The 144,179-nt window shown below is 38.5% G+C and overlaps 6 protein-coding genes and 1 long non-coding RNA gene across 17 annotated transcripts in view; 3 read left to right on the top strand and 4 right to left on the bottom strand.

Annotated features, from left to right (window-relative positions):
- Positions 1-49,326: 49,326 nt before the first annotated feature.
- On the bottom strand, positions 49,327-99,435 carry LOC128617665 (polycomb group RING finger protein 3). Of its 6 annotated transcripts, XM_053640787.1 has the most exons (10): positions 98,517-99,435; positions 73,121-73,204; positions 68,838-68,955; positions 67,761-67,857; positions 63,009-63,064; positions 62,767-62,877; positions 59,750-59,832; positions 54,511-54,648; positions 52,385-52,465; positions 49,327-50,804 (listed from the first exon to the last, which is right to left on the bottom strand). In XM_053640787.1, the coding sequence occupies exons 2-10, from the start codon at positions 73,133-73,135 to the stop codon at positions 50,757-50,759; spliced, it is 747 nt and encodes a 248-aa protein (XP_053496762.1). In that variant the 5' UTR covers positions 73,136-73,204; positions 98,517-99,435; the 3' UTR covers positions 49,327-50,756. The 6 variants fall into 6 exon arrangements, with proteins under 6 accessions (XP_053496762.1, XP_053496763.1, XP_053496761.1 ...); XM_053640784.1 differs by lacking the exon at positions 49,327-50,804 and having other exon boundaries at positions 51,329-52,465; XM_053640785.1 differs by lacking the exons at positions 49,327-50,804; positions 98,517-99,435 and adding an exon at positions 96,031-96,737 and having other exon boundaries at positions 51,329-52,465.
- Positions 99,436-99,708: 273 nt separating this feature from the next.
- slc49a3 (solute carrier family 49 member 3) lies at positions 99,709-111,945 on the top strand. The gene is made up of 10 exons (XM_053640782.1): positions 99,709-100,101; positions 103,552-103,710; positions 104,289-104,505; positions 104,579-104,655; positions 104,810-104,947; positions 105,513-105,629; positions 107,371-107,523; positions 107,837-107,994; positions 108,084-108,196; positions 110,526-111,945. The coding sequence occupies exons 1-10, from the start codon at positions 99,952-99,954 to the stop codon at positions 110,687-110,689; spliced, it is 1,446 nt and encodes a 481-aa protein (XP_053496757.1). The 5' UTR covers positions 99,709-99,951; the 3' UTR covers positions 110,690-111,945.
- A 116-nt stretch (positions 111,946-112,061) lies between these two features.
- LOC128617663 (nuclear cap-binding protein subunit 1) lies at positions 112,062-130,217 on the bottom strand. Of its 5 annotated transcripts, none has more exons than XR_008387590.1 (24): positions 130,043-130,217; positions 127,865-127,953; positions 126,864-126,964; positions 126,589-126,745; positions 126,397-126,504; positions 126,158-126,279; positions 125,747-125,816; positions 124,326-124,541; positions 123,708-123,805; positions 123,485-123,548; positions 123,154-123,264; positions 121,534-121,598; positions 121,180-121,242; positions 119,412-119,486; positions 119,183-119,286; positions 118,841-118,963; positions 118,562-118,664; positions 117,462-117,555; positions 116,847-116,950; positions 116,646-116,763; positions 114,920-115,063; positions 113,142-113,255; positions 112,613-112,832; positions 112,062-112,198 (listed from the first exon to the last, which is right to left on the bottom strand). XR_008387590.1 is itself a non-coding variant. In XM_053640779.1 (23 exons), exons 1-23 carry the CDS (start codon positions 130,074-130,076, stop codon positions 112,719-112,721), a joined length of 2,391 nt encoding a protein of 796 aa, XP_053496754.1. In that variant the 5' UTR covers positions 130,077-130,217; the 3' UTR covers positions 112,062-112,718. The 5 variants fall into 5 exon arrangements, 2 of the variants coding, with proteins under 2 accessions (XP_053496754.1, XP_053496756.1); XR_008387591.1 differs by having other exon boundaries at positions 112,062-112,154; XR_008387592.1 differs by having other exon boundaries at positions 114,920-115,060.
- Positions 121,643-124,356, top strand: LOC128617667 (uncharacterized). Its single transcript, XR_008387593.1, has 3 exons — positions 121,643-122,374; positions 123,711-123,850; positions 124,237-124,356. It is a non-coding gene; the product is annotated as an uncharacterized LOC128617667 (long non-coding RNA).
- A 107-nt stretch (positions 130,218-130,324) lies between the features above and the next one.
- On the top strand, positions 130,325-134,433 carry LOC128618321 (thiosulfate sulfurtransferase/rhodanese-like domain-containing protein 2). Its single transcript, XM_053641857.1, has 9 exons — positions 130,325-130,829; positions 131,967-132,253; positions 132,336-132,444; positions 132,521-132,643; positions 132,743-132,848; positions 133,187-133,302; positions 133,408-133,566; positions 133,651-133,789; positions 133,989-134,433. Exons 1-9 carry the CDS (start codon positions 130,689-130,691, stop codon positions 134,219-134,221), a joined length of 1,413 nt encoding a protein of 470 aa, XP_053497832.1. The 5' UTR covers positions 130,325-130,688; the 3' UTR covers positions 134,222-134,433.
- A 461-nt stretch (positions 134,434-134,894) lies between these two features.
- Positions 134,895-137,731, bottom strand: atp6v0e1 (ATPase H+ transporting V0 subunit e1). Its single transcript, XM_053641860.1, has 4 exons — positions 137,513-137,731; positions 136,892-136,939; positions 135,296-135,418; positions 134,895-135,190 (listed from the first exon to the last, which is right to left on the bottom strand). Exons 1-3 carry the CDS (start codon positions 137,614-137,616, stop codon positions 135,325-135,327), a joined length of 246 nt encoding a protein of 81 aa, XP_053497835.1. The 5' UTR covers positions 137,617-137,731; the 3' UTR covers positions 134,895-135,190; positions 135,296-135,324.
- Positions 137,732-139,466: 1,735 nt separating this feature from the next.
- rpl26 (ribosomal protein L26) overlaps positions 139,467-144,179 on the bottom strand; it is a 5,529-nt gene continuing 816 nt past the window's right edge. For both annotated transcript variants that reach the window (XM_053641858.1, XM_053641859.1), the window contains exons 2-4: positions 144,052-144,179; positions 142,137-142,277; positions 139,467-139,637 (exon numbers count right to left, since the gene is read on the bottom strand). The exon at positions 144,052-144,179 is cut by the window's right edge and continues 45 nt beyond it. In XM_053641858.1, the coding sequence (XP_053497833.1) occupies positions 139,509-139,637; positions 142,137-142,277; positions 144,052-144,179 (398 nt within the window). In that variant the 3' untranslated portion in view covers positions 139,467-139,508. The remainder of the gene's footprint in view (positions 139,638-142,136; positions 142,278-144,051) is intronic.

Raw genomic sequence — 144,179 nt, 5'->3', positions numbered from 1 at the left:
TGTAGCTTCGAGCTATAGTATGTTTTTTTTTTTTTGCCAAATCAATCAGAGTTATTAAAATGAAGCTCTTACTTGACCTAGATAAAGTCTATGATTTTGAATGGTGTATAATTTAGACATAATTCCTACATAAACCCTTGATGACATAGATGTGACATAGACCTAAATAAATATTTATAAAGGCTTAGTCCATGTAGTGGACTGGTGTTCTATTAAGGGAGTTTTCCTACCTTGCATCCAGTGCTCCTAGGATAGACTCTGGTTCCTCTGGATCACTCCGCTCGTCTGTGTTGAAATGTAAATGTTTCACTTACATTAGGTAGGATAAATGGTTTTCTGTTGTGCCAACCAGGAGGCCAACAATTTTTTACTTAAAAAACTGTTGTATACAAGCAGTATCACACTTGCAATCATGCTGTTTTACAAATAGACGATATTCAGTATAGCCACACTCTTGCCCGTGTGATGTTGGTTAAATATGGCTTGATATGGGGAAAAGCAGTAATTATTATACCCAAAGACTGTTGGAACATGCTTTGTTTTATCAGTTGTCATAAATGGTCTATGTAGGCATCATGTAACACTGTCTTTAAGAAAAGTGTTACCAATATTTCAAATTCTATGCATTTCTTGTATTGTGTGCAGATCCACAAAATAGGGATCTATATGTTGTTCAGGCTTTTCCTTTTTTGGAGTAACAAATACTTCATTCCAAGCAGAGCAACAAAAGGTTTTCAATAGAATCCTCATTTATATTCTTAGAGCACAGAAGTCCTCAGGTTCCCACTGGCACCCAACAGTCAATGCAAACCTTCCCTACAGGCATAGCCATGGACAAGACCGGCCTGTAGCACTGTGTAGTTTTCACACCAGGGAAGCAAACATTTAATTCCACTGCCCAGCATGACAGGCTTGAAGAGAACCTGTGCTGAATCCAAATCAGCAAAGCTCACCTCTATTCCTCATACTGTATGCCCAGCAGTCTTCCATCTTCTACAGTCTTCCCAACACAAGGATGGTTATATATACACAGCAAGAGGACAGGACAGGTTATTGGTTTTCCTGCCTCAATAATCCGCAACCTGATTTCTTCCACTTTCCAATAATCCTCTGATCTATTCATCTCTTTGTGACAAAAATCTAATCTGACATTTTCTCACTGTATTATTTAGGAATATTCTATCCAGGATCACCACCACATAACTAATGCAAACTCAGAGCCCATCATTCTTTTGCTCCACTGTGTCAATTTTTAGCACATTTGCCCAATAGTCTTTAAATACAGCACAGCAGAGTCCAACACACATGGACATTAGCGCTTAGAACAAAAAGGACTAATAACAAATGAATGGAACAACCTCACATCTGGTCATGCAGCTCATATCAAAGGGAACATCTTATTTCAGAGTTTCAGAGGGAGTGGAAAACACCAAGACCAACCAAGACTGTTTAATTTTGACCAAAATGATTGGCCTGAAGGCAACATTATCATTATTTTTTCCTCAGCTGCTAACATGAACAGAAATAGTCCTAATGAGAATCCATTAAAAAGTGTCATGGCCCATTATCATTAGCCTTTTTCGCTTTAATTATGTTTCTGTTTGTCGATACTGCTGGGGAATGTTTCCAGCTAGCCTCACTTCTTCCATTTCTACTGAATCCTGGTCAGACCCGCTCCCATAGTACAACAAGAAAATCAGTTGTAGCCCAAAGGCATTGGGTCCAGGCCACTATAACTACACTTTACTTTGAAATATAAAAATATTTTTTATGTATTATTTGTGCATTAATGTGTGAATCCATTTAGCATATCATGCTTGAAACAACCTTTTCCATGACTCATACATTATAGGTTATGAAAATGTATATTTTAGTCTCATAATATTCATTCAACCCTGTTACCCTGTCACATGTTCCAGTCAAAGTTGCACCACCTGAATTTCATGAAGATCATGGGAAGAAGAAAAGCTCAATAATTTTCACCCTTTATTTCCAATGATATTGTGATATTAACTTATGAGGCCACTTTGAAATTATACCCAAGTCACCCTCATTATCTATTAAAAGTACATTATTAATATGAACACATTATTAATCTTAGAATTTCAACAAAGTCCTACATGTTTTCATGTTATTAGCATGTATGCTACTTAACCACAGTTTGTTTATTTGGCAATTCTATGATAAAAATCTCAAAATGCAGCCAGTGACAGCAAAGAAACCTTGTAAAAATGAAACTGTTGCCTGAGATGGCTTAACACATTTCTTTTATTTTTACTTTAATTTTTTTTTTTTGAAAGAATTAGAAAGTCTATATGGCACCCAATCGCACCAATCTCCCAATAATATTCTAGAAAAGGTGCTTTATTCTTATCACATACTGCATGTGCATGCTCTTGCAAAAGCATATATTTTTAAAGTAATAAACTTTTTTCCAACACAGTAACTGAATATTGACGTTCTGTGATAAAATTAAGATTATTAAAATGATTGTGTTAATGTCATATTACAAAGTTTTGCATAATTAATGAAAAACTATTAAATAATACTAGTCAATAATTGAATCATGCTCAGTTGAAACGATTCAGTTTCTACACCATTTGGGAGCCTTACCTGCTCTAAAAACTACAGTACATCTTAAACACATAACACCTCACATTTATTGAGGACATAGTTTCACAATCTAGGAGTAAAATCCCAGCCAGTGTAATAAATTAAACAGCTTGGGGTGAGGTTCTCCTAACAGTAATTTCCTGTGAATCACACAGCATATGCTTTGCTTTCACAGTACACAAAATAATCTGTTTTAACGCTATGATGCCAAGTCTTCAAGTGAAACTGCATATTGTTACATACAGGCAACTGAACCAGAGAGAGCAGCCATCAGGGACCAGGACTGCCAGAGGGCACAGCATCATAGCATGGACACCCACTATTCAGTGTGCACATTTTAATGTAAGCTAGCTGACAATTAGCTTTTCTACTGACTTTCTTTCTTTCTATCTATCCATCTATCTAGTCATCCATCCCTCCATCCATCCATCTATCTATCTACCCAAAGCGACTTACAAATGAGAAAATACAAGCAAAGCGATATCAAGCAGAGAACAATACAAGTAGTGCTACCATACAAGATCCATTAATTGAGTTCCAGAAGAAGCAAAGTGCACAGAGTAGAGGTGTAAGTGCCAGAGTAAGGGTTGTGTTTTTTGTTTGTTTGTTTGTTTTGTTTGTTTGTTTTTTTAGGGGTTGGTTAAGTGTTCACGGAAGAGGTGGGTCTTTAGCTGTTTCTTGAAGATAGTGACAGATTCTGTGGTCTTGAGTGAGGTTGGAAGTTCATTCCACCAATGAGGAACAGTTAGTTTGAAATGTTCTTGAAAGGGACCTTGAGCCACGCTATGTAGTACTAAGCATCGGTCATTGATTGATCGCAAATTGCGTGAGGGAACATAAGCCTTCAGGAGAGAGTTGAGGTAGGAGGGTGCTGTTCCAGACTTCTATCTATCTATCTATCTATCTATCTATCTATCTGTTTACTATGTATGTATCTAGTGCAGGTGAACAATCACCTGATATTGCCTACAGTCATCCACAGTTGAATAATACCCTGGTCCTGATCACAAACTCAAATATTATTTTGTAGAAAGGACCATGGTTATGAACACTCCAGAAATTGGATAGCACAGTCATATATAAATGCATGCTTAGCATTTTCCTTCTCTAAAGAACAGAATAAATGTGGGTCTAATTTGAGACTCTCATCCTGGAGGTTGAGAGGATGACAGCAGATCCATCAGGAAAAACTGAAAGTAGATTGCTGTAGCTTTCAGGTCTATTTGACACCAGATGTTAAAGTTTTGTATTGCTCTTAAATATAGTTAATCAATGTAGCTTTCTGCTTTTTTAAAAGAGAAAGTAATTAAGATGCATCATATCACATATCACATGATACACATATGAAACTAAAGTTATTCAAAGTCTTATAGAGTCAAAAATTCTGTAAGCCTGAACTACAGTTCAGTAGTTTAATTATATAAATAAAAAATAAATAAATAAAAACAAATATCAGTTTAATTAAATTCAGATTTATTGGTATAAAACATGGATATTGTCCCAAATCAGCTTTACAGAAATATATAAATTCAGGATATAGATTTTAAATGAATGAATTTATCCCTAATGAGCAAGCCAGAGGTGATATCAGGACCTGCTTATTTTCAATTTGACCAGTTATGTGTTATTCACAAGTACACTTCAGATACCAAAGTCCAAACCCTCTATAAACCAAAAAATTGCCATTTATTTGGTTACATCCCTAATTCTGAGAGTCTGGAGCTAACGGATCAAGATAAACTAATACCTAATCAGAACATTTAAACATTAAAATAAAGTCACATTCTAACTTATTTTCTTATATTCACTGTAAACTCATACAGTGGTGGTTGAAAGTTTCTGAACCCTTTAGAATTTTCGATATATTTGCATAAATATAACCTAAAACATCATCAGATTTTCACACTAGTCCTACAAATAGACAAAGCGAAACAAATTAAACAAATGAGGCAAAAATATTACACTTGGTCATTTATTTATTAAGGAAAATGTTCTGATATTACATATCTGTGGGTGGCAAAAGTATGTGAACCTCTAGGATGAACAGTTAATTTGAAGGTGAAATTAGTCAGGTGTTTTCAATCAATGGGATGACAATCAGGTGTGAGTGAGCACCCTGTTTTATTTAAAGAACAGGGATCTATCAAAGTCTGATTTTCACAACACACCTTTGTGGAAGTGTATCATGGCACGAACAAAGGATATTTCTGAGGACCCCAGAAAGAGGTGATGATCCTCATCAGGCTGGAAACGGTTACAAAATCATCTCTAAAGAGTTTGGACTCCACCAATCCACAGTGAGACAGATTGTGTACAAAGGGAAGAAAATTAAGATCATTGTTTCCCTCCCCAGGAATGGGGACGAACAAAGATCACGCCAAGAGCAAGACATGTAACAGTCTGTGAGGTTACAAAGGAACCCAGGGTAACTTCTAAGCAATTAAGGGCCTCTCTCACATTGCCTAATGTTAATGTTCATTAGTCCACCATCAGGAGAACACTGAACGACAATAGTGTGCATGGCAGGGTTGCAAAGAGAAAACCACTGCTCTCCAAAAAGAACATTGCTGCCCCTCTGCAGTTCAAAGATCACATGGACAAGCCAGAAGGCTATTGGAAAAATGTTTTGTGGATGGATGAGATCAAAATATAACTTTTTGGTTTAAATGAAAAGCGTTATGTTTGGAGAAAGGAAAACACTGCATTCCAGCATAAGAACCTTCTCCCATCTTTGAAACATGGTGGTGGTAGTATCGTGGTTTGGGACGACTTGCCATCACTGATGGAACAATGAATTCTGAATCATAACAGCAAATTCTGAAGGAAAATGCCAGGACATCTGTCCATGAACTGAATCTCAAGAGAAATTGGGTCATTCAGCAAGGCAACGACCCTAAGCACACATGTAATTCTAGCAAAGAATGGTTAAAGAAGAATAAAGTTAATGTTTTGGAATGGCCAAGTTAAAGTCCTGACCTTAATCCAATAGAAATGGTGTGGAAGGACCTGAAGCAAGCAGTTCATGTGAGTAAACCCACCAACATCCCAGAATTGAAGCTGTTCTGTACTAAGGAATGGGTTAAAATTCCTCCAAGCCAATGTGCAGGACTGATCAACAGTTATGGAAATGTTTAGTTGCATAAATGGATCAAACCAGATACTACAAGCAAAGGTTCACATACGTTTGCCACTCACAGTTATGTAATATTGGATCATTTTCCTCAGTAAATAAATGACCAAGTATAATATTTTAATCTCATTTGTTTAATTGGGTTCTCTTTATCTACTTTTATGACTTGTTTGTGAAAATCTGATGATGTATTAGGCCATATTTATGCATATATATATAAGAAATTCTAAAGGGTTCACAAACAAGCACCACTGTATGTGTACAACCTAAAATAAATCCTAAAACCTTATTTTATTAAGACATTAAACACTTCAAATTGGGATTAAATGGTAACATACAATACACATTAGTCTGTGGAAATAGCTTGTAGTTCAAGATAAAGAAATAAAGACAGTTACACGTGTTGTAAAGTGAATGCCTGGGGAGGATGAGTTACTTCACTGTGGATTTACGAGGGAGAAAGATTGAGAATGTGATTGCTAGGTGGCCAAATGGCAGCCGTATGCGTATGAAGAGGCCTCTGCTGGTGTTTATGGGGTGATACTGCACATGTGCCTCTGACAAGATTTCGATATTGAAGTCTAAGAGTAGTGACAAAATGATTCACTTGGCCAATTTTACCACCCTGTGAAAAGCTGCTGATGCAGCTGCCATACCAGATGATGATGATGATGATAATTATTATGTGAGAAGGAATAGGGTATTCTGAAGAAACTGTGCTTATAGGTTATTGGCCAGAAATAGTTTTTTTTTAAATCTCCTAAGGAAATTGATCATCTGTTGCATTTTCATAACAGGGTAAGAAATGCTGTGAGCCAGTCCCCAATTTTTTTTTTCCTTACAATGAAAAAGCAATTTCTCTTGAAAAAGGATCACATCGCATATACTGTGTATAATTCAGGACATACAGTATTGGAGGAAAGATTAAACCTGTTCTGAAAGTGAACAGGTGATCAAAATCTCTGTCAAAATTTTATATTACGATATATTTTAGGTGGTCCTGTAGATCATAGACAAACTTTGCTTGTTTTCTAGGGCATCATTTTTCAAAAGCAATATTAAAACAGATTTATCCTCCTCCTGGTCTATTCATATTTATCATATATGAAGAAAAATATGAAGTCAGGGGCAACACTTACAAAAGAAGTGCAGCAAGCTTATAATGTGGGCAGTCTGGTTTCATTTGGAAAGCTATTCATTATATGCAGCACGTGAAGGTAAGACTCCGTGTTTCTTAGACTGGGTTTTCATTGGCCTGTGCTATACATTGGTGCTTGAAAGTTTTTGAACCCTTTAGAAATTTTTATATTTTTGCATAAATATGACCCAAAACATTATAAAATTTTCACACAAGTCCTAAAAGTAGACAAAGAGAACTCACTTAAATAAATGAGACAAAAATATTATACTTCGTCATTTAATTATTGAAGAAAATTATCCAATATTACATATCTGTGAACCTTTGCTTTCAGTATCTGGTGTGACCCCCAACAATGACTGCAACTAAACATTTCCGGTAACTGTTGATCAGTCCTGCACATCGGCTTACAGGAATTTTAGCCCATTACTCAATACAGAGCAGCTTCAAATCTTGGATGTTGGTGGGTTTCCTCACATGAACTGTTTGCTTCAGTTCTTTCCACAGCATTTCTACTGGATTAAGGTCAGGACTTTGTCTAGGGTCGTCTTTCTGCATGAGCCACTTTCTCTTGAGATTCAGTTCATGGACAGATATCCTGACATGTTCCATTAGAATTCATTGGTATAATTCAGAATTAATTGTTCCATCAATTATGGCAAGTCATCCTGGCCCAGATGCAGTAAAACAGGCCCAAACCATAATACAACCACCAGCATATGTCACAGATGGATAATGTTCTCATGCTGGAATGCAGTGTTTTCCTTTCTCCAAACATCATACTTCTCATTTAAACCGAAAAGTTCATTTTTGGTCTCATCAATATCCAAAATATTGTTCTAATAGCCTTCTGGCTTATCCACATGATCTTTAGCAAACTGCAGAGGGGCAGCAATGTTCTTTTTGTAGAGCAGTGGCTTTCTCCTTGCAATCCTGCCATACACACCATTGTTGTTCAGTGTTCTCCTGATGGTGGACTCATGAACATTAACATTAGCCAATGTGAGAGAGGCCTTTAGTTTCTTAGAAGTTACCCTGGCTCCTTTGTGACCTCACGGACTATTACACATCTTGCTCTTGGAGTGATCTTTGTTGGTCAACCACTCCTTGGGTCTGGTCCAGACAATCTGTCTGTCTGTGGACTGGTGGAGTCCAAACTCTTTAGAGATGGTTTTGTAACATTTTCCAATTCAAGCTAAATTCAAACAAACTTTCAAGCACCACTGTAGTACACGTTTATATAAACCTTTTTTATATAATACCTTTTTAGAAGGCAGATTTTGCTTAATGCCGCCTTCACATGGGAAAAACATGAACTTGTGTGGTTTTGTTTCTGCACTAACTCTCTAACAATGTTTTAACTTCATAAAAATTCTTAACAAATTCTTAGTAAAAATTTTTAACTGGATAATTGGTGTAAATTGTTATTATTTTGTCTTCTGGGAAACATGTAAATATCTTATGTATCTTCTGAAGGGCAGTATTAAATGAAAAAACAAGATCTTTAAACAAAATAATAACAGATACACAGATAATCCTATTAATGTATCGTGTTGCCTTCTTGAGCATTGGTGAATGATTGCACCTTTTGTAATAGTTGTGTACGAGTCCCTCAGTTGCCCTCAATGATGGATTTCAAAATCATATTGCCCGTGTTTAGAAAGGGGTCAAATATGCAGAAGATTCTGAAAAGCAAAGAATGTGCAGAACCTGGAGGATAAAACATAAAAACAGTTGTTGATCATCCAGGTAACAACACACAGTATTAAGAATCACGCATATGTAAACAAAATGCAATTTTTATGATTCCTTTTTTTTTAATTATTAACATTTTGCAGATTCTAAAAGGTGTATGTAAACTTCTGACCTCAACTGTTAATGTAAATGCTAAACATAGCTCTGGTTGATCTGAGATTATGTCATTCTGTTGTAGCAGTTAAGACAAGAATGTGAGCAGATCAGTTGGCCCCACATTTTCACTAAGTAATAAACATCCTTGAGCTAACATGCAGCTGAACTTTCTACTCTGTGTAGAAAAATGAGAGCCAGCCATCTGGACCTTTAGACACAATTCCCACTCTATCTGAGGAAAAAAAAAAACAAAAAAAAAAAAACTCTCACTTCAGCTGCAGCTGAATCATAAGGTGCATTATAATTTCACACATCGCCCGCAACTTGGACAAAGAAATTGAGTGCATTTGCATTTCTGCTGGTCTCATATCAGCCAATATTTTCATGCCCATTTTATCTTAATGCAAACTTACAGTTTGTAATGTAAAGTGGAATTCTGGGAGCGAGTCCCACTGCAATGAAGCTCCAAATTGAGAGTTGGATTACGAGGGTTTCACTGCCATCTATAACCCACCCACTCACATACAGCCGTGGGGGTGAAGGTTAATTAATGAAATCCTTGCATGTAAAGTAATGAATGCACACATTAATCATCTCATCTATATTTAATAGCTCCTCTCAACTCTCCCAAACTCTGGAGTGAGGCTCAGCTGAATAGTTCCATACTACTCAGCTGAAGAAAAATTTGATTATATCACTGTAATATCTAAACAGTTAAACATAGTATAAATAGGTAAACAAAGTAAAACTAGGGTACAGATGTGGCCTCCCCAGGGCTAAGATGTCTAGACGACCCTTTCCAGGAAAGCAATCTCCTGTAATAAGCACAAACATCCCTGCCAGCCTCAGCTTTCAGGCTGAGCATGTGGAGTAGAAATAGGGGTCCATGCCTTCCCCAATTAAGAGAGTTGTTTATCTGCATTTATATGTTGATAAAGAATCTGTTTGCTTCTTTGTTAAGTCCATTTTAGTGCTTATAAAAGGACAGAAAGGACAGTTTCGACCATCTGGATCAGACATGCATCAGTAACTTTAATGAAGACTAATGGAATCAGAACCACAACAGTGATCATACATCTTTTGTTCCTCATCTTATTGAATCCTTATGGTTTATACACAGACAATTTCACAGGAATAGAAAAAGCTGGACTTTGTAGCTGCATGTACGGTATAACACCTACAGGTTTGAAACCTACTGCACTTCTGACCCCATATAAACTTTCCCCACCAGACACTTCCTGTCAGGTAATATTTTGATCCATTGTTCTATTGGGATGCAATGAGAACAGCTCATTAAATTCACCCACAGTGGATGGTATGGGCACAAGCTCACCTCCCAACAACACATACACCTGGTTATTTTAAGAGAGGCCTCCATACTTCAGATATAATTACACATGTACCGAACACACCTTTCATACTTGCATTTGCAGATAATAACGATCTCTGAGGGAAAAACACAAGCTTCACAGCAGTAATTATTACCTCGAAATGTTATTACAGCAAAATGTTAAAGAGGACTGCAATGATAAAAAGAACACTCTGTAGACCTTGGCTACTGCGATACTTTATATTAATCCAAATTCCATATAATAAGGGGTCGTATTTTGCTTTTTAAATGTTTTTAAAAGTTCATTGTTTTGTTTTTTGGGTGTAGTAGAATAGGTTAATATACTTTAATGTTCAAAATGTGCATTATTTGTTGCATACTGTACATTATTGCAGTACAACTTGGGCAGCTGACCCATTGCTTGGTGATTGGCCAAAAACCTCAACCGTGTGTCGGAAATGTAAAGCCCCTTGGGTTAGCTTCACCCTCCAAGGCTTCTAAAGCAACTCTAAGCTCCTAAGCAACATCATCGGTTTTACCATATTAATTCGAGACCAAGTCCAATTCAGAAAATGTCAGTGGGCCTTCGCATTGTTAAATGCAAAACTATGCTATGTACACAGCCTCTGTGTGTACATAGGTACTCATGCAATATATCTTTGGAAAGATAAGAGTCTTTGATTTGACCACCAACATACAATTAAAACACTTACAAAAATGAGGCAACTTAGCAAACATTAGCTAGCATGTTAACAGAGGTCTACAACCAAGCCACAACACAAAACTTTGCATTTGAATGGTCAATAGCAGATACTTCATAAAATAATCAAACATACTTACAGGTTCTGATTCAGAAGCACAAGATTGTCCAAGCAAAGTGGGAATCGCCCCACTTTTCAGAAGTAGCCTATGTGTATAGCCTGCGTTGTACTCGCCCAGGTTCAGGTAGCTGTTCTCCGTAAAATGCACTGTGTACAAGCAAATGTTTGGGTTGTACTGCTCAGGAACAGCAGTTTATTTATAAATAAACAGTAACCACTGATTCCTAATATCATCCATTTTGGAATTCCAAACAAAGGGGTTTTGTTTTCACACCGAAACACACAGCGTCTCCATGACATGGCACCAAACAATTCACTGAAGCCTCGCCTTCTTTCTTCATGGCTGCCTGTAGGCGGGATTATGCTAATATTTCACATAGTGACGTAGACATTTGCAGAAGGAATATCTGGACTTCGAGCTAGGCGTTTTGGGCAGGTCTGGAGCAGTGTTCTCTGTTAGACACAATAAATCCCTTTGGGGAGACTGTGAGCTTTTTAACTTTGCAGATCTTATACATGCACAGACAGCTACATTACACACTACAGAAGAAGGAATACATTAAAAAGCATAATATGGCTTCTTTAATGGAAAAAAATTTTTGCAAGCAATATTGAAATGATCATCAAATGATCATCTTTCTACTATATTCTACATTCAATAAATAAAAAAAAAAGAATGTCTGCATCTTAAAGACATTACAAAAGCAAATGTTGTGATTTGGCTATTTTAAGGCTATTTTAGATACCTATAGTATAATTCACCTCGAGGGGATAAGAAAATCGCTTTCTTTTTGGCATAAAGAGTGTGACCTCGAGAATAAAGCTTTCAATCAGGAATGAAACAGCTCCATAATCAGTGATCATTGTGTCTGCCAAATCACTATGGAAAAAAAAAATTATCAAGAGAACAGGCTATTTAGCATCTGGATGTTTCTAAAAGAGATTTATCAGTAAGCAACATTTACGCTTTTACAAAGATGTTTACTACAAAGATAGGGATGAAGTTTTGATTGCTACTTTGATTGGATTCTTGAAAACTGGTAGAATTAATGAACAATTAAATGAACAAATAAATAAATGAGAGTAAAAACTCAAAGAAGAAAGTATAAATGCTTAAAGGAAACATACTCAATAATAGTACTCACACACATTGGAGAACAGGATGTTCTATGTTTTACAAGACTTCAGCTTCCTATTTACTGTGAGTAAATTCTGATTTTTTAAAATAGGTAATAATGTTTTTAACTTTTTTTTTATTTTATTTTTTAATTATATATATATATTTTTTTCTGTACTTTTAGTATGAGCTTCCATAAGCAACAGGGAAATCTTCAGCATACTCACTTGGTGATTCAGACTATGTGATTCGTCCTATGAAGAATATTTGTTTTGCCCAAGAAAAACACTCAATATATCTTTTAGTAATATGTTTTTTTTGCAATTCTGACACAACATGAAGCATCATCTACTGAGTTTTCCAACATTTGCCTGAATCTAGGTACTGAATAATTGATCATTTTTGAATTCTGAGAGTGTTTATATATTAACAACTAAGAATGAACATACTGTTTTGAATTAGTTGATAGGCTGCTTGATGACTGTCACGTCTTCCACATAATGAAGGTTTGGACAGATGCAAGTGCAGGTAAGAGCTTTTAATAAAGTGAGGCAGGCAGACAGATCCAAATCATGAGATAATAGCGTAATCAAGGAACAGGCAATGGGTCAGGCGATCTGTAAACAGGCAAGAACTAGGCAAGGCAAGAATCAAGAATCGAGAACGAGGAACAAGAAGCAAGATCAATGAACATGAAACAAAATGAGGAAACAGGTACAAACGCTTGGTAAGGTGAGAATACTCAATACTTCGCAAAGTCACGGTGTTCAAAAAGTCACTTTTATAGCGTGGAGTGAGTGAGTGTGAGATTGGCAACAGGTGTGTGTGATTAGAATTCCGGAGATGGTGAATGTACGTACATGTGTGTGTGTGTGGGAGGGAAGTGTAGTCCATGGCGGCCATGTTTGTAGGCCGCAGTGCAGGATGGGAAATATAGTCACTGGTTTGCTGTGATATGACAATGACTGTTGATGGTCTCAAAATGGTTGACTGTTTGTTGACTGCAGGTAATTACAATTGAAATAATAAATGTGAAGACTTTAACAAATAAAATTAGTTTATCTATTAGCCAGACTGCTGCAGCATGGCTGATGCTATAAATTATGGGCTGCTAATTAACACTAGTGTAATTTTTTACTTTTGGTTAATGTGAATTAAGCTCTGGTACTATAATTGGATGATAGTGTAAATCATGACATAGTAGAGATAATAATGATGATTTAATGCCGACATAGTTCCAGGTTCTAGCTTTGGATTTCTAGTGAAAATTGTAAAATTATACTTTCATTTTATAAATGAGCCTGTTGTATACCTTTGTGAAGTTTGCAGAATTAACTTTGTAATTAAATAAGACATTAGTCTAGCTGCTATATAATTTTATGCCTGCCCTATGAGAAACCCATTTTAACCATGTCTTATTAACAAAAGCTAATGCAAAACCTAAAAAAAAAAAAAAACAGTAGGCATTTGGGGAGAGAAAGTGTGTGTGTGAGAGTGTGTTTGTGTTTGTGTGTGTGTGTGTGTGTGTGTGTGTGTGTGTGTGCATTGCTTGAGGGGCATTCCTTTCACTCTTCTAGTTTCAATCAGATGCCAGTGCCACACTGAGCTGTGAGGCCAGTCTGTGAGAGAGAGGTACTGGCTTTGGTTTAATTGGGCAGTGTAAGTGTTAGTTGGCCTCTGGTGTGGTGCCAGTAGCAAACCTAATAGAAAAAGGTGTTTTAAGGTTTTCACATCCCCCAAAAAAATTTAACTTGGCCAGAAAAAACAAAACAACTTTCATTGAGGTGAATAATGCAGGCTCATATACACTCATATAGACATGTAAATATATTCTGTATTAATCATTTCATTATACTGTATGTGATGCATATTTATCTGCTTTCAGATTTTTAGCTTTTGGGACATCTATACACCAAATCTTTCTTTCTCAATGAAATGTACTCTGGTAAAGTCATTCAATCTTTGTAAGCCCCTTCAGTCTTTTCTATATAGTCATGAAATGTAATTAATTATTGACATACATTGGCATAATCTATTGGAGAGAGCTAGAAAAAAGTGCATGGCTTCTCAAGCATGTCAAGCAGCCGTCTTGGGTACTACAAAAGTTCATTTAATTGTGAAAAAGGCCACACACAAAAAAAGTCAGAAGCCAAAATGTTACAGCTGTCAGAAAAAGTAAAAACTGTTGGCAAGAACTCAGCATTTATTTCCTTTAGAAATAACTTCAATAAAAGGTCAAGGTCACTTTGTTAAATGGAGAAACCCCACCTTCCTTGATCTTAAGAGCCTAAAGCAGCTGCAGTTCTTTCTACAGTAAATTAGAGACCAAAAGACCAAGTTTCAAAAAGTTATGAATTAATCAATCTCCTATTCTCAAAATTCTATTTCCAAAAATTCAAGAATTAAGTTAGAAACAATACTAGAAACAAACATAGAATCAAATTTTCATCATCCCAGGGTCCCTTTTTAAACCATCCATTTACAGTTCCTTGTCCTGGATCAGTCAGTCAGGAGGATAAATGCATAATAATTTCATAGCAGTTTTAAATATCATTTGAATATCAGAAAGTGCCTCAGTATTTAGTCATTGGGGTCTTGAACCCTGCATAGTTTTTGATTAGAAAAGAACTGTGATAGAATCTCAAAGTCACCTTATGTAACTTAATAAGTCAGACTCCATTTGAAATTCATTTGGTCAAGGCTTTTCTGCACACCAAAATAAACTTCTATTCTTCATATAAGGGAAACCACACATGCAAAAATCAAATGACGTAACACCAGCCCTCAAATCAATAGGGAAATTTAATAATTACAATGTAAATTGTTTCTACACGCTACCAAGAAGGAGGATCTTTCATGGGCTCATTAATGAAAATAAGTAGAAAGGCAGTCATCTGCTTGGTCATTAACTTTGGTGTTGAGATGCTTCTCAGCTCATTTTTCAGAACAGAGTAAACTGAACAAGTTTCTAATCTTGGTAAAGTATCAGTTTCTGCTAATGAGAGATAAGAATTATATTAATATTTTTTTTAATGATTCACAATCATAAATGCAGACCTGGACAAATGACTGTACCACCCAATTTAACTCCAGAAGTTCACAAATGCAATTAAATTAATGAAAAGTGGTAAAACTTTGGGACCAGATGGCTTCAGAGTTGAGTTCTATAAAAGATTCAGCAAAACTGCCTCCCACCATCACCCAAGCAATTATCACACCCCACGCATGGTGGCTCTTACTGGCTAATACATTTATTATGCAATAAAAACTAAATACTCTCTAAAGTTCTTAAAGTAAATCTTCCAAATATTATATCAGATGATCAGAATGACTTTATCATGGGAGTTTACTCATTCTTTAATATCCAATAATCCCAAAATATGTTCTGTACCTCTGATTCCTCTGTCTGTCTGGAAATATACTGAGTAAATATAGTCAGTAATCTCTCTAGATGCAGAGACAGCTTTTGATTCAGATAGAATGGAATCATTTGTTCGTAGTCTTATGTAGATTTGCTATTTCAGTAAAAATGTGCTCTTACATAGTGTAATAGACCAGAGACCCCTTTTAGAAATAATCCACAACAATATTTGGCCATAGGTTTGCAATATTTGTCTTGTACATATCTTGTATATGCAATATTTTTTGTGTTATACTTTGCAGTTTTGTGGTTTTGTATTTTAATGTTGAATCTGTATTTATTGTCTATTTATTGTTATTTGTATTTAAGCATTTTTGTCATTTTGTCATTTTTTTAGCCATCAGCTTGAGATGTAGGTAACATAATCTCATTGTGAGAACCACTCTGGCTGTAAAACCTTTGAATCCTTGAATACATCAGTTGATTTCCTACAGTTGTGCAATTTTACATCTACCTTTACATCTACCTACAGACCAACTGAACCTACTGTATGTGGACACTTCCCCTATACTCAAGTGCCCACCAAACTATTGAATCCTGGTCCACCAAAACTTGGAGATCTCAGTCCTCATCTAAATTTGTTGCTGGTGATACATGGTCCATACCAAAATAATGTGAAAGGGAGTATGCTCTCCTATAGCTACAGTAAAGTTCCATTTTTCACTTTTTTTTTCACTCACAACTTTTTTCTAATCAAATGCACTTGCATGACCTGCAGAGGAATAGCACCAATAATAATAATAATAATAATAATAATAATAATAATAATAATAAAAACCTGACAAATTCCTGACCGGTCAAAGAACACCTAAATGTACCAATATCATGGTGCAGAGTCAGTGTCACAAAAAATCAAACTCTGGTGCAGATTTAAGCAAAAAAAATCTTCCTGTAAAGACTGATGTTTTCCTCATGCCATTCATCCTCACTAGCCACTTTTCCCATCCTCCCATTCCACAAACCCTTCAGCTGTGTATCCACCTTGGGGCCCATTCATAATAATTTTTTTTTTCTAAACCTGGAAAAGGCTACATACTCACTGTGGAGGTCTACTGAAATATTTTCTACCAGGTAATCTTCCCAGAGTTCTCTGGATGCAAAATGTGTTTGCCATGTGTTTTGTCTTATATTGGGAACACGAAGAAAGTCTTTCTGTCTTGTCTGTCGATATATTTTGTCTTTGTCTATTGGACCGCCAGGCTGTGGCTGAGGCAGGGTTGTGTTTTGGGTTTTGTTTGGGGATGGTAGCTGGTGAGAATGTACTCTCCATCTAATACCCTAAAGGGTTCTTTAGTTTGTCCCACTGAGAAACCCTTTCATTTTATGCAACAAATTGTGTCCCCTTGCAAAAAACATTCCAATTAGAATCCTAATAGAAAGCTAAAACTGGTAACCAAGCAAAGAACACTTTAAAAATTTTTTTTTTTTTAATGTAGGTAGGTAGGTAGTTGGTTGTTGCCTCACCATGGTTTTTGAAGGATATTGGGATGAAAAATGGAAAGAAAAAAAAGAAGAAAAATATGGAAAGTCATACTGACCTTCCAAATGGGGATGGTGTGCCCACTGAACATGTAACTGGGGTTAAAAAATAAATAAATAAATAAATAAATAAAAGACCAAAAAATATTAAAGGCAAATGTTCATTTTAAGAAAGACAGTGCTGAAGCACAGGATATAGAGAGTTGGTTGGATTAAATAGGTGTAAAAAAAAATAAATAAATAAATAAAAATAAAAATAAATTTCTTTATACAATGAATTACAGTAATTCACTGAGGAAAAAACTCATACTGCCAACTGTTGCAGGTGCGTGACAGCAGCCTTTACAATATATTCTGTGCGGCTCCTAGGTGGGAACACAACAAATATGAAAACAGCACTATATCATAATGAAAACAGTGTTGCTTAGTATGTGTACAGTGTGAGTTTCTTTTAACAGGTCTTGACCATTTCTAAAAACTACAATGAAGAATGAATTTTATCTTTGCATTTTAACAGTGGGTTAGTTCAACAAAACAGACTTCATATAAAAAACCATAATGCACTTCCCTTTATTTTCACAGTATCCATTGTTACCCAGATGAGGATGGGTTCTCTTCTGAGTCTGGTTCCTCTCAAGGTTTCTTCCTCTTATCATCTTAGGGAGTTTTTCCTCACCACCGTCGCCACTGGCTTGTTCAATAGGGATACATTCACACACTTAAAATCTGTATCCTGTGTTTATATGTTTCTATAAAACTGCTTTGAGACAATCTCCATTGTTAAAAGTGCTATACAAATAAAATTTAATTGAATCTGCATGTATGTATGACACTTTTTCAAAGATCTGAGAAAATTTCATGACATATTTAAGGAGTGCTAAAATTGGTTGTTCACCACTGTGCTGGCTATCATACGTTGTTTCCAGTGCATACCAATCCCTAAATTTCATGTATTATTGCAATTAATTCCACATTTAAAGACAAATAGATGGGTCGGGTTGCAATGTTTCCACAGAAATCCATAAATATTCTGTTCATGAAAAAGTGCCATGGAAATACTGGTAGAGACCTTAATCAGAGATGTATTTTTGTAATCCATTCAATATAACTACTCAGATTTCTGCCACATGCAGTGTAAATGCAGAAGGGTGACAAATTAAAGGAAGAACCAATAGCTATGTTATGCTGTGGGAGGCATTTTGCTGGTATACTTTGGCTCCACTTATCCTCTTAGAGGGAAGTCACTGCAAATCAGTGCAAAGTTATTCTGAGTGATCACCTTTATCCTGTGATGAAACATTTCTATTTTTGTAGGAGTGGTCTATTCCAGGGTGACCCCAACCCTATCCACAGGGCACAAGCGCTCACTGAATGGTTTGAGTAAAATGAAAATGATGTAAAACTTGTGCTATGGCCTTCAAAATCATTAGATGGTGTTCTCCATCACCATCAATGAGGGAATATATTTTGAAAGAATGCTGTTCATCCCTGTAGTATAGTTCCAGAGAGTTGTATATTCTATGTTAAGGCACGTTGAAGCTGGTGGCTTGTGGTGGCCCAACACTTTACTAAGACTTTATGTTGTTGCTTCTTCCTTTCAATTGTCACATGAGTCTATATGCATAACAAATTGTTCATCTCAATATAACCTACAGTGCAGACACTGATGCGCAAACCACTGGGTTGCTTTGCTTCAGTGTTCTGTAACCACAGGGTTCAGAGGTTGCAAGCCTCATTAAATAAAGCAAGCTCAAGTAATAGTGGTTATGCTATGTTCAGCAGAGCATTGCTAAGCAGACTGTCACTTCATGTTTACTGTGTGAAATTGTCAACCAGGGTCAAGTCTATTCGTTGGGAAGGTTATGTAATCCGTGCATGACGGAGGTCTTTATGGCACTAAATGTCCTTCTCACACTAATGACTATAATCCCAACTCCATGAGATTAATTAGCGGTTGTCATAGGGACAAGAGGAATCAGTACGGTGACCTGTAACATTGTCATTGATCACAGTGGTGGAATCTGTTCATTAAGCCATAACACAGATCATTAGGAGTGAGGTGAGGACTTTGATTGTGACTTGCGAATGTGGCCGTCAAAAACAGAAGACACTAGTGTGTGAAAGACTGATTTAAGCATTATGAACATCTCAACTTTAGAAGGTTGTGACATATTCATTGGAATGATTTATCCAACCAGATATCATTAGCAAGCCTAAACAAGAAATAGTGTTATGCTGATGATGTTAATTACACTAAAAATTATTTGGCTGCTTTTGTCCTCATAGTCTAAATTTCATTAAAATACATTTAACTAACATTTTGCACAGGTGTTTTAAAGGTAACTCTATGGGATTTTTTGGTAAACAACCATCATGGCAAATGTAGTCATCCTTCATACAACAGTTGTTAATTCCTGAAACTAGAGATGGCTGTTTTGTGACAATATGGGAGTTGAGTTCATAAAATTGACTTGACAGCTGCGTCAATTTTAGCCCATTTCTGAATACGAGTAACTTTCCCTGTGTAAATACTGATGTATCTTTTGGACTTTAATTGCCAACTCTGAATACAGCCTTGTGTTATTAATAATAGACACAGTACACAAATTTATTTTATCAAATACATGTCTTCTCAATTACAGGATGCAACTAATTACATAAACCAAATAAAGTAAAACCAATAAACCTCAAATGCTTAAATGGCCAACTGCTTTACATGACTTTATTATAAGCTATGTTTTTTTATAAAGCTTGGTGCCTTTAACTACCATGCTCTATTCATACACAAACCATGTAATTTGTATGCCATCTACACACTTCAGAACAAGCCGCTTTCTCAGCCAGGCCTACACAACATTGAGATTTAAAAAACATTTTATGTACATTCTATGTACAGTGTTTCTTCATACTTGTTAAAGCAAGAATAAGTACAACATAAACAGTGGAGTATATCCAGAATGTGTTGTTCAATAAGTGAACTATATTTATTATTTAAAAAGGAAATGATTGTTTTTCAGCCTTTTTATATCTATGTCTTATTTCCCTCCTAATATACCTTAAATGAACTTAAATTACTATAAAACGCTATAGATTTACCAGTTCAATAGACTGTGCAGGCATTAACTTGTAGCTTGTAGAGTTGCTTGAAGAGTTGCATTAACTACGGAAAAAATTCAGCAAATGAATTCAACAAAACTCAATGCCTTTAGATGATATTAACAGAATGGTTGGAGGATAGCCTGATATTTGTATTACTTAGTTATTCGATTACTTATGTTTCCTATTAAAAGAGAACAGCAACAGATAAAATAAAATAGATTAATCTGGCGTACATGTAATCATGTTAATGTAATGTAATTCTCACATTTCATCAACAGCTCCATCTTTGATATAAATGAAGTAAAGCCAGCGCAAACTCTTCTAACAGAATTAGCAATGGTACATTTGCATATCTCTAAACATCTTTTAAATTAAGCTCTGTGGGATAAGCAAATGACACATTTGCATACTCCTAAACATCTTTATCAAAAAAAAAGATCAAATAAAGCACATGCATCTTGCATGCTATTTAAAGAGCTCACAGTGTAGAAACCAGCTGGGTTTTAGGCTGTTATTGTCAGTGAGGTTCCCAAGGTGCTTCACTCTTACTGATTACATGGGCCATGACGTACTTTCTGCAGATGTGAACTCAGCATGAATATCTTTGCATATTTAACTGTGCATATTCCAGTGTGACACATATTCTAATGAGTGAACCCAAAATACACTAACATGCACCTAGAGTATTTTAAAATGTATTAATTCCTGAAATATTAGATAGGAAAAAATAGATAAAGGATAGGCTGTAACAATGAACTGCATATGATAAGAGTTGACCCAGGTTGGTACAGTGGTGCAGTCAGTAGTGTTGCTGTCTCATAGCATAAGGTCTTCAGTTCGATACTGAACTCAGGTTACTGTCTGTGTGGAGTCCATGTTCTTTCAGTGTCCACGTGGATTTCCTCTGGTTCTCCCATTTCCTGCCACCTCCCAAAACATGCATAGGAGTGAATGATTGTGTGTATGGTGTCCTGTGTTGGACTGGTGTTCCATTCAGGGTGTGTCCCCACCTCACATCCAGTGTTCCCGGGATAGGGTCTGGATCCACTCCAACCCTAACCAAGATAAAGGGTTACTGAAGGTGAATGATCAGTATGTCCCAAATGAGCACAGATGTAGTGAAGGGAACTTAAATCCACACCTCGACCACATATTCTTCAACTAATTATGTTTCCACAAAATTTAGGGCTATTTCATAATTGCTGAATAACAATGTGGGCTATGACGTGACTCACATTAGCACAGGAACGTCAGTGACAAGCAAGCAACAGATTCGTCTTGCCTAATGAAAAATGTGGGAAAATAAAAGCCATAACTTATCATCCTAGCACAGTAGCTTCTGTCCTATTCATTAGGATTTTATTTTTAACTCTGCAGGGGACTGGCAGCACAAAGAGAATGTCACTGCAAATGAGCTTTATTTTTTTTTTGTCATAATGTATTCCTCATTAATTCCTTTAATGAAGGGAAATTCCAGCGAATGTTGGTGCTTAAAAGCCTGTTACAGTGGCTCCATAGTTACCATGCCCTAAATGAATTGAGAATAAATGAGATTATAAAGGAACAAGGACAACTACATACCTTGCCTTGACATACTATGTAGTCAGGGGTGACTGGTATAACTGAGTTAGGTGGAGTAATTTGAATTTTTATGAAACAGAGTGTAGCAATACCACCAATGGTGAGATTTTTATTTTTTAAATACACAGAATGTTATGAAGAAGTAAGACCAGGGCTTATTTCTTTCTAGCACAGACTGTAGATTCATTCATTCAGACTGTCAGTGGCAGTCATGTCAGGTGATTACATAGATTTAAACATCAATTTGATCTCTATTTGGATCGCTGACATGTCCATATCACATCATTATCAGTGATTGAGAAAGCATGCATGAAATATTCATGGGGTAATGAATGTGAAGGAGGTGATTTATTTACTTCATCATCCTTTTTTTCATCAAAATGTCTTTGGATGAGAAACTAAAAGATAATTTTTAAAAAAATTAAAAATCACAACTGGCACAGCCTTTAAGCACCTTTAACCATCTTTAAGTTTGTATAATAGTTTGCCCCACATCATTCTTATTATGCCATTGATGAGGCCTCGTGATAAATTCTTTGCTCAGCCCTAATAGTTTCACTGCTGAGCCCTCCAATCTAATGCCATACCCAGCCATCTCTGTGTGGAGGTTTTCTTGAGAGGCCCTAATTGGTCATAATGATACAGAAACACAGAAGATCAAGATAAAGTACATTACACCAACATTCACACAACCTGTTTCATCATTAATTGAGGCTGAAAATGGCCCAAAATAAACTTGGCTTTCTATTTTTTTTTTTTTTTTTTTTTTTTTTTAAACCTGCCTCCATGTACGTCAGCACATCAGCATGCACATATTCTGTTTGATCCAGCAAGTGCCAACTGATGGAAACCTGAGGAGATATTAGTGACGATAAATAAAATTGAACAGAGACAAGCACATTAATATTTAGCTGAGTAGGTAGCACAGATGAGTGTGCCATCTGGCGATATGAGTGCCTGGAGGTCTCAAAAGTGGGTAGTAGAATAAGAGAGCGAGATATACAGAAAGAGTGATACATGCTAGCTCCATATGCCACGATTGCTGGTACTTCCCTGTGCAGGTGGATATTAGTAAAGAAGTGTATGTTAATCTGTTTTCTTTAATGATTCTTAGTGTAATATTTAGTAGTGTATGATAGTATGATAGTTTGACACACTGCACAATTTCATGTATCTGGTAACTAGCAGATATATTTCATTAACATGGCAGCTCTTTTAATCAAAATCAGCAATTGTGAAGGTTGGGTGCAGTTAAAGAAGTTGTAAAAAGTAAAATGTGATACATTTGGACTATTTTACATCGTGTTCTCTACAGGCAAATTTGAATCTGATCAATCTGCCTTGCTGAGAACATCTGTTCCACACTGAAATTGTTATGCATTTTTTAATGTACTATCAGCAGGGAAGGTTTGTATTAATGGGCTACAGGGGCTAAACAATAAACAAATTTTACCAGTAGCTAGAATTGCCTAGCCAATTTAGGCTAATAAAATAAATACTAGTGTAGCCCAGCATTAGCAAAAGAATACAAGTTAACTTAGCTAAATGTAGCCAGTTAATGTTAAAATTAGCTAAACGTACTTCAATATGTATTTTCAAATTAGATGGAGGTAATGCCAAAGGAGGCAAAAGAGATGCCTCATTTTATACGAGTCTTTGCTTAATCCGGTATATGAAACATTTTCTCTTTTTCTCAGGTATTGCCAGGGGTGCTCATCCTCACATTCAACACTGCAATGTTGTGGTTTATCCATCTTCAAACACACAGTAGTGCTAACTACATTGTGTAGCATGAGAAGGTCACCACAAATAATAAACTGGCACAAGTCTTGATTCCTTTTCAACAATGATTAACTTGTTGCTAAACTCAAATGATTAGATACAAAACTGACCCCAATTGATTGATATATGGCATGCAGTCGTCCGTTGAATGAGAGAAGTAGATACCTTCATGGTTTGTAATGAGTACTTTGAATGTCTAAATAAAAATGTAAGAGTTAAGTTGTAAAGTAAATAAAGTAATTTGTTTTTTTGGGGGGAAATGTAATCAAGTTAGAGCAGTGTTTCCCAACCGGGGTGCCATCTGATGAGAGCAGGAGTGCCATGTAAAAATCCTTCAAACATTTCTAAAATGTGTATAAAACATTTACTACATATGATAAATATCTGATGTGTGAAATAATAACACAGACACAGAAAAAATAAGACAGACACACACACGCGCTGACCTGTCAGTAGCACAGCAACATCAGTATGCGTAACGTATGCATGTGTTTTATCTTAATAATTGGCGTGTAGTGCAAAAGAATATGGACAGATTTCTTAAAAGCAAAGCTCCAGATGCTTCTGGGCCAGAAACTTCATCCTCGTGTAGCTAAAGCCTTGTTTATACTGTCTCCGCAGCGCGAGCCTCCACTGACTGCGCGCGCACCTCCCCCAAACGGACGAGGCGTTTATTGGCGCACGAGCGGTTGTAATATTATTTTAAACGAAAGGGGGCGACTCTGAGTAATCGTCCTATAAACCAACAGGAAGTAGCTGAGAGAAGAAATTTGTCGGAACAGCCATAGTAACGCTTACAAACATGTTGTCTCCCGTGGAGGTGCTGAATGCTGAGGAGGAATTGTTGTGTTTGTTGTTGACGATGTTTGTTTTCAGTACACTTCACTAAAACCCAAAGTATGAAAAAAGAGCAAAGAATCAAATAAAACCCAGTAAACCTTGAGATTATCACTTGTCACATTAAATCAAAATAGCCTATACCTATAAATATTAGAACTTGCATAAAACTAAATTGAACAACCTCATTATTCATTTCATTAAGATTTTTATTAAACATGGACCTTTACTTTCATTATATAGACGTATTATTTATTGTAGGCTCCTTTTGTAAATGTTAGTAAATTACTGTAGACATAAGCAAAAAGTAGGTGCTTCCTGCAAATGCCATTTCTCACATTTACAAAATCAGGTGATTATGTTCACCCATCAGTGTAAATGTCGCTTTATGTACAGAGACAAAGAAATATATCACAGAATGATCACTCTGTATGTTCACCCATCAAAATGTAAATGTCTCTGTTTATAAAGACAAAAGAATGAAGTTTAATCACTGTGTCTGACGGTGTAGTGTAATGACTGTGTTTATTTGTGAAGATACTGATGAATGAAAACATGGTTCACCCTAAAAAACCTTCAGCTTTGGCTTTATTTTTTCAACATTATGTACAAAGCAAATCCAAATCATTATTTAAAAAAAAAAAAAAAAAAACCTTTCCATGAATTTTGTGCCATCTGGCGATCTCTATAGTCCCGCATGGACGGATCATAGAGATGTCTGTACAATCGGACCTTTCGGCAAGACTCGCCTCAAAGTCATTCATTTCCGGATCCGGCGCCGCGCGGCAAGTTACAAAAAATACCGTGCAAACCGTCACGCAGAATGAGGCCTCGCGCACTCAACGCGCTTGACCGCCCACGCCGCGATGACGTCATTTTTGCCGCACGCTCCCTCGCGCTATTGCGGAAGCGTCGAGTATAAACCAGGCTTAAAGCTCTCTAGCATTAGTGTTTGCATGCAATGTTTGATGTGATGTGAATAAAGTAATGACATGATGATGGTGATGATTATTATTATTATTATTATTATTATTATTATTATTATTAAATAAGACCAGATCAGTGCGGCTGAGAATCAATCAAATAAAATCTCCAGCAGAAACAAAATAAGACATTTCACAAACAATTTTTTTTTCTTGAGCAAATTTGTCACACTTATAAGGTTTGACACTTTCAGACTCCCTTGTGATCCTTTGCCTGCCTGTACTGGTAACAAATGAGAGGAAAATGTTAGTGTGAAAGCAGTGAAGAAGAAGGGAAAATAAAAATACAACAAAGACAGAGAAATCAGCAGGCAGAGAACTGGGATTTTGTACAGATAGATGTTGGAATTTGAGTAATCCCCAGCCTTATTATAAGGACTCAATTTAGATCAACTGGATGCTGCAGCCAATAATTGGGGGATATGTATTTTTCTGTGAAATTGCACTGGCCAAGCAGGGAACTCCGGTGGTAAGTAGAGATGGGCTGCACTAACAATGTACAGTCACCCAAAATGTATTTGTTACTTATTTTATTTATATATATATATATATATATATATATATATATATATATATATATATATATATATATATATAATTTCACCCACATCACTCCAATACTGCATACATTTTCTTTTGGCTTCCCTAAATCAACATTGGATTTAAACCCTGATGCTTGACTACAAAGCCAAAAATGTACTAGCCCTCACTTACCTAATTGCAATACTCAAATCCTACACCATACTCTTTGAGCCAGTTAAGCCTAGTTAAGCCTAGCATTCTGCACTGTTTTCCAAGAAGACAACAAAGCACATTTGTAAGTTGCTTTGGATAATTATAAACCAATGATCTAGCACCTTTTCTATGATGGCACATCTGGGTTTTTTGTTGTTGTTGTTGTTGTTGTTGTTGTTGTTGTTGTTGTTGTTGTTGTTGTTGTTGTTTTTAGCTTTCAGTAAATCTATTTCTGCATATTATGCCCTCTTCCTGACTCCCTATAGTTTGCTTCATGTCCTGATACTGAGTAATCAGTGGAAATGTACACATTACAGTCTGTTAATGTGCCTGGTGACCCCACCAGTGCATTAAAAAAAAAAAAAACCTTCGTCACATGCACAATGGTTGAATAAATTGCTTTATTCTACAGTTTACCTCAAAACCTTAAATCCAAATGATGCCCCAGCCAGGAGTCCTAGATGGCAAAATTGGCTGGTCTCTCTGGGTGGGAGGGATACTTATAATCTCTCCCCTATACATAATGTATAATGTAATGGTTCCATGAAAGAGGTTCATTTGAGGATTTAGCATCTTACATCAAAAAGGGAATAACGTCAGCAAGTCATTCATACTTAGTGTGCTTTTTTTAAGAAGAGGCAGAATGTCAAAAATGACTGATGACCATTCAACTGATTGCTCTTACACAATGGACATAAGGCTGCCTGAAAGCTGTGGACATGATTTGTGTCTCAACATTTTGTAGATCTTTGTGTTCAAATTCTTTCCCACACAATAACCTAGTTGTACTGTGTGTGCTAAAAAATGAACACCCTTCTAGTTAATTCCTTCTAAACACCCAATGGCACCAAGTGCTGTAGAACTACATTGCACCTCAGTTCCTTATTTTTTACCCCATCACTCCTGAAACCTGCAAAGTTCTTTGCCTGCCTTTTCTTGAAGGCATTTCCTGGTGTGCAACATGAAAAAATCATCAATGTACACAGTGATCTAGCAGAGTGAAAGCCAATTACTAACAGAATGTTTTATTTTAAAGGATATGCCTTTACGTCTGGTGCTAAGCCAAGAGATTAAAGGAGCAAAGCTTCAGCAAAGCACTATAGGATCCATCTCTGTGGGTATAAATAAAAATGCAAATGCGGATGTCTGTAGGTTCCTCAATAAAGGCATCCTCAAAGAAGGGCAGAACAGAGATTGGAAGAGAATGACAGCCTCACTCTTTTTCACAACCATGATCTAAACCACACATACATATATGCCACATTTACCTTGTATGTCACTGCAGTGCAGTCAGTCACCATACTGACACTTTCATGTCAACCTTTGTCACTTTGTCTTCATTTTGTGTATTTTTAATGGGCAGCTGGCACATCTGGAAAGGCACCATCAATGCTGAAAGGTATATACAGGTTTTGAAGCAACATATGCTTCCATCCAGATTCCATCCCATCTTCACTTCTGAGAGACTCTGCCTTTTTATATCATGTTACTGACCTGTGGCCAATTAACCTCCAGCAGTTTAATTTTAATAACACTTACTTTTCCAGCCTTTTGTTTCCTCCGTCCCAACTTTTTTGAGACGTGTTGCGACCATCAAATTCAAAATTACCTTATTTTTTCCTTAAAATGGTACATTTCCTCAGTTTATACATTTGATATGTTTTCTATGCTCTATTGTGAATAACATATGGGTTTATGAGATTTGCAAATCATTGCATTCTATTTTTATTTACATTTACATTTTATATAGCGTCCCAAATTTTTTGGAATTAGGGTTGTATTAAAATAACCCAACAAATGATTCCTCAGCTTCTCACCTGCAGGTTTTAAATTAACCTGTGTTAAACTGAGCTTCATCTGCATCAGTGAACTGTTTTATACAATAAAAGAACTCTTAACATGGACAATATATGTAGGGGCCCTCTTAATTAGCCTGAAACATGCAGCATGGTGGATAATAAGGTTCAAGAGGCCCATTTCAAGCTGTTGAGAAATCAGCAACCTCATTGAGCATTATTATGATGAATTTTTATACAAGACAGCACAGTAGGGACAAAAATACGTCACCCTGAAACAGAAAAGATTATGATATCTGTGCATGGGTTAAAATAAAGACAAAATGGGTTTTAAAACTTTTTTTAAAAAACAATAATGTGCATGGGCAGGAATCATTCAAATGCTGAATCCACCTAATCGTTAGAAACCTGGGGGCGTATTACAGAAAAATCCTAAATTTAGAATCTTATCTTATTTGTTTGGTAACCATGGCAATTTCAGTTAGGACTTCATCTAGGACAAAAGCTATTACAGAATAACATTTCCTAAGTGCATTATTTTATATTAACTACAGATAGGAAAAGGGTATTACAGAAGCATCCTAACATGACAAAAATCCTAAAAAGTGTCTTAATTTTAGGACCACCCCACTGGGTCAAAGACAAAACATGATTTATGTCCAAAGGCTGTTTATTTTACAGATAATTATTACTAGATAAGGAATAAAACTCAACAGGACATGATATTATAGGAAAATAATCAAGAATGGTGCAATAAATAACTGAGTTATAAAATTTTTTCCAATAACAGCACGTCCTGAAGTGTTTTATTCCTCTTTTTTTATTCCTCACAGCAATATACAATTTTTTATTTAACTGTTTATAGTTACATGTAATGTTATGAAAGGCCTTTGAGGCAAGTTCATTTGTGTTATCACTTAAGTTATATCAGATATAAATAGTCATTCCCTTAACAGACCTTCTTTTTGGTAAGACAAAAAAAATGCTTGTGACATTACTGAGAACCCAGAAAGTCCTGAAGGCACAGAAAATTCACTGACCATTAAGAAGCTCTGACACTAGAGACTCCTTCCATCCATCCATCCATCTTCTACCGCTTACTCCTTCTTCAGGGTCGCGGGGGAACCTGGAGCCTATCCCAGGGAGCATTGGGCACAAGGCAGGGTGCACCCTGGACAGGGTGCCAATCCATCGCAGGGCACAATCACATACACATTCACACACCCATTCATACACTACAGACACTTTAGACACGCCAATCAGCCTACCATGCATGTCTTTGGACTGGGGGAGGAAACCCGAGTACCCGGAGGAAACCCCCGCAGCATGGGGAGAACATGCAAACTCTGCACACACAGGGCCACGGTGGGAATCAAACCCCCGACCCTGGAGGTGTGAGGCGAACATCCTTCCATAAATGTTAAATAAACTTCTTTACTGAAAGGTTCACCATGTTAGCAATTATATGTTCTGCTTTTTTATTTGATTACTTTAGATCGTGTTAAGTATGTGCATTACATGAGCATTACAAGTTCATGTGAATGAGTTACTATAGAATGAGTTGCTATAAAAATGATAACATCAGAACAAGCATAAAACTTTGTATTACAGCTGCTGAGAACTGCTCTTATAGAATATGAATCAACACCAATTAGAATTGAGCATCTGACAGCACTGTAGTATAAATATTATACAATATAATTCCGCTGTTACTTCTTCTGTTGACTTTATGAAATAGTAATCGAGAACAGCATTTGGCATTAAAAAACTAACTTGTTTCATGAAAAACTAAATGAAACAACATGTTTCAAAGGTGAAGTAGGTAAGATTAGTCTTTTTGTTTCTCAAGATCAGGGGGCATATTACCGAAACATTCTATCTTAAGTCTTAAGTTAAGATCTGATAAGTTAAATTAGGATTTTTCACAAATTTGTATTATGGAAGCAAATCTTAACTTGATTTAAGATTCTTATCTTATCTTCTTATCTCTAGTTAAGAAATCTTAAATTTGATCTTTAGAACACGGAGATTGATAATCATCTCTCAGGTCTGTTACCAAGCAACCAACTACAACCAACAACTGAGAAGTAAACTTTTGATTAAAATGGAGTATGTTGAATATTAAATCACTTGCACTATGACTGGTAATGCTCTGTGTCGCATTATCTGCATTATCATATTTCATGGAAATCTGTAATTACTCCTGTAATTACTCCTCTACTCCAAAAGTCTTCCCACCATCAAACATCACAGTTCTTCGTCTTGTTTCATTAATAAATTTAACGCCATTTTCATATATGGCTATTGTTATGTGACTGTTATCATTAGCGTTCAAATAAGTATTAAGTTAGGACACCTGTTATAACGTCTGCCTCTATTAGTTATTCGTTTAAAATCTTTCAGATCTTTACAGCAATAATCCCACTAAAATATAATTTCAATATTATCTATTCTATATCTATTCCCAGGGAGGAAATAGCTAATCTTAGTAGAGCTTGGTACAGCAGTTGACTGGACCTTTAAGATGCATTCTAACAAGAATTCATGAAGATGATTTATCATACTATAACATGTCTCTTTCTAATGAACTCCAGAATATGGCCCAGATTTTCAGATTCCCCAAAGGGACAGTGATACCATAATTATAGTTCCATGTACCCCTCCATCAGCAGTGTGAGGTGACATCGAATTAATGCATGCGAGCTCTGAGATCCTGGGGCAACTGGTACCATCGGCATGCTTTGCAAATCAGGGCATCATGCTTATTTTTGGAAAGAGCTGTGATTTAGATGCTGTTCAGAGACCCTAGATCTTCCGGCATGAGGGTGGCTCCCAGTTCTGCAGGATTTCAAAAGCGTGCACATTTTTGCACATCTTCACTGTGTGATAGTGTGTGTCAATAGCAACCCTGAGGTGTGTGTGGGTGCGAGACATCTTCTCTTCTGTTGCTACCAATTAAAATATTTAATATGTTAAATCAGAAGCCCCCCCCCCCATCACCCATCCCTTCCACTCACCTGCTATGTCACTTTTATTCCTCTTGTTTCTTTCTGGACTCAAAAGTAGGTATTTATGAGAAAGCCTGGATTACAATAGCTTCTATGCAGGATGTGTCTATTCTCATTGGTCCAACATCCTGCTTTTTATTCTAGGTGTCTTTGTGTGAATCAGAGATAAGGGCACTCCAGTACATAGCTTAGAGAGTGCATGTGAGAATGAGAATAAAGAGGTACTGCAGAGTCAGCACTTAGTCGGCGTGCCTAAGAGTCGGTTTTCAGTCTGCCATCATAATCCATCGTCTGTCCATCCGAGCAGTACAATGCCGGCAAGAAAGGCTGCATCTAGGTGCTTCCTTCATCAATCAGATCATGGATAGCATGCTACAAATGAAAAGCAGAGAGAGTCGGCTTCCAGCTCGGGCCACAATGCACATAGATTGCCAAGTGGTTCAAATACTCTCTTCATGTTCTGTTGACTCGTACGGTCTTAAGAAGAGCACAGCTGCAGGGCATCAAAGAGAAATTTATACATCCAGATGAGAGGTAGGGTGAAAGAGAATGAAAGAGAGGAAGCAAGAACACAAGCAGTGCAAAAGGCTCATTACCACTTATATTGTGCCTTTAGCTTGAGGGTTTCAGAGACTATAGCAGATGAGCTATTCTTCTATACTAGCTTTGGCAGGCTACACAAACTGAAAATTGGCCATTTATTGCAAAAAGCCTTCACAAAATCACTGCTTTAGAAATCAGGGGAAAATGGAGGACAATATTTAATGGAGACATATTGCCTGTCAGGAATTCTTTCAAAAGCAGGGAGAAATCGTTATTTTGAATCAGTCCTACACTGATTGTGCCATTTTAGAAATACATAAGCTAAGAAACAGTCAGTGAGGGGCATCTGTGTCAGAGTCTATTGAGCTTAAAGATGGAGCTGAGAGTGAAAGTATATATTCACTCATCCACATATGAACAACACTCAACCGTGCAGTTAGCACATCTGTATTCAGTTAGTTGTTACCACAAAAGTAGGATAGTAGCGAGTCTGTGATTACAGTAAGGGAGCCGAAATACTATTGCTTTTTGCTATCAATACTACCTCTAACAATGCTTTTCTTCGTACATATTAGTCTTTTTCAGTTCCTTTCCAAGAAGCTATCTGATCAGAATCTTAAATGGATATGCCACAGGCGAACGAGCTCTGCTGCTATAATGCTATCAAAACAGGACACTGGGGGAAAAAAAACCCTGAGGATGTTTACACTGAATCTTTCCTTTGTATTGTATTTATGCATGCAGCTACTTATTACCTCATTTATAAGCTACTCCGAGGAAGGTCCCTCTAAACTCAGAAGCACTATATTCCACTTGTATATTTGATAAACATGTTTTTAAACTATATAATTGGATTTTGCAATTCAATTTTCAAACTATTGTAGGTGTTGTCTTGATTATGACAGTAGTCCTCTGAAGTGTAATGTTTCTTCTGCCTTCAGTTTGCTCTAAATGTGACATATAAATATGAATAAAAATATTTTTATGTCAGTAATTTGCCTGGTGAGGAGAGATGGCATTGCAATGCAATTTTTCTTAGTTCTGTAAATCAGAACAGCCTTTTTTTCTGGCAAACATTGTCTGATAAAGTTTTTATGGGAGGCTTGAAGTAATCAGGATGTGTTCTGTTTGTTTTTAATATTTTTTGGTCATGTGGATGTGCTTAATATTAGAAAGGAGGTGTTTTGCAGGTGTACATGACTAAGATATAAAGAGTATTTGAAAGCAAAGAAAGCCTGCTAGTTGTACGACTGTGTCTATGTCCAGAGTTTTACTCTGAATGGTGAAACTGTTTGAAGAAACTGCTCTTTTGTATGCATAGATCACTGTGATTGTCATGTCCAAGGTTACAGACAACGATCAGGATCCTGCCAAGAACCTTTCCCTGCTTAAAGTTTTACTACTGATCACTAATGACACTCACCTGTTTGCAGTCACATTACTTCTTTTAATTAACCCAGACTCTCAGTAGCCATGTTTCCATCCATGTATTTTATGTGAATTTTGGGATATTGCATTAAAAAAACGATGGATGGAAATACCAGATGTGAATACAATGTCCAAAATGCGCATAAAAAACGTACACGCTCAATTGAGGCAGATTTTTTTATTTGATAAGAAAACATGCGCATAAACTATGATGGAAACACATTTAATGAATAAATTCCTCGATGCGCATCAAAAAAGTCATGTGACCTTGCCTCGAATCATGTGATTGGATAATTAGCTGATGTGACTGGATAGATACAGCGCAACAGGAATGCATTTTTCTGTCGGTTGCACAGCATCTCAAATGTTGTTTTTGTCATTCTGAAATACCTGAATCTGTCATCGAAATGATTTGGTATAATTACCTCCCAGAACTGTCTCACACGATTCCGTTCCCAAGTATCAGGCATCTGCCTCCGATTGCAAGAAACATGAGTTTTGTGATAGCATTTCGTCTGTGCACCCCGAAGGGCAAGTAATTTTTTATATTGGAAAAAAGAGCCTCAGTGACTTCACCGGTTGCAACAACTTCCATTTATATTGATACTTTGCACCAGTTTCCCCGGAAGTGATGATTTTGTTCTCTTGAACACACGGGATGGAAACAGTGCTTTATTTGCATATGTTTTATGCGATATTCCAATTTTTCACATAAGATAATTTCACAACTTGGGTGGAAACATGACTAGTGTTACTTTGTCTCGCTCCAGCATTGTGTCTGCTTGAGGCTAAGCCACTCATATCTGTCTTGATTAATGTCTGACCATAGCCTGATTCACATTTATTGATTTAGCCTCGTCTGCTTTATTCTGATAGCTGGACCTTTAGCCTACCTCACATTTCTGAGCATTGCCCAGTCCTGTGGTTTGTCTGCCACCTGGTTTTAAGAAAACTAGTGAACCTGCAATTGTACTCTTCTGTCCACTTTGAGTGGTACAGCTAGGGTAAATTCAGTCATTACACAAAGCACCTAAGGGGAGTCAGTGAAAAGGGGGAAAGAATCATTTCAAGTTTTTGGTCACCCCAACCACACCCTTCAAGACACTTCAGTTTTTCAGTCTTGAAGGTACCACACAGACTTCTATCAGCTTTCTGGCTTTCAGCTATTGGTTGCATATTTGAATTTCTGTCCAATAGCAAAACTGCAGAATTTCCCAAGAGAGAAGATGAAAATTATATGTTCTTATTCACACAAACAAAAGGGAAAGTAAAACTTCACATGTTTTCATTCTCCAGGCCACAGGGACAACCAATAGTTGAGGACCGTTATGTCAGATAAACTGCCTCAGAGTGTCTTCATCTTCTTAGATTTCAGGAAGAATGAGAATGGCAGAGTGAGTGAGAGACATTAGAGGTGATAGAGAAAATGAGAAAGAGAGAGAAGTGTTGTGATGCACCACTGGGATAAACTGCTTCAAAACCACAGACAGAATGTACAGGTTACAGGATGGATGGGGGTCATAAACACACCAATCTATAGAGCCGTTAAGATGGAAGAATTAATGGCAGCAAACACTAAAGCTGGGTGTTAATGCAGATGTCTTTTCTTTTTAAGCAGTCTGTGAAAAGAAACTGCTCAGAAGATTAAAAAAGAGAGAATGGCTTGATTGCTTTGGTATGAAATGGAATAAACAGAGATTCAGAACCTATATTCTAACCAACGACATACCATCTGATTCCTTTTCCAATGTATCTAAAGGAAATGTGAAAAAGACACACCTTTATGAGCACCTGTGAGATGCACGCTCCAAAATGACTAGCTTCACACACCATTCGAGGATTGCAAACATATAGATTGCATCGCATATCCATCAGTGGTGTAAGCATGTGTGGTTTTGGGGGGAAGGGAGGGGTGAAGAAGAACCATCTCAAAAAACTCTCCTGATGAATTCTCAACAAGGACAGGAGAAATCTTGGGACAACTTTTCTCCTAAAGTCTTCACAGTATTCTGAGTTAAAGGTTGGACCTATAGCACTGGCCCTATACAACTGCACCACTCACGTGTGATTTTGCTTGGAAGTGGTTTTTGGTGGGATACACATCATGTGGCATGCAAGAGTTTAAACTGCATGGATTGATTTGAAAGAGTGTTGGCACGGATTCTCATACAGTAGGTCTGAATCACTCTGTGTGTCTGTGTGTGTGTGTGTGTGTGCGCGTGTGGGCACAGTATATCTGAATAGTGAAGAGATATAGTTGTTTGTGTTTCTCACCAAAGACTAGCTCCTGCATTCCAACCAGTCTGGCTTCAAACCAGCACTGGACCCTGTTGGTGTGGTAGCTAATGAGAAGCTTCACGCCACTTGATCAGGCAAACTGCCATCAGTCCTTTTCATTTGCAGCCTTCAGCACAGCAAACCGTAATATCCGTATGTCCATTCTTATCAGCTAACTCAAGGTTCAGCACATTTTACACCTTGGTTTAGGCAAGTGAGATCACAGAACTCGCATGCGGACCATCGGAGTGAGTTGGTCTCGGCCCACTTCCAAGCTAAATCCAGGTTATAATTTGTATCCCTCTCATATTGGCTGAACGCCAGCAAGACTAAGCTGCTATATATCCCTCCTTCTAAAAAGGATCAAAACCTTGGTGTTAGATTAGTTGATATCATTCTTGCTACACGATCCACCCATCACTCGGAGTACACTTTGACTTTCACGATGGCTTTGGACAATTATTCTCAAAGAAGGCCACTCGGGTGCTTGTTCAGTCCCTTGTCATTTCAGGAATGCTGCAACTCACTACTGGCTGGTCTTCCTGACAGGGTTCAAATGGCAAATTCTGAAATGTGCCTCATGCTCAATTCTATTCGCTTCCATACCTAAGGAAGGTAATCAAGATTCTACTATGTATTAGTGTCTAGTTGGTACTTCTCCTGGCTGCCCAAACAGTCTCAGGGTATTTTCAAATACAGACTGAAAACCCACTTCACTAAACATTTCTAAAAATAGTTTTACTAACTTCCTTATGTATTGTATGTACCAGCTCCTTTAGCTTGCTATATCTTTGGACTCAAAATTTGGAGCAGCATGAGAATTTGTTTTCATATAGATGTAATAGATATTAAGTAGACAAATCAAGCACATTGATATCAAGAAGACAAATCTACTGCAAATGAAACTGCAGGAAGGTAGATCTTAAGGAAGAGGGTTGGTGACCACTGCACTACTGTTAAGCTTGCTGATTTTCTCTCAGCTCTGCCACTATTGTTGCTTCTCAAAAGTTGAGATTGACAGAGAATGATGAATGCTTGGATGCTTTAATATGAAATTTAATTAGCTTGAGTGCTAAATGAAAGTCTGCCAATTCCAGGTTAGGTGTTGTCTTTATTAAAGATTTTATCAATAAAATGTATCCAAATCCATACTGTATAGCAGGGGTGTCCAGTCTTATCCCCAAAGGGCTGGTGTGGGTGCAGGTTTTCAGTCTAACAGAGCAGAAGCCACACCTGAGTCTACTGAAAGCCAAAATCAAATGATTAAACAGTTGGAATCAGGTGTGGCTCCTGCTTGATTGGAATGAAAATCTGCACCCACACCAGCCTTTTGCGGATAAGATTGGACACCCCTGACATATAACTTAAAAGACTTTTATTATTTATGTTAACAATGTACACTAACATTCTAAACAATTACTATGTTTACATGCACATAAAATTCTATTTAAGGTCTATATTCATGTTGCAGCCATTTATATGCGTACAGCCATCGGAATATTCCTGTATACATGGTTTTTGTAAGTATGCCCGAGTTGAAATTCCTAAATACCTAGCCTATAGTCAAGCATCTGTTAGTACCCACAATTCCTTGCAGACTGGGCATATATATCTCCTTTCGTTGGATTTTCTGATTAAGGTGTTTACGTGCAACAAATTTCCAATTAAAACAGGCATATTCCAGTGATGGGAATCAGAATTTGGAGAATCAGAATATTGTCTTAATCTGAATCGGGCAATTATGGGCAATAACACTGAATCGGTGTTTATATGATTCAATGCTAATCAGAATATTGCCAAGTTCCCATTAATATCAGAATATTGCTGTGCATATAAACATAGCCACTGACAAATCAGAAACCAATCTTGAACAAAAGAAAAAAAAAAGCATGCATTTTTTTGTCCTTCAGCATTTCTGAAGGGCACATCAGGGATTCATGCTCCAATATGACTAACCTCACATGCCACCAGAGGACTGCAGAGGTGTAGATTACCTCAGAAATCCGTCGGTGCTGTTAGCATGTGTGGTTTGGGGGAACAAAGGAGAGAATCTCAAAGCATCATCCTCATGAATTCTTCACAAGAGAGTAGAGTAGAAATCTCAAGACACATTTATTCATGCGCTATTCATAGGACCTGCCATCCAAACTGCTCCTGACCTGCAAACTACAAAACTGCACCTGGCAGAGATTTTTGCTGGAGAGAACCCTCCCTCACCTCATCATATGTCATTAAATAGTGTGAATCACATACATTTATATAAAGGAGTGTTGGCACAGATTCACATACATGTGTAATTGTATGTGTGTAGCAGTGTTAGGGAATCTACTTTGCAATTGTAACTTGTCAAGCTACAAGCTACTCATGCTTTAAAGTGCCCCTATTATGCTTTTTCAAATATTACCTTTCAAATAGTGTGTTATAGAGCTGTTTGTGAATGTAAGAAGTCTGAGAAGTTTCCAAAATCAAAGTGAATGACAAATGGGGTTATTTACTCCCAAAAGAAGGAACCAATTCTGAACAGCTGAAACGAGTAGTTAGTAATTCCAGACTTACTTCCTGTACAAACCTACATATGTTTTTAACAACAACAACAAAAAAAAACCCTACCTCTGGTCTTCAATGGCTGCTCGCAAATAACGTGTACTTTGACCCGCCCTCAAACACAGTACAATGAAAGAGTTAGGTTCATGTCTAGAAGACGTTTTCTGCTCTGCAAAAGCAAAACCACTTTGCATGGACTCCCAAAGAATGAGGATGTAAAGCATCATTGGCTAGAATTCATTTTACAACAATATCACAGCAGTTCAACTCCGACCTTCATCTGTTATCCCGTCATTTCACTGACGAATGCTTCTCAAATCCAGCTGAAGTCAACGTGGGAATTATGAAACGATTATTCATTAAAGATGGGGCCAAAAGATGGGGCCATTCTCATTTTATTTGGACCATCTTGTGCTTATCCAAATGCGTAGGGTTTTTTTAAGTCATGCTTGTGATGGTGGTTCGGGTTGATCTTCCGATACATCACTATCGGACTCGGGCTCAAATTGATAGGGTAAAACCAATGACATTATTACTGAGCTGAAATTAAACTTGGTAATGGGCATTTCCTGTAAGCGGTAGACCAATCAGAGCGGAGTAGGTTCTCTGAAAGGAGAAGATTAGGGTGAACGGATCCTTGAGCGAGTTGTTTGTGACACTGAGGAAAATGAGGTGATGCTGCAATGTAAATTATGAGAAAATTAAAGTGTTTTTTGAACTTGGATGCATGTAAACCTATTGTACGCGACCTCTAAAACAAAATTACACACTTTTAATACAGCATAATAGGGGCAATTTAAAATATCTTAGCTACAGCCAAAGTAGCATTTTGATAAAATAGCTCGCTACATTACAAGAAAAAATAGATAATTACCTAGAAGCTGTTTTTGTCAAAGCAAGGACAATTGACTATAAATAAAAATGTTGATGTTTTGTACAGGGTATGTCATAACAGTGATTTTGCTTTTCTGTTTATAAATACCACTTAGCAAGAAGCCATTAACATTACTTACCTGTAAAATGACAATCAGCAATACATCCTACAGAGATCACCCTCCTACTCGCCTCACCTCACTACTCTTGGTTCAGATTGTGTGTGGAAATATATCGCCCTAGTTAATGGACAGTAATCCATAAAACATTAAATAATTAAAAATTAATTCAAATAGCTACATTTGGACAATCGCTGCAACATTTGCTTCATATTTCATATTGGCTGATTGTAGCTATCTACTTCCCAAAACTGGTGTGTGGGCATAGATATCTACGGATTGGTGTTATAGAGAGATAAAGAAATTTTAGCAGCACTGCCACTAAGATCAAGCATCCCAAATTAGCATCTGCCGCTAACTAAATGACTGTTGCAACTCAGTGATTTCAACTCAGCTAGCATTAGCTGTGGAGCAAGCATTAGCATGGCAATTGCTGCCTGCTTAGCTCATAGTCAATCATCATCTGAAGAAGAAGCCATGTCTGTTGTGCTAGGTTTGACAGCAGGGCACAAGACATTTATTACTAAGCAGCTTCATGACAGCCAGAAAAGGTTTATTGTCATTGAGCAGATGGCTTATAGCAAACAAGTGAAGCATAGGCTGTGGTTAATGGCTAGCCTGAAGTTCATAATCTTAAAATGCTCCAGAAAATGCACTTAGAAAGCTCCTCTTCAGCTGTATGCGTGTGATAGCCTGTGGCTCATATCTTATAATTACTCATGCAATCGCCCACCATTTTATCATTACACTTTGGGGCAGATGTAATTATAACAATAATAAACACAGAGCAATTCAGTTGAGTTGTTGTCATATATTAATTCGAACAGCATTTACAAAATTACAGCAGTTAGTCTTAAACAGTGTTGGGTAAATTACTCAGAAAAAAGTAATCCACTACAGATTACTAATTACTACTTTAAAATTGTAATTTGATTACATTACTGATTACTGCATGTAAAAAGTAGTCAGATTACTAATTACTTTACTTTCACGTTACTTTCAAAAACCTATCAAACCTAAAACTCAGTTCTTTCAGTAATTTCAGCGCGCGTCAGTGTATGACATGATCAGAAAAAGTTGGATTTATCATAAAACTTGCCTCGGGTTTCTCACTGTTTGTAGGACTAGCATACCGATAAAATATAAAACTTTTCTAACTAGGCTAGTTTGGTGTCGCTAGCCAAGGAGAGACAGAGCTAAGCTATCATTGTATGGGTTTAGCTGCTACAGTGCCATGCAAAGTACATTATCTTTCCTTATGCTCTGCTCATAACATGTTAAACTGGAACTTATATAGACATTTACACACCTTGTTTTCCTGCTCAGCATCAGAGGTTGGTTTAAAAAAAAAATTGCATATATATGCATTTTTCCTCACACTGACTGTGAGCTAGTGTTTGGAAGTGTTTGACATTTGGAGCTGTCAGCCAATAAGACACGAATTTTCCACATATTTTCCTGTAAACCCTGTCTGATTGGCCTCGCCTCCATTCACTGAAGATATTAAACTACAGGCGGTCTTCTTTTATTGACATTCAGTTACGTAGTGAAAAACCACTCCAAGTGGAGAATTACTTGGGGTTAAAGCAAAAATCGTTGGGGCAAAATGTGATTTCTTTTTAAATTGCAATTTTACTTAATATTGTTTTCTTAACAATAAATTTGTAAAGCAAGTAACAATTTTATTGACATCAGTATCAAATTACATAAATTTAAAATGTAACGTGTTACATTACTGCGTTATCAGAAAAAGTCATTAGAATACAGTAACGCATTACACCCAACTCTGGTCCTAAGTGCTTGGGATTTCCCCCGTTACAAACAAAACAGTTGAAAAGTAATGAAGCCTTTTTGGGTGGTGTTCAGAGTTGTTATACATGTGCAGTGAGTATATATCAGACCTCAGGTGTCATTAGACTAAACTCTGACATCAGCTAGTAACTCAGATGTAACTGGTAATAGTAATTGACAAGTTACGTCAGATGTAACTAGCAACTGGTAAAATGAAACTTGTACATAGATGTAATTAGTAATGTAATTTAAGCACTGTTCAGAAGTTATGCACATGGGGTGGAGTTTGCCTAAAACAGAGGCACATCTCAGTTATGTGTGATTCTGACCTTGGATTACTTACATCTTCTTGCACAATATTGACTGGATTAAGTGCTATTTTAGAAGCTGTCAAATAATGATGGATTGAATCCATATTGTTCAATTAAACCAAGTGCGCAGTGATTCATGTGATAATTACAATTAGGACTATTTATCCAGCAATATATTGCCAATATACCAGACTCTTAGTTATTCCTAACTTTATAGTTTAACTTCAAAACTTGTGTGGAAGGCAGACAATGAACAAATGATGCAACATTACTCAGGATATTTCTTGTACTATTATACACCAAAAACCTTCAAAAATACACCCCTCCAGGACTTACACACAGCATACTGTATGCTATGAGACATCAGCTACCGTTCTGGTGGACACTGCAGTCATGCTTTGCTGCTCTTGCAGCGATAAAACTTTTGATCTCTAGAACTGACTTTCTCAGCCCAAGTGAAAGCTACAGATCTTCCCCGAAGGAAATGCCTTAGCCTGGCCTAGAAGACATCAAACTAGGCATGATCTGTATGCATGTGAAGGTTCACCTGTCAAATGGTGCCCACTATTTTACACTTACATTTCTTTATTTGGCAGAGAAGTTTATCCAGTGACTTACAAGTCAGGGATAATGCAATCCAAGCACATATAATAGGTTTTAAAGGAGTTGACAGCTGGAAGCAAGAAGAACTAAGAGGGCTGTGACTTGAGATGGGTTTTGGAGTATCTGTTAGGACTAAGAAGTGTAACAAACACCAGCTGCACTCAAATCATGCGATAAATGGAAAAATACCATGAGTGGGAGAAGGTGAACTTGCAACACTAATATTATTATTATTATAACATATTGCTATAGGTGCTACTGCATCAATGTTGCTCTTGCCAATATTATCTAATCTTCTAGCATGTGTTAATATTATTGCACAAGTTGTAGTTTGTTGGTTGTCGTAAGCACTCCTGTGAGCAATGTATTCAGTTAACAGACTGAATACAATGCACCAGAAACACATGGATGAAAATTTGTGCCCATATTCTGACAGTCTGATGTCTCGGATAATATATACATTAAATCAGAATCACCACAATATAGGATTCCTGTCGTATGTCAATTCACCAAACCCTGATGGTCAAGTGACCATGATGTCACGTAAAAGCCTGATCCAGGGTCAGCTCTCTCAAATAACTTTTTGATTGTTTGATTTCTAGTCATCATGATCTATTCAGGACAATTAGAAGTGAGAGTATTTTCAGGTGAAAAGGTTTGGCACTAAGAAAGCCATCCAAAGCAATGAAACCAATAAACCTTTAGGGGTTCTTATTGAAATTAAGGTTGTTTTAGGAACCAGCCATAGCAAACGTTTCCAGCAACGTTCCTGGAGGCAGCTTTAGGAATTCTACTGGTTTAGAAGCTTTAAATGACTTTTTTTTGAATGCAAAGAAAAAAACCCACAATAATACACATCAGCCAAATATCTAAGATGCATACACTAACCCTTTTGAGACAAATATTAAAACTTACAACATTTACATCTTGAACTCTTAAGAATTCTTCAGATGTGCTTCTAGGAGAACCTTCAAAGGTTCAAAGAACCCTTACCTACCTAAAGAACCTTCAAAGAACTCTTACCTATACAAAGAACCTTCAGAAAGCCCTTCAGAAACCTCTTAAATATTCTAGGAACACTTCATAAAATGTTTTTCTAAATGCTGAGTGTGCAGCTATAAGCTATGATATACTGTGAATATGATAACGTGTCCCTTACCCATAACACAACACATGGCCGATGTTAAGTATAATTACACTGTACATTTATATACAGTGTATTTTCTTAATAATTTATCAACACTCCTTAGAGAAATATTGATATTCTGTAAGGGTTTGTCTTACTTCCACTGACACCATTGTCTTTGTATGATCTGAATAACACTTATTAGTCAGCTTCAGCTAACTTATGCTTAGTGTTCATATTTCCCAGTGGCCTAGTAACACTATATTTGAGATTCTAACTTGAATGACAGTTTGTTTTTTCCATATTGAGAACACCAATTCACAAATTCAATTCAAGTTCAGTTAAAATGCACCAAAACATCACAACAACAAAGAAAAATAAAGACCACTTGATGTGTAGGAGGTAGGCTATGGAGGTGAAATAAAAATGAAACCAATCCCAAGCAACAAACTGAGCAGCAATCTGGTCCTCTGAAATGTTCCTCAACGTCAGAGTCTGAGGTCACCAAACGGCCCTGGACTCCATCCACCCATAATTAATGCATGTTTATAGTGGCATTCATATCTTGGCTTATGTGTTTATCATATCAAAGCAACACTGTTGCAACATTTACTCCTTCTAACAATGTCACAACGTTTGTTTAGTAGGAGAAGTAGCACAACCATTTGGCCCAGCAACCAAATAAACACAGCAGGAATGAAGTGCACTATTTGTTCTCCCTGCTTCATTAAACCCATGTTATTGTGGCATGGTCAAAAAAGAAATGAGTGGAAGAAAAAGAGCATGCTAGTCTCATTACCTCCCTCTAGATCAGACAAATTCATTTCCACTTTTGTAACCCCCTCAACAGCCCTTTCATACTGTGTGTGTAGGCCTGCAGCTGTAGACTGTAACTGCTTTCACACATGCAGTTGTACGTGTAAATGTTCCAGCAATTTCCCAGGAAAGGAATATGTTTGAACATATGCAGGTGTTAGGAATGTTAGGAAAACTGATCTAGCTGCAACTGTATCTGTTAAATTCCAAGGAACAAAAGCTCACACATTGGTAAATATAACCATAACATTTTGACATATTTGTCTTACAACTTGTTCATGTGAAGTTATAAGGTGGGAGATTTTAATCTTTACTTAAACACACACCAGCATGGCATTTCTGAAATTTGACATTGAAAACTAGACTTTCCATTATAGTATATCAATTATATTTATTACATTGCTACTTGTTGTAAAATAATTCCACTATATCATTTTTAAAATGTGAGAACAGCTAAATAAATCTTGAGAGGCAAAAGACACTGAAATGCTTTTCAGACTCAACGATGAATCCCAGCCATCATCTTTAGCTTACTGTCTCTTTCAGTTTCATACAAGAATGACACAAAAAACATAAAAACAACAACAGAAAAAGTGAATTTGTGATTGTCAGACTGTAACATACACCATAAAACTAGCAGTGGTAACATGGGAGCTAACAGAGTGTTACTTATCTACTGAATACATTACAATAGTGCAAAATTTTAAAATTTGTACAATTTTAATTGCAATTAAAATTCTAATAAACACCCATCTGCCACATTTATTTTAATAAATCAAACACTATATAATAATTCTAATAATTCAAATTCGAACAAGAACTTGTGCAATCTATTCATCCATTTTCTGTACCGCTTATTCTACACAGGGTCACGGTGGAGCCTGGAGCCTATCCCAGGGAACTCGGGGCACAAGGCGGGGGACACCTGGGACAAGGTGCCAACCCATCACAGGGCACAATCACACACACACAGTCACACACTACAAACAGTGTAGAGATGCCAATCAACGTATAACGCACGTCTTTGGACTGGGGGAAGAAACCAGAGTACCTGGAGGAAACAGGGAGAAAGCGCAAGCTCTGTGTACACAAGGCAGAGGCAAGATTCAATCCTCCAACCGCTAAGCCACTGTGCCCCCAACTTGTGTTTTATTCATTCTAATACACTGCACAATATGGCCAAATGTATGCAGAAACCTGACAATCACATATGCGGTTCTTCCCCAAACTGTTGTCACAAAGTTGGAAGCACAATTGTCTAGAATGTCTTTGTATGCTGTAGCATTAAGATTTCCCTTCACTGGATCTCAGAAGTCCAAACCTCTTCCAGCATGACAATGCCACTGTGCACAAAGTTAGCTCCATGAAAGCATGTCAACCCCACTGAACACTGACTGCAACCCAAGCCTTCTCCCCCAACATCAGTGACTGATCGCACTAATGCTCTTCTGGCTGAATGCTCCAAAATCAAGTGGAAAAAGAGTGGAGGCTATTAAACCAGCTAAATCTGGAATGGGATGTTCAGCTAGCACATATGGGTGTGATTGGTCATGTGTCCACAAACTTTTCTAACAGTAATTTAAATTCTAATAAAACTTTGTCCTACATTTAGTCTCATTTTAATCACCTGATATTAAATCTAGTAATAATTCCAACAAGGTCTCGTGTGCTGCGTTGACTATAATTCTAATGCTAATTCAAATTCTAATAAAGATCTTCTGCTTCATTCCAAAAGGGTCATGTGTTCAATGTGTTTATAAAACATATTCCTTATCAATAATCCATTCTTCTGCTATTCACGATTTACAAAGAAAAATTTTCTGTTAGCACCAAGTTGGAAATCAACATGTGGCCAATGCTTAGTGCAACTACAGTGTAGTTAAGTCATGCAGTCTTTTCTAAATAATATACCAACACAATGGAGAGGAAATATTGATAACAGCCCAAGGTTTTGTCTCGCTTACAATGTGTTTGTCTGTATAAAAGACTTATAAGTCAGCTTCTAGCTAGCTTAATCAGTAGCCTCAGCCATTAGGTTGCTCATGTGCAGTTATCATTTTCCCGAATTGCCAAGCAAAACAACCCTACAGGTCAAAGCAGTGTTGTGTGTACAGTGAACAGAAAAGTGATCAAAATCTCAAGCTATTATGTACAGTACAAGATATGCCATAGTGTTATGGTAGATTTTTGTCCTCCCACCACACAGTTGTAGGAACTTGATGAATCATTGAACCCCAGACTACAATATGGTTCTTTTAAGGCATTTATTCATGAAATACACACTTTTAAATTTTTCAACAAAAGCGTCCATAAAATTGTAAGAAACTCCAGCCTAGTTTTAAACTCAGACTCCTTTAAGTGTAGCCATGGAAACCATTCTTATTACATGTGCAATAAATAATCATAATACAGTTAATGAAGACACACACACACACACACAAAAAAAAAATATGGCACCACATTAAGTGCCAAAGTTTTATCCCCCAAAAGAATAAGCAAAGTTGATGAGAATGAAACATTAGTGTGATCTAAGCCTCACAGGCACCCGTAGAATGTGTGTGAGATGAGGACTGAAAGGAATAGTTCAGTGACCTGAGCACCTGATGCAAACAGAAAAGAAGAAATGGAGTTTCTAGAGCTGAAACCAGGAACCATCTGAGAGATGTATATTGCACATTTTTTTCTCCTCATAAACACAATGAAGCATCCAAGCAAAGATGAGACACTCGCAGTTGTACCTGATCAGATTACAACAGGAGTGTTGTAGCCAAAGAGCAATAACACACACATCATTTCAATGGAATTATAGTCATAAAACTACATGCAGAAAGACAGAAAGGACAGTTTTTATGCAACAAGATCATTTTTTAAGCCATCTTTTGTGATCAAATGAAAAAAACAAACAAACAAACAAACAAAAAAAAAAACCAAACACACACAAATAACTGAATGCACAAAAGGACACCAGATCTCATGACGTATCAAAAAACAGGCTACTGCAAAGAGTCAATTGTTTACAGTATAAATAAATAAGATTTGAAAAATAAACAAAGTTTGGACAGTATTTATGGCTCGTAGGAAGGTGCCACTATCAAAGTTGGTCCTGAAAATTTTGTCATTAATGCAATTAGAAAGAAGTTTTCAAAAGAACGCCAGGTTTCGAAGGTTTAGAGGTCGGTGCCTTGTTAAGACGATGGGTATAGCCATGCGTGCAACTGAAACACCTGGCAACCCACAATCACTGACCAATCGTTAGCACCTTCAATCAGCGTAACCATGGCAATATGTTCAGGATGCAGTCCTAGCAGAGAGGCTTGCTGGTGATGGGCTTTACAATGCCTCTATATGCAGAATTATCCATCCTTCAGCTATCAGGTTCTCTGTTCAATTGTTTTAAAATGCTGAGGGATTAATGATCAGCTTAATGTAAGGTGAGAACATTCAGAGGTATAAGAGGAAAAAAAAACACCTGAAACTGCTGAGCTTTTTTTTTTTTTTATCGAAAACAAAACATTTAATGGAATATCGGACAAAATCCTGACCTAACAGATCCAGTATAACCACCAATGAGGAAAGTGTCTAAGCAAAAGACCACACACACCAGTACCAAGAGAGATAAAGAGATGTCTTGGCACTGTCCAGGTCTCTAAACAGAGCCCTTAGAGTGCCGGGCATTCGAGGAGCACTCGCATAATCTTCTTACAGCCTGTCTGTCAAGTGTAGCAGTGATGTCTCAATGCAGGCCTGAATAGCTAACACTCTCTCAGATGCACTGCGGGTGTGAGATTTCCACTTTCAGATGCAATTTAAAAACAAAACAAAACCAAAAAAAAAAAAGCCATCTTGTGCCTGTACGGTCTTAACAGTTACACGTTTCTGCACTTCGGACCAACGGGCTCTGAAAGAGGCAGGTGGAGCTGTGTTGAGGAAAAGCTTAGAAGTAATGAAGCTTTGCCAGAAACTGTTTTTCTTAGGAGCGTGCAAGGGGATGGCGCAGTCGTGATATTTCTGCTTTTACTAATAAAAGAAAAAGAACATATTGTGTTTTTTTTTCCTCAGACAGCCTGAAGAAATGAGCTTGTACAAAATCCAAGAGCACCAGACACAAAATAAAGCGAGACTCTTTTTTTTTTTTTAACCATCCACTGCTCGTCCACACCGAAAGTAAGCATACGTCTTTTAACAAAGTGTATAAAACATTAGCACCATTTATCAGCTCAAAAGAACGACAGCACCACCAGCCTTCTCCACGAAGAAACTGAGACGTAAGAGGAAACGCACCCAGACCGCTTTCCGTTAATCCTGAACAGTACTCATGTAATATAAAATGAGTACATGGAATAATAATAATAATAATAATAATAATAATAATAATGCATGTGCTTGTTCCACTTTGGACTGTTCACCGTAAATTGCTGGCCTGGTTTCACGATTTCATCCAGTAAGTAATACAATTCATTAACACAGAAATGAGACAGCGTGTGGATTGCTCATGAACCAAATCAACAGGACTAGGTCAAAAAGACCTAAAAAAATAATAATAATAAGGACATGATACAACTAAGCAGAACCTGTGCTTTAGAAACAGTAAAGCATAACATTTCTTCATTACATACTGAAATCTTTCACATTATAAGACATCGATAAAAGTAAGCACATCCAAAGTGAAAGGATAAAACACATTACAGGCAAGAGATCTGACGCGAGACTGTAGTCTTTAACACAACTAGATGTGTAGTAACTTTGAGAACGAAATAAAATGAGATTTGGTCAAGCTGGTTTTGGCATTTTTACCCGTGTGAAAGTAGACACACAGAACGAGCAGCTAGAAGACCTCATATTTACCACTTCATTCCTTGTCTACCAAGTTGTTTTTTGTTTTTATTCCAAAAAAGGAGACATTTTTAATACAAATGAGATATCAAATCTCAATATCAAAACTTGATTGTTATTATTTCTTCACTGAGTAGCTTAAGAGAGAGGAAACGGTACCGATAGTACTGATAGAGCCCTTTAGACCTCGCTTATAAGCACTTCTGTTGCAAAGTCTGAAATATTATGGATTGACGTGTCTTAAAAGAGGGCTCCAGCTTTAAAAAAAAAAAAAAATTAAATAAATAGAAAATAAAAAAATGGTAAATTGATAAAACACGAATGGTGACAAACGACAATTTCCGATTATTAAATAATTTTTTTTTTTCCTTTTACGATCTCTCTGCATTTTGCCTTCCACACAGCTTGCCATACAGAATAAACATGAAGCCTGAAGGGTGTTTTTGAGCCTTTGGCACTAAACGTGAAACACAAGAGGTGAACTGTACAGATGGATATGGATTACATTCTTTCTGTAGAGGAGTGGGCTACTAAAGCTTCTGTGGAAACCTAAATGCTTATCGCTTCTGCTAAACATATAATAAAGCCTATGTATTGCATATATGGTTCTAAGACTGGATGTGGTGTGGGGGAACCTCAGGGACGGATGCTAGGTTACAGATTACGTTTCTGTGCCGCATCATGTCCATGTCCAGACACAAACCCTATAGAAATGTATCGCATAGTGTATTTAACACACTTAAAACAGTAAAAGCTTGCTTCCAAATACAAGCTACTGTTTCTTTCTTTTTAGATGCAGGCAGTTTGTTCGTTTGAAGTGTGTGTGTGATATTTTGCATGACTAATATGCCTTAAGTTAACTATCCATCATTAGACGACATTAATAACTCTGCGATGGCTAATGAATCACTTGGGAGAATGGTTTAAAAGCACTTTGTCATTTCAAAACTGCTTTCCAATTTACATCACTGCCATTATCACACATAGACACTAAACACCCCCTTTAACTACACAAGGGGAAGACCGGTTTGTGTGTTTAGTGAGATAAGGTGATGTCCCTCTGATAAAGGACACATTCTGATAAGGAATCTCACTATGCAAATATTCTTTAAGTCCCTATATATTCACACATCTGACTGTTTAAAAGAATGTTAGAGGGGGAAGAAAAACAATTAACACCAATTTTGCACCTCAAAAATAATCCAAAAACTAGAATGTGTTTGGCATTGAAGCAAAAAAAATCTGAACATGCATTGCCTTGCAGAAGTATTCACTCCCCTGGACCATCTCCACATTTTGTAGCATTATAACCTGGAACTCAAATGGACTTGATTGGGAGTATACGCCATAAATCTACACAAAATAGTCCATAATATTTGACCATAAGGGAAAAATCTATATAGTTTGCCAAATTATTTGAATATTTACAATAATGGAGCTCTGTGAGATATTCAAAGTTTGGGATTAAATTTTATTTATTTTTTTTTTTTAAACAACCAAACCCTGATTTTCCCAGAACATTGTTTTGATAGCTTCTTGGAGTTCATGATGCTGAGTGATTGATATATTCTTTAACATTCTGTATTTATAGTCAGATTTCACACATCTAATGATGTGACTAATTTAAAGGTTTCACAGAAACAGGGTTTGAATACTTATGCAAATTTTTATGTTCTTTATTTGTAAATAATTTTGGAAACTATATACATTTTTCCTACTTTAATCTGCACAAAATAACTCATAAGACTGAAGATATATAAGCCAAATTATTAACTAAAATTAATTAAATTAACTAACTGGAAGTTTCATTCCCATGTTGTTGCACTACAAAATGTGGAAACGTTTGGGTGGGGGGGTCAAGGTGTGCAGAATACTTATGCAAATCACTGTCTCTCATCTGTGTTTAGGTGGAAAACTGGTGTAAATATGGTTTCCTCGAATCATTCCTTTAAAATCCACATTTCAGAACAGTCGATCAGTCAATCTCTGTCTCGCACTCACACACTCGCTCACTCTTACATTTCACCCATCAGCTTTTTATCTCTCTTGCATTGTAACAATGTCTATGTACAATACTTGTAAATTGAACATAAATTACTACACATAATTTTGTCTATTCACAATTCCACGTTCGGTAACGCAATAAAGGGGAAAAAAACAAACAAACAAACAAACAAAATAAACAAATGCTCCGAGACGATTCACAACTAAAACGTATTAGGAACGATGTCTTTTGTCATATAGTTGTATTTTCTGTGCTCCCGAGACTGTTGAGACCTGAACGAGTGAGTGGGCAGTGAAGAAGTTTCTCCGCAGTGAGCAGTGTGACGGGACCCCCACTCAGGAGTGCACACACTGAGCAGCGGCTCTTCACCGGTCTGAGGTGCGAGCCATGGTCGTCGATATAAAAACTTCACCCCTTTGTTTGTTGTTGGTGTGTAAACAGAGCACCGGTAGCGTCTTGGGTCCGTGTCTCTCTTCTGTACAAAAGTATAAATATATGCTTTCTCTCTCTCTTTTTTTCCCGTTGTTTTTTTTTTTTCTTTCACATATCGAGGACATAGCGGATGATGAGTAGAAGGAACGCCTGCAGCTGTTTGGCTTGGCTGAATCACCAGCGTAGCATTAATTGAGTTGGTATTGGTTGTTTGCTGGCTCGTGTCGGGATTGACTCGTGGGACTGGTGTGTGTTTGGTGTGTGTGTGACGTTGATAGTCTCTGCATAAATAGTGCGCTGCGCAGTCCTGGGCCAAAACAACCGTCCTGTCCAACTACAGCAAATCCATCTTGGGTCTGTAATGCAGGAGGAGGGGTGATTTCTGGAAAGCACACACACACACAGAAGTATGATTGAAGAGAGTGGAAGGTCAATAGGGGCAGCGTCTGATGGCATTCTTCAGCTTCTTTTCTGACATTGCTCTTTAGAGGTTATACCTCCAATTACAGCTACAGTGTAGAGAAAGGGCACATGGGAAAAGGTGAATGTTTGCTCAGTGTGGGTGTTTATAATGTGCTTAGCGCTTAAGGCAGTGGATTGCAGGAGGAACGTATATATTACTCTGAAGAAGAAGATAATTCTGAATAGGAAACGTCGGGTACTCTTAAAGACAACTATCAAACGGATAATTAACCCAAAAAGCTCATTCCATCATCACATCATATGTCCTTATATGGGAAATTAACCACCAATCTTAAAGTTGCTTCACTTCCAGTAACGTCACATCCTAAAGTGTTTTATTCCTCTTACACCACAGCAGTTTGCCAATGCTGCCATTTTTTATTTACTTATTAAAGAACAGGTCATACAATTTATACATTTATAGTGACTAGAGATACCTCTTTTTCTTCTCCGATACCGATACTTTGAGTATCAGCGGCTATCGATACCCATCTGTTATTTTTTCTTTAAGAACTACTAAGCTTTAAAATTTGCTTTTAATTGAAGCATTTTTTAAAAATGCAGGAAACAAATGCAGCTAAAAACCTGACTTGTACAAAACTTCAGCTTTCACGCAAAATTCAATCATAGTGCAAATATAACAAAGTATAAATATAATAAAAATCCATTCTAAAATACAAGTTTCTCTATATGTAAACACTGACAGTAAAAAAAAATAAATAAATGTGTTGTTACAGGATTGGATCTACTTCATTGTTTTATTTTTTTCTCCGATATCCAATCCACCATTTTTTTGCTAGTACTGATACTGATCCTGGACATCAGATTGGTGCCATCTCTAGTAGTTACATTTAATGAAGTGGAAAGTCCAAAAAACAAGTTTGTTCCATTTATCAGTTGCACTGTAGTTGCTATAAAAAAGTCGTTCTCTCCTGGGCCTCTCTTTCTCTCTCTTTTGAAGTTATTATGAAAAAACGCAGCTTGTCATGGTACTGAGAAACCAGAAAGCGCAATGTATTTCCTAAAGACTCTCCCGTGGTGGAAAACATACCAACCCTTATTCCTCTCAAAAATGTTTAATAAAATGTCTTAATTATTCATAAAAGTCCTTAATAGTCCGTATAGAACGTGTCACCATGTCAAAGATAATACATTAGTCTTTCTTAAATAACAACATGGTTTTTAAATTGGGTATTATTAGATTGCGATCATTTAGAGTGTCCAGCTGTTACTATAGAAACAATAAGCTACCAGTACGAGTGAATTAAACCTGCAAATTGAATTAGAGCCAGAATAACTGTCAGAGATGCTGTTATAGAAAATAAATCCTCTAAACAACCTGGCCAATCAGATTAGAGAATTCAACAGCGATGTGTAATTAAAAAAAAAAAAGTAGAAATGATGATAATCCACTAACACTCCTGCACTCATGAACATGCTCTTTTTCATCTCAATAACGAGACAATACCTCAAGCTTAAAGTGGGACTGAAAATATTTACCTTGAATCTCCACCTCGTCACCACCACAAATTTGAGCGTATGGTCCTTGCCTAGGATTTCTTCGTTGCATAAAATGTCCAGCTGCAAACAGAACACACACGAAAGCTGGCTAGTAAGCAAAGCAGAGCGCAACAAGCACCCAGGAGCTCTGAGTGTAGCTGACTACAAATAAGCCTCGTGCCGGATCATATTATACAAGCTACACATATAACCTGAGAAGCTAGAGACTCGAGGAATGGTTGCATTACTACTGCATTAATACTGGATTCCAAAAGGAGGACACATGAGTTTCAGAATGAAAAAGAAAATCCCAGACTGATCATCATCATCAGTCAGCACACACTACTAGAAAAAAAAAAAAAGTGAAAACACATGTGAAATCAGAAATCCACAAGTAGTCTTAAAGGATTTGGGCAAACGGATTGAGTACAAAAAAAAAAAGTTCCACAGGGAATCCTCTGTAGTATTTGAATCTGGTGTTAAAACAAAAGCTTGTACAAGGCTTTTGGGTATTTATGCTCCAATATGGGAATACAGCGGAGATGAAACACATCCATTGTGTGTATGTGTGCAATACAGTTATGAGCGTGTATGACCCAGGCCGGGGAAACATCGAGGTGAGGTATAACCACAGCACCCCCTGGAGCCAGTAACCAGAAGGATGCCCTGATTTTCACCATTACAGCGGTAGACACAACTATCAATGTATCGTTTCGCTCAATGGAACGGCTGAAAACATAACAGCGATCATGAAAGCTTAGTGGCCTTTATTCACTATTGTTTCATTAACTTTCTTTGGTCCTTTGTGCGGTTGGAAAATTGTAGCACCAGCTTGTGCTATTTTGAGCGTTCATTATGATTGCCAGAGCCAGTGACTACATGCTCAGTAGAGAACAAAAGACATCTGACAGCTATATTGTGGCAAGCGAGGCTCAGACGGAGCCGGGTGGCAGAAGCCCACCCACAGACTTTTTTTTCCCCCCGACGAGGAAAACGGGTGAAGAGAGATAATGATTAGCCGTGTTCCAAAGTTGGCCGTTAAAATCATGCTGCAAAGCTCCTGACAGGCGGAGCAATGCTTGATGGAAAGCAAATGATATTACAAGAGATTCTGCCACACTGAAAATACAGCAGGAAATACTTGAAGTGGAAGCATGGCAGGGTGAACGAGCTCCGATATGCTGCACTGTGACTCAATAAGAGGGAGTGACACAGAGAGGAGACAGATCCCAAGAGATATATATACAATTTCACTGCTACAATACGGATTCAACTTAAAATCACAGAACCCCTGCTTTAAAAACATGCAGCTATGTAGAGAAGGTTGATGCTGATCAGTCTGTACAGGATTTCAGGGAGCTTTATTTGTGATGGTTGCGGCTAAAAGCGTGATTTTGCTCCATCTTTTTTTTTAAATTGCGACGCAACTTGTTGAGTTTTTTTTTGTGCTTTTTTTGGGGGAAACTACTTAAATTGGTGATATTTGCAGTGATGTGTTGGTGAATGAGACCTTTTAGCTGTAATCATGTTAGACGCTCGTGAATCAAAGAAGGCTTTGACAGCACTGTGATGATGTCACACGAAGCGTTTTGGCCCATTTCTGCAGAAAATCTGTGCTAATTTTTAAAAATTGCAAGCTCCACCGAATATCACGGCGTTTGCTTGGTTTTGGGGTGGAAATAAACTTGTGAAATAAAGTCCGCTATAAAGTGCTTCATCTGAGGGATACACCTTTCTTCTCCTGTTGGATCTGCAGTGGTAGCTTGGTGGTTAATGCTCTGGGTTACTGATCGGAAGGTCGGGGGTTCAAGTCCCAGCACTGCCAAGCTGCCACTGTTGGGCCCATGAGTTAGGCCCTTAACCCTCTCTGCTCTAGGGGTGCTGTATCATGGCTGACTCTGTGCTCTGACCCCAGCTTCCTGACATACTGGGGTATGTGAAGAAAACAATTTCACTGTGCATATGTATATGTGATCAATAAAGACTCATTAGCATTATCTTAGAAGTGTCGAGTGTTCAATAGAAGTGTTCAATATAAACAAAAGATTTTCTAATATCAGTTGATTCAAGGAAGGCAGCTGATTGGTGACAAATCCATGGCATGTAACGGTTCTGTCTGGACTGACCTCGTTGAAAGATGTCAAGTTGAGCTTCTTGGCGATGAATTTTTTAAGATGAAGAACGGTAGCCTGGGCCGAGCAGCGGATCCACTTCCGCTTGAGTCCACGGAGCTTACTGCTGTTACATTCCAGACAGATGCTCACCTGAGAGAGAGAGAGAGAGAGAGAGAGAGAGAGAGAGGGGGGTATCTTATTAAGAGAGAACAGTGACAGAAGAAAACGCAGGCTTTCAGTCATTCATCACTTTATCCAGTTTGAGGCTGCAGTGGATATGGAGCCTATACTGGGAACACTGGGAGTGAGGCAGGAATACACCCTGGATGAGATGCCTGTTCATCACATGGCACCATCTCAAAGTATGCAAAACCCCACACAGACAGTAACCTGAGCTCAAGATCGAACCAGGTTCACTGCACCAACATGACTCATGGTACGTGATTAAAAAGGAGGAAAACTGAGGGGAGAAAAGTCATGTAAGCATTCCTAGCAGCCGGTGTGTTCCTATGACCAATGAGATGTCAGGTAGCACACTCAAGCAGTGAGACTGTTCGATACTATTTTATAATACGCAACTTCCCAAACAACGCCACAAAAAAAGACCAGATGCCGTGGGAGCTCAGTCATTGTTCTGAGCCTGGCTGCAGTTTCAGCGAGTGTGTGTGTGTGTGTGTGTGTGTGTGTGTGTGTGTGTGTGTGGGTGAGTGATGGCCCAGATTTAGGCCCAGTTCAAATTGGGCTCAGTTTCTCCAACAGCCAATGCTAATGAAGAAGGATGGAGCTCCTGTGTCTAAGAAGCCCCATGGACACACAGAGCAAAGACACACAAACACACAGCTTGCCCTTCAGATGGAGGTGTGTTTAGAATCCATAAATGCAGTCAGATGTGTGTGTGTGTGTGTGTGAGACAGAGAGAGTAGTGCTGTAATCCCTGATGAAAACTGTGTGGATGAACGTAGCAGCCAGCCAAAAGAGCGAGCGCTAAAACCAACAGGCCAGAGTCAAACAGCAGGGACCCGTGTCAGTAGTGCGACACAAACTGAAATATGACTCCGTGTATATGAGCGCATGTGTGTATCATTACTGGGTCATTACCGCATAGGCGGGCGGTGGGCCAGTTATAATCGACCCAAATAGTGACACAAATGACTAATGTAGTTCGAGCTCAAGCCAATTACACCTCCAGATGAAAGCGAGAGAGACTCTGTGCACACGTCTAACTGCAGCAAGAAAAACAAAAAAGCTTCCATGGTGTCTTCTAATTACCATAGCCCAGAGTATCAAAGGCATCCGACATGTGCACTGTTGTAGCGAACCGTACTGTTGTTTACAGAGGGGGGGGGGAAAACCCAATAACAAACAGTATACAGCTCAGAGATGAGATGTAGGTTTCTTTTTCAAGAGGCTGTTCGTTTTACAGACATTTATTAACTGCATAAGTACATGACACAGTTCAACTGCTGCCTCACTGTTATCTCGTAAAGTGTTTAAAAAGAAAATGCAAATTAAAGGAGAAATGAGGTTAGAAAGTGCTGCCTTACATTTTCTGCCTTATAATTACACCATCAAATGTTTAAAAAAATACTAAAGTCAGAATAAAACTAATCTCTGTAGCATCTTCTTAAGAATATCATTCATTCATTCATTCATCTTCAGTAACTGCTTTATTCTGGTCTGGTGGATTCAGAGCCTATCCTGGTAGTACTGTGTGTGAGGCAGAAATACACCCTGAATGGGATGCTAGTTCATCACACACACACATTCACACCTAAGGGTAATTTTAGCATAACCTATTCACCTACATGCATGGTTTTGGGAGGTGGGAGGAAACCAGAGAACCTGGAGGAAACCCATGCAGACATGGGGAGAACATCCATCCATCCATCCATCCATCTTCTATGTCACTTATCTTACACAGGATCGCAGGGAGCCTGGAGCCTAGCACATGGCAGGGGACACACTGGACAGAGTGCCAACCCATCGCAGGGCACAATCACACACCCTCACGCGCCCATTCATACACTACGGACAATTTAGAAATGTCAATCATCCTACAACGCATGTCTTTGGACAGGGGGAAGAAACCGGAGTACCCAAAGGAAACCCCCAGAAGCACTTGTAAAGCTGAAAGCCACCGTGTCTGGGGAGATCATTGCATTTGTAATTTTCGGGGGGGCGGGGGCGGCTCCTTTGCTGTTTTGACCCACATACTGACCATGTGTGTGTGTGTGTGTGTATATATATATATATATATATATATATATATATATATATATATATATATATATATATATATATATATATATATAAATAACTCACATACAAGCCTGAGGTTTACCCCTAGGTTTCACTTTACAACACAAAACTGGAATCACCTCAAATACTTCATCTATAGTAATAAGACAAATATTAATATGTGTAACATGTTTTGTGGAAAACTAATCAACTTTAATCTTTTAATAAAAACAAGATTAGATCGCCATCGGCTCTTTAGCATTTGCCACACAAGTGTCGACGGCATTTCATTAGAAGCCCTTGAGATGTGCAAGAGATTTTGGCAATGCCCTGTGTTTTAGCTACATACAAATCATTCGCTGATGCTAGCCAATGTTATCCACGTTGAAATGTGACTAACATTAGATAGATGGATAGCTATATAAATAGATAGATAGATAGATAGATAAACACAGAACACACATTCACGTAAGTAAATGACATAACGAGATAAATACGGCCTTTGTATAGCTACATGCATTAATGCCACAGTACACTCTCGTACTCCTTAATTTAACACAAGTTATCAGCTTCAATAATATTTGAAGGAAGGACACAAACGAATTGGAGTTGGGCAAGTTTACAACTCTCTCCAACTATCCCAAGATCAAACAACGCAGCAGATGCATGTATGAAACAGAATGGCCCTGGTATCACTTACTGCTTGCGAGCTAAAGGGTAGCTAAATTTCAGCTAGCTAAACTGCTTATGTATGCAAGTTTCGACAACGGGACTCAGTCACTCAATGAGGACAAATGTCACGGGGAAAAAAAAAGAAAAAAAAGAAAAAAAAGAAAAGTGTTCTTGTTGCTGTACTAACTCCTACTAAATCCTCTCAACCAGGTTTTTAGTGATAGTATTCAATCCTGACCTTTTTGTACTAGAATTAGGATAAAGTAGTGGTAGCTCAGTGGTTAAGACTTTGCAAGGCCGTGAGTTTTATTCCCAGCATTGCCAAGCTGCCGCTGCTGGGCCCTTGAGCAAGGCCCTTAACTCTCGACTACTCAGTTGTATGAATGAGATAAATGTGTAAGTTGCTCTGGATAAGGGCGTTTGCCAAAATGCTGTAAATGTAAATATATGTTTTCCATGGAGACCATAGAGCGCTTGTGTAAATCAAAAGCTGTAAATGTAAATATAAATGCAAAGAGAGGAAACGTCCAACAGCGATTCAAACACAAAGTACTCCTTGTTAAGTACTTTTCTATACCATTTTGTCTGTGTGTTACACCACCCCCCTGCTCTGCGACCTTGAGCTGGCAACTCGAGCCAAATGTCACCAATGCACGCACACACACACACACACACACACACACACACACACACACACACACACACACACACACAACTAATCCTCAATCCACAGAGATAGGTGCACTTTTTCACTGCTCTCTATCCTCCAAATGCTCTCTCTCTCCCTTTGGCCGAGTCACACACTACACTAGCCAACTGTGAATTCAGCAAAACTCCAAACAAAAAAAAACACTCACTTGGCAGGCACACACACACGCACGCACATGCACATGCACATGCACACACACACACACACACAGAGAGAGAGAGAGAGTGCCAGGGTTATCACATATCTGCATATCTTTCGAATTTATGAATTTATGCAATGCAGAATGTTTAGGAGCCTGCACTCATCTATACACACACACACACACACACACACACAAAAGCCATGATAAACAGCATCTCACACTGCTGAATCCAACTATTTTTGTTAATAACAGCACTTTATTTTGCACTGCAAACTAGAAATGGCATTCAGTATCCATGGGCATCCATCCAAAGAAAAGGTGGAAAGTGCAAAAGTAAGCACACAGCCTAACAGAAATCCTGCTCTGTATTCTATACACAAGCAGTGTGAGGCCATCTCAGATGCTGCCCTTCGAGGGACAGTAAAGAGTCTGAAAATGAGACTTGCAGTCCCAATCTCCACTTCCTGCATTATTAAGCAGTGTGATAGGCTGAAGAGGGGATGGGGTGGAATACCAAATAGCCTCCTGGCAGCGTCAGTGAAGTACACAAGCTCCACAAGACCAGTTCAACAAAGCTGCAAAACGGTAAAGGAAATCCTTTTTTTTTTGTCTTTTATAGTGTTGCACACAGATACAAGTGGAACAGAAATGATAACAACAGTAATGCCTCAATGACCTGCGGGGGGAAAAATGAGTTTTGGAAAGGCCTGCTGTCACATGAAACTCCTCACCTTTGCTAGAGAATAACTCGGTCTATCTCATAGGCATGCTTCGTGAACAGAGCCTACTGCTGAACCCCAACAAAAGTAGCAACAATGGTGAAGCTTCAAGCTCTGATTTACACTGCGTACGCGTTTATGTGAAAAGACATAAAGCAGCCGAGCAGATGGGACTCCCGTTTGACGAGACTGAATGCTTTCGGACACTGTTGAACGCTCCTGTGCTGTATAATCTGTCAGAAAAATAAATCTAGGTCACATGACTACATTCCAATCCACGTTTCTATTGCTCTAAAGAGTATTCCTCCACTGTATTCCTTCATTCATCTTCAGTAACCGCCTCATCCTGCTCAGGAGCATATCCCGGATATCCCGGAGCATATCCACCTTGGATGGGAAATACACCTTGGATGGGACACCAGTCCATTACAGGGCACCATCATAGAACACACACACACATAAGGGAAATGTACTGTAGCCAATCCAGCTAGTGACAAGTTTTTGTGTTTCAGAGAACCCGGAAGAAACCCATGAAGCCACGAAATGATGTAACAAACATCAAAACTGCAGAACAGCACGGAACCTATAGTGGTTTTCAAAATGCCTCATTACTATAAGGTGACGATTGTACTATATCTAGCTCCATGTGTTATTCTTGGTAACCTTGCAATAAGCATAACCAAATGCAGCACTGGTACTTAGTTACAGTATAGCTCACCTGTACATGGAATTAACAACAACAACAACAACAACAACAATGCATGTCCTTACCTGCTCATCACTACGATGATAATCATTGTCCTCTTCTGGTTTCTCATCGCCCTCCTTTGCTGCGTCCTCGGATTTTACTTCGCCTGGTTTTAGGAACAAAAATACATCGAATTGATTATTACGTTAAACCCGATGGAAATGTATATTCATCTGCCAAAGCAAAGTATTTTATTTTACAGTAAATGAAATTGTGCACTGGCTTTTCTTTCGAGTCAGTGTAGCTTATTTCTGTTCAGTCAGCCATTAATGGATCTGCACAAGCCGTAAGTACAGCAGAGGAATAAAAGGGCCATTTTGAAGAGCTTTCGCAGCGTCTTGACAATCTGATTTTCTATGAAGAGAGTGCATGAGCTGAAACCTGTGGTGTGGGGTTCATCACTTATACACGACAAACAGGAGCATGGAAAGCTCTTACAGGCTTTTAACACCGTCTTTTTCCCATTCTCTTGATAAACATGGCTGAATTTGGAAGGATGCGACTTTTTAAAAAACATTTTTTTTTTTTTATTGTTCATGAGGATAGTTTGTTCCAGTCTAAAGCAAACCCAAGTTATTTACGGATATCTACATTGAGGTGTTTGGGGTCCTTGTGCGTGTGCATTTCCACAGCCTACAAAAGCTTTTGATAAATGTTTTAAAATCATCTATAATTCATTCCAACATATTTATGCATTCATTATTCATTGCTTGCTGCCCTGTCTTACACTAAGCCGGTGCGGTAGATGGTGGGCAAAAACAACAACTCTGACTGCAATCTCATAGTTTCTTCATTTATCACACTGGAATAGTAAGCAGCACCAGCACCGCCAGCACCAGCAGCTCCGCCACCAGCCCAAAATGCAATTATGTCAAACTTATGCACAAAACACAGGCACACCTATTTAATAAAAACATTTGCAGCTCATTCAACAAGCAAGGACAAAGTGGACGTAACCCGTCTGGAAAGAAATGTCCCTCACCTCCAACGGACTGAAATCACCAGGCCGACCAAATGAACGATTTTAACACACACGTTCACACTGAAGGAGTAAATCAATTTAGCATTTATAACAATGTTATAGAGCAGTGTAAACACCTTCGAATATAACTTTTAAACAACTTCAGAATAGAAAATTCACTGTGACAAATTTTCTCCATGGCTCTCAAGAGGAAAAGTATTTGTGCTATCGTAGGGAGATCGTGAGTTCAAATCCCGAGGATGCCACAGCCATCTGTCAGGAGACCAAGAGAGCAAAATTGGCCGTGCTCTTTGGGTGGGAGGGATAGCATGCTCTCTCTCCCCTGTTAATCAGAGCGATGCTAACCAATCATGGGCAACTGTGTATGAGCTCAAGTAAGTGGAGGATCACAGTTGCCAAGTGATGTAGCATGAGCAGTAGCAGATAGGAAAGACGTAGTGAGGAAGCACACTCCCTGGTTACTAGCTGCAGTAAGCTAGGGGAGAGTTAGCTAGAGGATGGCAATTGGCAGATGAACAAATTGAAGAAAATGGGGTAAAATATATATTTTGTTTTCTTTTTTCAGTCCACCCATAATGAAAACTGAGGGCTGTTTTCTCTTCTCATCTAAAATGCCTAAAAGATTTACGTAATGTTTATGTTTTAAAGGTGCTGTGTTGGTACCATTCACATAAAGTTTTACTGAATTTGAGATGCACCAAAACCAGAGGAAATTACTTCCTGAAGAAACTCTGAATATCCTCTCGGTCATTTCTTCTCCTGTGAGCAGAGCAAGCCAAGTGAAAGGGAGCTAAACTGAAGCTGTCAAAAGGGGGACTTACTGTAAAATTAAGACTAGTTGCTGGTGAAAGACATGGATGGAGGTTCATTCTGTGCCCGTTTCTGTCCTGGACAGAGGGTCTGTCTAAAGGACTGAATAATCTTGCATTCAGAACTTCTCTTACAGCTTCTTTCATAAGTATGGTGAAGGGATTAGGGGGAACACAAAGTCCCCTTCTAAGGACAAATTTGGAGATCGAACTAGGACAGGAGCATTTCTGGGTAAGAAAAGATGAAAGCGACTGGGCAGTATGTCTTTCACACAATCGTGGAATAAAGTGGTGCTTTTCTAATCTTGTCTCTTACTGTGATTTGCGTGCACGTAGTGGTATGTGCATGAAGTTTGTTGTGTTTTTAACTCGATTTCTTTTTTGATATACATTATAGATTTAATTTAATTCTTACATATGTTACAATGGCACTGTTTGGAGCAGTATTGCAATTTGCGGTCCAAGACGATGACGATAAACTCTTAACTCTTGAATGTTAATCACTTCAGACACCAGAGTTCTCTTAAAAGATCAACTGTCACTACAAGTTAGACACAGAACACTCGTGTGTGTATATAGAAGATACGTTAATCTACTATGAATCTATACAGTATTTGCACATATACTAGGCACATATTCAAGCCACCTGTCAAGCAGTACAGACACCATTAGAGCATCCAATCACTCGCGCTGCCATTTCACTTCCTTCAGAAACAGAGCAAAGAGCCACTCCGTGCCCCCCTCCTATCTCACACCTCCTCTCAATCAGTCAGTCTTTTCCTTCTCCGTCTCAGAGCGAGCAGGAGCACAAGCCGATGACGCAGTGCAGAGTTTAAACGAAATCTTTCTTGCGAGGCGTAGGCCTGCCAAACGTGCTGTGACAGTCAGGAATGAGAGACCAATTCCACTTCCATTTGAGCCTTAATTACCAAAGTCGGGCTTGCGCATTAGGCCAATGATTAAGGCTGCAGGCTTGGCAAGCCCCTGGGTATCCATCCGGAAAGCCATTAGCACCTACTATGGCGCAGTTGGTGCGCATTAAAAGAGCCGCACTGTAATTGGGCCAAGTGACATAACAAAACAGGGTGTGGGTGGAAGGTGATGAAATAGCAAGATGCCATGGATGCCCTTGTGTGAAGGTGGACAATAATAATACTAATGATCAGTACTGAAGCTCTCTTGTGACTTGTTTCATACCAGCTAGCAGTGTGTGTGTGTGTGTGTGTGTGTGTGTATGGGTGAAACGTACCATTGCGCTGCGAGTCCAGGTGGGCCTTCATGTTGCACAGCTCTCCTTTGATGTCCCCGGGTACCTCCATGCCCAGTTTCTGATAGAAATCTCTCTGCTTTTTCAACTCCGCTGCAGAGAAACATGTCGAGATCGACTTGAGAATGAGCCTCTCGTTGTTCCAATAGCAACATTGTGTGTGTCCTTTATCTATGGATGATGCTGTGTGGGGGATGACAAATAAATAAATAAAAACCACCAACCTTCTTGGAGTCCCGGCACCAGCTTATAGACAATGTCTTGCATTGTTCGGTCATGGCTGAGGAGGAGAAGGACAAACGCAAATGTGATGCACATGGCAACAAGCATAAGTAGAGCAATGGAGTGCACATGCATCTGTAGCATGAAAATAAACAGATCAGTAATCTATGCGTGTAATTTCAATTCAAGTATTGCAGCAGCACCATTAATCATAATTTAAACATGATCAGCAATTGGTTTCCTTAATCTATTACAAACAAAACAAATTTTAATAAATAAAGTGAGATAGATAAAGTGGAATAATTGGCTGATTTGGGATATCGGTGTTTATTGACTGGTGTATTAAACCTACAAGCTCTCGGTTCGTATGTATAAATCTGACTCTTAAATCGGATTTTTTAAAAACTATTTTCTTAAACACGTTTAGACTGAGAGTGCAGACAAATGCACTTTATTATGCACACAGAGTTTGCAGCAATTTTATATTGTGCTTATATTTATGGTTTACAAGATAATTCATTAAAGTGACAAGAGACAGGTTTTACTGAAACAAAAAAATAAACAGCATAATAATAGTTGAATGACACTGGAAGAGTAAAACAAAGAATAAAAATAAAAGTTTGACAAATAATAACAAATTCATAAACATAAACACAAGTGATTAAAATATAGAGGAAACTGACAATAGAGAAACACAGTAGTGCCTGTGCGAGTTGTTACTACAGAAACAGTAACATACAGAAAGAGTACATTAATATAACCATGTGATTTGCCTTGATGCTGGGACCAGAGTCAAAACAGCTGTTATGTAAGGAATAATTAACGACAGGCCGTTGAATTACTAGAAAATAACGCACATCCGAGGTGTAACCAATTCAACGTCCCGGAGACAATTATTCCGCTTAAACCACAGTTAGCACACCTCAAGACATTGTTCAGATGTTTTATTTCAAGACATTTGTCAGGTTTTTGTCCTTAAAATGGTCTTGTGTGTGGAACTAATTTATTATGCATCCCATCTCAAGCCTCCATTGATGATTCCGAAATGTCAATTTAGGGCTAGCAGCGGAGGCTTGAGAGAGTGAGAGAGAGAGAGAGAGAGACACACACACACACACACACACACACACACACACACACACACACACACACAGAGAGAGAGAGAGAGAGAGAGAGAGAGAGAGAGAGAGAGAGAGAGAGAGAGCGAGCGAGAGAGACACACAGAGAGAGAGAGAGAGAGAGAGAGAGAGAGAGAGAGAGAGAGCACGAGAGAGAGACACACAGAGAGAGAGAGAGAGAGCACGAGAGAGAGTGAGAGAGAGCAAGAGACACACACAGAGAAAGCAAGAGAGAGAGAGCGAGAGAGACACACAGAGATAGAGTTCACAGCTGTTTTTTTCGTTTCATGCTGATAATATAAAAATAGAACAAATAAATAAATAAATAAATAAATAAATAAATATCGATACGCCTACTTTTTCACAGGTTTTTTTTTTTTTTAATTACTGCAGAAATTACAACAAAAAAGTAAATAAATATTGATACTTGTTCAACGGCTTTTCTGTCTCATTACTCCAATCACATGTGTTCTCTTGCGCTCTCTCTTTTTCTCCTCGCTCGCCCCCTCACTCCCCACTAACTACATATCAATTGCTCAAGTCTCCGCTTCGCCTGGTGGCCGCATTACCGCCTCGGGTGCGCATTATTTTTCAATAATTCAGCAGTCCGTCATCAATTATTCCTTACATATTTCTGGAAAATCAAAATGTTCGGTCATTTAGTTGTTAAATGTGTGTGCTGTGGTGGACAGTAGGCTAACCTTTCCATTAGTTCAGTTGACTTGGCGAAGTGATATGGAACTGTAATGCATGCAATACTTTAGCTGTGCTTTTACCGAAAAATAATCGCACGCCTCAGAAGGTCTGTCAGCCAATCAGAATCGAGAATTCAACAGTGCTGATGTATACAGGTTTCCAACGCACAACGTGAATGTATTTTATCCCTAATTATTTGCTAAATAACGGTTTTAAACAGTCATGGTTTTAAAGCTGATCAGCATAATGATGGTGATTATTTTAGTCATTATTGTGTAGCTGTAGAAAACTTTTATATCAGTCTGGTTACTAAAAACTTTAATCTGCAAGACCCAGTGAAATATTCGCATTATGTGTTATGACAGCAGCTTTTTAGCCTCTGCCTGTCCCTGCATTTGTTGGTTCTCTGGAGACACAATTGCTGAGCCTGTGATGATAAAACCTAATACTGGAGCGTTCCTCTGAGACCCAGTTACCATGCCATAAGGCCTTAGGGCTCAGTGTCCCTCAGGCCTGCCGTAAGAACAGCCAGAACAATCTGGTTGCCTTTTTGACTGTATGAGCCTCTGCTGTTTGCAGATAGGAACATATCTGATCTTACATCAGCGCTGTGAGTCAGTGTACACAAGCTCTATAGCTAGGATTTTGTTACGCACGTACATGATAAACCACACACTGGTGTATAGATCGTCCCAGATCAGACATGACAGAGGAGTTTGCAGCATTATGACTGCAGCGTGAATGAATCATGTTTCTTTTACAGCCAGCTTTTCTAACTGCTTCATGTGGGCAGTAGTGAGTAATGAGCCCTTTATTTTGAGCGAGAATTCTTTCTCGAAGGCTTGTCTTGTGCAATAATGTGTACTGCTGTTTTTCATGCTTTTTTCATCTTGTTATACATTTAGGAGTCCTCATGGTCTTTTATAGAGATTTAATGGCATTTATGCACAGCATCTTAATACATGTTGAGGCATCCAGTCAAGTCAGACTCGGTGTTGTGCCGTAGTGTTGTACACTTCAAGTACACAAAATGCAGACTCATACCAAGGGCAGATCACAGCTAAGAGCTCAATGTGTCTTGGTGGCCCCCTACTGGGCAGTAACAGGCTCTGCATGAGGTATTGTGCATGTCTGGATGTGTGCACTGTGTGCACTGCGTGCACTGCAGCACACTGGGGAAACGCAAGCCCAATTAGCAAGCACTGTCATGCCCCTCAGCAGGCACAGAGCGCCCTAGGGATGAAAAGGGGTCTGGCTTTTAAAGAGACAATCAACAGACTGTGGATATATAAATATGTTTGTCTGTTCAGCTTCAGTGAGATACGGCTGATATAAAACACAAAGAGATTTGTTCGTCAGTGGCCAACAACACAGGTGGATAATACGCACAGTAAATTCTAATTAATTATGTATAGGCAGGAAGGACACTTCACTCGCAGCACTGTTACAGGCCTCAAAATATCACCACCTTTCATTTTTACACACGGTCGAGATCCCACTGGAGTACAGGTCTGGACCTGCAGTGTGTTTGGACACCATGGTGAATATTTAATGTCTTTAATATTTAAAACGCTGCGAAATAGGCTGGAATGCTGGAAATCAGCCATGTACTTTATTACAGACATAAATAGCTGTATTAGTGCTCTTAATGCTGCCATTATAATACTCTATTCCCCTCGGGGGGAAAACCTTTTAATCTTTAATGATAATCATGAAATGGACATTTGGTAGCTTTGATGCCAACCAAACCTTATTGCCCTGCAAAAATGGGGAGGAAAAAAATCAATTACACCTAATAATATTCCTACTCGAGCATGCCTATTATCAGAACGGCAATGCGTGACCACTTTCAAATCGGAATAATGGGAAGTCCTCGACAACTGTTTCACATTACATGAATTTAGCGTATTATTCATCAAGCATAAAAGAAAACATTGTGAATAGCAATAGAGAATGTCGTAGTACATAATTCAAGTCGAGTCTAGTCAGACTTCTAGCTGTCGGTAGAAATTCTGGCACTTGTGTTTACGTAATTAGTCATGATCTTTTATGAGAATTGGCTACTTGACTGACGTTGTCAGGAACGTCTCTGGGAGAGGCTTGTGATTGGTTATTTGTTTTAAAAAAAAATACGTTTCAATCAAAACCTTTTTACACAGTTACACAATCTGAACCTTTATCTTTTCTTCTGCCAAAAACCTCATTGTGTCACAAAGTTTTTTTCAGAAGCCACTGTATGGATACTGTGTGTATACAACAAACGTCAGGTTGTAGCCGTCAAGATGCTGAAGCTTGTGGCCAGAAAAGTGTACAAAAGACACCAGACACTCCCTGAGCCATCCATTTAAGCTTTTTCTATTTCTCGGCTTTCGACCCGAATAACACAACAGCGGTGCAACTGGCTTTAACCTTCACCTGTACGACCATCATGCTCTAGAGAAAAACAAGTAGCAATAAACTGCATATGCAATAAAAATATCAAACTGTACCACAAAATGAGCATCATTGCCTGGTCAGAACTCTCACTAAAGGGCCTGTGAATCATGACTTTCGCTGCCCACGCAAACATTTAGCAACGCTGGCTCTAAAAGCAGCACGATTTACAGTCATAATCCTGCAGGAGTTTTCATCATCATGTCTGAAACGTACAAACAGCGAGACAGACACAGAGTCAGACAGAGAGAAAGGGCAAACATGAGGCCAGGCGGACTACACCCACTCTTAGCTTTTTATACACATTTTATAGAGCGTCACTTTCCCTAAAGTGAGGGCAGCGAAGAGCACTGAGAATGTAGCAGAAACACAGCTGAGAACATGATGCCCTACTGTGCTGCGATGGACTGTACTCCATCAGAGTCATCTGCATGCCGCGTGTGTGTGCGTGTGTATGTGTGTGTGTGTGTGTGTGTGTGGCATCTGGTTGCTGCAGTACACACTCACCCGATATACTGCAGTGGGTGGCTCTGGTGAATGACAATCCTACACGTGGGGCACGTGTTGTTCTCTTCCAGATATTTCACTAAACAGCTCCTGCAGACTGTACACACACACACACACACACACACACTATTGTTAGATCACTGGAAAGACATAATATCCTGCATGCGAGTAAAGGAATGCAAGGTGCAAGGATGACAGAACAGCGTGCAGCTTCATATGATGTATCGACTGATTCTGTTGTTAAAAAATTTTTTTATGAAAAATGAGACATGACACATAATGATTCGTTCTTTTTCCTCCCACAGTGAAAGCCCGTCCAACACAGCCTCTGTGTGTTATATTCATGAGTGGCACAAGGGCCCCCTCTACTGTTTATTACTGCTATAAAACAAAGTTTAAAAAGCTCTCTAGACTTGGACAAATGCTCCAAAAGGACTCTCTGTGGACTTCGTAAGTCTCTCTTAACATCTGAACAGACTCCGCTGCAGTTTAATATTTAACTATACTTATTAGCCATTTTATACCGACTCCAATGTACGAAAACGTCATTCTCAGCACTGACTCTGACATGTTCGTCACGTGGTGGCGTGTGTGTGTGGTGCTGTACGGGTATATCGGCAAACGCCGTCCTTGTTAGTATTTGTAAGTGTTCAGTTGGAGACTAGTTGAGCTTTTTCATGTGCAGTGTGTGTTATTGACCAGCTGACTGCTACTAGCTGCATGTTCTTGGTTTACGTACTATTCTCAATCCGAAAGGGGTGCATCAAAAGTTGTATCAGTAGCACACACACCATCAAACCATCACCATGTTGGTAACACAGTTGTGGCAAGAATGATCCACCTCCCAAAATAAATAACACTCCAATGGTTCCACTCCACTAATGCATGGGGTAAAAAGGGGCTGGAAAATTGTGCATAGTAGCAAATGGACTACTGAGGGTCAATCCAAGTAGGTGTACCTAATAAACCGGCAGGATATGTAACAACAGAGTAAGTGAAAGAAAACCAGATACATGAAATGTAATGTTCTCGAGTATGTGTGTGTGTGTGGGTGTGTGTGTTTGTGTATACACTCACAGGTGTGCAAGCACTCGGTGACAGTGGTGGCGTCGATCAGGTACCCCTCACACAGGCGACATGTAATGTGGGCATTTATGTCCCACAGTTTGATCTTCCTTGTGAGCATCTCGGGGTTCTGAAGAACAAATGAGGTGGGGAAAAAAAGCCCCATAACAAAACAAATGATACAAATCCATTACAAAGACAAAGCTGTCCAATCGATTCGTTCCTCGTTATTTAGCAGTGGAAGAAATGTGCTTAGTAATTCTCTCAGTTTGGTCTTATTTAGAACAAAGCAACGTGTGACAGAAAGACAGATCCTGAGTCTCAGAAGTTCACCATACACCATCCTGATCATACATGCAGGTCTGAATGTAGCATAGAAGTGATTTATACTGCATTTAGATCAACACCTGAGGAGGACATCTGGTTTGTTTTTGTTAGCTTCAAATACGTCGAGTTCAACACGCACGTTACGCCTTTTAAAGCTAATATGGTTACACTAAGTCACAACTTCTCAACCTTTTGTAACTAAAGCCCCCCCAAGTCTCCCCGATCAGGTGGCATGCCCACCCCCCCCCCATATTGGATTATCTATTCTATATAAAATCTATCTATATATAACATAATCTATAATCTGTTTTGATTGATAGATAGATTTCTTTAGCTTTTGTGTTTTTGTACTTTTTGAAATTACTTTTCATAACTTGTGATTTTTCATAACTTTTATAAAACTATACAACGGACAGGTATGGAACATGAATAATATAACATGTTTCTGAACACTATAACTACTTTGAACAAGAGAACTAGGCTGTAATAATGTGGATTATTTTACATGTAAAACATGTTGCATTACATTCGTCTTGCGTTCTAAAAACATTCGCATATGAATGAAGTAAATTGGGACGAAGGGCACGTCTCGTTATCCATGACATTGTTAAATCTCCGTCTCTCGGTCACTCACTGAACAGAGCAGACACAGAGAGAGGTGTGAGTGCAGCGGGAAAGCAAGACCTCGCGCTTGCAGAACAGTACTGATGACATTTGGAAAGTTGCTAAGGATTGTTCAAAAAGTCGTTAGATTTGTCACTAGGCGTTTTTGTTTGTTTGTTTGTTTTTGCAAAAAAGAGAGTCACTAAAGGGGTCTAAAAAGTCACTAACACAGGTCTGCACTGACAGCTAGATAAAAGACAGGCTAAGCTCCGCCTCTCCCCAGCAAAAAGAAAATGCAGAGGGAGAGAGAACGCAGGGTTTTCCATTTACGCACATTCTATTTGAAAAGCAATAAAATACACCTGGTACCCAAACGATGCCCTGTCTGTGTTCATTTCTTGAAAACAACTTGCACCCTCTTTTGATCTCTGCCCCCCCCCGTTGAGAACCACTGCACTAAGTAATAAGTAATAACTAAGTAAACTTAAATGTTTAAAAGTTTCATCTCATATTCTCTTTTTGATCCTCATAATGACCAAACGACAGACATAGGGTGTGTCTCAATCATGTCCCTAGCTCCCTAGGTCGTATACACGAGTTTGTGCACTGGTAAGGACCCTGGCTCACTACACATTGGGAAAATGATGACTCAATTTCCAGTGACATGACAATATACTCGTGTTGTAAAATGTCACCACTGGCATTTATCAACAACAATGTCATATTAATTTGTTAGCTTAATCACAAGTGTTGAAGCAGGATCCTACACTAGCTAGTGGATTTTTTATAAATCGTTAAACACTTAAAAGTAGTTAGACAAAAAAAAAAACCCCGTATATTTAACGTCAAATAAAGTTAAAAACCAATAACGTTAAGTAATCATTTGAGCGTTACAACAACGATAACAAGCTCCTTACGTTTGTAGACGAATTTGGCCGAGAGTTCATCTGCCATTTTTTCAAGCTGAGAGGCTTCAGAAAACACGACGTCATTTCCAGTAAGGGAACATAGTGAGCATCGATGCTCCCTGGTTTTTGCAGTGCATTGTGGGATTTTTTTTAAGAGGCGACTGGTCCGGTGCATTGGAAGGATTTTGCGATTGAGACAGCCCTTAAAATGTCCGACTCCCTGATCACTGCCCTGCCTACTGAACTAAGGAGATGATTGAGATGCACACACAGTCAGACGAACACCCCTGACCAGAAAAGCCAACTGAAAGGCAAATCGTCACAAGGCTTCCTCTTAGTATTAGCACCAATCCATTTATTTTACATTCAATAAATAAGCTGATACAAGGTATTGAGCCAATTCTGACATCCGTACAATACCCGAGTCCATGCAAGCTTCTGATGCTAAGCTATGCCAACCATCACAGACATGACGGTGACATGGTTTACACTGAATTACATCCTCTGTTCAGTAATAAAGTGTTTAAAATTTGTTTAAAGAGTAAAAAAAAAAAAAAAAAAATACAATTTCATTTTAAAAAAAAGAAAGTCAAAGCAATTATGAACTAAACAATCACGAAAAAAATACTTACTTTTCGGGTTAATTAATTTCTTCTCCCTTTATTTCTATTCTAATATATGTTTTGCTTTCTGTTCTTCTTACTTTATGTTTTACATTTCCTTCTGCAGTTCCCATTAACTGATTATCATCTTGCTTATTTAACAGACCTACTGAATAGTGCCATTAAGGTCAGATAGTGCTAAACAAGTCTAGCTCATTGTACTATAGTGCATTAGCGTAACTGCCAGAGCGCAGCTGACATCAGTTAACCGAATGATTAAAAATTAAAAGGTAAATAAACATATGGCACCAACAACTATGCCAAGGTCAAAGTCACTGAGATGACATTTCTCCCTATTCTGATTTTACATGTGAGCATTAACTGAAGCTCTTCTATCAGTATCAGTATGTGTTTGTGCACTGCACTGCTGCCATCTGATTGGCTGATTGGATAACCGCATGAATGAGCAGGTGTACAGGTGTTCTTATTAAAATGCCATTTGAATGTATTTTTTTGGTAATCATTATTTCCCCTTTTCTAAAAACACACTTACTCTCAATTTCTCCCACACTTTATAACACATGCTTGTTCTCGACGCACATGAAGAGAGACTCCACATCTTTCTGAGCTGCTGCTCATGCTACAGCCAGAGTCACTGAACACACAGGTCGAGTACGTGATGGAAAACCGACACGTCCTAGAAATATCCTCTATAGCCTTACTTGTGACATCGATAGCACTTTCATAAACCCATCTAGTACTGTAAAAAAAAAAAAAAAAAGTTAGGCATCATCTTTGACCCCTTCCTCGCCTGTGAAGCTCATATCAACTCCGTTTCTGAAATTGCTTTCTTTCACCTGCGTCGCATCGCTCGCCTTAGTCCCTTCGTTAGCCTCAACGACGCTGAAACACTGCTTCGTGCATTTATTTCCTCACGGCTTGACTATTGCGATGCTGTCCTCATTGGTCTATCTGCTAATTCTATTGCTACTTTGCAATATATTCAAAACTCTGCGGCTAGACTTCACACACACACACACACACACACACACACACACAGCGCTCGGCTCACGTTACTCCAATCCTGTCTGAACTGCACAGGCTACCGGTTTTGTTTCGCATTAAATATAAAATAATTCTGCTCACATTTAAATTACTTCACAGTTTGGCACCTCGCTATCTTAGTGAACTGCTTCTCCCTGTCCCTCTCTCTCAGGTCCTCTGGGCTCGGACTTCTCCCTGTCCCTTGATCTCGTCTCTCAGCTGTGGGTGGCAGGTCTCCCAGTGTTGTAGCGCACTCACTCTTCACAGCATCGCATCCATCTCCGAGTTCAAATCATAATAAAAATATATCTGTTTTCTCAGTGTTATCTGTCCTAATGCGTTTTCTCAATGACTTTACTGTGTATTTCTTTCCTGTGTTTGGATGCTCATTGTTTTTACACGTTGTGTGCTTGTCCAGGGTTCTTCATTGTTTACATATCATTGTATTGCAAAGCGTCCTTGAGCTCTGGAAAGGCGCTATATAAAATGAGACATATTATAATTTACTTCCATTCACTCTGCCAGGTTATGAATAGTCCTGGATGTGGGTTTGCTAATGAGCCTTTTCGGACATTTTCGTTTCTAGCTCGATGGCACGTCCTGCATGTTGCGCTTAAACAGAGTACTGTGTTATTCAGAACATCTTGGAAAGCGTTCTGACCCAGTGGACCAGGGTGAGAGTAAATTTCCCTCTCGCTCATGCATTTAGTCTTAACAGGCGCTGCGAGGTCAGTCTGAGGTGATCCTTCCTCACTGGTGGATTTAAAAACAAAACAAAAAAACATGGTTGTGTGTGTTGGTGTAAGCTTACCCCTAATGCTGCCATGAATCTACTGCAGACAGAGAGGCAGCCAGGCCAGCATTAGCTGTGCATCATGGACCACTGCTCACACACCTACAGAACAAACACACAGAAGAACATTGAGGGAAAAACCACCTGGATGAAGGAACGTTTAGAAAGAGATGCAAAGGAGAAGAATAAGTACATTTGGTGTAACAAATATGTTCAAGAATAATTCACAGAATACGTTCAAGCGGCGTTCAAAGTCTGAGGAGGACAAGATGATAATTAAAAGCTCCAAGTACAGCTAGAGAGTCTTGAACTCTGAACAGCATCTGAATCTTCATTTCCATATCAGTGAAACATTTAAGAAGCCTTCTCAAACAATACTATCTGCACAGGACAAAGTTCATAGGGCAATTTACTCTTCAGATTTCATGTTTCTACTGAATTTTTTAGCATGTCATCACAATACTACATACTACACCAGTGCTCAACAACCCTGTTCCTGGAGATCTACAGCGCTGTGAAAAAAGTATTTGATTTCTTGTTTTTGTGTATATCTCATATACTAAATAGTTTTAGATGTTCAAACGAAATACAACATAAAAACAAGGGCAACCTGAGTAAACGGACAATGCCATTTTTATTTATTTCACCTTTCACCAATTTGAAAATTGCCCCCTTAAAATTAAAATCTGGTTGGGCCACCCTTAGCAGCGATAACTCCAACCAAACACTTACAATAACTGGAGAGCAGTCTTTCACTTACTTCTAAGACTAGGATTTACTCCTATGCTTTGGATCATTGTCTTGCTGCATAATCCAGTTGCGCTTGAGTTTCAACTTATGGACTGAAGGCCGTAAAATTCTCCTTTAGGATTTTCTGGTAGAGAGAAGAATTCATGTTTCCCCTCAATTAAAAGCCCTGAAGCAGCAACACATCCCCACACCATCACACTTCCACCACCATGCTTGACCGTAGGTATGATGTTCTTTTTGTGGAATTCATTGTTTAGTTTACGCCAGATGTAACGGGACCCCTGTCTTCCAAACAGTTCCACTTTCGACTCATCAATCCACAGAACATTCTCCCAAAAGGTTTGAGGATCTTCGAGGTGTGTTTTAGAAAAATTCAGACGATCGTTAATGTTCTTCTGGGTGAGCAGTGGTTTTCACCTCACCACTCTTCCATGCATGCCATTTTTGCCCAGTGTCTTTCTGATAGTGGAGTCATAAACAGTAGTTAAATAAAATGGATAGAAAGTCATTCCTTAATTAACGAAAATGGTTAGTGTTTGCAAATTGCTGTGTATCATGTAGAATATAACACTTTGGTATGAGCGGTTCTTGGAAAATAATCAACCTCACACTGCCCATACAATTAAATTCCTTACACAGTGGTTGGAAATAATACTAGGAGAAAATGTTGCTCACGTTATGATCATTTCTGCCCAAAAAAAGACCAAAAAAAAAAACAGCACATTTGTTATCCCATAACAAATATTTGTACTACAAATAAGGCCATGTTTCATGGATACAGATTTTGGAGGTCATACACACAATGAAGGTCAACAGAAACCTACATGTACATACAGGCAGGCATGTACTGGAACCTAAAGAGAAAAATTACATGATGTTTGTGTGTGTTTCACATCACTCACTCCTGCAGAGGAGTAGGCAGCACTGGGCTATGTGACAAAACACAGTGGCATTGCTGAAAATACTCTAGATACACACACACACACACGAATACAGCATGCTCTCTGTTTGGCTTTCAGCAGCTCATCCTAGAGTCCAGGCAAAGAGAATAAACCAGTCACCATTAGTGTTTCCATCTGCTCACCGGCCCATGAAATGACTTCCCTTAGGTTACACAGACGAGCACAATGTGACTAGGGACATGTTACTAAACTGATGGGGTACAGCCAGAGGACTTTCTCCTCCAACAACTGTTATAAAAAAAAATGTAAGTGATAAACCAGAGGACTCCCTGATGTTATTAGACTACTGCAGTACAATTAACTCAGGAAGTAAAGCTGAAAGTATGCTTCACTTTTTACACGTACGCTAGGAACAGGATACAGTACGCGTGACGCAAATTTCATCATCAGCAGAGTACGCGTGTACTGTACACACACGCCGCCACATTATTCTAACCGCGTCTACTTTATACGCACAGGTTGCACATGCGCATTTAATTCTTTTGCACTATTTAGTTCTTCCACAAGGTGGCAGTACTGACCCAGGGCTGCTGATTCTCAAGGTAGTCGAAGAAAAAACTGAATAAACGGACGAGAAGGAAACGAGTGTAGGTTAGAAAGTCCCAGCATCTGTATAATTCTAGCCTTAAAGAGTATACGGATTTGTATATGGGTGCTAATCATGGCGAGAGATTGCCCGAGCATTGTTCTTAGTGTTGTTGTGATTCTTCTTCGTTGTTGTCCTTCACACCAGAACACCTGCTTTACTGCTCTGTACTGACTCCTGTAGGCCAGGAAGGGTAGTGCAAGTTGTCATAATTTGCATGCATCGACTGCCTGTGTACGCGTACATGTCAAACGCAGTGTACTTTGAAAGGCTATGCGTACGACTGTGCGCATACACTAGAGTACACATAAAAAAACAACCTATGAGAGCTATGGAATCAGACGAGACCGAATGTGTGTGACTGGAAATCCTTTAATAACTGGAGTAAAAGAGTATGACTGTACAACTGCTTTGAGAAACCTACAAATACCTACAGAATGAACACATTAAAAATTGCTTATAGAGCTGTCACTTTAAAAACAAAGTGGGAAAGATTTTTTTTTTTTTATGCATTTAACTACCGAAAATGAATCTTTCATACTGTTTAATATTCATACAAAATACATTCCAGGTGTGTCCACAAGGGACCTGGTGCAACTGAAGGAGCATTTCTAAACTCTCAAATCAAGACATGTTGGACAGGTTTTTTTTTTTTTTTCTAGCCAGACGACCAAAAGCACTCATTTCACACGAAACTTCCTGGCCGATACTGAAACCTGACTGTTTCAGTATCGGCCTAAAACCCCACATACAGTTGCTGAAACCTCTGCGGTTCAGATTCCATAATTTTTTACTACACTTATACGAGTTTACATCACACTTCTACACATGTTTAAAGACATTTCCTCACATTCCAAGCATGGATGCACTCCGCTATATGCGAAACAACACACTATTTACACATTAAAAGCAAATCATTGATGATATTCATTCCTGAATTATGCAGTCGCATGTAGCAATGAGATCAACCTCTTAATTTAGGAATTCTGCAGTACAAGTTCCTCTCAGCTGTTTTGTGATTCGGTTTTAAGGAGAAACTCCTTCACTTAGAAGAACTCTCAATGGTGAGATATGATTTTCTTATCAATGATATTTAGCTCTATATTTCATTTTTTTTAGGCTATACCGTCTTCATCTCGCCTATTTTCTTTTTCATGCCCTTTTAACAAAGTGGACTTGTTCACCACTTAAATATTTGAATGTGGACTTTTTTGCTTTGCATACATACATACTGCGCAAATTCAAGCGGCCCTGTATACAATAAGGTACACCGTTATCTTCATCACTGATCAGTCTGTGCTAAAACAGGTCCATAGGCTTTGGCCCTGTTTGCACTAGTGTGTTTTTGTTTTAAAACGTATAACTGTTGCTACGTTTACGCCTGTCGTCTACACTACTCCGGCGTTTTCCACCCTCGAAAACGGAGCCTTTTGGAAATGCCGAAGATCCCGTTTTAGTTTGAAAACTTCGGACTCGCGTTTCGGTGTAAACAGACCAAAACGAAGACTTTTGAAAACGAAGGCGTGGCTTCGCCCACATTCACCCCCTGATTGGCTCTTCTGGATCATTGCGTGTCCTTCCCTGATTCGTCAAGCCCCTACCACATGACCGTTACGCTACCTTGATCGTATACACAACACCACGGAGACTGAACTGCAAGCTTTTCTGGCTTTGTTGTCATTCTTAGCAGAAATTGTGCAGTTAAATTCTGTATTTAATACTGCAGCTGCCTACATGTGCGAGAGGCGAGCTATGATTAGAGAAATTGGCAACAAATCTCATTTCAAGCGGCGTAAGCCCTACATGGACCGCCGGTTTGTTGTGCCTGCCGGTGACTAGCAACCAACTTCTTATTTACACTTGTATGCGCATGCCCAGTGTGCATGAATGGTCATGTGACATGCGTATTCGGTCGTGTAGTGTGGCGGAAACGCCAGTGTGGACGAGGATCTAGCACTAGTGTAAACAGGGCCTCACACTACGCACATGAATCAATCAGCACTACCTAATCATGCAGAGGAATACTCAATATCAGCTGGGGAAAAATAAATAATGCCGTTGCAAAGCGGCTTGCTAATATTCTCTGAGGCTTTATTGATGCCTCAGGTAAGATATTTTAGCCGAATACCACAATGTAGCGCATTGAAATCCTGACCAGCTAGCGTTCTGTCTGTCCAGATGATCTAGTCGCAGGGAAATTGAGGCTCGTCTCATTCACAAGTTGAGAACAACTAGTATGTGACCCAGGTTCCTTAAAACATTGGCAGTCATGTACAAGGCAACAAACATGGACGTACTTCTGTCAACACCAGAAGACTCTCATTAGCAACGTGTGAAATTAGGCAGTGTGCTTAGAAAGCACTGTACGCAGTGGAAACCCTGCCGAGTTTGACAGCGTGCTCATCTGCTGAGTGCACTATAAAGCGGCCTTTTGTAAGATCATATTACAGTATGGATTCGGATCCTCTCAGCTATAATATTCATTCCTCATCCGTCCTGACAGATCAATTCCAGCTCCATCAGATTACTAGTTTTCAGGGCTGCTGGGAAAAAGACGTTTGTTTGTTTTTTAATTCACTAAATATGACAACAATAGCAGAACATAACTTTATTCAACTCCTGAACTTCTGCAGTTCCTCAACCTCAGCTACATCCCGAGAGTTCATAATCAGTCTCAAGCAGACACCCAGTGGAGTTTTCTGGCCAGTAATGAGACTGAGTAAGCTAGAGAACTATTAACATCTTTCCCAAATCAGGAAATAGATTAGCTGATTACAATCGACAGCAATATCCACGTAATAACGTGTTAACAGATTTACTCCAGTTCTTGGGTTTGTTACACTCCAGAAATTTCAGAGAAATTTGCATGATATCAGAATTTACTACGAAGTGAGTCAAAATGGGGTTCTATAAGCCACATTTGATTATACAGTTGTGGTCATAAGCTTAAATACGGCTTGCAGAATGTGTAAAATGTTCATTTTTTTGACAAAATAACAGATCATAAAAATTGCATTGTTTTTTATTTAGTTCTTCCCTGAATAAGCTATTTCACATAACAGATGTTTACATATAGTTCACAAGACACAATAATAACTGAATTCACACAAACGAACCAGTTCAAATGTTTACATATACTTGATTATTAATACTGTGTGCTGTTATCTGGATGATCAATGATGTTTTTATGTTTTGTGATAGTTCTTCATGAGTCCCTTGTTTGTCCTGAGCAGTTAAACTGTCCACATTATTTGCTTTTCCAGCATCTTCTGCATATTTGAACCCTTTCCAACACTCACTATATGATGCTGAGATCCATCTTTTCACACTGAGGACGACCGAGGGACTCGTACATGACTATTACAAAAGGTGCAAACATTCACTGATGCTCAACAAGGTAACACGTTACATTAAGAGCCAGGGGGGTGTAAACTTTTGAACAGGATTGATTTGTTGTCATTATTTTGTTTAAAGATCTTATTTTTAAAAAAGATCTTATTTAGTACTGCCTTTCAGAAGCTACATAAGAAGCTACATGTGTTTTCCCAGAAGACAAAATAATCACAACTGAAACTTGTGTGTTAACTGTAAGTCTGTATGAGTTTTCAGGAAGATTTTCATTTGATAAACAATGGAAAACAATAAAAAATAAATAAATCAGAGATGTGCTGTGCACAGCACACAGATCAGCATTTTTATAAATGAAAGCATATTTCTTGTGTGTGTGTGTTTTTTTCTGAATGTTTAGGACAGACAACTGGAGCAAACCACTAACAATAGACACACACACACACACACAGACAAAATACTCCGCTTCCTATCAGCATCTGTATTTCTACCTGCTTACAAAACATTATCTGTTCATTCCAAATATTTGTCACATCTCTAAATTTGACATCAGTTATAACTTTGCCACTTCCTTCTTCAGATGAAATAACTCTCTTTCTTTAGACTCTCTTCAAAGAATATATCGTTCTTGTTGATTTTGCCTTGTGTCATTTGTAATGTTGTCCTACTGCAGTATAAACCCACATTTCACTTCAGAACTTTTGTTTGTTAGTTGTTTTTTTTTTTGTTTCTGGATACATTTTAAAAATAGCGCTATTTTCCTTTTCCCATTTAAAAACCATGAGCTATGCAACCTTTTCCCATTTACCCATATTTACTTCATAGAAACATTCATTCAGCCTTGCACACTGTTTTGATTTCCAGAAGTATGGCTCAGACCGGTTCAGAAATATCACATCACAAAGCCAAACAAATGATGAATCAATCACAACTATTTCTATTATGCTCCACATTATAAAGTAGCCAAACAAACTTCAGTGAACTTCTAAGTCTGATTGGATCTCTTTAAATGGACTAGATACTTCCCTTGCACAAACAGGCTGTCATAGACACTAAAACTGTAAACACACTGACAAGGAAACACACACACACACACCATGTTGACAGAAATAGCAGGCATGCATTTGCATGTTTTAAAGAAACGCACGGAGGTCGACCTCACATGAACCCTGGCTCGTGTTCCAGAGGTGAGGATGATCTGTGCAGGGGGCATGCATGGCCACGCTCTCTTAACCAGCGCTTACCGCCTTGCACGCAGATTCTCACACACTGGCTCTCACAAAGGACCCAGTGTTGTCCAGCAGTGCTGTTGGACAAGTAGACACTGGCACTGGTACACACACACACACACACACACACACACACACACACACACACACACACACACACACACACACACACACACACACACACACACACACACACACACACACACACACACTTCTAACCATGAATGAGGGCTCTGGGTTCAGCTGGCCTAACAGAAACAAACTGCTCTGCTTTTGACGTGCTGAGTTCAATATGTAAAGGACCCCAAATGAGCAGTTAATGTTTCCTAGAAAAGCACTGGGTCAAAATCAAAATCTAAAGGATGGTTTACAGCTTTTAAAGCAAGCAGTCTCGGTGTGTGACCGCATACAGAGCGTTAACTGCAGACATGCGACGCATTAACTGCAGTGAATAAAATGTTATGTACCAAAAGTAAATTCTTTTTATTACGCTGTTTAACACTTTACAGTGAGGTTCCTTTAACCAACATTGTTTACTGCATTAGTTAACATGAACAAATCATGAACCTTACGTAACGTTAAAGTAACGCATTAAGTGACATTTGTTTAAATGTGACATTTGTTTAAAAATGAGCTGTATTTAAATGACAACATTCATTTTACTCACTGATGGGATGACCACTGGTTAAGGAAGGCATTCGTTATTTGGTTGATTATATTTATTAAATGACTTTGTTGGTGTATTTAATGCCATGTTAAAGTGTACCTATTATGGTTTTGAAACATGCCTAATTGTGTTTTAAAGGTCTCATACAATAGATTTACATGCATCAAAGGTCAAAAAACACTTTAATGTGCTCATAATTTAAACATTGAAGCATTCAAATATAAGCATTTTCCCCCCTAGAGTCACAAACGACTCGTTAAATGATCCGTTCTAAAGGATTCATTCTAAGTTCTAAGTCCTCCTTTCAGAGAGCATACGCTGCTCTGATTGGTCAGATGTTCCAGTCCGTTATGATTGGTCTACCGCTGTCAGTGTGTTTCAAAAAGGAAACGCCCACTACTCTAACAAGTTTCAGCTCCATCTGTTCGCAAGCAGCCGATGAAGACCAGAGGCGGGGCTTTATGCTACAAACCTACGCAAGTTAGTACAGGAAGTAAAATCTGGCATTACTAACAACTCGTTTCAGCTGTTCAGAAATGGTTGCTTCTTTTAGGAGTCAATAACGTTTTGATAACTTTGGTGACTTTTTACATTCACAAACAGCTCTATAACACATTACATGAAAGGTAATATTAGAAAAACTATAATAGGTGCACTTTAAATAATGCAGTAAAAAAGGTCAGTTAAAGGAACCATGATGTAAATTGTTGGCTTTATGTTTTTATCACATCACAAAACAGAGTTTTCACTGCTGATTATTTTCAAAGCAAGTAGCATAAAATGTTAATGAAACACAGTCCAACATCATGTTCAAATATGCATGGACCAGTTTAGGCGGTGCATCACAGTGAAAATGAGGCAGGTGACACAGATTAGGCAATGCGGCAGAGCCACAAAGGAAATGGTGTTCTTTTTAACCACCGTTTCTAAATCACAACTCAACTGAAATTACTACAATTACAATGACAAAGTATTATTGTGTAATATATTATTCTCATTAAATATTCAGAAATTAGTCTTTGGTCAAAAACATAGGGTATCTTTTAGTGATGAAACGGTTACGATGATCCCTATAAATCTATTAAAAACTCAGTAAAGTCATTTTGGATTTGAACAATAACTGACGTCTCTTTTTTTCGCCCGCCCTCTTCACTATCTTGAACCTTCTTGTAATTATAATGCTTTGCAATCGGTTTTGAGTCCACTAGGCCAAACAGTCATTGAGGTTAAGAGATTTATAGGGATACAAATATCTGTATAAAAAGTACTGAACATTTACTCTCAAAAACAAGCCTCGTGTTATATAAATAACAATATTCGGAGTGTTTTGCAGTTGGTTTCATGTCTCTAGGTCAAACGGTCATTGAGTTTAATGGCATTAAAAAAAAAATTACAAAACATTTACTCTAATATATTTATTTGAAAACATATCGAATGTGAATTCCACAAACAGAACCTCGTGTCATGAAAGGGATATTTTTAACAACCTTTCATATACGTTGTGACGTCATAATATCAAATGGTTAAATTGTCTGAATTGATTTATAGGGCTAATAAAATTGACATGAAATTATATTATATTATATAATTCAGCTTTGTGCTAGACAAAGAAAACCTATTCATGCATTTCCATGTTGGTTTGGCTTGAAAATGTTATAGGCACAGAGAGTTTAATGGGTATTGTCGAACGAATGTCAAATATTAAACTAACATTACCCCTAATTCTTCTAACTTCTACCCCTACTTTTACTCCTCCCCTTGGATAGCGACACCAAACTAGCCTAGTTAGAAAAGTTTCATATATTATCGGTCTGGTAATTCTACAAACAGTGAAGCAAGTTTTATGATCGATCCAACTTTTTCCTGATCAAACATACTGTACAACTAAGTTACCTCAGCTTCCATAAAACAAAACCTGCATGACGAAAAAATGTATAAAAGAAGAAAAAGGAAAAAAAAACACACGAAGAAGAATCTGGGCTCAGCCCCGGATGATTCAGCGAACACCCATGACCAGAAACATGGACGGCTGCAAACTGTAGAGGAATAAATCTGTCAATAAGCTGGTCAATGTCTCAGCTTTAAAACACTACAATTTATCATGAAATTAATTAAGAACGTTTGGAATGCTGAAAATACACAAAGCTGCACGTTAACAAGCCGCAGGTTTTATTGTGGGAGTATTTCAGACCTCTCACAGGTTCCAGCTAATCTCGCTCTTAGTGTGTGGACAAAACTGGGGTATTGGCATGATGATAAACAATTACGTATTTCAAGTAAATAAATGAACGGCAGATTTAATTTTGCAATATGTAGAAATATACAGTAGTATTCCTGTATCTGCGGGGGAAAGGTTCCAAGCCCCCCCTCCCCCCAGTGGATGCCTGAAACTGTGGATAATAGCAAACACTATATACACTACATAACTATAACAAAACGTTATTTATAAATAAGGCGTAAGAAGACATTAAAGGGATAGTTCACCAAAAAATTTAAAGTCCGTCATCACTTCCTCACCCTCGTGTCTTCCAAACTCATAATACTTTTGTTCATCTTCGGATCACAAATGAAGACATTTTTAATGAATCCTGGGAGATTTCTGGCCCTCCATTTACAGTCCAAGTAACCAAAACTAGCACCAAAAAGATCATGTTACTCAGAGCAGCACGCAATTTAACTGATTAGGTTTACATGGACAGCAATAATATAATTATTGACCTGATTCTGAATAAGACAATATTGTGAATAAGGTGTTTATATGAGTTACTTTTAGGATATTCCTTTCATGTTCTTGTTTTACATGTTATAGAACATAGATCAATTAATGTCACACGTCATTACGTCCCCACGCCACGCCGTCCGACGTTCCCTCCAGAATTTCACGCATCAACATACATTTCGTCTTCGTTATGGTACTGTATACAGTTCTGGGTGTTTAATTTTTAATTTTACGAAAGCTTCAAGTGCAGTTAATTATTAATCATGCTATACGTGCAAATAGACAACTGCTTGAAGCCATGGGCTGTGTCTCCCAAACCACAGACTTACCTACTATATAGTAGCTGAAAAACATATATAGGTTTCGGACGCAGCCGTGCTCTCTTGTTTACGGTTAAATGGTTGAGCACTGCCGTGTGTGTACGTGTCCTGTCGCAAAATGTGGTGAAAACTCCCACATGACGTTAAGTGTGATTAAGGTGTTTACATGTCTATAACGCACTTCGCTAATACGACTAAAACAGGAATACTCCACGTCTTAATTTGATTTGTGTTTACTTCGAGTATGACTTTACTCGGATTAAGGTCATCAATAATCACTTTTTTCCATGGTAGTTTAATAATCAGAGTATCGTCTTAATCGGGTTAATATCGGATTATTTAAGTTTAAATGCGAGTTTAAAATGATGGAAGCGGTTGCATTATGAATGTAGTAGCATAGTTTAAGTCCAGTGTATCACTGCAAGAAAACATTCTCGTTTTTGCTTACTTAATGGTTAGCATACATTAAGATTACATTAAGAATACATTCTGGAGTCCTTATTAAACATTTAATGCTTTAACTTTTATTGGGGTAAAATAAATGGAAAGACATGATGGGGTTTACTAATTTTATACATCAGAGGCTTTTTGATGACCTTTATATATATATATATATATATATATATATATATATATATATATATATATATATATATATATATATATATATATATATATATGAATGAAATTTATGTGTTAGAAAATAATAGCTATGTGACCAGCACTGTTTATGTCTTTAATATTAGTCATATAAACTACGTTGTTTTTTATTTTTTGTATGCATTAAAAGAATGTGTCATGATGGATTTAAATCCCTAAATCTTTTCAGCACAGCAATAAAATACAAAATCAGGGACACCAGTAAAGAAAAGAAAACATGTCAAAACAGAGAGCAATAGACAGAGGAAGTAAAGTTTCATCATCACTTAGATTTCCTCACAGCACTCGTGGCTATTTCCCAAACTGCACTCCAGAGCTTCACAGCTGAGAGACTCTGACAAATTGCTAGCGGTCTTCAGACATCCTACTGCTGAGCTGAGAGCATGAAGGGCGCAATAGCAAAGAAATGTGAGTGGACCTACAAGTGATTATTCATCATGGCAGTGATTATATCAGCTAAAGATGCTAATGCTCTCACTGACAACAATGGTAGTTGTTTGTTTACTAAGCAGTGTGAATGTGCAATCAGCATGTGATGGGGACCTGGTTCACACTGTACTCTGCTACAGTAATTTATCCATCAAACAGACCTAGACAACAGAACGTTGACAGTTAAGTGTCATAATTACAGCGCTTTTCCTCCAGACAGCGTGGCTCGGCTTAGCAAATGAACCATGAGCCCACATGTCACAGCTATTTCTACTAAAAATCAGGAAGTACCACATACAAGTTCCCCTGGTTGCCGTTTTTACCCGAGGAGCATGTAGGAAAAAAACAGAACATACAGGTGGATCTAGAAATAGTCCATCCATTCACGCTCATTCATCACAGAATCTTCTTCAGTAATGTCTCTGGAAGAAAATACATTAGCAATGAGGTGACTAGGGATGCCTCGATACTGATACTGGTATCAGGTATCAGTCTGATACCATGCTCATTTACTAAAAATGGAAAAAGGGTACTCGTGAATGTGACACAGTGAAGTAAAAGCATCATGAGTGAAAGCACTTCAGTTCTGCGAGCACTGAGCACTGCGAGTGCTCTCTTCTCTTCTAAGTCTGCAGTTTAGGGGGCTTTCACACTGGCAGTTTAGTTCGAAACAGAGCACGGTTTGCATTAAAAATTGGTACCGTTCATGCGGGCTGGGAAGCGCAACAAGAGGTTCACCGCTACGCATAATATCTGCTGTGTGTGATGGCAGCAAAATAATTCAAAATGAAGAAATAAAAATATGGTGAGTCGCGTTGTGTTCTCCATGCACGTTTGGAATGACGTAAGAGGAATACAAATGCACTGGGGTTCGAAACCACACCAACGCTGCAGGGGATCACTATCGGATTCGGACCACAGCAAACGTGCACATTGTGAAAACCACCTTAAAGTGCACTTCGTAGTATTTTCTCACTGACGCACACTCTGCTCGCTCCTATCAGCCAGCCACTAGTAAAGATACTGTTTAAACACCGTAACATCACTATCACCATAACACACAGCTGCAACCAAATAAACAAAGCTAAATAAAACGCTCATTGACGCCTCTGACTTATTAATTCAGTATCTGTACTGGTGTCAGAATTGACAAGTACCAAACAAACATTTCATCATCCTGGAAGAAAAAAAAACGGGGACTGATTTTCCTCCGGAGGATTCACGAGACAACGTATTGTTTGGGATTCGGTTTTATTTATTTCCTCACAGCAATGCGTTCTTCTTGCACTATATAAACCAATTTTACGTTTCATACTAAGTACAATTTGCCTTTTTCTATTTCAGCTGAATTCCAAACGGCTTCCGATTCACTTGGCTTATACACACTATCTACCATTCTGTTTGAGATACAGCCATAGGAAATGCTGGGTATGTGTGCTTTAATGTTGTCTCATAGCTTGCACTCAGAACTCTATGTTCGTACAAAAGAATAAAGTATTGGCTCACTTGGGTTTGGTGCGCCCGCGATCATTAAAACAAAACTGGCTGTGACTCGTGCTCAATGGCTTATGCTGCAGCAATACACACGGTTTAACATCAAACAAGACCTGCCTGGTTTTAGTTCAGTATTACTTCCTGAGTGGTGCTTTACCTCCATTCCTCACTAGTTACCACCTGATAACCTCCAGAGAAAACCTCCTACTTTCACGGGTAGGGTTACTCGCACTCGCACACAGGTTCAGGTTGCTGCCGAGTCGAGCTGACACACTTTTTTGGTGGAAAAGCAAGAAATGGTTAAATGTATGTTTTTTTAGACTCGAAGTTGAAAAATGATCGATGAAATTTAATTTGTAAGAGTTAGGGATAAACTTCACCGCAGTTCTGTTCTGGACCTCCACAAAGATCAACTCTGAACCCCCTGTTGATTCAATTACTCTTAAAAGACGCTATGAAATCCTTTAAGAAAACACACACAGTTGTATTAAAACGCTTCCAGCCTTCTATCTGCAGAGTCCAGATATTAAAATCCTGAGAAAACACAAGTCGGGTGCACACAGTCACAAATTATTATTGCAAATCTCTAAAGAAAGCACACAGAGAGAAACGAGGACAAACATTTTCACACACACTCACACAGCTTTGAAGTTAACCGAGATATCCTACAACAGTAACAGTATTCTCCAGATTGCATTCAAAAATTTTTAAGCAGCTTCCAAAGAAATCAGCCATTCCTGACACTTACAGTCAGGTCCATAAATATTTGGACAGTGACAGTTTTGGTAACTTTGCCTCTCTATACCACCAGAATGGATTTAAAATGAAACAATCAAGATGTGATTGAAGTGTAGACTTTCAACTTTAATTCAAGGAGTTTAGCAAAAATATTGCATTAACCGTTTAGGAATGATTTAGGTTTTTATTTTTTTTTTTTTACAGAGTCCCTGTATTTTCACACACTCAAAAGTAATTGAACAATTGATTGATGAGCAGTTTCATGGCCCGGTGGACAAGTGTTGAATTTGCATTCGGTAGCTGTTCGTGGGAACTCTCAATATGCGGTCCAAAGTGGTGTCGATGCAAGCGAAGACGCTCGCTTTAGATATCACGCTTAAAGGAAATCTTAGACGAGCAGACAAGGGTGGTGATGGCTCATTGGACTCCTGATGAGAAGGTTGGGAGTTCAAATCCCAGCACTGCCAAACTTCCACTGCTGGGTCCTTGAGCAGGGCCTTAACCCCCAACTACTCAAATGTGTAAATGAGATGAATGTATAGTCGTGTGAAAAAATAAGTGGATGATGTTAATGGTACTCAAATCCGGCTTTGAATAGACCATTCCATAACCCTCCATTTCTTCTTTCTGAGCCATTCCTTGGTGGATTTGCTAATGTGCTTAGGATCATTATCCTGTTGAAAGATCCACTTTCAGTTCAACTTCAATATTAGGACATATGGCCTCACATTATCTTTAAGCACTCTTTGATATGATGCAGAATTCATAGTTGAATCATTGAATGTAAGCTGTCCAGTCCCTGAGGCAGAGAAGCAACCCCAAACCATAACATTTCCACCACCGTGCTTCACAGTTGGTATGAGGTGCTTCTCCTGAAAAGCTGTCTTTGGTCTGCGCCAAACATATCTGCTGTTACTGTGACCAATCAACTCTATCTTTGATTCATCTGTCAAGAGCACATTATTCCAAAAGGCCTGGTCTTTGCCTATATACTCACTGACAAATTGTAGTCTTGCAAAGGCTTTTTCCTGGCACACCTCACATTCAGGTCAAATCTGTGCAATCTCTTTCTGACTGTAGAAGCACGCACTTTGACCCCAACAGTTGCAAGTAGTTGACTTACTAGCAGATCCTGTGATGAAATTTTGGGGTTCATGGAGACTTGTTTTTGCATCAGTCGTCCGCCAGTCCTGGACAAATTAGCAGTCGTTTGAAATCTGCGCCACTAGTAGATGATTCCTCTTATAGTGGAATGATGTATTTCAAATAATTTGGAGATCTTTTTAAATCCCTTGCCAGACTCATAGGCATCCAGAACCTTTGGATCTTTAGCTCTTGGCATGATGACGCCACACACCTCGATAAAAACGGGAAAACCAGACACTAGATGAGAGAGGGGTATAAATAACAGGTTCCACCTGCATTCCCTAAACAGGTTCTAATCACTGGCACCCAATCTTCAACATCTGATACAAATTTTATACATTTGAAGGTGTGATAAATATAGGGGTGCACTTACTTTTTCCATGTGACTGATCTGATTTTTTTGTTAATTTAAAATGTGAAAATTACTACAAAATGTCAATTTTATCTCATTTGATACACTCCATCACCTTCATTAATAGGCACCGTTTCAAAGATGCTCAAATGTTTGCATGTCCAAATATGTCAAAAAAGCCAACGATTTCCATGGGGTGTACTTATTTTTTCACATGATTAAATCGCTCTGGATAAGGGCATCCACCGAATGCCATACACGTAAATGTAAACAATCCACCATCCACAAGCTGTTCCGGGAAAATAATCAATGTTGAGGTGGCAACAGTAATTCCTTTTCACATTGGTCCACATCACACTACCCCGGTGTCTATTCTTTTCCTAGAACAGCATTCCTAGTCATGTTTTATCCCAAACTTATTGTATTTATAAAAAAAAGTGTTTACTTGATTACCTCATGGATTTATTGGCTTCAGTAAAATCCCATTTAGAGCAACTGCTCCATGCACCATTTTTTTTTTTTTTTTTTTAAATGTTAATGGAGGATTAGAGAAAGACGCTGGCTTCCGAATTGGACAGACTTTTTTTTTTTTTCAGGCGTGCAAACGCTTCCCAAAAATGCTGCCTACTCAGTAGTGTGTGTATAAATTGAAAAAAACATTGCAACACATATTGTGCATAATATAACTTATTTTGTAATACTGCCCAAACTTAGCACACAAATTAAATCTATACGCTTAAAGCTGAAAACACATACACACCCCTTAAAGTATAGCGCATGTATAACACACGAGCTCGGTCTCTGCAGCTCAGCGTAACACTGAAGTGTAAATTGCAGCATGCAGGCTCCTGTGACTCAGGATATTGGAAATATCCCCACCTACATTTAGGTAGTGGGGGGAAAAATAAAAATAATAAAACAAGCAGCGTGTTTCCAGAGGAAGATAACGAGCGAGCCTGTGGATTGTGGGTAGGTCCCGTTCAGACACGTTGAAAGAGATCAATAGAAGAAGCGTGACTTTGTTAGCAATGATAGCTTATCACATCATTTAGCAGCTGTACACAGTGGCACACAGTGTGCATTCATGAGATAAACAAACTGACACAGAGCTCTGTAAGCGACCCTGCTTCTGACACGCCGAAAAACAAATAAACGGCTTGATCAACGCTTTCATTCAAAACATTCATGCGTACAAAACACAAGGCTTCCCAACACCCACACAAGCCACAGAGGGAGAGGAAGAGGCCCTCAGCGGGAGCGCAACACTGAGCTCCATCAACTCACTGCTAGACGGCTCTCGATGACACTTTAGGGCTTCATAACGTAATGAAATATTACATTATTGAGCATAACGTTGCCCTTTGACACGGCATTGTCTCCTATGATCTCAGTCTGATTCACCACGTAATATAACGAACACTGTTCTACATACATCCACTTAACCCTCTCACAAAATCCGACATGGAACAAGTAAGAAATAAACCAACAGGAAGCGCCGTCATAGGAAAATAATCAACGACGAAGTGACGTGTTGAGTAAGCGCTCAGAAGTTCTGATTTTCCGATGACACCACTTTCTGATGCATTTTATTTCTCTTCGAGCGCAGCCAACAATGACAAGTTTTTACTTATTAAAGAATGACACTTCTTAATCCATTGGTAGTGGATGCATTTAATGTTGTGGATCATCTGCAAAACAAGTTAGTCACTTACGTTAAAGCAGCTATAAACAGCTGTTCCCACCCAGAAAAAATTTAATTTAAAAAATGCAGCCACGTCCACATTAATCCGGATAGATCTGAAAACCGCGTTGTCGTTTTTTAACACGCTCTCCGTCTACACCGGCGTTTTCAGCCGTTTTCCCAAACATACATCCCTATACTGCGCATGCGTAAAAATGTAAGAAGCTCTGGCCTGAGTCATTTCCGTCAAGCGTTTATTTACTTCCCGTCTCTCTGAGATTGTCGAGTTGTTTTTATATGGACAGATTAAGAGTTGGAGTTGTTGCTGCGGATAACCCGAGACTATAAAGTGGAGTTAAATGGGTCACATGACTGCATCAAATACATAAAAATATGGTCACTGTTTTTGACTCTCTCCATTTTCACAGTCCACACTACATCGCGAAAACAGCGTTTTCAAATTTATCCACTTGGAAGAGCACTTTCAAAAAGCTCGGTTTTGGTGGACACAAACGTCTCGTTGTGGATGGAAGGCCAAAACCCAGAGAAACGAATGCGTTTTTAAATTTATCTGGATTAAGAATCAATGATGGGAAAACCTAAAGGAAAAGCTTCTCTGTTATAAAGCACTGACACTGGAGACTCCTTCCATAAATGTTAATGAATGAGGTGTTACTATAGAAATTATAAAGTATTGTGCTGCTTTCCAGGCGAAGTTGCAACTTGTTTACAACCAATAAAATAAAGTTACAACCAACAAAAGCCACCGAAATTTTCAACTCATCAAGCAGTTCCTTTGTATACAGAGTGACGTGAAATCGACATGGCCGCTCAAACTGTGAATAGTGTAAAGTAGAGTTGCAACAACTAATCGATAAAAATAATAATCGACAATGAATTTCATTATCAATTAGTTGGGTCTGTGGCATCACTGTGAATAACCCCCCCATGTCCAGATGAGTGAATGTGTGTTACTGCAGAACATACAACCTCGTACCATTTAACACTCAGTGTGTGCTTTTCTTTTTCAGCATTTTTAATTGATTAATGATTTAACTTCTGCTTTAAAGCTTGTGGACAGTCAGTTGTTGTTTTTTTTGTTTTCAAAATATAATGGTGATGTTCTTCTGCAGTGTGTCAAAACTCTGACTAAACACCAAGTTAAACCATAGCCAATGAAGACAGAGTCCAAATATTTAAAGAAAAGATTTGAGAAAGTTAAACAAATTCCTTAAACACAATAATGTTAAATTTTTCGAAAAATCCTTTGCAGTGTATAGCATAGCCCACATAGATACATTTAATACTTTTTTCACAGCCTTCAATTTGCACAACGTTTGAAGGACAACACTGGGCAGACTGTGAAATAACGTTTTTTGTTTTTTTTTCCGAAAAACAATACAGAAAATAAAAATTGGCCTTTTAATCCAAATAATAGAAGAAATAATTGACAGATTCATCGAGTATCAAAATAATCGTTAGCTGCAGTCCTAATGTTCTCTATTTTTAAATGAGTTTATAGCAATATTCACTTTAGATCAATTAATATAGACATAGTACTTTGTCACAGCTAGAACACTGACCTTACTAATCACTCCAAAGTGTTGCATGTATATTTGAAGTTCACTATAGTAGAACAGTACCAACAGTACTCAGACCTGTAATTGTAAAGGTGTAGTTGAAGCAGCTTTTTATGAGCTTTACGTGCTCTGGACACACTTTCGCAGAGGCTTCCAAGATCCTCCCCCACATTTCTCACATCGAACATCCCAAGATAGGAAATGACCTTATTACAACTTTCAAATGATTAGAACAAAGCGCATTAATATACAACGCTGTGAAAAAGTATTGGTCCTGATTCCTTCTGTGTCTGTGTATATCGGATACTAAATAGTTTTAGATTTTCAAACGAAATAACATAAAACTTCATGCTGTTGAAAAAGTTCTATTTAAGTGTCGATTTGATTGAACAGGGTTTGCAGTAATCAGGCCTGGTTGTGTCTAGTCCAGCTGAACCACATTATGAGTGCAGTTTCATAGATTTGGGGAAGTAATAACTATGAAGGCAAATACATTTTCACACAGGCCCAGTTGGTATTGGATAACTTTTGCTTCAATAAATAAGATTAACACTTAAAAACTGCGTTGTATGTTTACTCGGGTTGCCTTTGTTTTATCTTTGATTAATTTCTAAAACTATTTAGAATGTACATAAAAACAGAAGAAATCAGAAAAAAAAAAAAACAGTTTCACAGCACTGTACACCCATTTGAATTTGAATTACAGCTGCACTACTGTCACAGCTGTCCTGTTATAGAAACTTAAATCAAAACCTTCTGTCCAATCAGATTCCAGAATTCAATCATATAATTAAGCAAGATCACACTCACAATCTTGCTGTTTTATTGAATATCAGAACAGCTGGGACGAGGCTGCAGGTAATCAACGTCGTGCTGATATTCAATAAAACAACATGATTGCGAGTGTGATATTGTTTTCATACAATACCAGTTCTATAAACAAGAAATTTATTTTGAGTAACTGACCGTTCAGACACTATAACATTTGGTTTATTTTTGCTCAGTCGATGAAAATAGTTCTTAAAGCAGCCACAGCTGGATAAAGTGCGGTGTGTTGCCATGCAGCTGTAACTAGCTAGAACGTCACTGTTAACTGGTTTGAATTAGGCTTTATTCCTAGGAACAAATAAAAACAGCTGTCTCAACAAACATCTGTGTGACCTTTCGAAGAAGAACTTCACCCAACATGAACCATATCAACAGGAATCCGTATCAGCTGCCTGTATTGCCTAACGCCTGACCACAGGCTTTACCCGTTTTAGAACTGGCTTTTCCTGACAAACAGCGAAAGAGCAGACTGCACAGACAGTTGTGTTTTAACCGAAAACCTTTCAGCTGCTGCCAGCGAGTCAGAAGTGGCAACAAAACACGAGCCCCGCCGAAGCTGCCTCCTCACAACCTCTTCTGAACTTTTCTTCCTCGAATAACGAGGCGCACGTCGACCTTCACAAACCATCGTGCAACACAACACACAAAGGGCATCATCAGATGAGGAAAATCAAACCTGAATTCAAGAACTCTGTCAGTCTGCTGTCAGTATGCTCATTCTGATAATGCTCACTTTTCATCCATGGATTCTGATTCATACCTCATACACTCCTACATGAGCAAGCCACAGCAGCGTTATTGAGTAATAACCTGAAGGATTGCAGCAGACTACTTCTCGAGCTTCGGTATTAGAAGGATATAAATGTGGATTTGCAAGAAAAGCTGCCTCTAGATACAGTTCAGCATTTTTGGATTTTCATAACAGTCATTTCTGGAGGATTTAAAGCAAAGGGTCCTGTGGGTCCAGGAAAGCGTAGCCTTCAGACACAAATTTTGCTTCTCCTGCCTGGTTGGTCTTCCAGCACGTGGCATTATATCCTTGCAACTGACTGAGAAAACAGCAGCCTGAGTTGCCCTCAATTAAATCAAGTCCATGACTCAGGTGCACATGTACTGATGTTAAATCTTGTGTGTAAACCATGTATTTATTAGTGCTGGGCATTGCGACCAATTTGGCGATTTGATTTTTATTTATATGCTTCCGATTCGATTCAATTCTTATTTATATGGTTTCAAATCGATTCTTATTTATATGGTTTCAATTCGATTCGATTCTTATTTATATGGTTTGATTCGATTCTTATTTATAAGCTTTCAATTCGATTCTTATTTATATGCTTTCAGTTCAATTCTTGGTTATATGGTTTGATTCGATTCTTATTTATATGGTTTGATTCGATTCTTATTTATATGCTTTCAATTCGATTCCATTCTTATTTATATGGTTTGATTCGATACTTATTCATATGGTTTCGATTCGATTCAGTATCGTTTAGTAATCAATATTTCATTTAAAATGTTCATTTTGCAGACGTGGAATCCAGGTTTTAATATAAATGCTGATAAGTGAAACCCTCCAACTTAGCTATATTACTGAAATACACATTTATGTTAACGATAGGACTCACACAATTATGTTCAATTACTTTTAACTTTTACTTTGAGAAACGCACATGTTTATGATTTCTTGTTACAATGTTTATCAGTGCACAAGAGGTAAGCACAAACTGCACATTCCTGTAAATAAATAAAAACATTGTAAATGTGCAACAGTGAAATTCATTAACAGCTTGAAACATTTTAAAGAAATAAAACCATTTTCAAAATATAAAACGTGAACGATGGCGCCGTGTTCAGGACGAGAGGCGAACTACAGATAATGTTCACATCCGCTCAAGCATACATCACATCAAACGTACATCACTCGTCGCAGATAGCTCACTAGCTCATTGCTAACAGAAGACAAACAAGGAGACATCCAGGGTTTTTCATGAGTTTCGACTTCACACTTCTGAGGTAATTCAAATACAACATTAACCCTCACGAGAGCGATGCGGCAGCACTTTAGTCTGCCCAGCTCCCTCATATCTTCATCTGTACACTCTGCTCATACAGATCATGTTCCAAAGCTTCAGCTTTCACACCAACACCACCATCAATGCCATCACACTCGTCCTAGGTAGCTAATCGGACGAGCCGAGTCTCTGCTGTTACTGAGCATAGCTGTGTTTCATATAGCCGCACTGCATTCTTGAGCTCCGAGTCAAACTTCTCCGGGCTCCACTACTCCTACATTGGATTTGTCATTAATCTGCCAGTGAACATCACTAAAATGAATGGTGAGTGAGAAAAGAAGCTCTTGCACTTTTGTTGTTTGTTTGTTTGTTTTTTTAACAGCAAAAGCTGACTGCTATCACCCACATTTGAACATTTTCTCCTATTAAACATCAAATCTACCTGCACTAGAAATGTGACATCAGAACAGCAGACACAGGAATAACGTAAATACAGCACCAACCAACCAATCACCAAAGAACCACTAAACACATCACAGATATTTCGATGCATACTTATTTCGTGTATTTTAAAATGGCGCTTTACATTCAGGAAATGCTTTCTTCTGGGAGAACAACGAACCTTACTAGCCAGCTGTCCTTATACTGCTTTCCAAAAGATTCAAGCCAGCAACACACCATGGTCATGTTCCCTCCACTGGTTTCCTGCAGCTGTAGCACATATTAGCTTGAAAACCTGGATGTTTGCAGTATTTAAATCCTGAACTGTACCTCTCCAGCATTCAAGCCCTTCAGCCAAAAGGACAGCTTCTTCTCAGTACCTAGGGTTAGTCTGGCGTAATAAACTCCTCCTGACTGTCTGAACAGCTGATATCCTGGCTGTCTAAAACACAGACTGAAAATTCCTCTGTTTAATAAGCAATTAAACAAAACATAAATAAAGCATGTCTATACATGTTTACATCTCAGCACTGATGCTTGGATCTGGCAGTGTAGGAGCTTGTTGGTCTGTTTGGACTCAAAATCAAGAAAAGGTTCATTCATGAAATCCTGAACAGTTTATCTTAAGGCTTTCCCTTTTTCCTAATGAACAGGCTTCCAAGGGATCTTAACGGTTTTCAAAAAGGGTTCCAAGCAGGAATCCAAGAACCCTTAACTTTCCAAAGAACCTTTAAGGAACCTTCAAAGAGTGTAGTACAGGGATATACATATATATATACATATATATAAAACACACACACACACACACACACACACACACACACACACACCATTTTTTTAACCTTCGAAGAGGGAATGATTTTGTTCTCGAAACTGTGAAACATAACATTGTGTAACCATGTGAAAAAGAGTGAAATGAAACGTGTGAGAACCAAAAAATAATCAAAACTTTTTTTTTTCTGTAAAGAAAGCAGACAACTCACCTCGTCAACAAATCGCTCTGGATAAGAACATTTGCTAACTGCAATAAAGGTGAATACACTTTTCTCAAAAGTCTGCAGATATATAGGAAATTAACATGTTTTAGCAAAATGTCTTCCAAATATTTTCATACTTATATATATTATATATTGTTCAGCCTTTAAGAATGCCTTTGACAAACGAACATATTGAAAAGATTCTCATGGCTGGATAGAGAAGCTGTCGCAAGGTTGCGGTGGACTCACCCACGATACTGTTGCCACACTTATTAACAAATTCAAAAAGACTGGAAGTGCTGTGGACCAACCGACACGAAGGCACAACTGCCTGGTGCTGGCAAACAAACTGCAGTTTTTTGTTGTTTTTTTTTTTACAGGAAACTACTTGAATTGTTGAAATTGCAATTGCACAGAATTGTTTTGCACGGTCTTTCGCGGCGATGTTTGTTGGTAAATGTGACCTTTTAGCTGCACTCATGTTCAACACACGTGAATCGAAGAGGGCTTTGGCTAAAACTTCCAACTCTTTGCCCAAATAACTGCCTCGAATTTTCTGTGACCGCTGTAGTCTGTAGTCCCCTATGTACAGACTATTGGGATGCCCTGTAAAACAGTTGGGGTTTTTTGGTGATTTTTATTCGGTCTTCAGACCTCATGTATCCCACGACCCAAACCAATATAAGTAGTCAACGTTGTACTCGATGAATTCAACAGCCACAGAAATCAACAGTATCACTAAAGGAGTTGTTGAGTTCATGGAACTGTATCTTTAATATTAGGTGGTAGACCAAAGACAAAATTACACACTGCCAGTTTCACTCCGTCAGGCCCAAACAAGCAAAAAATTGAGGGTATGCCAAAATTGAGATGGCACTGAGATCAGGAAGTCAAGAATGAAGTTTCACACACACATTTATAGACATATCTATACACACACACACAATTTATTATAATACACATACATACACACATATACATACATACATACATACATACATGATATATACACAGTGGGGGAAGTAAGTATTGAACACGTCAACATTTTCAAATTTCTCACCAGACTTTGGTATTAACTCAAGAGATCTGGAAATATAAATACTTCACAACATTAAAGTCCATAAATTAAGTTATGTGTAATAAAGAGGAATGACACAGGGAAAAAAGTATTGAACACGCTAATTGAAATGTATTCAATACTTAGTGGAGAAGCCTTTGTTTGTAATGACAGCTTCAAAACGCTTCCTGTAAGAAGAAATTAATGGGCCGCAGTATTCAGGTGTGATTTTGACTCATTCTTCTAAACATATTCAGAAGTTTTGAAATACGTCTGTATCCAATTCCATCAATATGTTTCGCAACAACATGGTTTTGATAGTCTTGGAAGAGCTCTTTGCTTTTACCCATCATGAGAGGTTTCTTGTGTAACACCTTGGTAATGAAAAGCATTTTTATAGACCATCAATTTACTAGCAATTTACTAACCCAGCTGATATTAATTTGCACAGATAGGGAGCATAATTACTTACAGATTTCAGCTGGTTCCTTGCCTTGGAGAACTGCTTTTTCTTAGTGTGTTCAATCATTTTTTCCTGTGTCATTCCACTTTCTTACACAACTTTATTTATGGACTTTAAATGTTGTGAATTCATTATATTTGTGGAGTTCTTGAGGTAATACTGATGTGTGGTGAAAATTTCATGTGAATAACCTCATTGGAAATATATATATATATATATTACACACATATACATACACACACTAGAAGACAGCAGCATAGAGACTTTCAGGATGCTTCCAGTCAAACTTTAGGGCTGATAATTTAACATGGCCATCGTTACTCGTTATGTTTTCGGTTCGATATATCGCCACACCGGCGCCTGGATGAGGGAGGAAGCCCGACTTGTTGGCTCCAGTGGCTTTGGAGCCTCATACATATTAGCACAAGCTGCTGAAACACAACCGACTGGTTTAGGCTCCAACTTTGTTTTTGTCCCAACTTTATTTCTGGTCTAAGCACCCCTCATGCTAGTCACATCCCAACTTTTAAAAGCATGAAAGTGGTGGATGGTGCTTCACCCATTGCTTTTTTTTCCCCTTCAAGAACATTCCAGGCTAATGGGAAAAGAGGACTGGTTTCCCCCAGCAAGCCACACACCTCACGCAGAAAAAAAGACAAGCCATGCACAGTAAAGGACACACTGAACACCTTGCTGACAAAAGCCCTGACACCACAAATGAACACTTTAACGTCCTTGTAAAGAAAAAGCCGAGCCCGGTGGGAAAGTGCTGGGCCCGGAGTCGCCATCCACAGCACGACCACATAGGCACACACGTAGCCTATAACAACACGTATAGCATGCATAGCTGCCATCAAGCGGGCAAGAAACGGAGAATAAATTTCAAAAACTCCTCGATCGGAACCTAAAACCTGACAAAAGACAAGTTCATGCACTGACCTGTGTAGATTAATCCAAGTTGAACAAACTAACCTGTTTATGAAGAGAGCGCTCCGTTGGATGTTGGGTTGAATCCGAGTTAAATCCACTATCAGTAAAACAAAGAGGCGAAAATGCCCGAACGGTTCCGAAACAGGCCGAAACCACGGGGGGCCGATGCGCATGCGCGGAGTTGCAGCGTGAATGGGGGAGGTCGGGAGTCCTATGTTAGCGTGTATAATTCATCTCATTCATTTTAGAAAGTTGCACTGAGCCCTTTTTTTAGGGAAAGATGCTGCACAAGAACTGGAAACAGAATGGTACATTATTGTTTTACAAATGACACGCAAACACACAAATACATGGCTGCAAGCACACTTTTTATTTTATTTCATTTTTTAAAAATCCCCTGTCATAAATACATTTGGTTTATTTTCTAAATAAATACATGCATACTTAACCCTTGAATAAATTGTAAACAGCTGATTAAAGCATAAGCCTCTCACTACAGTGTAAAGGTTTGCATGCCATAAGGACAAAATAACTAATGAACAACTTTTAATACTTTTAGAGGCATGTTGGATTTCACAGATGCTCTAATATTATCACATGCAAGAAAATGGGCAAATGTTGAATGTGAATGAAAGGTAAAAGTAATAGCGATGAAAACTAAAACTTTTCATTGCAAATGAAATTTTTAAATGTGCTATTAATATTTTCTAGGCAAATACTTCCAACTCTTTGCACAAAATAACTGCCTCGACCCTCTTGTACTATTTATCCTTCCCTTCTCTCTTCCTTACATCTCTCTTCTTACCTTTAAAATAGTTTTGTTGTTCGTCCCTGTGGGGGAACCTCTTAAAGGTTCAATCTAGAATCTATGATGAACCATTTCCCCCCTCTTTCAGATTGCTTTGATAATTTTCCCTAATCCTCGTGATGTACCGTATATATTGTAACTCTCTTCTTGGACATTCATACGGTCATGTCCAACTTTTTTTGTTTGTTTGTTTGATTGATTTTGTTTTTTGGTTCTTTTAAAATGACGTCCTCCATTTCATTTGCCTTATTTAGATAGCCGCTTTGTTGCAGTATACGCATTTCGTTTTCAGCATCATGCAAACTTCTACCCTCAGCTGTAACTTGAATAACTTAAACGCAGACAAAATAAAGCAACACGTGCCAGCATCAACTTAAAACCGTGCGTGCATCCTGGAGCTATGACTCATCAGTCACGAGGGAGAGGGCGTGGCTACAATTGTGTGCCTTATTACAGTATTGGCTGTTTCCTTTCCTTTTCCTACCTGGCTCTTTGACCGGCAGTGTCACTGAGCAACATACAGAACTGGGGATATGTTTACTGTTCGCCACGTATGGATTATATGGCTGGAGATTTAGTTAACGACTTTTAACAACTCTTCTGCTTGAAATGTTCATCCCACTGCCTGGCTGTGATTCAGTCTCAGCACGTCCCACTTAAAGCTGCTCTATGGAGGATGGAGGACTTGGCACTGAATCCTCGGAAGTACGGGTTGAGTATAACTCCTCACAGAGCAGGACAGCGCCCGAGTTCAGAGTGTACAAGAGAAGATGGTTCATATTACTGGTACTTTGCTTGTTAAACTGCTCTAATTCAGTGGTAAGTGACTGGGAATTACTGCTGCCGGCCTAAAAGAAAAAAAAAAAAGAGGGACAAATGCTCTAATATTTAAACGAGTTAGCGGGAAAGCTTGTAAAACAAGTGCTTTAAAAGTGAAGAGTGATTGTTTGTTTGTTGACTTGAGTCCAAACTGCTACTTTCAATCAGGAGTCCTTTGGTCAGCATGGGAATAATCAATGAGTGCATCTCCATATCACATCAGGACAATGAAAACCATGCTGGAAAAAAAAACCCAAACAAAAACAATAGAAACGATCATAGACATTCTAATGGTTTCCATGACACATACCATTACAAACCATCAGCTAACTATTAAATCCATTACAATCCTTAATGGTGTCCACTAGATATAACATGCCAACAATAGAAGGCAACAAATTACCAGTAGAGACCCACAGGGACTATTGCTGTTTCCGTTAAAAACAAAACAATTCCTGTTATAAGCATTAAAACCAATACGAATTCTATGAGGGTTTCTATTGGGGTTTTTTTCAGCAGGGATGGGGTCAAACTAAATTTTTAAAAGGAAAATGATCACCTGTTTTAGTGCTTTAACAATGTAAGTATTCGGGTTTGCATGAGTCAGGTTGGTCCTGGAGTACTGTGATGTATCCACAGGTCATGTCATTCAACCTTATAGGTCTGCCATTAAATACATATGTACTGCTGTTCTAATATTAATATTATTAATTATCATCATCATTAAGGTGGGTACGGCAGCTTAGTGTTTAGCACGTTTGTCTCACACCCCCAGGGTTGGGGGTTCGAATCCTGCCTCTACCCTGCATGCGAGGAGCTTGTATGCTCTCCCCGTGCTTTGGGGGTTTCCTCAGGGTACAAAGTTTTCTCCCCCAGTCCAAAGGCATGCACCGTATGCTGATTGGCATTTTTAAAATGTCCGTAGTGTGTGAATGAGTGTGCGACTGTGCCCTGTGATGGGTTGGCACCCCGTCCAGAGTGTCCCCGCCTTGTGCCCTGAGTTCCCTGGGATAGGCTCCAGGCTCCTCGCAACTCTGTGTAGGATAAGCGGTATGGAAAATGAACGAATGCATGGATAGACAGATCATAATTTATTCATTTGTTCATTTGTTCATCTTCAGTAACCACTTTATCCTGTTCATTGATTGGGTACAAGGCAGTAATACACAGCAAGGCATTTAATCATTTATTTACACTCCAAAATCTCAACTTGCTTGACCATAAAATATCAAACAAAGTATGTATAAGGAAGCACTTTATTATCACAATCTACAATCATTAAAGAATGAACCATAATAGATGAGAATTACATTCCAAATCAATTACAAATTCAATCAGAATCTATAGAACATTCCTAATATTAGGAATTAACTTAAACACTCTTTCAGAGTTTAGGGGTGATAAAAACACTTTCACAGGCTCACAGAGTTGAGTGATTCTCAACATTAATAGCAGACTATAGACTAGTATAGACTATACTGACTATACTGCTTGAGATTTATAGAAACAGCAGGACAGCCATCAAGCAATTGTTCAGTCTAGAGGTTATGAAAGCATGCCCTATTTCTCACTAAATAATATACCAAATTAGCATGCCTATTTAAACCAAGTCAAAAATAGATTAAATGAAAAACTAACGTAAAGTGTCTTAGTAAGGTGTGTGGCCAGCTGAAGTAGCCAGAACAGCTAAACTGTACTGGAGGGATAAAGGTTGACCTTTCAAAAGACATTCCTTCATTTGGTGTTTTGATGATAGTGGTGGAGAGTGCTGTCTAACAAAGCAGTCCAAAATCTCCCATAGGTGATATCTGATGGTTGTGAATGCTCTAACGTATGATTTATCTTATTTTCCTACTCCTCAAACTATTCACTCAGCCCTCGTGCTCTGTTAATGGAGTCGAGTCATCCTGGAAGCAAGCACACCCATCACGATAGACATGCTTCATCATAGGACAAAGGGGATGAGTCAGAAAACTTTATATTGATTTGCAGTAACTCTTCCCTCGAAGAGGATCCAAAATAAATGCCTCCTACAACATAACAGAACCACTGTTTTGTTTTTTTTAATTTGTCGCACTCACAGCTTACTCCAACTTCATCTGTATTTACAAAGTGAATAATACCGATTAGTAGTTTACCCTCACAGCTCACTCCAACCCCATTACTTCAAAAGCAAGGCAGAGTTCATGTTTATCTTGTGTAACCTGATTCAACCTTCATAAGAAGTGCGCATGCTTGAATAATTTAGACCAACACCTACAGGAAGCCCGGATTAACAAATTTATGAGCTCTGTTGAACTGTGTAAACACTTGTAACTACATGCTCAAAAAAATGTACATTATTATGGAATAAGAGTGCGCACAAGATAAGTGTAATAATTTATGCCTGCACAAAGCAGGCAGGGTGAAACCCCATTGGATTTTCAGTTGAATGCATTAAATTAACTGCTGAAATGGCTGTGAATTCAGGATGATTTTTATGTTTGCTAGCTGTTCAGACAGTGCTACTATTGTCAAGCCGAATGGAGTCCTGCACTGGACTGGATTTGTGCCGCATCACTGGTCAGCTATTTAATTTGACCTCAATTCATTTCTCCTTGTGCTAAGACATAAACTTTCATTTCTTCAACACTATATATTGTCACAAAGCAAGTTTACAGAAATCTAGATTTATATTTAGACCTGTTATGGGCTAGCTAGAGGTGACTTTGGCAAGGAAAATCTCCCTGAGACGACATGAGGAAGAACCCTTCAGAGGAATCGGACTGGGATGAGCAAAGGATAGTCTTTTCTGATTACAGCAGCAGTTCTTAGGTAAAAATCTACAGTATCCAGGTGAAATTATCCACTGAAGTAAGGTTGAGTTGTGGGTAGAAATGGTTTGGTAAGTGCATATTTTTTAGGATCTATTCATACAACAGCTTTTGTGAGTCGTATCCATATATATACACCTTGTAATCATATGATTTATGAGGCCTCTGGGTTTCTGAAAGATGTTTGAGAAATAGTTTGAACAAGAGCACAAGCCCTGACATCAGCATGTTTAGTAAATGGAGAACTACAGAGTGTAATGGTGACCATTAATGCCCTTATGCACAATGCAGACCAGTCATCATGATCCGATCATGTGAGTGTGTTTTTAGTTTCACATTGTGTTTATTGGTTTCTGGTTGAAACATTTGTCCCACACTACTGAAGTGCCTATGAGCATGAATAATGGGAAGTCTAATTTAACAAACTGAGTGCATGAAGGGATTATTCTGCTCAAGTAAATATACTCTTTAGATGATGTGATGCACAAATTGTATCCTACGTTTGTTTGTTTTGGGTTTTTTTTTAAACCCAGACACAATAGCGCATACTGCTCAGGACGTAATTAAACATAGCTGTTTGCCTACACATGCATTTAATCTTGAACTAAAACAGTGAATGATTGTGCATTTTTTGCAGCTATGGCTGACCTTTGCCCCTGTGGCGGACCAGACAGCAGAGCATCTGCATGTGACTCTGGACCAGGTCAACTGGCTCTCTGTGGTCTACATGGTGGTGGCCATCCCTCTGAGCTTCATCACCACGTGGATGCTGGATACACTGGGACTACGGCCCACTGTAAGCACAAATACAACCCAGCCTCCCTTTTTTTTTGGTTTGGTTTGGTTTGGGTTCCCCCGCCATCCCCCCACCGTCCCCACCCCAAAGAGCATTTGATTTAATGGCAGGCACAAGTTCCCAAGATACTGTAATAATTAAAGGTCACTCAGTCAGTACGAGAAAAAAACAAAACGTTGAAAGTCCTAGGTTATTATTCAGTTATTCAGCTCAAAGCATATTATTCAGTATTTACTATGAATTATTCATTAACTACAGAGAAACCTTTAGGAAAGTTGTATGGCTTATAGTCTAAGGAAATGAACTCTGTGTAGAACCCAACAAAAGAGGGTTTCAGTTTCAGATATTTTCCCAAGTAGGGGCGCTTTAAAAAAGCTAAAGCCATTAACCAGTCAAGGAACCCTTCAGGAACCCATTTTGTATAATGAGATGAAATATTGTGCTGTGTCACGGTTGTACATTGGACCAAATTTACTTCTCACAACTAAATAAATGACTTAATTATGATGACGTACTATTGATTAAATCTGGGTCAAGTAATGCTTATGAAGCTTCTGTGTGTCTGCTTGTTACTACAGATGATTCTGGGCTCGTGGCTCAACATGGCTGGCAGTGTAGTGAGGGTGGTGGGTGTGCTCAGCTATCTGCCAGAGAATACAATGTTCCCCGTGGTGATGGCTGGGCAGACTCTGTGCTCTCTGGCCCAGCCTCTGGTAATCTTCTCCCCTACCAAACTAGCAGCTCTGTGGTTCCCCGAGCACCAACGTGCTACGGCTAACATGATCGCCTCAATGTGTGAGTCACCACTCAACAGTTTTGGTGTTCTAATGGAGATAGCCATACACTAATACTGATATTTCTTTTCCAGCAAATCCTCTTGGGCTGCTTTTTGTTAATATCTTCTCCCCAATGATCCTTAGTAGAACCAATAATCTTTTCATGCTGGTAAGATATAAATCAATAGTTTTGATTTAATAATATAACAGATACATGTGCAAAGATACAGTATGTCCATTTATATGAAAAGATGTTCAATATACTAAGTACTTTTACCAAATTACACCAATATTTTTACCCTAACACTCAGTCACTGTTACAGCTCCTTATATATGCTATACCTGCCATCGTCATCTGTTTCCTAGCAACAGTGGGCATCCAAAAGAGCGTTCCCCCAACGCCACCTTCTGCCAGCGCAGACACCTCCAGCTCTGAGCCTTTCCTACAAGGGATTAAACTGGTACCCCACACACTTTCAGAGCTTTGCATTCTTATAGGGCATGTTCACAACACATTTTTAAACTTGGGGGGAAAAAACGTTTCGACTACTCGAGAACATTCCTCAAGCTCCATGTCAAATAAGAGAAACAGAGAAGTGTTATTCCTACACACATCCTATATTTCATGCACAGTTGGTATAAAAAAACAAAAACCAAATAAAAAACACTTGGACACAGACTCATACATATAAACGTCCAGAAAATTGTTTTGTTGTTCCACTATTCATTATTAATTTTTTTTTACCGAAAAGCTGCTTAATCAGAGGTCACAGATGGTGTAACCAGTCATATAACATTCCATCAATTCCAGAATTATGGCACCCTTGGTAAAAAAGGTTGAAAAAATGTCTTTTGTGGTTAATTGGTGTAATCTTACATGAAACATATGAAAGAATTAATCACAAACACTTTTTTCAAATGAGCGTTTTACCCATCTTGACAGAGTGCCAATACTTTTGGAGCTGACTGTAGGCCACTGTAATTTTGGTAAAAGTGCATCTCATTTCCTTTTTTTTCCCCCTGCAGCTGCTGACAAATAAAGCCTATATGATCCTGTTGGTGTGTTTCGGCTCAGGCATCGGCATCTTCACCTGTTTCGCCACACTGCTCGAGCAGATTCTCTGTGTCAAAGGCTATTCGAATGTAAGTCAAAACCCATACTGATTTTTAATTTGTAGGTTTGTCAAGAAACCTCTTTATTTATCTTTGGTGCTTGGAGTTAGGATTTTGGACTGGTTACGCTTCTTATTGTTCAAAATAATTCACACTATATTATATATGCAGTCATTTCAAATGTTCTACCCAAACCACTAGAGGATTTCCTCTAACAAAGACACAACATCTGGATAAAAGTAGCATTTTTCAGGTCACTGTAAATGGTTAAAAGCATGGTGTTTTTCATTAATACATTTAAAATAAAATGTATTAACAAAAAAAATATGCAAACAAAAGGTCCTTGAAATTTAGTTTACATTACATTTACATTTATTCATTTAGCAGACGCTTTTATCCAAAACGACTTACAAATGAGAAAATGCTAGCAAAGTTCATTGCTCACAGTTGCAAGACAGTATATTATTGCCTTTGATCACATTCAAGGTCGCATCACTTTATACACGGTCTATGGGTTGTACTGAAAATCCACTTTTCATCCATTACAGTGGAACAGATCAGTTTTCTATACAAAACAGCCGGTGACTCCAAGCCAAATGTGGTTGAATTTAGGTACGTAAGGACCAGTTTGGTAATGGCAAGTGAATTGTGGTCCAAAAGCGGCCCAGCAGTAAGCAGCCACATTTAAAGCTTTTAACAGCATTTGGATTGCAGGCCAAAAATGGTACAAACACAACAAATGTGCTGCATTTCAGTTTTGGGCCAAAAGTGGCCCAGCTGTAAACAGCTAACTTGTGAATGTCCAATGCCAGATTCAGAGAAATTTCATCGCTATTATTCCGTGGTGAAATGTGGGCCAGATGTGTAACGATAAGTATGGGTTGAACCATCACTCGTTTTCTATCAAGGACGAAATTGAGATATAAATACGTAAGCAGTTAAAATAGAATGAGGCACAATCAGGGCCAATAAATAAATAAAAAACAATTTTGCACAGTGAGGAGGAAGAAGGGTGCCAATAATTCTGGATTTGACCACATATTGTCCATTATGTAAGGAATAAAACACTTGGAGTGCTGTTATTGGAAAATAGTCGACAATGGGGGTGGTGTAATGTGAAGTGGAGTTACAGTTACTATCCTGAAGTTCATTATTTACAATTTAATTTATTATTACACATTTATTTATTTTATGTGACAGGAAACATATTGACCGCTACAAAGCCCCAGACTCTGTAGAAATCTGAAATAAACATATCCTGACAGAAAGCGTCACCGTATCAACGTTATTTTTCTTTGTTAAATAACAACACGTTTTCTATCGGTTTCTCATTAGGCTTAGATCAGTGGCCCCCCCAAATGACATTAACATTTGACTGAGGCCCCCCTTTTGCAAGATGTCTTTAAAACACATTAAAAATACAGACTTCTGAATATATCCCCCTTTTTTTATGAATAATTACATCTTGCATCTTTACATTACATTATATTAGGAATTGATTGTGTGTCTGTGGTTGTCTGAGAGTGAGAAAGAGAAAATCATGTATTTATTTATTTTTCACACCAAATTGTTGAGGCCCCCCTGGCGGCCCCCACTTTGAAAACCACTGCCTTAGATTATGCATGCTCCTGTGAATGAGTCGTTACTATAGAAACACTAATGTATTAGAAGAAGCACATTTGAATTAACAGTTAGAATTACTACTATAAAAAATTAACATCCCATGTCTGGTGAGAGCTAAGTAATGAAAGGAGTTGTTTCCCTGTGGCAGGACTTTGCAGGATTGTGTGGCGCTCTCTTCATCGTGTCCGGAGTGATCGGAGCTGCTTTCCTTGGCCTTTTTGTGGACAAAACAAAGCTGTTCACAGAATCTATCAAAATCAGCATGTGCCTTACATCTCTGTCCTGCACCGCGTTTGCAGTGGTGAGAACAACAATCAGATCATTGATATTGTTTGTAGGACATGCGTGTCGTATTGTTTTAGCATGATTGGAATCCTGAAGAAAATTCATGCAAATTGTCTAATAGCAGTGGTGCTCAAACTAGTCCCCAGGGCCCTCCAGATGGTCTACATCTCACACAATTTGGGATTAAAGCAACAAATGTGGAGTTGGAGAGGGCCTGGAAGCCCTGAGGACTGCTCTGAGAACCACTTGTCTATACCATGTATATAAATAGGATTTTATCCATCACGCTACAGTCTGAACTCATACAGGGTTTCTCCAAATTCTCCCAGGTTTCTCAGTTGGAGGAGCAGAAAGTCATAATTGGTGCAGTTTGTGCTCTTTTCGGCTTATTCGGATTCGCCAGCTATCCAGTTGCCATGGAGCTGTCAGTCGAGTGCTCTTACCCAGTTGGAGAGGCAACATCAGCAGGGCTCGTGTTTATTTCAGGGTAAAAATCATCCTATACCATTTCTTAGATTAAATATTTAAAGGTCCTGATATATAATTTTTTTTATGAATGATTTTTTTTTTTATTAGGCAGATCCAGTCCATTGTGTACACCATGCTCTTACCAGCTCTGACCACAAAAGTGGCCCACTCTCCTCTGTCTGTGTGCGCTGCAGGTGATGATGCCAACCTGAGCTGGATGGGTGAGTGGTGCACAATCATACTGCAGCAGAGAATTTCTTAACTCAGGGGTTTGCAACTTCAGTCCTGGGTGGTTGGAGTCCAGCACAGTTTGGTGGTGAATTTTTTTTAACCACAAATCTCTTAATTCAACTCAGCAGTTAATGACCAGGTTTAGGATGTGTGTTAGAGCCAATAATCAACACACTGTGCTGGACTCCAGCCCTCTATGACTGGATTGTGCACCCTTGGGTTAAAGGAATATTCCAGCATTTATCAAGATAAGCTCTCTGAACTGGAAGTATAGTGGAAGGGTATTGGAAAGTACAAGAATGACTAATGGAAGTTGTTTATTTGAAATATTTATTAATAGGTTGGGGGTTCAAACCCTCTGGTATTCTACATGCAAGGGACATCATAATGTCTAACCATATTGTCCAAGCCTAGTTACCTAACAAACTGGGATTATGCAAAGAAAATTGTAGTGTACTGGTCACACCCATGCTATATGGCCAAAAGTTTGTGGACATCACACCCATATGTGCTTTTTGAACATCCTAATTCAGATTTAGTCCCATTGCTGTTTATAATAACTTCCACTCTTCTGGAAAAGGCTTTCCCTTGGATTTTGGAGCGTGGCTGTTGGGATGCGTGTTCATTCAGCCACAAGAGCATTAGTGAGGTCAGGCACTGATGTCAGGTGAGAAGGTCTGGTGCACAGTTGCACCCCAGTTCACCCTAAAGGTGTTCAGCGGGGTTGAGGTCAGGGCTCTGTGCAGGACACTCAAGTTCTTCCACTTCAGCCTTGACAAACCATGTCTTCATGGAGCTCGCTTTGGGCGCAGGAACAGGTTTGGGCCTCTTAGTTCCAGTGAACAGAAACTGTAATGCTACAGCATACAAAGACATTGTGTGTTTCCAACTTTGTGCCAACAGTTTGGGGAAGAACCACATATGGGTGTAACGGTCATGTCCACATACTTTTGGCCATAAAGCGTGAAAGATTGTGATAGATTTTATTCATCTTCATCCTTTGCGAAAGCAAAAATGACATTCACTGTATCATTCCAGTGGTAGAAACTTGGATAAAACTCTAAGAACAGCTCTTGGTCAGGGATTTGCTCCTATCTGTGTAGGTAATCAGAATTTTTGCAAGAATTTTCCCCTAAGCCAATACAAATGATGAAAAAAGAGATGCGTTGAAATGCAGCATCAATCAGCATTAATGTATTTGGAGTTGTGAAAGTGTGAAATAATGATCATTGGTTGTTTCACTACTATTACAACAAACCAAAGATGAGTGAAATATACAGGTCAGAGTGTTGAAGGTTGTGTAGATGGTCATCTCAGCACTGTAAATAGTTCAGCAAGTAGACCGAAACCAAAACCTTTAACCACAGTAGGACCAAAATTACATTCTAAGCATGTTGGAATATAACCGAGCTGGTGTAGGGTCAAACACACCATCAGCACTCGGCACAAACTCATTTGCTTTCATTAACATATGAAAAGGTCAAAAGAGGCCTCAATCAGCCTCGTATTATAAGGAGACATTTCCACACAGTGCTACTTGTCAAGTAGCTGCTCCGGACCTGTCTGATGCATCCTGATGCTGTACTTCTGGTTGGAGTTCATCACCTGGAAACCACTCGCTGCTGCTGAGGATGGACCCACATGGACAGCCTAAAGATCAGTGAGATTACCGTGGATGGTACCACTTAGAAACCATAAAGAAGGCTGCGGATGTTGTTCCTTGAGTAGCCGTAAGATGCAATTACTATGAACAGTTTTGCAGTCAAGTCTCCATCATTGAACAGTTGTTAACTTTTGACAACTCTGATGCTAATGTTCTTGCGTTGCTCATACGTTCCTGGTTACACAATTGCACCTTTTCCTCCCTACAGTATACAGTTATAGAAGGGAAATTATTTCTATTCTCGCTCATCACTGTCACCCAAATGAGGATGGGTTCCATTTTGAGTCTGGTTCCTCTCAAGGTTTCTTCCTCATTTCGTCTCGTTCTCTTTGCCACCGTCATCTCTGGCTTGCTCCTTAGGGATAAATTTATAAGTGTAAAATTGATATTTCTGTAAAGCTGATTTATGATGTGGTCCACTGTCTGAATTGAATTGAAGTAGTCTAGTGTTGATTAAGCACAGAACAGCCTGTTCTAAGTTATCTGAGACTCAGGCAGTTTCTACATCATTGTCACTTCCTCTTCACTGTAGGAAGAGTTGTAGTGGGTGAGAGGGAACGTTCCACGTTGAAAACTTCTGTTACATGCCCAGATATGCCTTGATGGTGCTAAACTCATTTGATTCTCTCCCTTTGTCTCTGCCCACACACACACAGTGCCTGTGCTGGTGATGGCTGGATTGTGTTGTTTAGCTTCCTGCACTTTTGTCGTCATCTTCCACACACAGTACCGGCGACTCAACGCAGAGGCTGACGCAGTCAAAACCCACTCCGCACAAACAGAGACGGAAGGAATGACGAACAGCAGCACGGATGCATGATGGGACACCGCCTCTAAGCAAAGCATCCGGCAGCATATATATGAAAAGCCAGCAGCAGAAACCACTGACAAGTTCCTGTGTACTGTAACAGTAACTTTTACCTCACGATGGCATTTTAAAAATGTTTCTAAACTCAGGCGTTTTTAAATGTAGGATTGTTACTTTCTAAATATTTTAAAACAATGCACATTTTTAACATGGTCATTCAGTTACGGTTACTAATTTTACATACTCTTGTACAAACTAAAGCCTAAATATTTTGACACATCAACCTTACGATTTTTTTTTTTATCATGGTATTTCATTTTCTAAACAGCACAAAACAAAAAGGTCAAAATCTCAAAAGCAGTGATTCTGATTACTTGAAGTGGTGTGAACTATGGGACATGCAGCATAGACCTCAATGGTGGTTTTTTTTTTTTTTTAATACTTATTTTATTTATAATATTATGAATGAAATTAGTGTATACATATGTATGAGACCAAGGGTCTTACAGGAATGAATGCGAAAGAACCACTAATTGGGTCTACTGAGTGGATCATAGCCACATAAATGTGTTAATAATAATAATAATAATAATAATAATAATAATAATTATTATTATTATTATTATTATTATAAAGTCTCTTTAAGTGTATTTAGAACATGCTAATATACTTGTAAAAGGTCATTTGAATATTTTGACATTTGTTTTTCTTTAAAATGGGAAAAAGATGAGGCAAGCCTCTTTTATTAAAAAAAAAAAAAAGTTTTATGCCATTGAGAATTCTAGACATTACATAAACGGTGCATTTGCTCACAACACATGATGAATGTTGTATGTTTTTTATTATTATTATTATTATTATTATTATTATTATTATTATTATTATAGTTTACACCCTCTAGGTTAATGCACTGTTCTAAATACAGGATGGTGGGGTACAAATGCACCGCACCGCTAAATAAAATAATTTTAGTGAAGCATTTTTTAAATTGTAAAATTTTGTGAAAAGTCAACACCACTTAGGGTGCTAGAAATATGTAAGATTGATGATCTAGACCAGGGGTTGTACTTTTTTTTTTGCAGCTTTTAGCTGTAACACGTTCCATGGATTCCCTCAGTAAAGATTTATTTCATGAACATTATTTAAATGTGTATAATACTGCAGTGATGATAACCGTTTATTTATTAGAAATATAGTCATCTATTCTATCTTCTAGACCATCGTAACTTTCCACCAACAGAAAACATTAAATCCGAACTGCAACCATTCATAGGGTACGTCTTTGAGTTATTGAAGTCTGGATTCAACTCGTTCAATTCAAGTGACCAGTCAAACAGGCAAATAACTATAAAACCTAAGTAAATAAAAACTGTTAATGATGGGATGTAACCAATTACAAAAATTTATTATTTTCACAAACCCACATGGCTATGCTTCATGGACCTCCTCACTTTCACCTCATTATCATTCTTGAGAGCTGTAAAATAACAGCCTGAATCAGTAAGAGACGCACACCATTTCCTTAAGAAAAAAAAAAAAAAAGGAAGATGGTTCCATGTATTTTTTTTTACAGTTCAAAAAAACCCAATTACAGTGACAGAAGAGCTCAGACAATGCAGGCACAGACTCGACTCATTTTAATCACATCCAGATCAAAATGACATTAAATATATAAAACTGCAGACAGTTTTTCCCTCAGTCTGGCCAAAATAAAACTAAAATCCCTCTTCTGCCCACTTATCCTCAGGTTTTAAAAAACTTGCTCCTAGCTAGTGCAGAATTATGATCCAGGTGTGAAAACTGAAAAAGATTCGGACTTAAACAAACAAACAAAAAAAACAAAACTCCAAACAAATGCGCTACACAAATAATTAAGAGCGGTTATCACTACTTGAGAATAAACAAAATGATTCCCATCTTAAAAGCTCAACTTACTTGTTTGGATGTAGCTAATAAGCCACACAACATACAAGCCAAGATTGAAAAGTTTGAATTGGGTGGTTGTGGGCTTGGGTTTAGAGCCATGGGTTCTGTGGTATGATCAAAGCTGCAGGGCGCAGAACTGCTGGTACACAGCCAGGATGTGGTGATCCAGCTCGGCCGTGAACAGCAGGTTCTCCAGCGTGCCCATGTACTGCTGGATGGTCACATGATGCTGCAATCACACACACACACACACACACACACAGGAATCATTAGGAAGTCAACACAGAAGGTTTATAGTCATCTGGGTCATTTTGTATGTCTAGTAACCCAAATCTCCTGAGGAACAACTCTGTGCTCGAGGAGAACTACTAATGCTCTTTGGAGGAGTTGCTACAAGTCTTTAATACATCAGCCTTCATGACTTGCTATTACTGGACACAGCTGCAGGTCCTCTAAAATGCTAAATATTTGATTTATGAAGTAGCAACTACACTTTGTGCTTTTGTAAACACAAGCCGTATGTGAAATGAAAAAGTACCATGAGGAAGATTTGTTGCAGCCGCTCGATGCAATTCTTATACCAGCAGGTGTTGATGTCCACACTGGCTGTCTCACAGCGCACCAAGTGCTCCGTCAGCATCATGATGAAACGCTGAGAAAGAGAGAAGAAAGCTAAGAATGAACAACAAAATCTAGCCGGGTTAAAACCATGGATGCTAAAAGATTAATCGGCGGTCAATTCATTCTCGTTAATAATTAAATCTATAAAACTTAAGAGGGTTGATTAAACAAGGTCACCATTAGAGCGTGTAGTTTTGAGGCGTGTGCTGGCTCATGCGCAGAACACGTGCAGCAGACACACGAGGAAAAGAAATTAAGCGATCGCGTCGTTGTTATGTTTGGGATCGTTTTAGTGTAAATGGCGATAAGGTTCATTGCAAACATTATGACTGTTTTAAAATACAATACGACAATGAGCAGCATGATCTATCGTTTGAAAAAGGTGCATCCAGCAGTCTCCGTGACAGGATACGAAACTACCCAACAAGACAATAACCTCCGTTTTAGCCAGGGAGAAGAAACTGGAGCGCGAAAGGCTGAAGAAATAACTGAACGTCTGCAAATGACATGCTGCCTATCCGTGTCGAAGGTAATGTTTTCGAGAGGATCAATTTCATTCAGCCGGACATTTTTCTGTCAAGAATAGCTTCCGAAATGGTTTAGCATATCATCTAACGGGTACCTTTAGCTTTTGAACATGTAATATATAAATAATGAAATGTTATCCATGTGAGGCATGGAAGTCTCAACTTCAAGCAGGACCGCTGAAGTAATAACTAAATGGCGTAGGCCTGTAACACGCTATGGACATTCATGAGTTTAAAATAAATAAATAAATAAATAAAAATTTTAACAAAAAGTACGCCATTTCTTATTCTCCAAATTTTCCGTAATATGCACAACATCCTACGCACATTTAGGAAGAAAACAACCGATTTGCTCATAGGACGCATTAAATATGAATACACTCACATGCACCGAGTGCGCATCTGAGACTACATTAGTGACAAGTTTAAAAAAAATACATTTTATTCACTTACGTGTGGAAGCTGGCGTTTTGAGTGGGGTTTGCACACCCGGTCATGGCTAAATGCCACTGTGGTATTAAGGTTAACGATTAATTGATCATTAATGTAAATGACGATCGATCATGGAAATTTTTGTAAATTGACATCTCTAGTTAAAACCCAAGAGCCAACACATCAGAATTTGCCGTCTGTATAAGGGTATAAATGGAGACACCAGCAGAAATTTGTCAGCTGTTGACCCTGTTGGACAAAACTACAACAGTAACACATGGAATCTGCCTTAGACCATTACTCATCACAAAACTGCCACAGAATCCTGCAAAGCGGACCTTCCTAAGCTAAAAATACATATAATGTATCTGTCTGCACTGACCACGATTGCCACGTGTAGATTCAGGAAATCGTAAGGTATCCCTGTGATTTATTTACTTTTATTGTGTGGAATTGTAGAATAGCAAAGTTTTTAAACAGGAACGTTTTATTTTTAAATGCAGATATCCCCATTTTCACTTTTGGAGGGGGGTTAAACAAATTTTAAATTGATATAACTTTTAACGGAGATGCATGTAAAAGAGAACTACATTTCGCTTCAGGAAAGCCAGTTGTTTGGAGTACAAAATTTCACCTTGAAAAATGGGTTCCTTAGGTTGCCACACCCTGGCTGATGCATATCTACAGCATGTCTCTCACTAGTAATAAAACTGCCTGAGCATGGTCCAGGTCTTACCTGGAAGATGACGAGGAAGAGGTTCTTCTGTTCGCTCTGCGCCGACTCTACTTTCTCCTGCAGCCTTTCGATTTGCTCCTCCAGCTGACCGTCTTCATCCTCGCTGTTCTTCTCCATGTCCTCTTCATCACCACTGTCTTTCTGCTAAAAACACAAAGACTTATTCCACTTGCTTTAAACACTGTCCCCTCACCACATTCATACCCACTACTCGACATAATGCACAAGCCCTTTTAGTGCTAGATACTCAATACAGCTTCAGTGCTTAACTTGACACAAACATGCACTGTTCAGGTGTCAGTCAGAACTGGTATTAACATGCATCTTGGGTTATCTTTTTTATTTTAACACAGAATCAAGCTACTTTTGAACAACCTAGCCATGGTTTCATGTTCATTTCCTTTTTGTATGTGCATGACTTAAGCATTTTGCATACGTTTATATTAATAGAAAATCTGTACAAACCTGTCCCATCCATTTTAACAGGAACATTTATATCCTTGCTCAATCATGCAATTATCATCAAGGTCAAGAGATTCAGTTCATGTTCACATTCACCTCAAGGTTTGACACGTGTGGTTGTTTCAGCTACTGTAGGATTTATATCAGCTCAAATCAGTCTGACCCACGTCCTCTGACTCCTCAACATGGCATTTCCACTCACAGAACTGCTGCTCCAAAGAACCCCCACCCCACCCCGTACAAACTCTAGAGACAGTTCTGGATGAAATTCCCAGGAGATCAGCAGTTTCTGAAATCGTCAAAGCGGCACCAACAGCCTGCCACAGTCATGAAGGAGATGACATTCTGATGTGTGATGTGAACATTAAGTTAAGCTCTTGGCCTGTATCTACATGATCTTATGCATTGCGGCACGGCTGCTACATGATTGGTTAACTGAATAATTGTATAAATGTGCATGGTTACAAAGGGACAATAATAAAGTGGCTGGTGAGTGTATAGCCACAGTACAGGAATAATTATTTGGACCAAATTTGAAAAAATTATACACAGACTAGATAATGATTTTTTCTCTACAGCTTAGTGAGTCATCTCTCTGCAATAAATTTGTACATATGTAATAAAGCATAAATGAGATTCAGTCCTTCAAAGATCTTAAACACTTCTGAATGGTAACATTAGTGTGGCCTTGTGCATTTGCATCTGCAACTCAATTTAATATGGTTTTTACTTCCCTCTTTAATTTAGATTTTTGTGGTTGTTGAAAGCACATGAAGCGTGATTCGATGAGCAAATAATGCACAAAAGCCACAGAGTAACACATCAACACAGCATTTATCAACCAATCCAAGTGCCATGAAACGTAATCCAACACGAATATACATACATATACATATATAGTGTGTGTGTGTATATATATATATATTATATATATATATATATATATATATATATATATATATATATATATAAATTATATATATATACACACACACACACACACACACACACACATATATGTATGTAAGTGATATTGGCTTGCTTGTGGAAGATCTGGCAACGTTTCTAGTCCCAAACCACGATCACAAACGGTCACTAAAGATGCATTCGAGACACGTAAAAAGGCCTGGTATGATCTGCTATCCATATCAGCTGTCCACTTGTGACCCACATAAACCAAGACGAATATTAATAGCACCTCTGAACACAGCCTTGGAGTCGGACACAGTGATCTAAAGGAGGCTCGACATGAAGTTCCCCATACCTTCTTGTGCTGCTGTTTTTCCAGCTTGTCCTTAGCTTCTTCCAGTTCCTTCTGGATTTTCTGGACATGTTTGTTCATTTTCCTGATAGTGGAGTGAAGAATCTCCCACACGTAAAGCCTGACCCAACCGATACAAAAGAACAAAATAAGGACCCACAGAGACAAGAAAAAAAAACACCATAACAGGACATGAAAACATACTTGGTGAAATCATGAGCCATGTCAGGAGAGAAGATCCAGTTGGCCACAGCAGCACAATCCACTATTTGAGTACGTATCATCTTATCCACCAGCACAGAGATCATCTGAAGACAGACAGGCACGTTGGCAATCATTAATATAAATGCACGAACTGCCTGAAGGTACAGTGTAGGACTAATTTAGTGTCATCCCCATTTGTAACATTACATTGTGCAAGAATACGGAATGAATTTAATAAATAAATAAATAAAAATTTTAACGTGTCCGAAGTGTAATCGTGTTAACACTAAATAAGCAATCCCAGTGGCTAAACAGTAGAACTTACCACTTTTCTAGGTCCCCATGAATATTTACAGGTAATTTCTTAAATTCCCATGACTGTAAGATTAGTCATCAAATTCGTCTTCCAGGATGCATAAGAACAGTGCTAACTCTAAATGAGGGAAAGTTCATGCAAATAATGCCAAAGCCAGTGTCCTGATCCAATCTCTGAACTCAATACTGTGCCTTATGCACCAGCCTTGATGTCCACACGAACTGATGATGCACTTATATTCAGTGTATTCAGGTGGCTTAGCGCAGGCTTATATTTGACCAAACAGGCAGGTTTCTGACCTGAGGGTGATTCTTCCACGCCTCGTACACCACCCTAAGAATGTGCAGCTTCCCTTCGTCACTCTCTGTTAAAGTCTTTAGCACTTCATGGAACCTGAGAAAGGCAAAACAAGAAAACATGAGAAAGTAAGACGACTCGTATACAAGCCATATGGCTAAAAACAGAACTGTTCAATACTCTACAGTGTGAAACCAGGGATAGGAAAAGTGCTCTTGATTGGCAATGGGGGGATGGTTAGGAGGAGAAATTTTTTGTTTTGTTTTTTTTATTTAAAAAAACAAAAAAAAAAAACACATTTTTACACTTGCAATTTCAGTAAATACATTTTATATTGAATAAAATCCCACCAGAACTGAAGCCACCATAAGAGCATGAGAAGATCAAACAGAATTGATTTCACAATCAATTTAAAATCATAGACCTTATTCTAGATCCAAGCTTAGACTGGCATTTTAGAACAAAAGGTTTTATGCATGTACCTTTTGAAACTCGTTAAATTAATGGTGCAAGCTCTTAACCTGAATCTATATTATATGTACATATATTTTACCTCCAGTGAATTACAGCAGGGTGAAATTAGTTAAAGCAGCAAAATTAGTTCTGGTGTCAGCAAAATGAGTCACTGTGGAGTGCAGTCTAGCACTCTGCTTTAAAAGTGATGAGATATGGTTTACTTCAGGGAAAGAAAAAGCATAGCATATAAGTAATGGCCTTTATATTAGATTGATTAAACTTCAAATATGTGTGTTGCGTTACACAGTAGTTTCTTCTCAGTGAAGCCTTGAGTGATACGGCAAAAGACTGAAATCTGAAATATTTCAAACCTGAAAGACTACAGTAAAACAATCTCCTAAATCTCTAATACGAAAACAATGTGCAAGCTGTGTTGTGCAAAAATGAAAACGCTAAGCAGATTAAATTAAGTCCTTTACCAGTGTAAGGCTTACATACAACGCAAGAAAGGTTGAAAGAGTTCTTTTGGGGAGTATAAACTTTATAGGTTGTTATGAACTACTCCTTAATTGCGGCCTTTTACAGCAGAAAGAGGGAGAATACCAAAAAGAGCACCGCAGACTAACCGGTCTAAGACAACACTCACTTTGCAAGGGCACTGAATGAGTGACTGCAGGACTTTGCAGCCAGATGGAGCAGTGTCTGCAGGAACACGTCTATTTTCAGTGGGTTGAAACCATCACCTTCATCTGATGAGGAAAACAAAAACTAAAGAGTTTAGGGAACGGATAGATCTACAAGTCTGTTTGCACATTTAGAATTTACAATGACAAATGATATTTATAATAAGTAAAGACGTATACGATGTATTATCTAATTACAGCTATTAGATAACTAAAATGTTAAATGAGGAAAGATACCATACCATCATCTTCGTCCTGGTTAGGATTTGGCACCTCTTTCAGGACAGTGAGGATCTCCTCGTTTGAGGCACGGTTTTTTATGGCATTTCCTACAGACGCTGCCACAACATATCCAGGCAAGGAACCTGCAGCAGAGAACGACGGCACAGGAGGACATGTTACACACTATAGTACACCAAGTTTCACCTGAACGGGCAGTATAGATGTACTACAAGAAAACTGCGCCCTCAAAGGATAAGTTATCAGCCATTAGTGAAAAGCTGTTGTTCCTCCCACTCTCATTTGAAAAGTCCTCTGCATGAACAGCCTTTTTTGGAAGAAGTGTTATAGGCAGCAGTACTTACTGCCGCTCTCATCAGCATATTTGTACTGAAACAGCGGTTCAGGTGGGATTAAAGCGGAGAAACTAGGAGGCACAATGTCCACTATCCGCTGGTGATATGACAGCCTGCAATTCAAGAATAAAAGCCAAAGTTAGGCAACATTTATAAGAATGTAGTTCCAGAGCTAATCCCTAATTACAAAAAACTTTAAATTATAGGGAAGAAAATAAATTGGAAAAAAAAAATCCACCTCATGCATTTTTCCAACACCTCTCTGACAAATTTGGGCTTGGGTTTATCAAGGTCCATTGTTAAACAGTCAGACCTAGGAGAAATGAGGAAAATCAATACAGCATTGATTACACCGAGATTTTACATAAATATAAAAAGGATTTATCTAAAATAAACGAAAATACGCACAAAAAAAAAAGTTGAACACGATATTTTGTAACACCACATTGTGTGTTCATGCTGCTCTATAGAGACACCAGTGAGCATGGTGAGGGCAACAAAGGTAATTAGACAAACGAACATTAGAAATATTAGGATTAGTTTTAATACTTGGATGCAAAATCTCTGCAGTCAATCACTGCCTGAAATCACCAACCGCGGAGTTTCCTCCCTTGAGATGCTTTGCCAACTCTTTACTGCAGCCGCCTTCAGTTGCTGCTCGTTTGGGGGTCTTTCTGCCTTCAGTTTTGTCTTCAGTAAGTGAAAAGCATGCTCGATTGGGTCGTGGTCATCAGTCATTTAAGAACATTCAGAATCTCTTGGGTTCCTTTCACAGTACGTTTTGGGTCATTATCAATCTGTACTGTGAAGTGCCGTCCTATCAGTTTTGTAGAATTTGGCTGAATCTGAGCAGAAAGTATAGCTCTATACACTTCAAAATTCATCCTGCTTCTTCTATCAGCAGTCACAGCATCAATAAACCCCCGTGACCCAGTTCCACTGGCAGCCATACATGCCCTCGCCAGTGTATTCCTTCTTTTGAAGAATGTACCAAATTGTTGATTTGGCCACTCCTAAAGTTTCTGCTCTCTCTTTGATGAGTCCGTTTTATTTTGTTTTTTCAAGCTAATAATGGCTTTCTTCACTTGCACTGACATCTCTTTGAACTGCATATTGAGAGTTCCCATGAACAGCTACCAAATGCATATAGTTGTCATGGAGAAGAAAAAAAAAAAGAAAAAAAAAATTGAGGAAACTGCTCATCAGTCAATTGTCAATTTACTTTTGAGCCTGAGAAAATGGAGGGATGCAATAAAATGGCTGTAATTCCTAAACAGTTAGTGCAATATTTTTGTTAAACCCTTTGAATTAAAGCTGAAGGTCTACACGTCAATCAGCTACAAGTCTATTGCTTCACTTCAAATCCATCGTGACGTACAAAGGTAAAATGTCACATTGTGTCGCTGTCAAAATACTTATGGACCTGGCTATATGTACAAGTTAGTGTGCTTGTAAGTATGTACAGTGCCCCGACTAATATTGGCACCCTTGGTAAATATGAGCAAGCAAACACACACACACAAACTGGATATAGATACAAGTATATTATTTAAGTTACCGGCAAGCAATATGAATGTCTGTACTAGTGATCACTAAAATCATTATTTTCGACTGCTGACCATCACAGATCAGTCTCCTACATGTTAAATGTTCTTATTTCAAAAAAAAGGCTGCGCCTGACCAGGAGTGATCGATATTTGTAGCAACAACACTACAACACATGTGCCATGTACTTAATTACAGATTGAATTAAATCATTCTTGTAGCAAAACAGTTGTAGTGTTGCAGTAGTGTAAGTACTAAAAAAGTCCTTTACTTTTTTAACCACTTCTCTCATGCGGTGCTCAACAGCGAGCTGTTACTGACCGCATCGCATCGGTACCATGAGTTAGAACCATTGAACGCTAATCAATATGGACTAGAAAGCGTCCGTGAAGCCGGTTGTCCGGCTAATACAGTTTGTGAGTGAGTGGATGAATAATGTATGTAGATGTAAAACGTCTCACCAGTCGTCCCAGCTCCATCTGAACTGAAAGTTGCTCAGATGATGAGAGAACCAGTTGATGAATCTAAAACAAAGAAATAAGTTCAAACTAAACATGTAAATCAAACTACACTGAATGTTTTAAAAACGATATTAAGGAGAACTGGTCAATATCATGCTACTCCACAGGCTCAGTGTTTTGTTTTTTCCATAATTTGATAGACCTGGTTTCAATGGAGCAACACAATATACACGAGAGAATAAAAAATAGAAAAAACAACATTTACAAGGTTTTTTTTTTATTAATAGTATTAATCAAAGCATTATTAATTCAAGTGGTGCAAAATCAGCATGTCACACAGGCTCACACACTCACCGGTCTATGCATGTTGTGTTCATTGTGTCCAGTCTCATGTACATCATCTCTGTGGCTTGTGCAAGCTTACAGCAAAGTTAGGTTAAGTTGCAATTCTAAATAGTTTGGGGGGGGGGGGGGGGGGGACCCCGCAATACATATGACAGTATTATGCAACATGAGAAAAGTTCTCCTTCTTCCTCGTGGATCACCTTTACAAGACAATTTGGTAAATTACTGTTCTCACAAGACAGCTAAAGGTCATATTACCATAGCTCTTTTCTTAAAGCACCCCTACTATGCTTTTTCAGATATTAACTTTCATGTAGTGTGTTATGTAGTTGCTTGTGAATGTAAGAAGTCTGAGAAGTTTCAAAAATCAAAGTGAACGACAAATTTGAAAAAAAAAATTTCTTTAATTGACTCCCAAAAGAAGGAACCGATTGTGAACAGCTAAAACGAGTCGTTAGTAATTCCAGACTCTCTCTGGCCCACCTCTGGTCTTCACTGGCTGCTTGCGAACAGCGTGTACTTTGACCCAACCTCAAACACTACAGCTGAGGTTGCGTCCTGAGAGATTTAGGTTCATGTCTAGAAAACGTTTTCTGTGCTGCAAAGCAAAACCACTTTGCATGGACTATCAAACGATGAGGATGTAAAGCATCAGTGGTTAGAATTCATTTTAAACGGATACCACAGCAGTTCAACTCCGACCTTCGTCTGTGTTTCCATCATTTCACTGACGAATGCTTCTCAAATCCAGCTGAAGTAAACGCAGGATTTGAGAGGTGTTTAATCATTAAAGACGAGGCTGTTCCCACTTTATTTGGACCATCTTGTGCCTCAGGATCACAACCTGCAAGTATGATTTATTGTTTTTTATATTATATATATATATATATATATATATATATATATATATATATATATATATATTCTACATATATATATATATATATATATATATATATATATATATATATATATATATATATATATTCTACTGAGTGTTCCAAATGCATAGATTTGTTTTGTTTTTTTTAAGTCATACATGCGATGGTGGTTCGGGTTGATCTTCCGATGAATCGCTATCAGACTTGGGCTCAAATTGATAGGGTAAAACCAACGACATTGTTGCTGAGCTGAAATTAGATATGGTAGTGGGTGTTTCCTTTCCGACACATTCTGTAAGCGGTAGACCAATCACAACAGACTGGGACATCTGACCAATCAGAGCAGAGTAGGCTCTCTGAAAGGAGGAGTTTAGAGTGAACGGATCCTTGAAAGAGTCGTTTGTGACACTGAGGAAAACGAGGTGATGCTGCAATGTAAATTATGAGAAAATGAAAGTGTTTTTGACCTGGGATACATGTAAACCTATTGTACATGACCTCTAAAACAAAATGACACTTTTAATATAGCATAATAATAGGGGCACTTTAATAGTAATTAACTCCTCCTCCAATTATTTAATATTTTTCCAAGTTTCCAGGAGTCAAATAATCCACTACAAGAACACCAAATCCTTCCACACCCCTTCACTTGCCCCGAACACTATCCTGCCAATGTATGTAACTAACTAACTCCAGGAAAGCCTTGAACTGCAAGGCACAACAGCATTGTAGCAGTAGGAAAGGATACAACTTGAGGTAACGACCCAGGCTGCAGCTTGCAGAGCTCAATCAGTAATGCAGTGTACATGACGTCAATGTGGGGAGGACAGGGTAGCTGAAAGAGCTCACCAAAGATCACCTAGAGGAGGACGTTACAACTTTAACAGTGTGATTTAACACAAAATCACAATCAGATAATACTACTGACCATGTCAGGAACATACAGAATTACACAGGATGTGTCCTCCTAAGGAGCTTGGTTAGAGTATACACTATTTAGGCAGGATTAAATATCAATAATAAAATGATCAATATAAATGAGGGTGTTTACATGTTTACGCTGTTATTTTATAATTTACCTCAACAATATGATAGTTTAGAGGAATCTTGCTTTTGCCAGGATAGCTCAGCAACTGTGCAGCACTGAAACAGGCACAAGACATGAGAAACAACAACAACAATATTAATAATAATAACAACAACAATAATAATAATAAACTAGTTCATGGCAATATAGATGTAAAAACAAGAATAATGCTGACATGACTGCTTTAAGGTGCAATCAAGCTATTTTGTGCTCACCAGGTCTTCCTTTCTCTCCAATGAGATTTGATGATGCAGTGCAGGTTCTCTTCAATCACAAACCTCTCTACAGAGTGACTGCCAGGCATGACAGGGCCCTGAGAGCAAAACACCTCAATCACACATGCAACACACTTACAGAGGTAAAGGGCTGATATGGCAATGATTTGGGTTTCATGTGACATTAATGGTTTATCTTGAGCATGTAATAATTTTTTAACTCTGTTATTACGGTGCCAATATTTCTTGTACAATTTGCAGTAATAACAATCCTTATATTAAACAGGTCTAAGTGTGTGCTGTTATTAGAGGGCCAGCCTTACTCTGAGATAATCGTTACATACAAGCTCATCCCACGCACACACACAATGCAGGAAATGGAAAAAAGCCATTAAAGAGTAAAAAATGTGTAAAGAAAATGCAGATGTGTGCAGAACTAAAACAAATAAGACATGAACTGACTTCGACTGTGTCAAACAAAATTTACATGATGTTAAATATTTAAAGCTTTTGTTCTTATTTACATGAGTACGTGGAAAGAGATGAAAAGGCCCTTCCCGACATAAGAAGTGTGCAAGAGCTGCTGACATTTCTAGCGTTAGATGGACGAGACTGTACCTCAGGAGCATCGGTGTAGTCGAACATGCGGAAGACGACACTGGGCATGGGGTAAACCGCATCGTCAGAGTGAGCTGGAGGAGTGAAAGGGGGCAGGTTGTGCTGCAGAGCCTCACACAGCACACTGTCAAAGGCGATGTACGGCCTCAGGATGTGACGCTCCTGCCAGCGATCCTTCTTCAGCTTCTGCACCTGAGCCCACAGACAGTCTAGATACTATGAGGGGACAGGAAAGGACAAGATCAGTTAGGAGTTATTTACGGATAAATCAAATTATATTCAGCAAAAAGATCTGTGAAGGTTTGTTTTTGCACAATGAGATGTGATATACACTACCGATCAAAAGTTTAGACACACATTTTTATATACATTTTCCCCCCTCATTTTATAATAAAAATAAAGTCATCACAAATGTAACTATAGAAATTATGCTGTGATAAAAAATTTAGTATTTTAGCATCTTCAAAGTAGATGCGCTTTTTGCCTAGAATTTCCAGAAATTCTTGAGGAATTTCCCTGAGATGCTTTTTAAACAGTATTAAAGGAGTTCACACCTACGCTGGACTCTTATTGGCTGCTTTTCAGAATAATTCGCTCCGAGTCATCCATTAAAAAAAAAAAGATTGTAAACAAAATGTTAGTTTTCTAATAAAAGAAATGAATATGTTGGCACAATTCTATTTTTGTCTATAACACCGATTTCAAACATTTAATCATACACCTTCAGATCAAAAGGTTTTTAAGATCATGAGAAACCTTTCAGTCGAGTGTCTCTAAACTTTTGACCGGCAGTGTACGTGTGTGTGTGTGTGTGTGTATATATATATATATCTCAATATATAGTAGCACTGTATAAGGTGGGTAATATGATGCTATGATGATGCATGTTAACATACTAGAATATAAACCGAAATATCATGAAATTATCATACATTATATATCGTAAAAGGTATTGAGATATAATGAACGTTTAACCATCCCACCAGCCGCACTGTACAGTACTGGAATCCAATACTGCAATACATCAAACTACGTGAATCTCTTGTTTTTAATCAGAAACAGCCATTTTGTTTGCTTGGTTCGAGTTTGTGTGGAAATACTCATGTGCCAGTAAAATACTCATGGAGTATCAAGAAAGTTACTTAAACCTTTCTCGTTATGACAAAGCCAGTTTATTTATCCATCTATTCGTCAGTCTATCCATGTATCAAAATCATTGTCTCTCAGGTTGGTGAAATAATCACATCACAATCGGTGATATTATCTAACCAAATGGGATTTCCCCACACCCTTAGAACAGATCCCGCATTTTTATTTCATTACTCTTATGACGCAGTGTTTTGTGTTCATAGATTAATATCTGCTCAGGCGGCGCTAATCAAAGGCCAGTCCATGCTAGGATAATGGAGTTTGAGTGTCACCTCTTCCTGTGGATGGGGCTTCTCTGCTGTCCACACTTGCAGCATGACCACATGGGTCTTCTGCCGTCTCCTAAAAAAAACACAGGGTTTGCATTAAAAAATAAATAAATAAAATCACTACACCTGTCACAGAAGTTCACTTCCTTGTTTGATTTGACCAAATCCCATTTTAAAATATAGTGCTTGTTTTGGTTTCAGATCAACCCAATACAAATACCAGTACTGTACAGTACTACTATCATGTTCAAAGCATTCTTAAATAAGACACAGCATGGAATAAAGGTGATCTTTGGTAACGTGCATTGAAGCCTCACCAGTCGACCCAACTTTTGAAATTCGCTTCATTCGACTGAAACGTTTATAAGTTTGCAGCGCACAAAAATAAACCTAATAAAAAGGATCATGACGTACTTCAAATAGCTATCGATCTGATTTAGTAGGTGATCCATCTCCACGTCCTTCTTCTCATAGAGCTCTTTCCCAACCCATGGCATGCAGGACAGAACAGCGTACACATACCAGTCGGAGCGCACCTGCGAAATATTAGCTCAGGGTCATTCCACTGACCATCAATAAGTTTATACTGGAGTTTTTTTGGGGTAAGGTTTGAACAATAGTGAAGACTTCAACAGCTTTCAAAAAACCCATACCTGTGGTATGTCCTCCTCCTGCGTGACACTGACAAAGTTCTCGAACATGGCGAGCATAGATGGAGCTGCAATGACATGGCAGTTCACCAAGTCACTAAGGAAACGCACCTACGGAGTCAGAGATGCAGGTTACAAACCATTCAAACGACAAAATAAAGCGATTTCCATTTCTTACTCATGTGTACTCCTTACCAGGTAAACGGCTTCGGAGTAAAGGTTTGACTTCAGAGTCTCCTTCAGCTGCCTGATCATGGCCTCAACAAACTCCCCACCAAAGTTGTAGTTCCTCGCATTTAACAGACCCACCAGTGTCGTGTAGACGGATAGCTTCTCCGGTAACAGACGTGCGCTGCCAAAACACATTTCATCCTTCATCCGTACGTGGAATGTTTAGAAGCATTTTATGCTTGCCATTGAAACGATATGTTGACAATAATGACACGTCGATTACACCATGAATGACTTACACGGCACATAAGATGCGCAGGATTTTGTTTTTGTAATTAGGGAGATCTGCTTCCAGGACACCTGCAAGGCCTTCTAAATTACTCTCCAATGATGAAGTACTCTGAACAGAGACCAAAAAAAAAACCAGCAGTCAGCAGAGTGTATTAATTACCATTTCAGTCTAAGTTGAATAAACTACAGCAATTGGCAAAAAGGAAAAAAAAAAAACCTTGCACTTTGCTCCAGTGCAAAATTAGAAAAAGCGATGAGGTAAACGGCTAACGTAAAGCCACATAACCTTTTTTCCCCTTTTAAAAAATAAAATGTACTGTGAAATAGCAGGTAGAGTCAGTATTTACAAATTCAGGATAAAAGTGCAGCTATACTTTCAGCTTTCCAGCAAAAATCCGCCTGCAAACTTTAAGCCTCACAGGGCCGTAACCAGCATCAAAATATTAGTGAGAGCCACGACTGCCTTTACCTGCTTATTGTAAATTACAGAACTGTCCTTCTCTTGTATATTATATTAACATAAAACTGATTTGTTCTGTTCAAGAAACTTATGCAAAGCAAACATTATGTTTCCAACAATGTTACATACGGTAATTAATAAGAAAGTGTGCAAACTTTTCTAGTGTTTAAGGTTTAACTAAAACATGCAAGCGGCAGCTTCTTTCCTCAAAAGGCTGGTGTTTACTGTAAAACCCCACATACACGTGCACTCAGGCTGGAGTGATGGAAAATCGTGTGCCAAGGGGAAAAGATATTCCAGGTGTGATTCTGAGAAGACTGTATCCATAAAGCTACAGCTGCCAGTTACACACGCGGAGGTTTGAGTCATTTTTAAAAAATAAATTACGGCTTGTGATAACGCGTCCTAACCCACATCAGCAAAGTTGAATAACGTGGAGATATGGACAAGTTTAAAGAGATGTATATTTATGGAAAGGATTTTAGGAACTACTGCTTTAACTCATGGACTAAATGTGTATTCGAGTGAAATATTTTCCTGGTGTATTACTTTTTCTCCAACTCGGCATATCAGCGATTCCAGTCGATCCTCAATTTCGATCGGCTCAGACGTCCTCCTCCTTTTGTGAGGCTGTCCACCTGGTGTACGAGAGAAAGAAATAAAATAAAATCAGCAGGTGTTACCATTCAAAATGATTATCATTTACTGTTCTTTTAACACCATGCCAGCAAAAGTGGCTATTTTCACAGCAAGATCAAGGTAGGTAAAGCAGGGCATTCCAGTTATGCTTACAAAATTTGAGCAGCGTCAAAAACAACATCTGTATGAGGTCCTTCACTTTATTATTCTATAAAAACACCAGGATCAATTAGATTCTAAATACATATTTTCTGAGTAAAAGTGTTGTCTAGTAACATTAAGAGCAGGACAGTCTATCAACACATGTTTAAGTCCTTCTTGTTTTACAGGAATCACATGTCAGTGGTTCTTCACTGTTCAGTAGGAAAGCATGTGTATGACTTGAGGGTAGTTACAGTTCAAAATAAGAACCCAGGAGAGAAGACCAAACTATAACTATAAATCTACCTGTCCATCAGGACATTCAAACGTTCCATATATACTGTAGGCAAGACTACAGGCTCAGTAAAGCAAGCAGAACTGAGGGTGCTTTCACAACTTTGTCCATTGTTAGAACTCCAAGCTGTTTCAGATCGAAGACTTTTTTGGGCGAGACACAAACGAATGAATTCACATCCGTCCAAAACCCAGAAGAGAACCGTACTCGGACCACCTCTAGAGATGTTCATGTCGTGGTCAAATTGATGTGTCTGCTGTAGGGTCTAAATGGTCCCCAAGCCACTTAACATTCTGCTTTTGGCTAAAGTTCCTGCCGTCCATTTTCAACTGCAGTTTTCCATCACATCGCAGGTAGCAAAATAAATAAATAAATAAATAAATAAATACTCTAATGGCTGCCATTAGGGTCATTTAGTTCAAGAAAAAAGCAAGCAGTGTTAAGCAGCAATGGAAAAGATGAACACAGGCTAATAGAGGCATTGTGGCGCTAACAATTACACAACCGAACAGGCAGCAGTAATAATAAAAATAGCAACAATAATAACGTGAGAACTTTCCTTGTTGCTTTCGTTGTTTCTGATATTTCACTTCACGCCTGTTTTTGCTCTCTCTATTTTGCATCCATGGTCAAACAACTGTTTTGAGTGACACCGTCCATAATTCAGAGAAACACTGGGAGAGGAGCTGTGGTCTGAGAGCTCATCGATAAATCAGTGGATAAACTACACAGAAGGAGAACCGTATCCCCTTTGTGTCCGCTTAAGACACAGTATGAACACCATGTGAACTGAGGTCCATCTCAGAGAGTTCCCTTTAGCAGGACTGAGTATGGATCATTCATAGTATTAAATATAGCTGAGGCTGGGGATAGAGATATCTGGACCAGGCTTCTCAGACTGATACCCATAATGACCCCCATCCAGGAGAAGAGGGGAGACCGACAGAAAGAGAGAGAGAAACAAAGTGTGAGACAAGAGAGAGAGAGAGACACAGAAAGAGAGGGACAGACAGAGAAAGAGAGACAAGAGAAAGGGAGAAACAGAGAGAGGGAGAGAGACAGAGAGAGACAAGAGAAAGGGAGAAATAGAGACAGTGAGAGACAAGAGAAAGAGAGAAATAGAGATTGAGTGAGTGAGAGAGAGACAGACAAAAAAAAGAGAGAGTTTGTGTGTGTACAAACACATTAAGCTTAGTACAGCAGGCATGGCTGGGTTGTTTGTTGCCCAGAAGTAAAGAAAGAATCAGTGTGACTCCATTACTATCAGTTCCCTGTTGGAAAGTTAAAGGGAGCGTTATGGCGCAGTTCTCTCTCTCCATTAACTCGCTAAATCCTTTAAACATTACACACTACTGTCGGTTTCACCAAATTCCCGTCCAGGCGTTATAAGTAAACCGAGCTAGCTCAGCACCAGAACTGTAGTGCCGTTGTTTTTTATACCCACCCGTATTAGGACAAATACCGCGGTCTGTGCTTTGACTGACAGAACGCATCGAGTCTCTCCTTCCAATCACCGGACCGCGCGTGAACTACTTAACCAATGAAATAACAGCAGGCGGGTCGTGTTGGAGTACGGATGGGAACAAACAAAAGCTGGCCGTACACCCAATGGAGCTAGTTAGCTAACATGAGAGGGAACACATGTAACTCACCATCATTTTCGTCGCTATGTCTTCTTCTAGACATCTCCCCCGCGAAGTTTAGCTCTTTTCAACTCAAACACAAACCTCCCGTGTGAGCTTTTGGGCCTTCTTTGAATTAAACCCCTATCTTCTTTAAGTTTACACACCGCGAGCTACCTGAGTGTTAGCTACAACAGCTAGCCACCGCTGTGAAAATAAAAAGGGGCGGGAATAGCTCGCGAGGAACACATCCGGGGTACAAGTGGTTCCTAACAGGAAGTACAAAATAGCCCTTCTTTGGGATAAAGCTCAAATAGTAACCCAAGGAACCTCGAGTGCACTACATTAAGTGTCAAATGTATTTCCTCACACCATAGGTAGTGTACTTATGTATGGTGTTTGGAGATATTAGGGATTAGTCCTCATCTCACTTACATAGAGAGCGTATCGTGCTGCATGGAGAAGTTTTAAATGGACAGCAATGCTGTGTATACATTTTAATAAGTACACACGGGTTCGTCTGAAATTAGAAAAGACGTCATTTTAATCTCTCTAGAGGTCTATGAGGTGTTGCGTTTGATAGTGAGTTAATCAGTCCGCGTAATAAACCCACACATTTCCTCTCATGTGTTTTTAACTCCTGTACACGTCTTGGGTTCAGTCGACTCACATTAGGATGGACGGTGATGATTTGGGAGAAAGTGTTCTTATTCATTTGGACGTCGAGAGTCTTAATCCTGCGATCGTTACACATGAGAAACAACAGAAATCTGAGTTTTCCACCACTCGGAAATGCTACTCTTATATAAAAAAGAAGGTACGTCTTATTGCTTATACATGGAAATAATAATCATAATCGGGGTGCCATTATATAGTGGAAAAGGTGGACGTGATTTCAAGGGTCCTAAGTAAACAGAAAACAAGATGTGTCTAGTGTATTAACCTGTCAATGATACCGAAATGTCTACGTTTCATTCCATATATTCTCTTTGTAATCATATTCGTTTAAATTGGGTTGATAAGTTGTTGCTCTTGTGTGTTTTTGATATATTTTGTGACTTATAATGTTATATATTTACAGTTTACAGTGCCATGGCTTCCCACTTTACTTCCCTGGCCACCCCTTGAGTTTTTCCACATTTTGTAGTATTTATTACTCATAAATAAAAACATAAAAGTTGTGATTGCGTAAGTATTCGACCCCCTACATGCTCCTGGAAATCCCTGGAGTTTGTTATAGACATACCTAAACAATTAGCATCATGAAGACCAAGGAGCTCTCAAAACAAGCCTGGGACAATGTTCTGGAAAAAGTTTCAAGCAGGGTTTAATCATTTTAAAGAAAAAAAAGAGAAGAAGAAAGAGAAAATTTGAACACCCTGTGGAGCACACATTATTAAAAATGGAAAGAAAATGACACAACCAAAACTCCACTCAGAGGAGGCTGTCCACCAAATGTCAGTGACCATGTAAGGAGGACATTAGACAGAGAAGCAAGTAACTCTGGAGAGATCCACAGCACAGATATGAGAAGCTGTTCACAGGATAACAATATCCCAGACACATCACAAACCTGGGCTTTATAGAAGACTGACAAATCATATGAAATCCCGTTTGGAGTTGGCCAAATGTTAGAGAATCAGAAAACCTGTGGAAAAACATGGTTCTCTGGTCAAATGACACCAAAATTAAACTGTTTTAGCCTTTGCACAAAACCCAACACTGTTCATCACCCTGAGAACATCATCCCCACAGTGAAGCCTGCTGGTGGTAGCATCATGTTCAAAGTTACCCTTGGCCTCTTGATCCTGAGCCTCACCACAAGCATTCCAACTATATATGTCTTGAATATATGGTGCAAATGATAAATAAACTTTGGCTTGACTTTACGTACACCTGATGATAATAATGTATGTATAATTGTGTCATTATTTAACTTTTCTTTTATTTGTAGACCTTTGCAACATTTGTGGCGTCTAAGAGGGTCCCAACATCTACACAAGACACCTCATCACTTTGGCACTGCTGTGACCAGGCATTCTCAGAGCCCTCGTCCATCCACAAACATGTCTCCAATGTCCATGCGAATGAGATTGACGAGCTCACCGGTGCAGCTCTGGATCAGATGCTGAAGCAGTTCAATGCCGACGGCTCTATAGATGATCCGTACGACTGTCAGTCAAAAGGCACGTCCTGCTGGATGCCTGATACAAGCCACCTTTCTGAGGACAAGCTTAGCAAGTAGGTTTTATTCTGCAGGCCTTGGACATTACTGTCTGTACACAACTACATGCTTATGATGCGTCTGTGCGATTGCTTGCAGAGGACCAGGTGAAGTCATCTTGTATTACTGCTATTGTCAGATAAAAGAGCCCAGGTTCGTTTGTGACTGGCAGAATGAGCTGTGTTCAAAGCTTCGCCTCACCGGCAAGGTAAACAGGGTGCTTTTCTTATCTTGGGTATTGTTGTGGTATGTCATTGACTGCGCTGCATTTTGTTCTCGTGCAGGTACGTGTGGCCACGGAGGGCATCAACGGAACAGTTGGTGGAACCAAAACAGCCACCAACCTTTACATCAAGGCAATGCTGGCACATCCCATATTCCAAGTAATGCAAGCAGAAGATTTCAAGGTAAATAAACAGAAATTCAGTTTATTCCACATTGCAATGCATTCTTATACAAAATGGCTGGTTGTATTTTGAAACCAAACGTTTTCGATTCATCATCAGACTAGCGAAGGTGGTGCAGAGTGTTTTCCTGAACTTAAGGTTGGAGTGTATAAAGAAATTGTCCCAATGGGTGTGGATCCAGATATAATCTCCTACAGATTAGCAGGTAAAGAAGAATCAAGTTTCAATTTTGACATGACTTGACGCATGGTGACTTGCATAAGTTTTCACCCCCCCTTGGAACTTCTCCACGTTTTTGTAGTGTTACAACTTGGAATTGATTTTAACTTGATTGGGATTTGATTTACAAACAATTGTAGGTGAAATTTTATTTATTTATATATATATATATATATATATATATATATATATATATATATATATAAATTTCACCTAGGATTGTTATTGTTTATATATAATATAAACATAACAAAATGTGGACAGTTTCAAGGGGGTGAATACTTATGCAAGGCACCTTCATGAGTGGTATTCTTTGCCATATAGGAACACATTTGGAGCCTGAGGAATTCCACAAGGAGGTGCAATCTCTGCTCAAAGCTGGTTCCTCGAACAGTGATACAATTCTGCTGGACTGTAGAAACTTCTATGAGAGTAAAATAGTAAGCCTCTTTAATGAAGTCATTTCCATCAATAGAAGAAAAGTTGTTACATGGAATCAAAACAGTCAGAGTCAATCATGAACTACTTTTATTTTATTTTTTTAGGGTCAGTTTAAAAATTGCTTGGCACCAGATATTCGCAAATTCAGCTACTTCCCTGACTACGTGGACAAGAACCTGGACCTTTTTCACAATAAGAAGGTGCTGATGTACTGCACCGGGGGCATACGGTGTGAACGAGGGTCCGCATATCTCCGTTCTAAAGTGAGTTTTAATGAAAATATCCAGTACAAGATGCACGCGCGTGTCTTCTCATTCTCCATTAATAACTGGGGTGTGATTGTGCAGAACGTATGTAAAGAAGTGTACCAGCTGAAGGGTGGCATTCACAAGTATCTGGAGCAGTTTCCTGATGGTTTCTACCGAGGGAAACTTTTTGTCTTTGATGAGCGATATTCAATCTCATTCAACAGTGACATCATCTCAGGTAATGTAGAACAAGTGCATACTGGATCTCTTCCTTATACCGAAGTTTCAAACACATACACTGCAGTGCCACTTTATTAGAAACACTGACCTTGTTATCTCCCCTCACAGCTGTTTAATTACCCATATAGGTGCACTTTTTTAGTTCCACAATTACTGACCGTAGTCCATCTGTTCCTACGTATCTCACTTTTCTACAGATTGTAGGTACTGTGGGACTTCATGGGACCAGTATCAGCTCTGCTCTACTGATTTCTGCTGCCAGCTTGTTTTATCCTGTACCTCTTGCAGGCAGAAAGGCCTTACAGCCTGCTGCCCAGTGTGCCAAGCCAAAGAGCAGACACCCAGCAGCAGCCCTTCGAGTGGACATGTGCACAAAGAAGAGTGCGAATGTACACACTCCCGGCCCAGAATCCCTAAAGACACTTCATGATGAGCAGGTCTCTGGGGCTTCTTCTTGTCCGGCACCCAGTACAGAAAAAAATATTGTGTTTACAGGAAAACGTCTGTGACTGAGGACAAAGTTGTAGACATTGTAAGAGTTTGATGTAGGAACAGGCAAGATTTTATATATATATATATATACACATACATATATATATACACACACACACACACACACACACACACACACACACACACACACATACATATACACACACACACACACACATATATATATATATATATATATATATATATATATATATATATATATATATATATATATATATATTTAGCAGACTTCTAACAGAATTTCTTTAGTTACTTTGGAAGCGAACGATTTGATGATCAATTGTGCAGTGAATCTTTTGAACTGCAAAATTTTACAAAATAAGAATTTAAAGCACCACTGAATTCGATTTTTCAGACATTTTAATGCAGCTCTTGCAAAAAAAAAAAAAAAACCCTACATGTTGTAATACATTACATTGTGTAAACGTGTACATGACGTGATGATATTTTTGTGAACTTCATAGGTCTGGTCATTTTAAAACATCAAGTTGTCCTACACAGTTATTCTAGATATCTGCTTAATGCGTTTAAGAACAATTTCTGTTTGATCTTTTAAATAAACTCGGATGGAAGAAAAAAATTTAAATAAGTGACATCAGCTAGCGAACTTTATTCCATGTTTTTAGTTACATTAATACAAAAGGACAAAAGAAATGCATTAACAGAGGCACAGAGTAAATATACTCCAAATACAAGGGCACGGTTTTGGCAATGGACAGAAATACAAAACAAAAACACACACGTTCAGTTTGTTCATTATTTCCCACAAAAGACGACCAAGCGAATCTATACATCATGTCTTACACCACACACACAGGCACCGTATGATTTCTTCTTCCCTTTGTGAGAAAGTGAAGTGAACTTTTGGCCATATATACACACACATCTGCAAACAACATTTTTAAAGGACATGATTAAGTGTTTATTTAAAAATTCAAACCAGTTATTAGTGTAACCTGAAATAGGTAGTATTACATGATGGCATGCTTACCTGACAGACAAGGAGACTATGATTGAGAATTACTCCCAGTGATAATAGAGGTACCATATGGTGTCGTTGCTGAGTGTCGGCCCAAGCAGCGGGTTCAGCTGGGCCAGAATAGCAATCAGCCAGCTAAACAATGAGCAAGCGTGAAGTCAAAACAAATACATCACCTCCTCAACAACAGGTTATTTAAAATGACAAGCATCCTGTGTGATGTTACATTTGCACAGAATAGACACACCTCATAGAAGTGTGTGTAAAAGAGTCTGCTGATAAATTGTGTTAATCTGGGAAATCCCACTGATGAGGAACCAGGGAAAGTGTATGTGCTGCCCCCATGTGGTTCCTGTAATTATACAACAGTCCTCTTCTTCTAATGGGGTGTAAATATTTCCATCAGGATTATAACACGCTCTAAAAGCTCTAAAGGGTTTGTGTTCACACATTACACTAACCACCTGAAGCATTTCTACTCTTTATCCCAAAGTTCACTCGCAGAGCAACCAGAAGCTGTTTGATTAATCGCCCTTTAACCTTGTAAGAGATTTATAGCGAGGATAAGATAAAGCTTAACTACCCAGTAAAAATGTACTATTTGTAGTTTTCCCATAATTTGTTTGCCTATATCTCATGATGTAATCCTTATATAGTATTGTAGTTACTTTGTTTATGATTTAGATGATTTGATTTCACAGGCACTAACTGACAATTCATATTTATTCATAATTATTTTTAAGTGCCACATTATAAATAATATTTTCTAGGTAAATTATTTTTGAACTGTTTAAAACTGCTATACAAATAATCATTAGTATTGTTATATAATAAATAACAATTGCAGACTGTCCTTCATTTTAAATACCTTAATATTTTTCAGCTTTGGACTCAAAGTGTCATACAATTCAATATGATTATGATCAATAAGAAGAAGAATTACAATGATAATGAGAAGAATTAAAATAATAATAATTGTGTTATTATTATTATCCACTACATGACCTTTTCATACAGAACCATAAACTAATCCCTGACCTGGGATGAACAGTCAGTTTTCTCTGATTGCTGTATCGACATGCCTGTGCTTTTTAGAGTAATCAATACTAATGGAAAGGCCATTACCCAAAGGCTATGTCTGACTTTCAACCGACCACGAACATAAAGAAAGAAAGAGTCTATGAAAACAACGTAGTACCGTGTGTCCGAAAAGTCTCCATACATAGAGAAAATTAACACTTTTTAGCAAAACGTCTTCCAAAATGTTTCATATTTAGTTGAAGAATATCTTTGACAAAAGAAGAATGTATTGAAATTATTCTCATGGCCGGATCAGGAAGCTGTAGCAGGGTTGTGATGGACTTTAACAGGAAACATGACGAGCACATCACACACACGACACTGCTGCCAAAATTATTAACAAATTCAAAAAGACTGGAAGTGGACATCCACGGAAATCCACTGACGTGGAGCTGTGGGTCCCCTGTGTATGGACACTGTTGGGACACCCTGTAGTTTAAAGGGACGGGGCTTTACAACATCCCATTCACATGGACATTACTGAAGGCTGTTATTATTAGTAGCAGTATTACTGAAGATTATACTCACAAGAGGTAGCAGCAAACTGCAGTTAGCACCAGCATCACCACAATAACTCTGTAGTAAAAAGAGTCATTAAACCAAAATGTAAGAAATGAAAAATGATCAGTTTTTAATTGAAATATTTATTAGAAAGCCATGCTGAAGCAGATTTCTCAGGTCATTTGACTGTCACGTGATTCCTGATGCACAGCTGGAGCTTTAAGGAAGGAGACTCGATGATTAATCTCTCCCCTAAAGCCAGTTTACACTTGTTTTGTTAACCTTCGTTCTCAGCATGAATTATTTAAAGGATTAGTTAATAATATCAACAACAACCAGATAATTTCTTAACACAGTTACAGATTTACTGTTATTCCCTTACTTCTGTATTTATGAACTACCAGTGTAAAACTGACACACTGCCTCGTCACGTGACTCTCAGCTCCCTGCTATGTTTGCTATTCGTAATTAAGTTTAAGCAGATAACAATATGTCAAATATTTTATTTAACAAATTGAGACAAGTTATCAAGTGCATAAGTGATTAGTTATACATGGTACATGATCAAATTAAATACAATAACTTAGTTATAACTTGCATTTCTACCTCCCAGCCAGTTTATTAGCTCCGATGCTAAAATCAACTCACCCCCGATTCGGTCCTTTAGGAATAAAACACGGCACGACTCCTCCAATAATACCCCAAAACACGGTCATTACGCTTATTGAGATCACGAAAGACATCTCCGCCATTGTTTTCTTTTCAAACAAAGACACAGGACAGTTTTAAGGGAAGAAGAAGCTGAAGCAGGTCTCACCAACTTCCACAAACTTCACAACAGCGCCAAGTGTCGGTCACGTGACCGTCTACAACGGGGAGGCGGAGCAACTTCTTTATTACACATCTCTTTTTTGTATATTTCACTTTATGGTTTGTTTGATTGTTTTTTCACATCCGTGTTGTGGGACTCTAATTGTATTTGGCCAGAAGCACCAGTAAGGTTTATCTCCCAAATTGTTATTACCGCGGTCCGTTGGAACTGTTGCCATTAGTGACATTGTTGTTCGCTGAGGAGTCGGCTCTTTGAGTGGTGTGTCGTTTGCAGAGGAGTCGGCTCTTTGAGTATTGTGTCGTTTGTGGAAGAGTCGGCTCTTTGAGTGATGTGTCGTTCGCGGGAGAGTCGGCTCTTTGAGGGATGTGTCTTTCACGGAGGAGTCGGTTCTTTGAGTGATGTGTCGTTCGCGGAGAAGTCAGAGGCAAACCTAGAACTTAGATGTGGGGTCCTTCTGACAGATTTAGGTTATGATGTCTTCATGTTACCCAGAGATATTGCTGTGATCCTTTACTTCCACGGAGGAATCCCAGTAGGCTCGAATTTCGAAGACTTCATTTATTTATTGAAAACAATCCTAAGAATGTAGAAAAACGAATTAAGACGGGGGACAGTTGCTGAATATGGCGCTGTTCAACGGCCCCCGGCTCCCCTGTCTGCATGCTGCCTGAATAAAATACCTAGATATAGGTCAAGCCCACGTCCTCACATCATTATGGGAAAATGTTACATTTTAACACATAAACATAAGCATTTTAACAAAAAAAAAACTTCATAGGCTCCTAAAGATATAGTTATACAATGTACATTTAAAAGTAGTCGGCTCTTTGTGTCGGTTCTTTTAGTCATGTATCATTTGTGTAGAAGCCGCATCTATTGGGTGGTATTTGAGCTTACAAGAGCTATTTAGTTTTTTGGGGTTTTTTTTGTAGCAATGCCGTTGCTCTTGCAGTGTAATTTAATCACAATTCTTCCACTGAAACCTCTTTTCAACACCTGAGCTGCCCATTAAAGTGACCAGTGAGGTGTTTGCCTCTCAGCTGTGTGTATTAGGCCAGGGGTTCCCAAACATTTCCAGGGTAAGGCCCCCCCAAATGACATTACCATTTGACCAAGGCCCCCCCAAATGGCATTACCATTTGACCAAGGCCCCCCTTTTGGAAGATGTCTTTAAAACACATTAAAAATACAGACTTATGAATATATCCCCCTTATATAACACTTTTAGTCTCCTGCTTATTTAACTTAAATAGTTTTTGTAATAAAATGTAAAATATTGTTTATTAGGTCTTTTGGGGATCCAGAAGGAGCATAGCCAAATGATCTGACGTAATGAAGAAGCAGGATTCTCAACACTGATCACAGCTGACTGTTCAGCAGAGACTACTTCTTTAACTCACAATGAAAACTTCCCCTTTCCCAATTCACAGATGAAGAGATTGTGTAAAGCTGTATTAAAAGCAGCAAACTCCACCCAATCTGGTTTCTTCCACACCAGTAGATCAGGCAGTGCTAGCCCATTGATTCAGCATCTGAGGTAAGGACTGGTCATGAGTTAAAATCTCAGCACCACTGTTGGCCCTTAAATCTCAACTGCTCCAGGGACAACGTGCCATGGATTATTCTCTGATCCCAGCTACTACCAAGATAGATTTGCAAAGAAAATAATTTGATTGTGCTGTGCACATACAGTATATGTATTTCTGAAGGCTCTATAACTCTAATCATATCCCCCACACAACAGTCACAAAAAGACCCAACACAGTGCAATCTTTTTTTCGTGGACTTTTATTGTTAGCAAAAAGGTAATGTTCACTCTTGCATTTTCTCAATGGTCTCCTCCTTGTATTTGCCCTTGTCCTTGCCCTCTTGCCGTGACTTGGCTTTGCGCTCCAGGATCTTCTTGCGATCCTTGTCCAGCTTTAGCCTGGTGATCACAACCTGTTCAAAAAGGAAAAAAAAGGTGGGACAAATTTACACTTGTAATAAATACAGAAATAAGCAATACGTCTAAGGCAAAAGAAAAAAGGTCATTTAATCAAGTTACGTGTAGGTGCTTTGCATCGATCTGGCTTTCTGACTTCACCCAAACCAGTGAATCTACCAACCAACCAACCAACTCCAAAGGTCTCCAAGTATACAATCTTCATAGTTATTAATATAATAATGCAACATAGTGTATGCCAGTGGAATAGGAGAAGCTCAACATTAAGGATTAACACAAGGTTTCTATAAGAACATTGTAGGACTGACATCGAGTTCATAGAGTTCAACACGAACGCTACTCTGGGCTTCAGAAATGAAATTGAAAGCCTGGCATAACCTTCCTAGCCTAAAGTAACAATGAATAAAAGAAAGTATGTTGCTAAGAAACTGCTGCAGTATATAAAAACAGTGAATAGACATTTGTGGCCATGTAACAGCTTCTGTAGTATGACAAAGTAAAGCAAATAACATCTAGATCTTTACTTCACGGCATTCAAAAAAGCCATTTCCAGTTCACTTGCTACACAATTGCTAGCACGTGATCACCACAATATTGGCCACATTTCAGAAACAGGCACATTCAGAAGCACTGCACGCTATACTTGCATTTTAAATCACATCCATACAATACTTTGTTCATTTTAAATAAAAAGCTTTCAAAAATATAGCAAACTCCATGAGCCACAAGAATGAAGAGTGGAGTGACACACAATGCTGCTCAGAGCATTAAAGACAATTTCTTTTTCATACAATTAGGACTGGTTGTGTCACATCATTATATTATTGTTTCTTGCAGAATGATATTCAAGTTCCAGAAACTGCAGAAACAGTCTGCAGCCTCAGATACAACTATTCAAGATCTTCAAATTGATCTTTCATTCTGAGATTTTTATCAAACTTTTTGTAAAGCATTCCCATAGTGATCTTGAGGCGATTGCTTGAGGCACCCTTTGGTCATAATCAAAAATTACAGGTCAACTTAGAGCAGTGGTGACCAACTCTGCACCTGGAGAGCTAACATTGTGAAGACTTCATCTCCGACCACAATCGTGCCCACCTGACCATCTAATCACTGCCTTGAGAAGTTCTTGATCTGCTAAAACAAGTGTTAGCTTTTGGTTAGAGATGAAACCTGCAGAATGGTAGATCTCAAGGAACAGGGTTAGTGACCAGTGCCTTAAGAGAGTTTAGGATCAGTAGAGCCTCAGAAAACAGGGAGCAAGTACATCACCTGATGCATAAACATCTTTGACAATTCAGGTGTGAATGGACCAACATGAGCTAAAAACCAAACTAGGGATCACACCACAAACAAGACAGGGGAGCAGAGTACAGCTGTGCTGTCAGGGTCACCTACATTTACTGTTACAACTTCACTTAACGTTTGTGTTCTGAATTCACAAATTAGTCTGATGTGGTGTGAAGGGCTTGCCCGGCCTCCTTACCCACAGTGTAAATACCTCCCGGTATTTACATTACCTACTAAATTATCATGCGTATTGTGTTTGGGTTGTATCCTTTAATAACAAGCATTTATGGTCGTAGTTAAATGAATTTCTGGTTAGACAAAATCTGATTGCTCCGACATGTGCAATATGAAAATCGACTCATAACATCAACACTTGTCTTGTTCCTAGTTACCAGGTTCTATGCAAAATAATTACCGCTTTTCCACAGCCTTAAATTTTCCTAATCGCAATCTCATGACAACCTGGAAATATTAGACACAGACAAGCTCTGTTCATGTCTCGTTTTATCTTTTAGCCATCGTCATGAGCTGTGTCCCAAATCACATACTGTAAGCTTACATTTGTAAATAACTAGGAGCGCTTATGCAAATGTGGAACATCCACAAGATTATAACACAAAACCAGACGTCTGGCAAGCTAAACTAAATTAAAGGTTTTGTAATTCAAATAGTAAGACTTTATAGTGACATTGGTTAGCGTTTATGCTCAAAAACAGTCTAGAATCTTATAAACGTATGTCATTTGAGACACAGCGCTAGTTTATTCAGTCTGCTAATGTCGAACCCATCAGAGAGCTTCATATAGACCCGGTTTTGTTTGCACAGGCACTGCACCACACGCATCGTGATCGTTCTTTGGGACACATACAATCAACACGGCAAACAAACGCAGGATATGCACAACTGTCATCTTGCATACATGTTGTTTAAAAATAAATAAATTTTAAAAACCCTGGTCTAAAGCCACATGCCTTATGACAATGCTTTGGGAGTGGCTTTATTTATTAAACAGGACTTGGACAGAAAGTACTTACACTTTGTGTAACAACGGCAAAGAGATGATCACGTTTGTGATTTAAACGCATCTTGAATGCATTTATGTGGATAAACGCTATCCAGATATCAGCTCAATATTCAAAACTATTGTGTAAACATCTTTTAGGTCTTTAAAGCCACAGCCAAATACACAGTTTAAAATAACATACCTTGCTAGGGTGGATGCCCACATGAACGGTGGTTCCATTGGCCTTCTCACGCTGCACACGCTCAATGTAGATGACGTATTTCTTCCTGTATACCTGGACAACTTTGCCAATCTGCTGGCCTTTGTAGTGTCCCCGGACCACCTGTTCAAAAACAAGGATGTTAAACATCAATACAGTTGTCTAGTACACAATAATTACAACAGTCCGAGTCTATATCAGTGTTTAGTGTGAAATCTCTGCTGCATTGTTACCCGTCAATATACAACAGTGTGTCCTGAAAGTCTCCATGAACGGGAAATAAACACTTTAACAAAATGTCTTCAAATATTTTCCATAATTAATATACAAGTACATTTTCCAGACAGTCTTTAAGAACACCTTTGACAAAAGAAGAACGTATTGAAATTACTCTCATGGCTGGATCAGGAAGCTGTCACAAGGTTGCGATGGACTTTAACAGGAAACATGGCGAGCACATCAACACACGACACTGTTGTCAAACTTATTTACAAATTCTAAAAGACTGGAAGTGCTGTGGACCAGCCGAGAAGCGGACGTCCACAAACATCCACTGGCGAAGACACAACCGACATGATGCTGGAAAACATAGTGCACCATGTATGGAGACTTTTGGGACACCCTGTACATTAGACATTACTATATCGGAAACATCAGGTCAACCTGAAATCCACTAAACAGAAGTTCAAGTTACAGCGTGTCCTATGCAAGACATTATGTCACTTAACAGTTTGTTTAATGGCGGCAGCTGATAGACACCGATTTAACCTGGCTTTAGAAGAATGAGGTCTTTAAAGTTCGTCACACCACATAACACGATCACAATAAAATCTTGGACAAACACTATAAGAGACTGTGTGACAGGCAAAATGTTCTCCATGCCAGATTATATGATGATCTCCTAATAATAAGCTGTAATTAAAGACAATATCCGTTCTGCTTAGATCAATCAGAACGACCTGGGCTTGTGCAGAAAATGGGAATTATGAAGATAAACAGAAATATAGCTGTAATGGCGCTAAAACGGCCATCAGTAAGTCCGTCAAATAACGCGTTCAAAGACCACCAATCTTTACACATGCCGAAAGAATTCTCTCTGGCAAACCCGGGACAAATCAATCAACAAGTTTACACGGACAGCAAAATAATCAAATTATTTAACTTATTCTGAATAAGACAATATTCTGATTAAGGTGTTTACATGAGTAGTTTTTTAGAATATTCCTTTCATGTTCCTTTTTTTTTTACGTTATAGAACATAGATCGATTAATGGCGCATGTCATTACGTCACCACGCTACGCCGTCCGACGTTCCCTCCAGAATTTCACGCATCAACACAGTTGGTCTTCGTTATGGTACCGTATACAGTTTTGGGTGTTTCATTTTAAATTTCCCAAAAGCTTCAAGTGCAGTTAATTATTTGTCATGCTATACGTGCAAACAGACGACAGCTTGAAGCCATGGGCTGCATCCGACCACATACTTACGGACTATATGGTAACCAATATACATGTAAAGGTTTCGGACGCAGCCGTGCTCTCTTGTTTGCCGTCTAACGGTTGAGCACTGCCGTGTGTGTACGTGTCCTGTCACAAAATGCAGTGAAAACTCCCACACGATGTTAATAGTGTGATTAAGGTGTGTGCATGTCTGTAATACATGTCAATAATACGACTAAAACAGGAATACTCCACATGTCTTAATTCCATTTGTGTTTACTTCAAGTATGACTTTAGTCAGATTAAGGTCATCAATAATCACCGTTTACATGGGAGTTTCTTAATCAGAGTATCGTCTTAATATCTGATTATCGTTGTAGACGTACTGAATACAAAATCAGGCACATCAATACAAACTTAAGACAGTAGGACATTCTCACTACCCTGACAGTCTTACCTGGACCTCATCGTCCTTCCGGATGGGCATGGACCTTACGTTGTACTTCTGGCGGAGCTCTTTGGACAGAGGTGAAGACATTATCTTTCTGCGGATGTGTGACGGGGCATTGAAGTGCCTCTTGCGGT

This window comes from Ictalurus furcatus, chromosome 14 (assembly GCF_023375685.1).
Source record: "Ictalurus furcatus strain D&B chromosome 14, Billie_1.0, whole genome shotgun sequence".
Taxonomy (NCBI): Eukaryota; Metazoa; Chordata; class Actinopteri; order Siluriformes; family Ictaluridae; genus Ictalurus; species Ictalurus furcatus.
The sequence above is the reverse complement of the archived record's forward strand: the minus strand, read 5'-3'. Positions and strand labels throughout refer to the sequence as shown.

What these genes read in the sequence shown, in the direction of transcription:
- LOC128617663 (XM_053640779.1), bottom strand. Translation starts at nt 130,076, where the DNA reads ATGTCTAGAAGAAGACATAGCGACGAAAATGATG. An exon ending in CAGATCGATAGCTATTTGAA is followed by an intron (nt 125,817 to 126,157) that starts GTACGTCATGAT and finishes TGTTTTTTTTAG; the next exon opens with GAGACGGCAGAAGACCCATG. An exon ending in TGGAGAGAAAGGAAGACCTG is followed by an intron (nt 123,549 to 123,707) that starts GTGAGCACAAAA and finishes TGCCTGTTTCAG; the next exon opens with TGCTGCACAGTTGCTGAGCT.
- LOC128618321 (XM_053641857.1), top strand. Translation starts at nt 130,689, where the DNA reads ATGGACGGTGATGATTTGGGAGAAAGTGTTCTTATTCATTTGGACGTC. An exon ending in ACTCTTATATAAAAAAGAAG is followed by an intron (nt 130,830 to 131,966) that starts GTACGTCTTATT and finishes TTTTATTTGTAG; the next exon opens with ACCTTTGCAACATTTGTGGC. An exon ending in ACTTCTATGAGAGTAAAATA is followed by an intron (nt 133,303 to 133,407) that starts GTAAGCCTCTTT and finishes TTATTTTTTTAG; the next exon opens with GGTCAGTTTAAAAATTGCTT.
- LOC128617665 (XM_053640783.1), bottom strand. Translation starts at nt 68,991, where the DNA reads ATGGGGCTTTTTTTCCCCACCTCATTTGTTCTTCAGAACCCCGAGATG. An exon ending in CCTGGACTCGCAGCGCAATG is followed by an intron (nt 59,833 to 62,766) that starts GTACGTTTCACC and finishes TCCTAAAACCAG; the next exon opens with GCGAAGTAAAATCCGAGGAC. An exon ending in ATCATCGTAGTGATGAGCAG is followed by an intron (nt 54,649 to 59,749) that starts GTAAGGACATGC and finishes TCTCTCTCTCAG; the next exon opens with GTGAGCATCTGTCTGGAATG.
- atp6v0e1 (XM_053641860.1), bottom strand. Translation starts at nt 137,616, where the DNA reads ATGGCGGAGATGTCTTTCGTGATCTCAATAAGCGTAATGACCGTGTTT. An exon ending in CCTAAAGGACCGAATCGGGG is followed by an intron (nt 136,940 to 137,512) that starts GTGAGTTGATTT and finishes TTTTTACTACAG; the next exon opens with AGTTATTGTGGTGATGCTGG. An exon ending in GCAGTTTGCTGCTACCTCTT is followed by an intron (nt 135,419 to 136,891) that starts GTGAGTATAATC and finishes CTCATTGTTTAG; the next exon opens with CTGGCTGATTGCTATTCTGG.
- slc49a3 (XM_053640782.1), top strand. Translation starts at nt 99,952, where the DNA reads ATGGAGGATGGAGGACTTGGCACTGAATCCTCGGAAGTACGGGTTGAG. An exon ending in GTGTCAAAGGCTATTCGAAT is followed by an intron (nt 105,630 to 107,370) that starts GTAAGTCAAAAC and finishes TCCCTGTGGCAG; the next exon opens with GACTTTGCAGGATTGTGTGG. An exon ending in CCTGCACCGCGTTTGCAGTG is followed by an intron (nt 107,524 to 107,836) that starts GTGAGAACAACA and finishes AAATTCTCCCAG; the next exon opens with GTTTCTCAGTTGGAGGAGCA.